Source organism: Ictalurus punctatus, chromosome 23 (assembly GCF_001660625.3).
Source record: "Ictalurus punctatus breed USDA103 chromosome 23, Coco_2.0, whole genome shotgun sequence".
NCBI lineage: Eukaryota > Metazoa > Chordata > Actinopteri > Siluriformes > Ictaluridae > Ictalurus > Ictalurus punctatus.
The window spans coordinates 17,851,540-17,995,718 of NC_030438.2; the positions used below are offsets into that span (position 1 = coordinate 17,851,540).

The window sequence follows — 144,179 nt, forward strand, 5'->3', positions numbered from 1 at the left end:
AGAAAAAATTTTAAAAGGATATTTTTAGTGTAAAACTATAGAAGCAAATTTCAGACATTTCGTAACTTTTTTTTTATTGCAACATAATTGCGTGTTTGCGCATAAGTTCATTATTGATTATAAATTAATTAATCGGTGCCTCGACGCGCTTGTCATTTCATCTGACGTGAGCACAATCGGAGATATTTAAGAAGAACACGACGCTCAGTGCTGACGTTTCTTGTGTATTTTTTATTTATTTTTTTTGTGCAATGTATGTTCTCGGTCTTAGCTGTCATCGGCACTGCTGTAGGATTATTAGAGACAGCAGATGTTTGCAGAAGTAATTAAGCATGACCGAGATCACAAACTAATCCAATGAAAATATGTTTAGAAATTTTTTCATTTTTTTCAGATAAGGACACTTGATCTATTAATTACACAAGATCATGGTGATGTCACGCCCTTTCTTTGTCTTTCTTTGTCTTGCTACGGCTCCTGCCCCATCTCCACCTTGGTCACGCTCCCTGATCCGATCTCTGTTTACACCTGTATCAAGTTTGTCTCGACAGTCTGCCGATATCGCTGTTCGTTGCGCCACTTTCGTGTGTTTTGACTGCTTTTTAAAAACCTGCTTCGGTGTTGTCCACTACTCACCGACTTTCCTTGTTATTCTACTCCAGATCGGGCTCGGTTTGGTCTCGGGTGGACAAAGCAAGTCCGCGGGTGGTGGGGGGTTAGTTTAAAACCAGTCAGCGACCGCCGAGACCTTGTTTTAAAGCACATAATCAGAATTACATCTAATCAACTTCCGCAAACAAAGGCGAAATAAAGCGCAGAGAGTGTATCTATTATTTAAGATAGCTTGAGCGAGGGAGATTATGGGGTACATAATGTTCCAGGCAATGATAAACGAAAACAAAAAGGCATATAGCAGATAATGGGTCAGAAACGCTTGTGTGCACCGTGGACTAAGGACAAAGAAGAACAATGAGCCTCATATTTCAATATCAGAAATAATAACTAAATAAGAAGTACTACATCTATTACATAACTACATCTCTAAGACCACACAAAAGAAATATATATATATATATATATATATATAGTATTCTTATTTATTCTAGCTACAAAGCTGATGTGGCTAGGACGTCATTAATATCTAAGTCAACAACAACAGCAACAACAACACGAAAAAAAATCTATAAATACACACACCATCCACTTTATTAGGAACACCTGCACACTCATGCAGTTAACTACTTAACCGGTCACGTGGCAGAAGTGCGATGCATTAAATTATACAAAGACGGGTGAAGAGCTTCAGTTTATGTTCACACCAAACATCAGATTGAAGAAAAAGTCCGATCTCTGTGACTTTAACCGTGGCGTGGTTGTTGGTGCCATATGGGCTGGTTTGAGTATTTCAGAAACTCCTTTCATAAAGACATTGGACACATCCCAAAGTCAACATTCGACTCATAGTGCCAATATGTGTTATAAGAAAGGATTTCAAATGCGCTGGTCTGTTGAACGATTCATCTTTTAACAACGCTCTATTCATTTTCGACTTTCCGAATCCTGTCTGTGTCTGTGTTAAATCGATGCATCATCTGACAAAAGCCACGGTGGCAATGTTACAGTTGATTACATGTTCCGTCACTGAGTTTTGGTGTCGAAAGAGAAATCAATTCAAGAATCAAACTCGTCACAATGCGAACAAAGAGCATTCACTTGGACGCAGATATGCTAATATTACAGACGGCAACCAATCCCGGCTTTTCTTCGATTATCATATAAACGGGCGTTCTGTCTTTTCAAGGTCGACAGTTAATCCTCACTTCAAATCCCCGGCAGAAATGACGTGTTCTTATAGAAAAAAAAAAAATCTTCATCCTTGAGCCGTACAGCGCGTACTTACAGGCCGGCAGCATGCCTTACCTCGCTTAACACTGTAAAGCTAAAAGCTTTGACTTCATGACATGATCACAATAGACTGTTTGCACAAAAACGATCAATAGATTACACACCTGATCCATATTCCTTTAAATTTAACTCCTGGATATTGAAGGATGACATGCAGTGCTTTTCCTTTTTACTGGATTTTGATTCGACAGGGCCAAGATACACATTTGTTTCACAGCCACGGCTGACTGATGGACATCACAGCTCTTTCTACTGATTCAAATCTTCAGGATGTCTAAAAAAAAAAAAAAAGTCAGGAACCATTGGAAGAATGTTGAGCAAATGTTCCGATCCGGATATCGAGTGCTGTGGATCAAGTGCTCTTGGGATTTGTACATGTAACAGTCTCATTACATAAGACACAAAAAAAAAATCCAGTAAGTGGTCCGTCTTGCCAGAGCCGTATCTCAATGCAGTTCTCGCCTGGTTTCCCACTCAAGCTACGCAGGGTTGAGCATGGCCAGTATCTGGATTGGGAGACCTCCTGGGGAAAACGAAGGTTGTTGATGGAAGTGGTATTAGTAAAGCCAGCAGAGGGCGCTCACCCTGTGGTCTGTGTGGGGCGTAACGCCCCAGTATAGTGATGGACACAGGGGCAGTGGTGGTTTGGCGGTTAAGGCTCTGGGTTACTGATCGGAAGGTCGGGGGATCAGGCCCTAGAACCGCTAAGCTGCCACTGTTGGACCCTTGAGCAAGGCCCTTAACCCTCTCTGCTCCAGGGGCACTGTATCATGGCTGCCCCTGCACTCTGACCCCAGCTTCCTAACATGCTGGGGTATGTGAAGAAAAGAATTTCGCTGTACAGTAATGTATATGTGATAAATAAAGACTCATTATACTGTAACAACAGCACCGTCTTGCGGATGAGATGTTAAACCGAGGTCCTGACTCTCTGTGGTCATTAAAAATCCCAGGACACTTATCGTAAAAGAGTAAGGGTATAACCCCGGTGTCCTGGCGAAATTCCCCCATTGGCCATTCCTTCCCTGGTCCTAAAACATGCGGTGTAGGCTGATTGGCATTTCCAAATTGTCCGTAGCGTGTGAGTGTGTGTGATTGTGCCCTGCGTTGGGTTGGCACCCCTTCCGGGGTGTCCCCCGCCATGTACCCCAAGTTCCCAGGTTCTCCTGCAACCCTGTGTAGGATAAGGTATGGAAAATGGATGGATTTCAAGAAGGCCATCGATGCATTTCTTTGCCGCTCTAGCTGACGTGAACGAATGCTTATCTTCAGTTATCATAACGAGCGTTCAACTTCTCCACTTCGGTAGGCAGAAATATCTGAGAGCATATAGCAATGATATCCAAAGGATGCGAGTTGTACAACTGAATTTTATGCGTCATCTGAGTCAAGAATGGATCCATGCCCATTTCCCTGGGATGTTTAAAATCTTTTCCCATGCTTTTGATCTACTCGCTCAGCTCTCAGCGGCCGATCTTTTATTGTTACTTTAGCCTCCTCGTTCTTTTTAAACTTTGCCTCTTTAATTAACATCGGCGCTACCCCAGTGGCTCCAGGATCTAAGCCAGGGTCATCTGAATCACCATCAGAAGATGACGAATCGCGAGACCATGTTTTTTTTATTGGTCTTTAAGGCAGTTAAGAGATGGATACATCTTCTTTGCCTTACGCAAAGGCAATGTCTGTTTTTCCAAAACCTCAATCTTGGCTTGGAGAGAGTTCATGAAGTGTTGAGACTGCTCAAGTGTTTGTTTGTTTTTTTGTGCAGAGATAGCAGAGCGTTTACGGTTAGCGCATTCCTGCACCGGCTTCATCTCATCGCTCGCACTCTTTTTCTTATCCCTCTCTTGTATTAGGAAAGCATGCCAATAACAATGCCTGACCACCTACACCTCCACTCAAGGTCTTTACTCTTGGTGCATTTATCCAAAGCAGAAAAACATTGCTCTCTACTCCACTCTGTTTGCTCTGAAATACCGAGCTCTTTACATAACTTCGCCTTTTTCTTTTCACACAACTTATCTTAACATTTGCCCTAAACTCCCTCTCAAAACTGAGATTATCAGCAAAAGGCGAGGATGACTCACAAACTGGTTAGGAAGACTCTCCAACACTCTTAGGATCCTGATTACAAACACTGCTACGTGAACAGAAGAAGACATGAGGTTCCGCACCTGTTAGCCAAGAACAGGAATACAAAGCTACAGTAGGCACTGGGACTGGACAATTAAAGACCGGACAAAAAGGACTCTGGACTTTTTCAAATCGTCAACTGTAAAAATACTCCAATCAGTTAACTGAAGCTCTTGATCGATGTCAGATTTATCCAAAATACTTTTCAGGGGGTACAGCTGGTAGCGCTGCCACTTCAAAGCTCGAGGGTCACCAGTTCAATCCTGAGCTCGGGTGGAGCTTTGCATGTTCTCCCCATGCCCGTGTGGGTTTCTTCTAGGTTCTCCTGTTTCCTTCTACCTCCCAGAAACATGTCAGAAGGTTGATTGGTGACCATAAATTGTTCCTAGGTGTGAATGTGTGCATGGTGGTGTCCCGTGCAGGGTTTTTGTTTCTTTTGGGATAAGCTCCAGATCCACTGTAAACCTGACCAGGATAAAGCGCTTACTGCAGATGTATAAATAAAAGAATGCAGCCTACTATTGAAGAAAAAAAAAAAGCAAAAGAAACATTCTTTTAGTGACATTTTCCGTGTAAAAGCTCCCGAACAAATACTCTAATGTCTCACACATGTCAGCTTGTCTTTGGAATTGGTCTTGATGTTTTATATCTATTCAAGAATTTCATCACTTTACAGCCTCGAATCACTATTATGATGGCAGAATCAGACTCCTTAAAGACCTTAAACACTGTTAAACACTAGGGGGCAGTGTGGCATCAGGCTTTCTTGCATGTACATCCTAGACTCCAGTACGTATGGGGAAAATCCCATTATTTTCATGAACCATTCCAAATCCACTCCAATTTGCAGCCGACTCCATTTGTAATTCATTTATTAAAAATGGAATCCAGTCATCTTCATTGTTCTAATCTGGAGTTCACCAATGTATTTCATCTTCTCATCCAGGGTTGGCATTTATTCATGTCACCTCATTAATCACCATGCCATACACCTCCAACCAAACCCAACCTGCAGGAATACATACTAAAGTACAGTAGTAATGCCTTAGTGCATAACTTACTGATTGAGAAATTGTAACAAAGCACTGACACTGGAGACTCCTTCCAAAAATGTTCAATAAATGTCTCCAAGCTTCGCCGGATCGATCTTAGATTAAGTGGAGCAAGTCCCTGTGAATGAGTTACTATAGATACGAACACTTGATTTGAATTTCAGCTGGAATTGAATTGAATTGAATTACTCTCAGAGCTGCTGTTATAGAAAATGTATCCACCTTCTGACCAATCAGATTCGAGAATTCAACAACGCACTGATATAAACGAGTTTTACTTGAACTGGCTCGGTTTGTTTGTTTTTTATATTCCTGTAAGTCGGCACACTCCCTTTGGTCATACATGTTCTCCCATCTCTATTAGCATTGTCTTTAGCAAAATGGCCTCACAGAGCGTTACCGCTTCCAACTCTTTTTGCCCAGATAACATGGTAACTCATGCACGCTATCATAACATGCTAGCAAGCATTTCTTAATTAGCAAAACAAGCTATGTTTTTTGCTCCTCGATGGATTGTGGAATGATTAGCTGTAATTACTCTCTTGGAGATCATCACCCTCTCGTTATCCTCAGGCTTCAGTAAAGGACGAGTGCTAGTGCCAGATAATCATCGTGGCTTTCTGTTTAATTTACTAACGGTAGCACTTCTAGGTGTTTCAATCAAATTGTTTGGCTATTAGGGACACAAATACAGTCCAGCACACTAACACCACTGTGTCGCCATTTATTCACCTCGGTCAGATATTCTGCAAATTAGGGTCGATACCGTGTCATTGATAGTTACTGTGCAACATTGGACATTGACTTGTTTTCTTTTTCAGTTTAGAATTTCTATTTGTTTTGTACTTAAACAAGTTCCTTCCACAACTCGTGTGTGGAGTTTGCATGTTCTCCCCGTGCTGCGGGGGTTCCTCCGGGTACTCCGGTTTCCTCCCCCAGTCCAAAGACATGCATGGTAGGCTGATTGGCGAGTCCAAAGTGTCCATAGTGTATGAATGGGTGAGTGTACCCTGCGATGGATTGGCACCCTGTCCAGGGTGTACCCCGCCTCGTGCCTGATTCTCCCTGGGATGGGCTCCAGGTTCCCCCGTGACCCTGAAGAAGGATAAGCGGTTTAGAAGATGGATGGAACATCCTGGGTGATCGAGGTGAGAATACACCCTGGGTTCCTTACAGTTCACCATGCACACATATTCACACACTCATACATACCTAGGAGTAATTCGAGTCACCAAACCACCGAGGTTTCTGCACCGTAGGAGGAAACTGGAGAACCCAGAGAAACCCCAGACACACAGAGAGAAAATACGAAACGCTGTACGTACGGACAGTAATTTGAGATCTGGATTGAACTGGGAACACTGGAGCCATGCCGCAATACTCCACGTGTACCAACGATGATTTAAAAAAAAAAAAAAAAAATTCTGTCTATAGACTGTATGTAGACATCCGGCATCCGTATTCCTAATGGACAAACGGACCTTTTTCAGACCTTTAATAACCCAAAAGAAGAACAATCCTTTCAGTGATCTGATTTGAGGAGAAATGGTTGAATTGGTAGGTCTTATTTCAAGCCTAAACTACCAACAGTGCAACGTCTGAGTCAAATACACCATTTAGCCATTCGTAACAACCTCCTCTCAGTGATTGATCTGAATAATAGATACAGGGGTCTCGTGTGGGGCTTATAAAAAATGCATTTTAGCAAAGAAGTGCTACTGTAAACAATCCCACGCCCACCCACCGCCATCCGAGAGCCCCGGTCATTCTGTGTCTTTGTGATGTGTGCAGACTTCTACTGGAAGACTGTGCATGCTTGCGTGTATGTCATTCACGTCGAGAACTTCCTGTAGCGTGGTGCGTGATCTCAGAACGTCGAACCTATCTACCGACGATGTTTTCTTGCCCCGGGTTTGTCTATTCCGGGTCCTCTTGTTTCAAACGATTCCCAAAATTCCTCATTAAAATCCCCACCTCTCTTCTCTCCGCTCCTCTCTCAGGCATTTCCCTCCTGTCTCCCCTCTTCTCCATCTCCTCCCTCCTTCTCTCTCTCTCTCTCGCTCTCTCACCCAGTGCCTCCTCCTCAGATGTATTCTTCAGTCAGTGGGCTGGAACTGCAGCGGCTGCTGGAGGAGGCCAGACTAAGAGAGAGAGATAGAGAGAGTGGAAAGAGAGCGGGTGGAGGGGCTGAGCAGAGCCTGGGTCAGCGTGGTCTGTCATCTTAGACAATCTAATAGCGAGCAAGCAAACGAGAGCGAGTGTGTGTATGTGTGTGCGTGCGTGCGTGCGCGCGCGTGTGTGTGTGTGTGAGAGAGAGAGAGAGCGAGCGAGAGAGAGAGAGGGAGCGCAGCACGAGCAGGAGGTAGAGATGTCAGAGGATGTGGTTTTCCTGAGCTTGCAGAACACAGCGCAGGCATAGTTTGAGCATGACCTCAACGCAGGCACGCAAAGTGAGCTCTTCGCGCTCCGCTTAGCCCTCCGCAGGACTGTAACCAGCGGGATTCGGAGAAAACAGAGCCGCACGAAAAAGTGCTCTCGGAAGAACGGATCACGGACCCGTCGCACCTCTGGAGCTCCAGGACTTCACGCAGGAATTTGGGAATTTTGTGCACACGCTAGTTCGCATCCTTCTCTTGCTTCATAACGTTTATGAACTTGGCAGAGAAGACCTTCTCTGATCATTGAGACTTCACGCACCTGTGGATGCGCAACGGCCGAGCGGGTAAGATCTCAGCCTACAGTCTATACCGGATGTTTCTCAGACTTCTCAGAGACTCGGTTAAAGTTCAGATGGTTCAGATATATATATTTTTTTCCTTCTGAAATCATTATGCCTTCTCACTGCTTAACAGTGAACGTCCTACAGATTTAATACAGCGTTGTGATTCGGTTTAAACGACTAATCCTGTGTACCAGGTCCGTGTCTAAACAATATCAACAGAAGTGGTCATTAATCTCTAAAGTTCTCCCCAGGCTTAATCCAGGTAGGTGTGTGCACACGTGCAAGTGTGTCTATAAGAGAATCAAATGGGGCGATGATTCAAAAAATGTTGTTGTTTTTTTTTAAATGATTCATTCACAAACACTTTATTACACTCAGGCGGAAATGACCCAGAGGTGCCCTTTAATATCGTTCTCAAAAATGAATATTCGATTCAATCCAACCCACACACTTCCAGTCATTTCAAGACTGCCAATCGTTTTTAATCCGGTTTAATTCAGATTGAATTAATGATCTGTTTAGGGTTGAGACGATTCAGAAGACGCTTGATAAAGTGCTCGATAAAGGCCATATCGGTGTTGATGATCAGTCATGGCAAGCCACAAGCCTCATAACTTACCACACACACACACATACAAAAACACACACACACACACACACACACACCCCTCCATAACCCTCTCACAGACCAGCGACTCAGTTCTCGGCGAGTCACATGAGCAAAGTGTGATCTGGACGGCGGCTCTGAGACTCGACTGCTCTTCTTTTAGCACTTCTGAAACAAGCCGTTCATGTCGAATCTGCCCTTGTTACTACCGAGAGAATGGAGGTCAAGGGTATTTCGGAAAAGACGAGAGGGCGAATAAGGGTAAGATGGAAACAGAGAGGGAGAGAGAGCGAGCGAGAGAGAGAGAGAGAGAATGTGGGCATGTGGAAGGAAAGAGAGGAAAGGGCAGAAGAGGGCAAACTGTCATTAATCAGTTCCAGCAGCTGCCTGTGAGGCAGGCTGTGTCCGGTCGTGCTGGGGTCTCAGGAACGCAGCACAGCCGAGCTTTTTCTCACTGTAACATCATGAGCGCCTGCTGTCAGATCTTTAAACTCTGAAATGATGATCCTTCAGGAAGCATGGTGTGTCTGAGTGTTGCTCTTCCAGACTCCATAAAGTCTTGTCACTCGTCTCCAGCTCCAATCTTCTCCATCATCCCACATAGCCGTCATTCTACCAGCGATATAAAATACAGTCGTAAACCTGAAAAAAATGCTGATCACAAGCGTTTCCTGCAACAACCCTAAGTTATGTCGATTTAGCAATACTTCCATTCACGCATTCGTCTTCATCATAACCGCTTCATCCTGATCGCCTCTGACGCAGCGACACCGTACCCGTTTGATTCGTGCTTTAAATGATACCAGAAAACGATGCTAGCGTGTCCGCGTCCGCAACCGTCTCAGGTTACTCGGAGAAGCGTTATTGAAGTTATCTGCATTCTTTAGGAGAACCGTACTACCATTCTTTTTTGCTTACGTATACATCTTTAGTACTTCTAGCATACTAGATATACTTTCCCCCTGGAAATTGTCGGCTTTTCTGACATCTTTGTACAAACTCACAAGGAAAATGAGCTTTTCCACGGTTGTACCCGTACCTAATATACAGGTTTAAATCAAGGTCAATATAATCCGTTTAAGGTCTATATTCGGGTTGCAGCCATATTCCGAATACGATGTCTATATGTGTACAGGCATTGGAATATTCCTGTATACATGGTTGTTGTAAGTATGCCCGAGTTGCCGTTCCTAAATACTTAGCCACCAGCTAAGCATGTGTTGCTACCCACAATTCCTTGCAGGCTGAGCATTCGCATATATCTCCTTTCAGTGGATTTTCTGAATAAGGTGCAATATGCAGGCATATTCCAGTTATGGGAATCAGAATATGGTCTTAATCTGAATCGGGCGATCAGACCGTGGCGTTTACATGCCTCGGTACTAATCAGAATATTGGCAGATTCGGATTGATCGGAATATCGAGGTGCATGTAAACGTAGTCGTCGTGTACTTTGTACAGTGTATTAAAAAGAGCCCAAAAGTTCTTTTCAAAAAGCAAAAATGGCCGTTCATTTAGATTCCGGCTTTAGCGCACGTACGTAGGTGATGATATAAACCCGTCAGAGCTGCTGCTTAAAGAAAATCGATTTATACATAATCTACGGCCAGGTCAGATCGGAGATTTCTCATCCGTCATCTCATCTGACGTGCTCACGACGGCAGCTCGGATTCCCTGTACTGCCTCGCGTGCGCGCTGTTTATCGATTTTCCCACAATTAACGTTCTTACAAGATCTGATCCGATGAATCAGCTCGTGTACCGGTTTGACTGTTCGCCATAATGGGCAAGACAAACTCTTCTGACAGTCCTGAAGGCAATAAAAACCCATTAGCTGTCTGTTCTGTTCTGTTCTGTCTGTCTGTCTGTCTCTAGCTAACAGCAGTGTTTGGGGTTCATACTGATGAGTCATGAGTGTGTACGTTCATTAAAAGTCTGACGAGTTTGCTCATTAAATCCAGACGTCGGTACCTACGAGCTGGCAGATGTCGCTGCTTTTGAAGGTGCGTGATTAATGGATCCCATGAACGCTTCAATATTTTGATAACCCGATAAGAACCGAGAATCCTCTTGCAACCAATTAAGTTTAATTGAGCTAATTAGGACGGCTTGGCGCATCTGAAATGCAATTACGCCATACTGTGTGGAGAAGTGACTTTGAAATGACTGACACCTTTTCCTTTTTCTTCAAGTGTATACTGTAGGGTTTTGGGTTGTGTTTTTTTTTTTTTTTCTTTCTCTTTCGCCACCCTTGTCTTGGCGAGAGCTCTCGCGGCCCATGTAATTAGGGCAGCGGTTCTCCCGCGGCGTTTCCTCCTCACCCGAGGCACGCGCTCCAGCAGAAAATGAAGTTGACTCTCTTCTTACGAGGAGGACTGCAAATCAGAATGCCTTGCAAAGAAAAAAAAAAGAAAGAAAGAAGGAAAGTCGGCTTAGCTGGGTGCTTTGACGGAAGATGAATGGCAATTTCTGCTCCTTGCCGCTACACCCTGCCACTTTGAATGGATTACGCTCTCGTAGTTCAAGCGAAGATTAGCTTCCTCTCTTTCCCGATGTTCTGACTGGGGCCCTGGGCACAAACCTTGCCACTTTGTCATGAGACAGAATATTAAAAGGCAATCTGAGCAAAAGGTGTCAGGAAGCCGTGGGCCCGCAGTCGTTTAGCAGGCCACTGACGGTTAAGCAGGAAAAAGAAAGAAGCACCTCAGATATTTCTTCAAGATGAATCGATTCGTTTTGTTAATGGGCGGTGAAGGTAATTGCGGCCGTATCGATCCGGTAATGTTCAAGAAGGAGATGTCAATATCCTGTTCGAGGGAGGAAAACGAACTTGGCCTCCACGTGCCCTAATAAAGAACCCGACTAGGAACAAATTTAGATCGTGCCATGATTATTCCACTGGAATGTTCACATGCTGCTTCGGGGGGGAAAAAAAAAAAAAAAAAAAACTCTGTGTGGTCTTCATTATTTATTGAGTTATTTACTCACTTTTATAGACTTTGTTCCATGCCCGTAACACCTGTTTCTGCCCCCAGAATATGCCGGCAAAGGCGCAAGCTGAATTAAGGAAATGATTTGTCTGGCTAAATCTAAATTAGAAAAGGAGAGAAGAGAGATAGGGAGAAGGGGGGGGGGGATAAAACAGAGACGGGGTGAGCAAGAGAGAGATATATTGTCGTCTTTTATTCTGCCTTGTATGAAATGGTTGTCAAGGGGCCGGTTCCCATGGCAATCCCATCGGCCGGGGCCGGGCTCCCAGCGTGGTCATGGCCAGGTCTGGAGACGCTGAGCAGATGGATTTTTGTCTCTTGTTCCTTTGAATGTTGGTTAAAGACATAGAAATGTCTGATTTTTTTCCCAAAGAAAATGGCGATATTGTTTCCGGGCGAAGGAGCAGCATGGAGCCCACACCGACAGAGAAAAATCTGTTTGCTTTACTCTTTATAGTATCCATACGCCAATATAGATTGAATTGAAATGCATGCAAACACAGTATGGTTAGAAAAAAATGAATGAATCAGCTGTCATGAAATGATAGTCTGCGATCTGTAAATTATTTAACAACACTGGCTTCAGGCATTTCCAAACCATATACTTACTGTAGCAGAACCAAAAACCCTGGCTTAGTGGTTAACACATTTCCCCCTTCACCTCCGCGATTTGGGGCTTGAATCCCGCCTCCGACCCTGTGAGCATGGAGTTCGCATGTTCTCCCCGTGCTTCCAGGGTTTCCTCCAGGTACTCCGGTCTCCAGGCTGACTGGCATTTCCAAATATTGTGCCTTGCGATGGGATGGCACCCCATCCGTTACTCTCTGGTCAGATTAGCAAACTATGGGCACGTTGTTTTGTCGTAGCAGAAAGTCGACGACAGAAACAGAACGTTTAAAGACCGCAGGAGAGAGACGTCTGCATGTATACGCGTTTTGCCGCGTCGGATTTCAAAACGTACATTTGTTCAGAGACCATGGTGCCAGTCAAAAAAAAAAAACAAACAAAAAAACTCATCAGTATAGATTTCTCTCATAAACATTATTCAAATGTGTACAACAATATTTGCTTATTTATAAGCGCCACAGAGCTTTCTACTCCTGAATTGGTCCAGGTTGAAATTATTTTTAGGCCAACTTGTTTTTCAATCCATTTAATTCATGCAACAGTCAAATCTCAGAACCCCCAGTCCCCTTACCCACCCACCCACCCACCCACCCACCCATCCCCCGAACCCCTCCCCTCAGGCACCTTGATAACCACTAGCCGATGATATTCCACTGCAGCTACGTCTTTCCCATTACTCTCCCACCTCCTTATCTGTTCTTTCGGCCGATTTCAGGCTCACGGATGCGACATTTGACCTCGTATTGACTTGCGAAGTGTCTCGTCGCCTAGAAAAGCTTAGCACCAAAAAGTCCTTCACTGTAGAGATCACATGCCTTTGAAATAATGCAAATAGGAACTGAGAGTTAAATACAGGCCTGCATGGGAAATATAAAAGTTTGTTTTTTTTTTCCCTGAGGGCACAGATTTTTACCGCCTAACTTTCTGTTAGAGGTTTCGAGTCCTGTTTTTCTCATCACACACACACACAATGCTCCCGCCCAGGTGAGGAGGGTCATGCAGGAAGCGCAGGAAGGAAGCAAGAAGTCCAAACAGGGCATCACAGAGAGAGGCTTCCCTACTGATCGGACAAAAATACGGGGCAGGAAGCTGCACCTTGGCGTTCTTTGTCACTTAACAAGAATAAAGGTCACTCACGCTTGTCGTTTTTTTGTTTGTTTGGTTTTTTTTTTAGAGTCTTCAGTGTGTATCATGTCTAATCACTGCTCTGTGTAATTAAACGCTGTCCTTTCCAGACACATGGAATTAGCTATTCTGCACCAGTTCGGCAAAAACAATCCGGATAGTGAGAACCGACTGACTAGGGACGTCCACGGAAGTCCAGCACCACTTCAATCGGCTTATAACTACATGTTATTGGTACACTAATTGTAACGTAGGCTCTGATCTGCTGCCTAATGATTGATACTTTTCCCATCCATATTAATCGTGATACCCAGAGCAGACATCTTGACTCGGGCACACTTCATTACACCCATATCCCAGTGAGCCGTGTCTACGTGTCCTTACACGTTCAGAAACTTAAAATCTGTACGTTTCCCTACACGTATCTCTCCACCAACCCTTTTTTTTTTTTTTTTTTTTCTTCATGCATGCTAATTCTGTTTACAGGATTGTGAGAACCCATGAGAGTGTCTTGTGGTACAATTGTAACACCTGTTAGAAACATAAAGCGCCTTGCTCTTCCGAGGCGTCTCGGACTGTTAAGAGCAGTGAAACGTGGCGCACACCAATTTCCCTGCTCGTATACGGATAAGGACGAATTGCAGTCGATGCGGAGAGCTCCTAAAGACGTTATCCTTCTATTTTTTCTTTTTCTTTTTTTTCTTTTTCAATCGTAGAATAAGTCATAGAGTGGTCGCCGTATATCATTATCATGATACCATAGTAATCGTGGATACTGCAATAAGTATAACCCGAAGAAAAAAAAATGGAATAAAAACAAAACAAAATGAGCTCTGCGTCGTCAAATCGAATTACAGAACATGCGCTAATTACCGGGATTAATACTTAATTACTTGAATATGAATTAATGACTTGTTAAGGCACGTATCGATCGGGAACCGATGAAGAGCTAACCTTAACGACGACACGACACGAGTGTTATGAATCCACGCGTGAATAACGACCACCTTAAGTACATGTTAGTACATGTTTGTTAGTCAACGTATTAATTAACATGCAGGAGTAAACCAAATCAGACGTGCTCTAGAAGAAAGAATACGGACGAAACGTGCATCGATTCAAATTGTTTAGACGACTCGCCATATGCAGCTGCGTACGCAAACACCACTGGATGATATTCGTTCTTAGAGAGGACGTCTGATTTAGTTTCCTCCTTGACTTTGTATGTTACGCGCAAAGTAGGAATCCTGTCAAATCCGACACGTGCTCCCCGAAACTCAGGTGTCACTTCAGTTCGATATTAACCCTTAATATTCCAGTCCTCATCAGATCTGTCATGATTTTCTTTCCTTTCGTCGAAAGTCTGTTAACGCCGCTGCTTAGAACGTAGCACCGGACGAACTTATCGACGGATTTCTTTCTTTTTTTGAATCTTTTCCTTTAAAAAGGGCAAAGTAGCGATGCTAGAGTACAAATGCGTTCCGGAAGATGCTTTAATTTGGAGAAGAACAACGTCAAACGCTCAGTTACATCAGAGCGAAGCAGGGTGTCGTACCGTAGACGGAAGTGGGCATACGGTAAAGTTTTGAAATCCCCAAAAGGCGTTTTCGTTCTTTCTTTCTTTCTTCTTCTTCTTCTTTTTCTCCCACTGTCAAGGGAGCGGACTGCTTACCGAGTGCACACTCTTCTGTTCCGCTGTCAGTCTCCGCCGTGCATGGGGAGTTCGACTCCGGAGGATAAAGAGCTGCTGAGAATTTCAGCGATTCGATCGTGACTCTCGGATGAAATCGTCTGAAAACATCTCCGACTCCAATCCTGAGCGATCCGAAAAATACACAGTCTTTCCCTCCCGTCACTTTCGTTCAGGTCCATCTGAATCTGAAGGTCCTCCGAGAGAGCCGTGCCGGACCGCTCTACATATCAGAACCCTGTGTTTTTACGAGGCTCCTCTTTGTTCCTCGTAATCCGTCTCTGATGCCTTGATCTGTTTTCTTTTTCAGAGGAGCTTTTGAGTGCTGCAAGTCCTCAGCGCCACTTTAAGAGATATTACTGTTGAGAGAATTTAGATTTTCATTTCCACTCTCTCTCTCTCTCTCTCTCTCTCTCTCTCTCTCTATGACTGTCTCTGCTTCTTGCTTCATGAAGAAGGAAAACTGAAATCTTGCTTGGAGGGATGTGACAGAGCAAATAGAATAATAAAAAAAACGCAGAAAGGAAGAAATTATACTTCAGGATGAAACATGGTTGATTATTCACCCGAGAGACGCGCGACTGGAAATTTCCTTAGCGTCCTACTAGTGCACATTCGCGCCTCATTTCGTTTGTTCGGGTGGCGGCCCATAGTTCAGACATGATCGCTGAACGCAAAACATCATTATCCCGACGGCTAATGAAACGCATCTATTCGTCCGCGCTTTGCCGAAAGCGTCATTTCTCACGCCGGAGCTCGTGAATGAGCCGAGATCGTCGCCGAGGCCCTAATTAAACTCAGCGCCTGGCCTCGTCTCGCGTTCCCTCGACGCCCCGAAGAACAAAGCAGCCTCCTGATTTACCGTGATTGATTCACACCTTTGCATTCGCACCGTTCACCTCGTTACGTGCCATTTTTCCTCCCTCGCCGGCCTCCCAGATTAGCCGGCCACCGTAAAAAAAACCACACGACGTAATTAGAAGCGAACATAATAAAGTGCACCTCGCATCGGTCGCTCCCCCACCGTTTAATCAGCCGTCGCGCTGCTGTCGGATCAGATTTGTGTGACGGGGTAGACGCGAAGGTCCAGCTTTCTCACCTGTTAGAGGAACCAATAGCTTATTTACTTCATTTCATTATTTATTTAACAGCCGTCAGAAGTCATTAGGTGGACTTTTACGGGATTTGTGCTATTCCTGAGCACAAATACAAAGTGTGAGAACATACCATAATAGTCTAGGATGTCAGTGAAAGTGTAAGAATATATATATATATATATATGAATGTATAATATTTTCATGACGTGGATATTTTTCTCCTCTATGGACCAGTGTGTAACTTTTTCTGAATTGACGCTCAAGGCTTAAGCTATGTTTAACCCTGTTACAGTTACCATAGCTGGCTAGCTAAACACTTTTAATAGAAGGCAAGCCGACTAGCATTGCACTAAGAGTCACTAGATACAGATTCCTAAATACATAGCTGTGTTTGAGCTGTTGGCTGGCTAGCAAACTTTTCCATAAATATAGCTAGCTATATAACTACTGTTAAACTGACATGCTGTCAGGTCAATGGAGTAACTAGACACAGATGTCTAAATACCCAGCTGTGTTTAAGCTATAAAATACTGTAAGCTAATGTTACACAGAGATATACAGTTTCAATGGATTTCTGGATCAATGGACTTCCACACTGTAAATTGGAGAGATTCCAAGGGTGGGGAATATATATATATATATATATATATATATATATATATATATATATATATATATATATATATATATATATATATATATATTTTTTCCACGTCAAGTCACGCAAATTATATCGCCTCATCTGTATACAGATGTACAATGGGGGGAAGTTTCAAGCCTCCAGGACTTAAGTACAACATCCAAGACTATATCTAGGGTTTGAATGCAGGATTAAAGTGCAAATACTATGCCAAGAGGACAATGTAAGTCAATATAAGTCAAGTACAAAGCATTGAGTTTGGGTTTGAGTTATTGTCCAGTAAAGTGTAAAAACAGATTTAGCCTTTGTTCTTGCATAATGGTAGGGGGAGTCGTTTTTGAGGTTTGTTGAGTATTTGTTGAGAAAACTGCAATAAATGAACATCTGTGAGAAGACTAAACCTGCAGAAGAATTAACGCGAGGGATGTTATCTCAACATCTGTTGGTATTTATAGATTTCTAAAGAATGGTTAGTTCAGGTTTCACTTCCTATACGAAACAGGTCTGAGAATAGAATAACAACAACAAAAAAAAAAAAAAACAACCATAAGAACGCGGTTAACACGGTTTAACTCCTGTGAACACGCTCCACAAAGCTTCACCAGCTTTTTTTTCCCTGTCTCATTTCAGGAGCAACGGGCACTCTGACAGCAGAGATGGGTTGTGGGCTGAGGAAGATCCGTCAGACAGACGACAGCAGTCCTGGGAAGATCTACTCAACCCTCAAGAGACCGCAAGTGGAGACCAAGATCGGAGTGGCCTACACTTACTGCCACGTTGACTTCCTGGTTGGAAAAGAAGGTAAGTCAGTAGATCCATCTTCTAGCATGTCAATATGGACAGATATGATCACAAGGAAAAAGCCGGTGAGCAAAGACATGTTTATGGGATGTCTACATTATATCCAGAGTGACCGTCTTTGGAAGACAGCTGTGCGGTAATATGCAAGACGTCAAAAGGGGATTTAAGACCAGAACTGAATTAAGTTGGACCAAAAGCTTTTATCCTACTGAGGCTATCTTTTTGCAAATATTATGCTGTGTTTAACAGTTTAACAGTTTAACCAACACTATTGGGGGGGGGGGGGGGGGGGACAGTCAGTCTGTCTAAAAATGCCTAAAACCGCGCTAACTAAGTGTGATTTAATAATATAGAGAATGTCACGCTTTGATCAAGTTGGAAAATGGACGTAAGTCTAATCAATTCAGTTTGTAATCAGACACCGGCTGTTAAAACGTCTGCGATGCTCCTGCCCCACACTGAACTCTTTAAATGCTTTTTTAAAAAAAAAGTCCTTTAAAAAAAGGTAGAACTTTCCTTTTGGTTGAGATACATGCAACTGTGAAATGTATTTCAGTTCCAGAAAGTCTGTAGTTTTATTTGGAAGTAGAAAAACAAAATGTCACCTTGTGAAGGGATTTCCCACGCCACCACACGATACCACATTTTTCCCCCCAGATCGTCATACCAAAACCTTGATTATAAGCTAATGTTGATATTTATAGGATAACTGAAGTGGTTCTATGATAACAGTGTGTTCCTGTAGAGTACAGGTTCCTGTAGAACCCCTTGTCCAGCAAGTGTTTTCCTTGCTCTAATGCTGCTTTCACAACAAGTGGGAACTTGAAATTTTCCAACTCGGAACCTTCTTACTTCCCACATTAGACCGCTCATGCGAACTCAACAATCTTCCGTCATTGCTCACCAAATAAAAACCTGGAATTAAAGAGGTTTTTGGTTAGCACTTCATTTTAAATTTTTTTTATTAGAGTTGATTAGAGTGAGAATTGTTGTTAATAGAAAATGAGCAGTTTGATCAAAAATCTTTGCAGAAAGTGATACCACTCGGTATTTAGCGATTCTTTTTTGTTTATTTTTCGGTTTTGCTTACTTTCCGCTAGAAGTACCGCCATGTTGAAGTAACGTCATAGAATCGCAAAACTTTACAAGTAGGAATTAGGAGCTGGAGAGCCGTTCACTTGGATCTTTCCTACTGGGACGTGGATAAACTTCCCAGTTCCCACTTGGCAATTAAGAAGAAGAAGAAATAGCCTTCATTTGTCACATATACATTACAGCACAGTGAAATAATTTTCTTCGCATACCACAGCTTGTTGGGAAGCTGGGGTCAGAGTGGAGAGTCAGCCATGATACGGCATCCCTGGAGCAGATAGGGTTAAGGGCTTTGCTCAAGGGTCCAACAGTGGGAGCTGGGTTGTGCTGAAGCTTGAACCCCCAACCTCCTGATCAGAGCCTAAACCATTGATCCACGACCGCACACAGCATATCGCACCCACTCGAACTCAAGAAAGGCTGGTAATTAGCCGATTGGTTAAATCGAGTGTGTTCAAGCAGAGAAAACATTAAAACACCAACCCTCTTTCTGGAGATCTACCTTCCTGCAGGTTTCATCTCCAAACAAAATCTAACACACCTGTTTCAGTTGATCAAGGACTTCTTAAGGCAATGATTAGATGGTCAGGTGGGCATGATTATGGTTGGAGATAAAGTCTTCAGGGAGGTAGATGTCCAGGAACAGGGTTGGTGACCAATGATGTACAGGACTCCAGGACCAGAATTTGGAACTGATAATGATAAAAGAGGGTCCTTAATTCTTCGCCACACCTACTAGTCAACCGAGTCCGAGACCAACTTGTTAAACAGGTGGTCTCACGTGTCTCCTGCTTGGTTGGAATGAAAATCCGAGGACATGCCAACTCTTGAGAGTTTCCAGTGGAAAAAAGCTCTGGTCAAAATGCCTGATCTGGTTAAACAGAACAATACAATAAAATACGAGTGAACTTAATTATAGAGCGCCCGTTTACTCTGCTTGATTAGCTCTTTCAGACTCCGTTTCCCCATAAAGGGCTGCCACTCATCAAGACAATGAAGCACATATCACTTTGAATAACTGTTAAGATTGGATTAACACTGCAGTCATGCCGTGATCTGTCACATTCCCTCCATCTCGTTATTGCACTTCACCTCCGGTGCCATTATTTACACTCCCACCTGTGTGTACACCTGCCATCAGAAGGATCCTCGAAGTGTCAAGGGTTTTTAGGGCTCCATGTTTCATAAATATTGTTCAGATGGTTGGAAATTGATAGTGAATGAGAAGAAGATGACTATTGGGCTCAGTGGGATATTCTCTGATAAGTAGAAGATAAGGTAAGGACCTAAGAAAGGTTTTTTGTATATATATATATATATATATATATATATATATATATATATATATATATATATATATATATATATATATATATATATATGCCTGGTTTCCTCTATCTCATCCATATACTGTATAGTCATCAACTCCAAAATTATTGGCACCCTTCATGGTAAAATCGGCATTCATTCATTGTAAGAAATGCTTTATCCTGGTCAGGGTCAGGGTGGCTCAAGAGACTATCCCAGGAACACACCCAAAATGACAATACCGAGCCTCTTACTGAGTTCCTTGCGGAACATTTCCAACTGTTTTATATTCTTATGCTGCATTGGACTCTGGGTCGCAAATTCTAATTCCCAACCTCCGACCAGGAAAAGCCTTGAAAAGTTGAAATCCCTACTCGACCAATTACTACATACAATTCTGCACTCGGGTCTCCTTTAGTGAACAGTGGACTAGTTCAACAAACAGACTTCATATACAAACCGTAATGAACTTTCTTTTACCTTCACACGATCCGTCGTTACCCAGACGAGGACGGGTTCCCTTCCGAGTCCGGTTCCTCTCAAGGTTTCTTCCTCATATCGTCTCAGGGAGTTTTTCCTCACCACCGTCTCCACCGGCTCGCTCGATACGAATAAATCCACACACTTAAAATCTCTATCCTGTGTTTATACGTTTCTGTAAAGCTGCTTTGAGACGACGTCCGTTGTAAAAAGCGCCACGCACATAAAATTGAATTGAATTGAATTGAACTTATTTCTTTGAATGACATGCACAACTGTAATGAATATTTTCTAAAGCTCAAGAGTCAATGACTTGAAAGCAAGCAATCAAAAATCGATCAATAAATGAAGACAACATGAAACATTCAATTAGGACAAGAGTAGTGACAGCCTATAAAAGATACTGTGTGTTTACGGTAGCCGACACGCTACAGTGGCTGAGCGACATTACTGGAAGATTTGTCTCATGGTGTTCTTTTTAAGCTCTGTGAGCTTGGCCTTTTATGGAGTTTTGTAGGTGCGGCTAAATACAAATCAGCTGTGCCATGAACGCGCTTGGTAACGTTTGACTAATCAGCATTTACACGCCTAAATATGAAGAAAATCAAAAGTAAATCTACCAAGAAATTATTGTTCGGTTCGGTTCGTTCTACGACGATATTCGCACACAACTTTACGAAAACATTGATAAACGAGGGCCGTTTTGGGGGTATTGCTGATTTTATACCATTTCTATCGATGGGTACTATTAATTCTGGAGTTGATTGTACTTTATACGAATGAGGAACAATGGGAAACTTTAAAATATATGTAGATTATCTGAACACAGTCATGCGGTCGTGCCGTTTAAGATTTCTGGTGGAACCTAAAAGTCATTTCTTCAGAATATTTCCTTATGTTATGCTAACTGGAAGAGCATAATATAAGGTCATAGTATAACATAATAAGTGAGTGAAGCGTAAAAGCGGTGGTGGATAAAATCATTTAAAAAAAAACAAACAAACCTCCGCAATCATTCAGTCTTTCATTTGCAGCACCAGATAAGGAGTTGTGTATAAAAATGCAGACATTGCCACACAAACAGGAGCAAGTACTCGGTTCGGAATGTTTTTAATAACCTTCAAACAATTGGCATGAACCAAAATTCCTGCCAGGTTTCCTTCTGTTTTTGTAGACAAAAGAGTTGAAACTTCCTTTAAAACCTGTCAGACGTTCTACGCCGATCCAAGCCGGGTGCCTGATTAGAGTTCGTTCTATATCTGGATCTTTCTCTCATAAGGTATATTTGTTACTGTTAAGTTGACGCAAGGTGCTGGAAGGGGTGTTTATGTAGGTGTGTGGAGGTTCTGTGTGAAATCCCGAACCCCGCTGAACGTGAGGAGAATGGTGACGGAAAGCTCCGGAGGCTAAATATAACCGTCAGAGTGTTATTGTTCACAAAAGCAGGGTGTGATGAAACGTCTTAGCGAGTGGTGTGAGACGGCGCGCGTGTTAACAGTTCGGCCCAGAGATCACATTAATCCTGTATAGAGCTTTCAGATGAACACTGAACTCTATCTGGGGCTTAGAGGCTCTCTCGTGATCTCTCTCTCTCTCTCTCTCTCTCTCTCTCTCTCTAAAATACAATATCCTTCTGATGGTTGTCTGGATGTTCCATTATGTGTCAGAATAGCTAATATGCAAGAGTAAAGAAAACGATTTCTTTTAGATGATGTGCAGCTCATCTTTGTGAAATGAAACAAAAAGATTATTTTAGTGCACGCCTCATTCCTGTGGACGAGGAACACTCGGGAATGTAAACCAAATCTTATAAGAGTTCTTTTTTTTTTTTTTTTAAATTGTATTAAAGAATGATACATCGTTATTTTTTTTATTTGTTTATTGTTTCTTTTTTTGTGTGTGATGTGAACTTCCACGAAGTCATGCTGTAACAGCTATAAACAGTCAACCCCTCAGCCAAAAACTTAAAGAGTAGTGAAAACACTGACACTAGACACTCCTTCCGTGTCAAATAAACTTCACCTGACAGAAAGCTTCACAATATTATGGGGTTGTTATTGTATTATTGTTGTTGTTGTTGTTGTTGTTGTTAAGGTTGTTGTTATTATTATTATTATTATTATTATTAGGGGGCCGAGCACTGAAGGTTTGTAGGCACCCTATTGTTATTCTACCTTTTTCTCCTCCTCCTCTTCTTCTTCTTCTTCTTCTTCTTCTTCTTCTTCTTCTTCTTCTTTCTTCTTCTTCTTCTTCTTCTTATTATTATTATTATTACATTTGCATTTATGGCATTTGGCAGACGCCCTTATCCAGAGCGACTTACACATATCTCATTTATACAACTGAGCATTTGAGGGTTAAGGGTTAAAATAATATAAAAGTATCAAATGTATATATAAATGTACTGCATATTAAATGAGTAAATAAGTAAATAAATAAATAAATAGCTTCCGTCGAATTTTTCACTATTTCACAGCGGTGTCGTTTCCGTTGACGCTGTGTAGCTCATTTATTTTTTCAGAGAAAGCGTTGATGCTCGATAGCTGGAAATTTTTCTTTCTAGCTATTGATGATAAACCAAACAGTCAAAGAAAACAGAAAAAGATCAGCGAGTGTATGATACCAGTATGAGGACAATAAACTCCAGTATGCGAGATTGCCTCAGCGAGTGTAATGATCCCTAATACCGCTCTGCTAGAGAGACTGCGATGCTTATTGCTTAGTCATATTAATCAAGTTTATGGTGCAGTGGTCAAATCCGTGCGTTCATCTCCCAGCAGACGCGTATGAAAGTACAGCGTGTCGTGTTTACGCCGAATATTACAATCGAGTATGATTATGAGGAGCAGGCAAATCGTTCATAGATCTCCTAGACAGTGAAGCATGCCAGATGGCATAATTATGTCGAAGTGTATCGTCAAGAGAGCAAAGTTATCAATTTAATAGGATGCTCAGACATGACACCCACTTGAACATCGGTCTAAATTAACGGCAGGAATTCCCCTCGGGGGGCGGGAAAAAAGCAGCGCTCGGCCCAAGAAACCAGACGGATCGACCGCGCATCCTGCTTATGATGTTTGTCACGTTCCTGATTTTCCACGAGGGTGATTTTTTCGACTGTTTAAAATGTCAGGTAGATAAGGGACAGAAAGAAGAAGAAGGGGAAAAAAAAAAAAAAAAAAAAAAACGCAGCGGCTCCGGGGCCGAGTCAGTACCACACACCCTCAGGTTTTGTTTACTACCGGGAGAAATCATTTTTAGTATGAGTCCACCTTCGACCTGAATGAACGAAAATAAAACTCACACACATCAGCAGGGGCAGTGAGTCAGGGATCTACAGGGAACCGAGTTTCTTCTGTGACCTTCATTTCTTAAAGTGGCTTCTTCCCACTTTTCAGCTAAAGCAGTAGGAGCCTATTATGTATGGCTCAATTTAACGGGGAAAACAAGGGGTTGCCTTCGTCTCTGCGGGGCAATTAAAGTGTTTTGGAGGACGTAAGCAAGATTCCCTCTAAAAGTACTTTCCCTAAAAAAAAAAAAATAAAAAAAAAGCTGCACTATTATTGTACTTATTTTGCTTATTAGATTGAGGACCGGGGGAACGGAGGCAATCCCATCTCTGCTCGCATGTTCTCCCCTCTCCTCTGAGGTTTCCTCCCCCAGTCCAAAGACATGCATTGTTGCCTGATTGGCGTTTCCAAATTGTTCATAGTGTGTGAACATGCTTGCAATTGTTCCCTGCAGTGTGTCGGCACCCCGTCCAGGATGTCCCCCGCCTCGTACCCTGAGTTCCCTGGGATAGACTCCAGGTTCCCCCGTGACCCCGTATGGAAAATAGATGGGTGGATGGACGGATAGAGCACTGTCTCGCATTGTGCTTGTGATATTTACTAGTGATATTGAATTCTATTCGTATTTACAATCTATACACTATTAGCCCTTTGATATATCGTCGATATCTGTTTTGTGTCATGAATTACACTCAGGACGAAGCACGTCTAGTTCGTTGTTTTTAAAAAAAAAAAAAAAAATACAATAAACACCTTTAGAAATAGTAAAGTTAGAAGAGAACAGTTGTTTTTATAGCTGGTATTAATCCATGCTTCAAGATTTTTTTTTTTTTTTTTAAACCTTTCAGATTTCCTCTTATTTCCTTAATCATTCAAGTTTATTAAAAGTGACGAAGAGCGAAAACTGCTCTGAAAAACTCTCAGTAAGCTGGAGACTGGAGACTCCTTCCACGAACGTTACACAAACACTGATATACTACGGACGTGAATATAATAAAATAGATTCTTTGCTTTATCAAAAGAGTACAAGTGCCGTTCAGATGGTTAATCATAACCACCATCTTGCTCCTGGTCATATATAAAAACCCAGCATTCGGCATTTATTTGATAGAATCCACCGCTGTTCTTACCCTCACCCTCCTGCGTAAGTCATCTTCACGTGATCGGAGAGTGTGACGGCGTATTTATATGCAAAGATGCCTAATAATGCGAGAAAGTAACACTTTGTGACTTCTGAAAATGGCAACATGACTGATGGCGCGACTAAAGCTACAGGGGAACGGTCTTATTTTGCAATGCTAACCGGGCCACTTAGGAGCTTTCATTGATTAGCATTTTTGGAAGAATGCAAATCTGAAATACTGATTAACAGATCAGTGCAGATTGGGGGATGAAAAAAAAAAAGGATGCAAGGTTGTTTTCTTATGCACTGGATTAGAGTGAACGGATGCAGGAAATCCCCCTGCGCGCTCACACTCACACACACACACACACACACACACACACACACACACACTCACACACACGCCTCCCCTTCATCATTTCACCACCCAAACTCAGATGGAAAAGGACTCGGCGAGAGAGACGCATTCAGGCGAGGATTCGACGGCCATTTGGTTCGCCGCATTGCTTTTCCCCATTTCACCCGAGCTGTGTGGATGACTGCCATTGTTCTGATGAGTCCACAGACACAGACCGCAGATCACTCCCATTCCTCTAAATAGAGGCAGCCTAGCGTTCTCTGCCCTCAGCATCTTTTTAGAAAAGATTGTCTATACATCACATTACCTGCGGTAGAGGTGTGCAGTTTGGCCTAAAGCGACAATATTGTGCCCGATTCTCTCACACTTTACTACTTACTGTATATTATCGGTGTGTAGTTTGGCCTAAAGCTACAATATATTGTCCAATTCTCTCACACTTTACCACTTACTGTATATTATCCTTCATTTTTAGACTCGTGTGACCAAAAAAAAAAGACTAAATCATGTCGACTAGATCTAAACGAATACCTGAATCCTGCAGCTGTCTGTAAAGGAATAGTCTGGTAGAACTGTGCAATTTTCCATCGATCCCAATTATAATCGATCAGCCGAGACGTGTAGGGTGTCTGATATTTCGTTTTAGTTTTGCCCTGGAGCTCCAAGGCTAACGGCGAAACTAAGATTAGACTTAGATCCTCTCTTAGCGTCATGCGGAGGAGAAAATCCATCCTGGAAGACTTACATCATCTTTATAATTCTTCAACGGCGTCCAACATTTATTTTGTAATGAATTTTTGACCTCTTTTATCAACCTACTCGTGGTATTTCGACACGGGTTAACGCTTTCCGACATCACCCACGATGCAACCCCGACGGCCTGCTTATCTTTTCCATATCTACGTCGAAAATCTAGATCGGTTTAGTCATTAGAACTGCGTCTGGTCTGACATGTGATTCGACCTCGTGACTTAAACAGCGACAATCGTTGCATTCGATCACGCTAACGACGTTGTATCACTGTACACGGCACGACACGCAATCCCTTTCCCAGAGTTCTAGCTCCGGCTTGTAAATAGATTTGTTTACTGACGTGTGCCGTGAGTTCAGGTCAGCTTGAGTGATAGCGCCACGAGACGACTGTCAGCTTCTTGAGAGGTTCGATATGAGATATGAAACTAGCGCCAGATTTCTCTTATACATGTCAGAAAAGCTGAGCGTGCGCACTATGACAGCTCCTGTCAACAGGAAACGCAGATCTGTGCAAAGTTCCTTCCTCCCACGGTGTCAAAGCTCAGCTCACTGAACTGCGCTTTAGCTCAGGAGGAAATTCTCTGCCTCCTTCCTGTGTCTGGGGTACTTTTTTTTTTTTCTTTTTTCTTTCGCGGTACCTCAGTTCGGCCCTGCGCTCGATGTGGCGCGCTTACATGTCTAAACGTTTCCCCCCCTGTTTTTTTCAGTGGGAGTTCGAATGGTTCGTCGTCTGATTAGATTTTCCTGGCAGGGACTCGATGAGTCTGGTTTGGTTCATGTCGCTGCTCAGGGGTGTTTGCCTTCAGCGCTGGCTGTCATTACCGGGCTTGTGTTTAACATCTGAGCATCTGTTCTTGTCTCTGAGAGAGAAAGAGATCCAGAAACCGCTGATCGGTGATACATCCCTGATGTCTCTCATTGTCCTTTTCCTCTTTTATCCAACGTGACGTTTTTTCGATTGTGTGGAAATGCAATCTCTCAAATCTGTGGGTGAAATTTAACAAAAGTCTTATTGTATCCCTCTCCCTCTCTCCCTCTGTGTCTCTCTCCAATTGTCCATATGAGACGTAAATGTTATTTTCACACATAAAGTGGCCTACGCGTTCTCTCCAACTGCCCGTAGGAAATAAGAAAAAAGGAAATGCTATTTGTGGTCCTAGCCTCATAGTCACTTGTATTGTGAAACTAAGCTAATCAGCATGACAGCTGCTTTTTTTTTTTCTTTCTTTCTTTCTTTTTTTTCTTTCATTCTTCCCTTCTCCATCACTTTTTCAGCTTGCGAGATTTTTAGCAAGTGAATGAATTATATCGAGGGTGGAGAAAGCATTTTTCTTGGAAAAACACTGGAAAATCCATTTTCCTTCCTGCTTATCCGACACAGGGTCACAGGAGATTCTGGAGCCTATCCCAGGGAACTTTGGGTACAAGTTGGGGGACACCCTAGATGGAGTCATATTCTGCTCGGAATTTAGCATTCTATTTAGTTAATGTTTAGTAACAAAGCAGCAACTCGGTAGTAGTTCGTCTCCTGTAGCAACTGCTACCGTTGTCTCTTGTGATGGTGGATTGTCCAGTGTTTTGTTTTGTTTGTTTCAATGAAGAACAGTAGTACCGGTCATAAAAATGTACCGCCTGCAGTCCACTATACTCATATACACAGCATCTTTGTTTAAAATGTATTGAAGTTTGTTTCAAATGTATTTAAGCTAGCTGTGCTAGCTAGCTACAATCACAAATCTGCTCAATATAGCAGCCCTAAAGAGTCATTCCTTCACCAGCCTTTCTGTCTTCTTTCTCTTGAAGTTAGTAAGACATGTTTAGACCCGTAAGCACAAAATCCCGTAACCTTACTGACACCTTCCGTAAAGGCTAAACAAAGGTATTCTTACAGAAAACGTCACGTCTAGACACTTTTACTCTTAGGTCATACGGTGCGTCCACCGTAAACGTTTCTCGTCGTTCCCGAAGAAGCGATGATATATGTGAATATTAATGCACACCGTCTGACCGGTCAGATTTCAGAGAATTCAACAGTGCCATGGTGTAACGCAAACGACTCGTCAAATTTATTATTTGTAGATTGACGAAGTGTTCTTCTGTCGTTTCCGGTCAGTTTGTGAGGCTCAGTTTCGCAGCACTGCATCACCGTCAGCTCCTTTAACAGCTTTGTATTTGGACTCAATTCTGCCTCACTTGTAAATCATTTCGGATAAAAGTGTCTGCCAAGTGAATAAATACGAATACGAATGGAAATGAGAGGCCCTGGTGTGGTTCCAGCTGGGAAGCCCATCCCACACACACACACACACACACACACACACATATATACACAAATGTACTGTACGGTACAGACTCCAATACAGTGCACCCTAGAGGCCCACTTTTACTGTTTATTTACAACTTCAACAAAAAAATCTTTTCAAAACGTGAAATGTAGGGTCTCTAATGACAAGTATCACTTACACCACCCCCATTTCGAGTCGATCATCTTCCATCTTTAAAGCCTGCCTGACAATAAAAAAGATGGGCTGCTCGCTGCGAACCCAACCCCATTTGATCAGTTATTGTGCATTCAACACTGATTTCATGTTACAACATGAAATACTGACAAATTACCCACTCGGATCGAAGCCAACTCTCTCAGTCGGGGATCCTGAAACGTGGAAATGAGAGACAGCGAAGCTGAGTGGGAAGCGAAATCCATTAAAACCTGGTTAAAATGCTATTTGTTTTTCACATGATGAATGAAAGCTGGCATTACAGCTCTAAAACAAATGCATAATGTCTCCACACCTAACTTGCTCGAGTTTCGGACTCGCAAGGGTTTCCATGGAATCCGTCTCCGCGCCGGGATCGTGGAGCTGTTTCCATGACGATCGGCCACCTGTTGTTCTGGGGCTTTCGCACGTCTGTCAGGAGACTAGTGGCGATTGGGAATCTCATGTTACATCAGTCCTTTTCTTTGTTTGATCCACGGGGACTAAGTTCTACGCGGTTACAAATTCGACGGCACGTACGGATGAGCCTTATCTGATTGTTGTGTATGTACAAGGTCATGCACTTATAGTTATATACATTAATCATACTGTACATGCGTAATTAGGCAGATCTCTGACATTTGTCAAAAAAAAAAAAAAACACTGTCAAAAAAAAAAAAAAATGCTCCTAAAGGTTAACTTTTTCGAACATCTAATCCATCATTGCACAAAATGCCATGGTGCCACTTGACCTTTTATTCACATTTGAGACAAAATTCTGAAAGACTCATCACCCCATTATACGTAGACCTTAATTTATCACGAACGCATTAACTCTATTAGCTTTTCCATCATTCATTTCCATTACATTTATTCATTTGCCAGGCAGGATTTTGGCACAAGTCTTGCTCAAGGACCATTTGGTAGGATTTAAACTCACTTTGAAATAACTTTGCAGTCCCTAGCACAGAACCATAAGGTACCTCCAGGTTAATGAGTCTTTATTGATCACATATACATATGTACAGTGAAATGATTTTCTTCACATACCCCAACATGTCAGGAGCGCAGGGTCAGCCATGACACGGCAGACAGGGTTAAGGGCCTTGCTCAAGGGCCCAACAGTGGCAGCTTGGCAGTGCTGGGGCTTCAACCCCCGACCTTCCGATCAGTAACTCAGCGCCTTAACCGCCAAGCCACCACTGCCCACTACTGGATGAAACAAGGTCTTGCACTGCCGTTGAAGCCGGCACCTTTTTTACCTGCAGGCCTAGTCCAACATGACTCATCACCCCCAGACAAAGATCTTTTGAACATGAATTGACTATTTGTGCCGTTCAGCTATTTCCGGCAAACTTCACACCATACCACTCTGCATTATGCTCCCTTCAAGCTGCTTGCAAGGTTTGATTTGACACACCAAACTTAAGACATGCATCAAGACTTTTCTCTTCCCTGCGCCAAGGTGGTGCGAACTTCCCCTGGCTGTCCAAACAGCTGAGTCACTCTTCAAAGCAAGACCATAGGGCTCTCGAGTGGCACAACAGAAAAACCTTTGCCTTATTATCGTTAGTTTGAATCCCGGTGACGCTCCAGTCTCCTGTGGCTAGGAGAACAAAATTGGCTGTCCTTGTTGGGGGGGAGAGATGGTGATCCTCTGTCAATCACTGATAGCTTATGTATTCGGAAGAGGGCAAATAGTTCTTTTCTTCCAAGTGTGCTAGTTTGAAAAGATAGTAGCCGGCTGCACGTGATTGCCCTCCACGGTTACTAGCTGTTGTATGATAGGGGAGAACTTGCTAGTAGGTAGGTAGGCATTGGCAGATGATTAAATTCTGGAGCGAAATGGATGAAAAATCCAAAGACAGAAAGCCTGAAAACTCCACATGTATTGTTTTTCTCACCGTACTAACATCTTGCACTAACTCCTCTCTAACATTCTTATACCCTGACCTATTTGTACTAGCGTGAAGAAGTTTATAACGGAGACTACAAAGCATTCCTGTAAGTCTGACTCTTTAACCGCTCGACTGTTTGGATTAGATTCTGCCTCATAAATCACTGTACATACAAACATCTTCCTAATGAGGAAATGTAACGTCAACGAATAAAGCAAAAGCCACTAAGGCATCGATGATGGGGTGACGAATTAGTAAAGAATTTTGCCTCAACTATTCGAATAAAAAGGTCAGAGAAGTCTAGCATTTGGCATTTCTTGTCAACCCGTTCTTTCGTCCACTGACTCATAGCTGATGTGTTATTAATCGATCGTCGGATTGTATTTGGATTGGTCACTTTGGATCAAAGCATCTCCTAATAAAAAAGAAGCATAAGCACAAATCCTTTCCCATGCTCTCTGGTTGTAATTACACTGACTCTGTGAACCTTTCTTGGATTGTTTAAACTACAAAGGAATGCTAGGGTTAGATGGGGGGCATGACCACAGAGAGCTTCCCTTTATTGACCGCAAATTCTTAAATAACACGGATCCTGGATTGGAAGAAAAGGAAATACCATGTCAGTTAACATGGAATGATAAATTAATTCAATGATGCAGATTGTAGTAATTGTAGAATTGGAAAGGGAAATAAATCAGGTATGCTAATATATATTGTTAAAGTAGGGAATTGGCCAAAATAAATAAATAAATAAATAAATAAATAAATAAAAACCTAGCAACTTAAACATTTCCCTTTCCCATCAATCAGCCTATAGAACTATATGGTCTCTGATGTCTGGTTCTTTTGTTTTGCGCTGAAGTGTGAGTTTCTCCTGCTGCTGAATGTCCCACGTGGATACCGTAAAGATTTCAACGTGTACCTCAAGTCTCACCTTGCTTCATTGGATAATCTCACATGACTGGGGTGGAGCTAGGGGTGGAGTTACTGAGCAAAACAAAGTGATTCCATAAGTCCATTTGTATACACACTGGCAAGTCCTTGCAACATCACTCAAGAAGTGGGTGTGTTTTCAAGCAGATTTATTTATTGACTTGTTTATTTGTTTTAAGTAGGACAGACTTATCTCTTTTACCGTTTATTATTACATCACGTTAGCTATCGCTATTATCTTCCCAGGTGACCATAAACATGGGCCGCCGGATCTTTTACTTGCCTAAGTAATGAATTTATCATTTGTCCAGCCCTGCTTCAGCTCAGTAGTCCAGAACCTGGGCGTCAGAGCTTCCAGTGCCCTCTTCGCTATAGCTCTTCATTATGTTGATGCAACAATTATGACCAGTGACAGCACATATTTTACTCTCAAGTGAAACAAATGTGCACTGTTATGAACAAGAAGAACAATTCACATGTCAAAAAGTCTGTAATCAGGACGCGTCAAAGTGACGCCTGTGAACTCCAGAGGCGTAATATAAGCTGCGCGACAAAAGCACAGCGACAGCCAGCCATTTTCATCTACAGAGGAAGAAACGATGCTGATGAACAAGGCTGCCTATTTAAACGAGCTTGTCTTTCAGGAGGCGTCTCCAAGCAACAGGGCTAAAACCCGGCGTCCGCCATATCCTGTCGAGCAAATACGCTTTTGAATTCCACAGAGTGGCTATTAATAGACTTTTTTTACCTGCAAAACAAATCACTCGTGCTGCTCTCCATTAGGCTCTGAGGCTTTCTTGTCACCAGAGGATTCGGTTCTGGGAAACACTGGCACTTTTAGGATTAACTCTCTCCGTGCAGTGCTTCACAATGAATGTTCAAACCGCAAACTTTTTTTTTTTTTTTTTTTTTTTTTAAGTTAAAGGTTTGGCTCAGTGGCCAAATAATGAACTTCTTCATCTTTAATCAAAGCATGTATTTACAGACTAGTTACAGGTTTTTATTTTCTATATTGGAAAATGATTTTATTTAAAAAATAATAATAATAATAATAATAATCCAGATTCTCCATCCATAAAACCATCCATTTTCAAGTACTGCTTATCTCACACAGGGTCACGGGGAAGCCTGGAGCCTATCCCAGGGAACTCCGGGCACAAGGCAGGGGACACCCTGGACGGGGTGCCAACCCATGCACACCCATTTTTCAGGATGATAATGCATCTTGCCACAGAGCAAAGTGTGCTAAAGCTTTTCTTCAGGAAAGGCATCTCAACTCAATGGCACGGCCAGCAAACAGTCCAGATCTCAATCCGATTTTTTTAATTTTTTTTAAATTAGTCCATGACAAGGCTCTAGTTGGAACCAGTTTGATGGAGAATATTGTTTTTTAATAGTGAAGTCCGTGCCTCAGAGAATTCAGGCCGTCATAAAAGCCCGAGGACGAGCAACAAAGTTTTTTTGTTGACGATTCCACAATTTTTTCCTCAACGTTGAGAGATTCCATAATTTTTCCTCTAATTGATCTGGGGGAAAAAAAATATACCATTAATTACAGCAATTTAATTTCATTGTTTATTTGCTACGAGGTAAAAAAAAAAAAAAAAAAGCCGGCTGAGCGTCCTCTAAGTGTGGTGATTCCATCGTTTTTAACAGTGGTTGTAAGAAAATCTATGATTACTATGTTGCTATTCTGAAATGTACTTGTACTAACCTTTCACACAGATCAGCTCGTGAGAATTCGCAGAATTTGTGAGAGTTTACAAATACCCAAGGCTCACGCTGAGACTGTTTGGAAATTTGAGAGTGGGATGCTAGCTGGTGGATCCAATAAGATCTGCAGCAGCATGAAAACGTATGCGGGAAGCGTTAAGTAAAGCCTTGACGTTCTACTAACACAGAGTCTGATTGGGTCTCCGGGGCACAGTGAATACTTCCTGCTCTATCCATCTTCATGGGAAAGTTGGTGTGTAGGCCAGAGAGGCCATAAGTGAGAGGAAAGAGGAAACTCAAACAGCAGAGAAGTGAAGGAGATCAGGGAGGTGACACACACTCGGAGAAGTAGAGGATTGTGGAGAGGTTAGTGAGGTGTGCTATAGCTGGGGGGCTTGAGCTTAAAATTTTCCCATTTTCCACCAAAGGCATGTCACACAAAGCTGGGTACGGCCCAAAAAATGGGCTTCAGAGGCTTACCGATACCACCGATTTATATTTATCGATTCAGCTGAAACTTTTTATCCAAGAAAGCTACTAATGAGATTGAATTCATGCCAGTGAAAGAGTCGTGCAGTTCACGGATAACTCCGGATGCACTGATAATACTCGATCCTAATAACGATACCAAAACGAGTAACTTACTTAGTGTAAATCAGAGGCATCACAGAACATGTTATTTAGCTATGTTTAGTGTGGTAATGAAAAGTGCACATGTTCATTCATGCACTTGGGCTACCAGAAATGCTTTCTTTATAACATTAGCAAGTTGATTGTCAGCAAAGTGCATTAGCTAGCTTTTTTTAGGAGCAGGCGTAAACGATCACGATAGCAAATGGACACCAGTATCAGTATCAATGCATCACTATTTATAATAGATTACCGTAAGTGAAAGTGGATATGAGAACAAAGATGGCTGCCGTTTTTGTTTTGTTTTTAATTGCAAATGCTTTGACATACACATTTAACATTTTCTATTTTTAAGACTACATTTGTTTGTTTGTTTGTTTGTTTTTTTTTGAGAACTATTCATTGTCTGTCAGCATTATGCAGCAGGAGAGCGATCTTGTCCTACTTGTGCCATTCTAGGTGAAAGTACATTATGCCAGATGCATTATATTCATTAGAATCCCACCTATCCCATTTTATCGAAAGGTCACTAGAAAGAAGGCTCTGAGAATGGAAAATAAAGGCGTCCTTATAAGCACCCATTAGCCATTCGCTTCGTTTGACAGCACATTTCAAAATATCCGCGACCTCGCTCAAAAGGTTTTCAAAAGGCAGATAGCAGATAAGAGGTTTTGCATTAATAAAACCGTGGCTTAACAGTGATTATTAAAATGGGCTGGCGTTGAACAGTGGTTAAGGTTTAACACTAGTTTCTGGAAGGTTGCGAGTTCAAACCCGAGGACCACGGAACCACTCTTTCTTTCCAAATCCTAAAATCCATCAAAAAACGTTCAATCTGGCAACACTGTTCCTTTGAGGGACCTCTTTAACGTTCTATGTAAAAAAAAAAAAAAAAGAAAGAAAGAAAGAAAAAACAAAAGGTTAGGTTTGGATTCCAACCAGTAGAACCACCTTTAGGAAGCTTGCCTACCTAGATAAATATTGAGGAACCGTAGCGGAACCTTACTTCCCCCATGATAGATGTAGACTGTTAAGTAATTTTTAAATTCTTCCCACTGCCTGTACTGGTTGGATATTAAATTCGACATCGCTGTCAGACCTCATCAAGAAAAAGACTGTGGAGTGTTACTTTTCTGTGACAGACGGTTAATGCGAGAAGAGAAGAAAGAAAGTGAGTGGTTGAAGAATACTATAAGCTCTGAGAAGACTCATGAAGACTCTGAGATAAAGCTCCTAATAAGAACGCTAGCCGTGGAATTAGCAGGAAGCTTTACAAGAGATCAAGAGATCAATGAGCACGCTACAAACGACAAGAAAGACGTGACACACAGTAAAAAAGATAGAGTGGTCTGTGATGCTAATTGTATGGAGCAAGATGGTGCAAATTGTTTTTGGTGCTGTTGTGCTCTCTATTCAGATTGGTCAGAAGCTGTTGAGTCATTTTCAATAACAACAGTCCTGGCAATACTGCAGCTTCAAATCACAGGTTTACGTATATTAATACAATCGTTCTAACATAGTACCGTTTCTATAGTTAAGACGTAAACAGATTTTTTTTTTTTTTAAAAAACAAGTGTTTAATTGTTAGAAGGAGTCTCCAGTGTCAGCTCTTTATATCAGCCAGACATAAAGCCGTTTCTTTAAGTTTTCCGACACAAGAAAGTCTTCAGGACGAACTGCTGCGTTATTATTTATTTATTTGTTGATTTGTTTATTCATTTTTGTCTTATCCGGTGAGGACACGACCGTTCATGGCTGCTCTAATGTACCGGGCAACTCTTTCCACGGATGTTCAACACCATTCAGTTGAACTATAAATGGATAAAAATAAAGTACAACAGCGTTGGGAAATTGCCGCCGTATAAGAGGAATAAAGCACATCTGGACATTCGGTTATTGGAAACTAATCAAATATCAGTGTGGTGACAGTAACTCTGCTTTATCATACAACCCTGTTGTTGATTATTTAGATAGAACCGTTCCGGTCATGCCCAGACTGCGGAGAGTTGACAGGAGATATATAGAATATAGATATATAGAAATATATAGATATATAGAATGCAGGTGGTAGATACCTATACAAGACCATCCTAACCTAAATTTCGAATCAAACGTCTAATGTTACACGTGAACTATAGAGATACACAGGCCGGCGACAGCTAATGTGATTAAATAAATAAATAATGTGGATAAATAAACCCAACACCCAGCTGAAGATTGTCCAGGAGAAGACGGTCCAGCATTAAACTAATCATCTTTTTCAGCTTGAACAGTATCAGCCTGATTGCAGTACTGATTACGCCATTAGTTCTGCAATGACATCTGGATCCAGCACTAATTCCCCGCAGAACTGGAACGAGTCTGATAGTGCCAATAGTGCACGCCATGCCCGGCGAATAAACACTTGACATGGTGTAATTACTCCGGAAAGTGTCATGTTTTTGTGTGTTAACTGGTGATGAGACAAAAGAGGCCCTGTTTTCTCCAATCACCAGGTGTACACACTGCCTGCGTGAGAGTGCCGGTAAAGTGGGTTGTCATTTCTTTGAATGCACCCAATCAGAAAGGAAATCATCTTTCAATGTCGGCCACGCACTTATGCAGCAGGTCGGTGGAATTGTACAATTAGAGCGAAAGGAAAAAAAAAAACGTGTCCACATAGCACTACATTTAGGACAGACTTGATCATTGAAAGCAGACACAAAGAAAAGAACGTAGACAATGTAAATAACCGTAGGACGGTTGAAAGCCAGCCGAATTGGCCAGGGAATTCATTTGTGCATCTGAATCATCTGAAAAGAGGCTTTTGGGTAGGATGGAGCGGTCCTTGTTCTAGTTGGCGTAAAGCGTTTTAATGGAATTCTTGCTGTATAAGTGGTTGTGATTAAATACATTTCTGTGTTATTTTTATTCTTCGTCCCTCTGTGCTTCCAACGTAGGGAAAAAGGGCCGAGGCTGAAATGGCCGACTTAATGAGCATAATGCATTTCAGTGAAGTGACATTCCATTAGAACGAGGACATGTTTCTCCACCCATCGCCTAAAGCTGCACTCATAAGATCATCATATCACTGAGTGCGTCAAACACCAAAGAGGACAAAAATACTCGGTTCTGACCAGAGCTTTAAAAATGGATAGGACTTATTCTGATTTACTTTATCGCCCTGTCCTGGTCATTTTAAACCCTCAAAGAGAGCAACATTTTGATTCAAAGTATAAAAACCAACCGGTGTTAGCGCATCGAACCCGGGTGTTGGACATTCTCAAAGTCGTATCAACTGACCGCAATAACCCGTATATAAAACCTGTCCTTGGCCACATTTTGAGTGTTCTTCCTGTTGGGAAACAGCGGTTAAGAATGCTAAATCAAACCTCGCACTTGCAAAATAAGATCGATGATTGTCGGAATTCACATCTTACTCGCTTACAAATTCTGTGCAAGATCGAGCCGGATACAAGGTAGTGCGGTCTCGCGTTCTGTACGCTTGGGCCTCAGCCACCACTCCAGAGGTCCTTCCTTTATTTTTCCATTCAGACTCAGCATTGGAAGAGCCAATAAATGCCATTGTGCTTGCAGCAAGACTCCCTGCGATGCAGGCTGAATTAAAGTAGGAATTACCCCTGAGCAGCTAGAAACCTGGGAGAAAATAAAGCTCCTCTGATCCCTGACCGTGGTCGGGATATAGCTCTGAAAATCAGGCACTTAGATGGACTGCTATTAGTTCTTTTGGACCAAAATCTATACACAAGGGTGAACTAAGCGCCGAAGAAACAGAGCAGAAACCTAACACAAGGCACCATGGCCCCAGCAGGCTGCTCTCACGGAGGGTTATTAGTGAGGTAATTAACGTGTGCAGCAGTGCTCCCAGGCTCATATGCCCACAATGAGCAATGACTACTAATGATAAGAACTCACTGTACACACATAGTACTACACCATTACTGTATGACTGAGGCCTATTTCACAACCAGCTCCCATATATCATATTAAATTCTGTTGTCCTCACGATCTGAGATTCATATTCAAAGTATCTTATGGGTTAAGAATTTAATCCAAGCATTTAGTTATTAAAGAAGCAGTGATGCAAATACTACAAGACTATATTTTACCGGTCAGACGTTTCCACCAACTTCTCCCCAGAGGCAGAGGCCAGAGATTTAAGAAACTTATCCCCAATCTGGCCAGAGACTTAAGCTACTGATACCCAGACTGACCAGAGTCTTGACCAACTGACCCGCAAATTGACCAGAGACTTGAGCAACTGATCTCCAAACTGACCAGCAACTTAAGCAAATGATTCCCTAATTGACCAACTGATCCATCAATTGACCAAAGTTGTCATTTTAAGATTATTATGTATTGGAGGTTTGGGGGTTTCTGCATCAGTATCAAGTGTTCTCAAAATAACTCTGTCGAATCTGGGCAATTTATCGCACCACTGCAGAACCAGTGAGAAATGAGAAGAATCTGGTCATAGAAAGCTAATCTGGTGGTGGCATCACCAGGCTCCATTCACTCACAGATCATAGTGATCATGATGGGAATATAGGCCGTAATGAATGACTTTAAGTAGCTAAGTGAAAGGGCTTACTCTGACAGCACAAACAGGAGGGATTTGAGCTCGATGCAAGCTGTTACAGGAAACCAGTGCTTCCCAAAGCAGTCCTCAGAAGCCCTGTTTTACTCTTTCCCATCTCACAACCCCTAAACCAAGCAATCAAGAAGCAAGAAGAATACCTGGTACAAGTGTCTTGGATCCTGAAAAAGAGCAAAAACATAGACCATCTGGTTTGTCCCTAAGGACTGATTTGGGAAGCGCTAGTTTAGATTGATTGAAGACCAGATGTGCCACTGGATTTTTGGTCTTATCATATTTTTATACACTGTAACATAATTCCATCGCGACTCGTTCGCCTGTGTTGAATCTGTTATCGCCAGCCGTAATCTGTTATTGCCAGCCGTAAAAATTAATCATAAAGACCATCTAGCCACATTTACCTTCCACAGGTGGCAGATACTCACTGGTAATAAAAATGGATTTATGCTATAAAAATGAATTAATAGTCTAGTTGAGAATAAACCAGTTAAGCATGTTAGCGTCTCATCTTCTTGTGTTATTCTGTCACCCCCAAACTCCCCCTTTATATCAGACTCAATCATATCGTAATTACTCATTCAAGCCATGGATGTAAGGACTCTGGGGAGTTTGGTTTGGATCAGGGTTAATAGCGTGCACACACGGATCCGACCCGAGCACACAGGCTAGCAAGAAGATGGATAGTGAAAGTCTGGCTGAAAAAAAGTGAGTGATGTTTATTTGTTAACGCAAACTTGTAAGTTAAACCCCAGAGAGGTTATGGGACTTGCAGAATGAGGAAAGCCAATATTCAGAAAATTAAAACTGAAGGGAAGAAAAAGTCCAAACTAGTTTTGTCCTTTTTGCCTCAAGCAATTTTCCCGCTCCACTTCAATGCGTAGCATGTAAAAGTAAATGAAGAAATAATTACATTTCTTATTAATAGTCTCCAGGGTATGACTAGAAACTGCCGCGGTAATTTACTTTTTTTCAGTATTGTGTCTCTGGGCAAAGGTTACACCGGTCAGCATTATTATTCCGTGGCAGGCAATTTGTAAGGTAATAAAATTTTACTAAGACCCGGTCTTAATTATTAAATCTAAGCCAAATGTTTTTTTTCTCCCCAAACAAAGTATTACGACAGGCCTGACCTTATTGGCATTTATTGACTCATCTGAAATGTCATGGAGGAGTGTGTTGACTTGCAAAACTGTCTTTATCCTGTTTGCTAATAGCCCAATTTACCCTTCCCAGTGGTGATTAGCATGATATATTTAGTTTATAAAAAAACAGACTAGAGAATGGGCCGTAGTGCTTTTGTGGGAGTTCTCACTGCGATTAAGGCTAACTAAAGCGAGTACCCCATGGCTGTTTTCCCAGTGGCATGTAATGAAAACCATTCCTTATTTATTCCTCCCAATGTGTGTGTGTGTGTGTTGGGGTGGACGAGGTGCTAGAGCAGTAACTGTAGAGCGAGTTAATATCCTCCGACTCCGGGAAGGGCAAACACAGCACACTACCTCTGGGGACTCTCGGTTTTGGCAAGCCAAAAAGTCAAATCAAATCAAACAGAGTGGAATTAATTATACTAAAGGGAGAAAGATTTTTCACTGCGTGTGTGATTGAGCCCCGTTCCTTCCATTTTTATCTCTATCTGGTGGACATCATATTTTTTCATAGAGAGCACAGAGTCGACTGAGAAATCCAGCATGATTTTGAGATCGCCAGCAATTTGCCTGAAGGGAACGCTCTCACTTCCAATTCGCTTACACAATGGAGCCTGAAAATGGACACCGAGGACTGAGATCCTGCTGGGATGAGCTCTTTTTTTTCCCCTTCCTCTTCCATTCTTTCTACCATTACACTCTTTTATATGCCTCACTTCATCCTATATTGCATGGACGATCATTGGAAGAGAGAATGGATGTGAAATTGATGTTCTAAGCAAAGGGGGCATTTCTGTGATATGATTACCTGCCATCTTGGTCTCATCACATAAAGAGCATTCAGACAAACACAATATGGGAAGGCTGGAGAAAGGATGGAAGGTTTACCCTTGACCTTATGGCCTCCATTTGGAAAGGGACGACCAGAGAACTTTTGACTTCCTATTTTTGTTGACCAGCTGGTTTGAACTTAATGGTCATTAGCCATGAAGTCTCACAGTGGCAGTCGAAGCAATTAGCGGTAATCAGCTTTTATAAATAAATAAATAAATAAATAAAAAAGGTTAGGTCCTCTGTGAGGGGCTAGGCTAACAAGATTGAAAGGCTAACAAGGTTAAAGCTTTTCTAATGATACAGAATTGAACTTGAATGGAGTAGTAGTAAAGAATTTCCATAATAATCTGCATAATAACTGTAACAAAGAAAATACGCAAGGATGCAGGGGCCAACAGTTCTAAAGAGGCGAGCAGGGATAAATCTGCCTTCTCGTTCAAAAATAATAAGACTATTATCGTTCTATTTTGGCATCACATTATTTGCTGTTAACGATCAGTTTAAAGCAGATTACTTTGGACTTTTGTAGAAGCCACAGCAACAGCATCACCAACAGTCCTAAGACTAAGCAGGAAGCAAGCCTGGGACTGATTTCTTTCTAGCCCAGACTGTAGATCACAGATCCTATCACAGACAAATCCATAACATGTCATCGCGAGCGATTGAGAAGGTACATGTGGAATTCAGTCATGGGTATAATGATGAAGAAGGAGATTTATCATTTACTCTATCATCCTTTTTTCCCAAAATGCCACTGGACGAGAAACTAAGAGTAGATATACGAAAGTACACAAAGTCCAATCAAAGTAAAGATTACACAACAAAAGACAGAGGACAGAACTGTACGCTTAGTGTTTGTTTGTTTGTTTGTTTGTTTGAACAAAATGATTCGAAATGGCAGCTTTTCTTTTGGTGTTCACAGGAAACATGGCATGAACGCTATTATTAGAGCACTATCTGAGATTTGAGATACCTAAAAAAGATTACAAACCACAGATGCATCCGCTAATCTGCCTTTATGTATGTGTGTTGATCGGACCTGACGGTATGACGCATTGCTCAAACTTTCCAGTTGACTCGTTGTCATTGGTATCCATAGAATGACACTATACAGGCAAAAGTTTGTGGACACCTAACCATGACACCCGTGTGTGCATTTTGAACATCACGTTCCAGATTCCTTCCCGCTTTACTGTTATATTTACCTCCATTCTTCTGGGAAGGCTTTCCGCTAGATTTTGGAGTGTGGCTGTGAGGATTCGTGTTCAATCACCAAAACGATCATTAGTGAGATCCGTTACCACTGATGCTGGGTGAGGAGACTCCAGTTCCCGTTCATCCCAAAGGTGTTCAGTGGGGTTGAGGTCAGGGTTCTGCGCAGGACGCTCGAGATCTTCCACTCCAGCTTAGGCAAACCGTGTCTTCACGGAGCTCGTGCTGGAACAGGTTTGGGCCTCTTAGTTTCAGTGAAGGGAAATTATAATACTAGAGCGTGCATGCTGTACAAGACATTCTATACAATTGTGTGCTTTCAACTTTGATAGAACCACATATGGCCGTGATGATCAGGTGACCACAAACGTTTGGTCGGGCTGTCTATTAGATTTTATCTCCCCATTTAATATCGGCTAACTTGTCTCTTTGTGTATCGCTCTTGGAAAAACCTCATCTCGGCCAGCTGTTTGGACTTTAAAATGCCACCGTTTTTTTGGAATGATGCCCTGAAAGCAGTCGGCTTGCCAAAGCCTTGACCCGCTGAATCTTTCATTCTTTCTGTCTCCACCTCTATCTATGTTTGTCTTTCTCATTAGCATACGCCTGTCTATGATTATGCTCTTTGACGGGCTTCGTGTACGTGTTCCTGCACAGCTGGGTGGCTCTGACACTTTCTGTCTGATGTTTTCTCATGCCTTGTCTCTTTCGCTTTAGATTGAGACGAGGCTTTGGTTAAAAAAAATAAAAAAATAAAAAAATAACAGCACAGGAGAGCGAGCAAGTCTCTCACCTCCCCACCATCCCTTTCACAATATCAGGTCAGTCTATCAAACCTACCTCATTAATGCCAGAAGAGGGTGCGTGATTGGCCTCGTCTGCCCTGCCGAGAAGCTTTCAGTGCCCCGGTTTAAAAGGCTCCCACCTCACGTCGAGCTAAACAATCATGTTTAATTGGATTTTCATCCAGACCCATTAAATCATAGGAATGGGTAGAAAGCCACCAGCATGCTTCTAATAGCTAAAACAATTGCTATATTTATGTATTTTTTTTCCTGTTGCATCGTGCATGAACAACGCAGTGCAAGCTTCACAGTACGAATAAAAATAGCTGTGTTAGACTCTCCTGAGTCTTTCTGATTACAATTTGGAGGGGGGGAAAAAAAATAAATAAATAAACAGTGTGTTACTTCATACTATTGAAGGTGCATCAATAATTCATAAATAATTCAAGAGCTACACCTACAAGTATGAGGAACGCATATATTTAGACACCGTCCTTAATTACTCAAGTGTCATTCACATAAACGAATTGGTTCTACTTAAAGGATTGCTTGAAATGACAAGGTGGAAACCTCGTGTAGTACAAACCACAGGTTTTATTGTTAGCGGTTTTTAATATGTTGTTGAGTCATAGCTTGCAGAGCAGGACCGAAGACTAAAGGCCTAATTTATCAAGCTGGATACGAATGAATTTATTTGTGAAAATCCAGTACGCCGTTTATTTATCCAAGCATCAGCGATTTTCTGACTTTAATGAGACTAAGGACAGTAAGTTGTCTCCGAACTGGAATGCAGCCAATTAACCTTCAGTGTTCATCCCTGTGTGGGTTACGCCGGCAATTCTAGCCGTCCGACCACTCCGAATAAAGTCATCTCACCTCTTTCTTGCTCTCTGTGTCCTCTGGCAGATGTGACCTCGACCCTGTGCTTGTCCTCGGTACGGGAGCTGCCATCCCAGCTACAAGATCTATACCAGCAGGGCTTTGTCCTCATAGCAGTCCATCCCTTCGTCCACCCGTGCGGCCCGGATCTCGCCAGCGTCCAGCGACAGCTTTATCGAGCGGTGCTCAGCAAAGTGCCCGAAAGGTAGGCAAACCGAACGGTAGGACTCCCCGAAAGCTACACAAGATCCGTCCGACAAACTTGTCCGACCGAGAGATATCCAGCTCTTACTTAACTTCGAAAAACAGAGCGCTTCTAACCAAACTTCTGAAAAGGTTGGCGTTCCTCACAAAATGTCATGGGTGAGTGGAAAGAAGTTGCTTCAATTTACAGTATGTGTATATGTGTGTGTGAGGGAGTGACGGTGGGAAAGCCAGGACAGAACCCAGACTGTTCTCCTAGTAGTGTCATCATAATTCTGCAACAAACCAGAAGAAAGTTATTTTAAATCTGAACACTTTCTATTAGAATTAGTGCCTCCAGTTCATTGTACATGGCAGTATCATTGATGAGTTGCGAGAAAGAGAGGGAGCGAGTGTGTGCCCGCTGAAGAGCTGGGCTCTAATCCACTGGCAAGCAGCAGTCACCACTCAAAGTCACATCCACCCCCTGCTCTCAGCTCTGCTGGCTGCAGCCTGGAGTCCCGTGTGTGTGTGTGTGTGTGGTGTGTGTGTCCAGAAGTGGAGTGTATCCAACTAGACAGGCACAGTGAAAGTCAAGTCACTGGCCAGAACTCCCACACAGCTGTCAGTAACTAAGCAAAGCCAGCATTTACACTGTGTGACTGTGTCCGTTTGTGTGTGTTTGTACGCGAGGGTATTATTATGTTTCTATTTACATCGGGTTTTTTGCTTCAGTAATGGAGCATCAGTCGCTGTCGTCTGTGCTGCGCATCCATGACCAGCTACAGAGTCAACGTACAACATCAGCTAATGTTTCCTGATCCTCGTTCCACTGCTTGCTGTAGCTATACAGTCCATTTCCATGCAGCATGCAGCATGATCATCATTAGTGCCCAGATGGTAGGCCAGCTTCATAGAGATGCCCAGAAGGCAAAAATGTTCCACAGAAGTTTCTAAAAGGCAAGCAGTACTCACAAAAAGTGCCCCGAAAGTCAAGCAGTCCCCATATAAGGTTCCAAAAGTCAAGCAGTCCTCAAAAAAGTGCCTAACAGGCAAGCAACATACACCAGCTCCTCACGAAACTACCAGAAAGGTAGATAGACTTCATAGAAATAGAAAAAAATAAAAAATAAAGGCAGAAGTCTTGGTGGTAGGGCACAAATGACAGAAGTCCTAAGCTGTAGGCTGTGTAGCCAAACCACCAAAAATAAAAAGCCTTCATTGAACTGCCCAAAGGGGAGAGAGTTAATGTTTCTACATTGTTCCTATCAATCTCAAGTCCATTTGTCATTTGTGTGTGTGAGTGTAAGAGAGAGAGAGAGAGGGAGAGAGAGAGAGAGAGCAATACATCAGGCTTCAGGAGCTCAGGAGCTTGTCTTGATCTCTGAGAATAGACAGCGATTCCCCCGAGGAGAGGTGGAGAGGCGCCTATGCCTAAGCTTCAGTCTATGTTTTACAGCTTCAATGTCTCTCTCGCTCTCTCTCTCTCGCTCTCTCTCTCTCTCTCTCGCTCTCTCTCTGTCTCTCCCATTAAAGTCTGCTTTATTGCTTTCATTGTTTTTATTTACAGTTCTGCTGAAGCAATTCTAAGGGGGTAACAGCTATAAAACACGTAAACAAAAGAATGCCAATAACACTAGTATTACTAACAAGACCACTAAATATACAATGTCGCTTACACTTGTTCACTATTATATCAACATCGGTGGCCTCTGTGCCTGGCAGTCCCAGCAAAGGAGGAGTGGCCCTGCGTGTCCCACTTAAGAAAGTAAGATTCAGAAGGACTAGAAAACGTCCAACATGAAAGTGTGGCTTCTGTGCCTGTCGGTGCTTATGAAGGAGGTGTGGCCTCTGTGCCTGGGAGTCACACTGAAGGAGATGAGGCCTTTGTGTTAGTCCTAGTGAAGGATGTGTTAGCTTGTGTACATATTGGTCAAAAGGAGTAACAGCCTCTGTATCTGTCAGATTCATTCACGCTGAAGGAGGTGTGGCCTTTATGCCTATCAGTCACACTGAAGGAGGTGTGGCCTTTATGCCTATCAGTCACACTGAAGGAGGTGTGGCCTTTATGCCTATCAGTCACACTGAAGGAGGTGTGGCCTTTATGCCTATCAGTCACACTGAAGGAGGTGTGGCTTTTATGCCTGTCAGATTCAGTTACACTGAAGGAGGTGTGGCCTTTATGCCTATCAGCCACACTGAAGGAGGTGTGGCCTTTATGCCTATCAGTCACACTGAAGGAGGTGTGGCTTTTATGCCTGTCAGATTCAGTTACACTGAAGGAGGTGTGGCCTTTGTGGCTGTCAGTCGCACTGAAGGAGGTGTGGCTTTTATGCCTGTCAGATTCAGTTACACTGAAGGAGGTGTGGCCTTTATGGCTGTCAGTCACAATGAAGTAGGTGTGGCCTTTGTGGCTGTCAGTCACAGTGATGTAGGTGTGGCCTTTGTGGCTGTCAGTCGCACTGAAGGAGGTGTGGCTTTTATGCCTGTCAGATTCAGTTACACTGAAGGAGGTGTGGCCTTTATGGCTGTCAGTCACAATAAAGTAGGTGTGGCCTTTGTGGCTGTCAGTCACAATGATGTAGGTGTGGCCTTTGTGGCTGTCAGTCGCACTGAAGGAGGTGTGGCTTTTATGCCTGTCAGATTCAGTTACACTGAAGGAGGTGTGGCCTTTATGGCTGTCAGTCACCAATGAAGTAGGTGTGGCCTTTGTGGCTGTCAGTCACAATGATGTAGGTGTGGCCTTTATGGCTGTCAGTCACAATGACGTAGGTGTGGCCTTTATGTCTGTCAGTCACAATGACGTAGGTGTGGCCTTTGTGGCTGTCAGTCACACTGACGTAGGTGTGGCCTTTGTGGCTGTCAGTCACACTGACGTAGGTGTGGCCTTTGTGGCTGTCAGTCACACTGAAGGAAGTGTGGCATTTATGCCTGTCAGTCACTGAAAAGAGGTGTGACTTTAGAACGAGCATCTTTCAGAATATTCTACATCAACTAAGGCGAGTTTATTTGTTCATTTTGGTTTGCTGTAGTATTTGGTTTGCTGTCATGGTTACAGATATAATTCACCTCTGTCTCACAACACTGCTTTACAGATACCACATTGTCCTTTATCCACCCTTTCTCATACCTAAAGCTCTAAAACATTTCTTGTCTCTCTGCTGGACCTCGGGGGCAGTTAAACTCACTAAATTCCAGAAATCCCTCTGACTTTACAGGCACAGCAGGGGTCCGAGCTGCACATTCCTCACACACGAGCATCTGACACTCAGTCCTGAGTTGACTGGGATGAATCAGGCGTGTCTACATGAAAGAATCCGTCTGATACTTTAATATATGTGATGATACTCTTCATGCTTCTATTTCCCCTGAGGGTGTATTTTTCCCTTCAGGAGGAGCAGCGTATATGCTTTATGGCTTGCACTTGTCCATCGATATTCTGGTGACCATCATGCTCATTTAACTTCCATGCAGAAGTGCACACATGTTCACACCTCTCAGGCCTTGACACCTGAAACACATTCGCTCCTTCATGCATGAAAAATGTGCAGTAGACGGGTGACAGGAGAGATGCGTTCAGAGAAAGAGGGATGGAGAGCGAGAGGCAGATGGGGAGAGAGAGGGTTTGGAGAGGTTGGAGTTTAAATGTGCATGCCTGAGTGAGAGAGAAAGAGAGAGAGAGAGAAAGAGAGAGAGAGGAGGGGAAAATGGAGAACGGGAGGGTGAAGGTTTCTCATCTTTTGATTGTTTGTGGCCAAGCTGTCCTGTTTATCGCCAACATCCGTCACCGTGGAGACAGTCATTCACATCAACAGCAGCCGTAGGGGAAAAATCTGAAGGAGAAAAAAAACACGATGAGACGTGAAACACGGCACGGCATTGCTCAAGTTCTCTAAACGACATTGAGAGATGAAGGGGCAGTACAGACAGAGAAGACAAAAGCTCCCAAAATCTTTCTATTTATACCACTGACAAAGAGAAGAGAAGCGAAGGACCAAAGAGTAAACAGGAAAAAGTGTAAGATAAGAGGAAAAGAATATGAAAATTGTATTATGAATGGTTCTCATCAATTATTAGTAAGAAAATAAGGGGGGGGGGGTGGTGAGAGAGAAGGAAATAAAAAAGAAAGTAGAGAGTGAGATAAACAAATAGAAAGAAAGAGAGGGGGGAAAGTGAAGGAGAAATGAAGTGTGCGAGATGAGAAGACCATTAGAGGTCTAATGCGACGAAAAGAAAAGAGAGTAAAGAACAGAAAAGAAAAGTAATGAAAAGAGAAGTAAAGAAGAGAAAAGATCAAATAAAAAAGAAGAGCGAGAGAGAGAAAGAGACAATAAATACGATAGAATTTTTTTTTTTAACGAGATACGAGAAGAGGAAGAAATTATAAAAAAAAAAAAAAGTAAAAAGATAAATGGTCTGCACTTATATAGCACGTTTTTAACCTTAGCGGTTCTACAAAGCACTTTACACTGTGTCTTATTCACCCATTCACACACACACACCAATGGCTGTAGAGCTCCCAAGGCACTAGCGTGCCATCGAAAGCAACTCGGGGTTCAGCGTCTTGCCCAAGGACACTTCGGCATGTGGAGTCACGTGGGCCGGGAATCGAACCGCCAACCCTACGATTAGTGCACAACCCGCTCTACCACCCGATCCACAGCCGCCCCAAGAGAATTAAGTGTAAGTGGAAAAAAGGGTGATAAAAGAAAAGAAAGTTTCAACAAGATGTGGGAAAAAAATGGACAGAAACAAGAAGTAGAAGGACAACCTGTTAGCGTGTTAGCGCTGCTAGCTGGATATGAGGCTTTTAGCATTCAGAACATGTGTGTTGCTCCAGTCCAGTTCTCCCCTGTGTGTATTAGCTTCACCGCTAAACCACTGTGCGTTACAGTTCACTCCTGCTGCCTACACACCGCAGCTCCAATCCATCAGCCCACCTGTCTCACAACCTACAGGCAGGTAAACAACATGGCCGCCTTGACCGGAACATTAATGTTTCAAATATCATAGGCTGAACATTAGTCAGGACATAATGGATTACTCAGAGAGAGCGAGAGAGTGAGAGAGAGAGAGCGAGTGAGTGGCTGGTGCCTTTTCTAATTTCAAATGTCAACCATCTGAGGTCTCCGGGTTCCTTTTTTTTTATATGCTGTTCCACTTCAGTGGGGAATGCAGGGTAATTTATTCAAGATCATTGGGAAATTGTAGTGCGCTGCGCTCTGGGAGAGGTGCGACGGGGGATCCCATTAAGGGCGATCTGCTCGCAGAATATTATTCATGGTTGGGCAAATAGGCTGTGCTACATAATTAATGCACTGATGAAAGATTGTGAAACACACATTCAGTGGATTCAAAGTGACAGTGTTGTCATGGCAATGCGGTCACACACACACACACACAGAGGGACGCACGCTCGTACACATGAACAGGATGCTGCCACAAGACCCGGAAACACCGCCTCTGGTGTCTATCTGATATCATCACTAAGAGTCCTATAGGCAAAAACACACACACACACACACACACACACACACATCCACAGGCTGACTTTTGCCAACGGTGCAATCCAGCTGTGATCACCAGTGGAAACTGAATCAAACACGAGTCAACATATGTGCTGCCTACAAACTAGCTCCCTTAAAGGCGATGATGTCCTCTAGCGGGAACAAATCATGCTTTGTAAAATTCTCCGCCTACGTCTGCACACGATTTAGGATTAAAGGTGCAGTCAGCAAATTTTCTAGCAATACTCCAAAAAGTTCCAAACAAATGCAAAAGCCCCACCCCTTTACCAAAGCCACACCTCCAATCATGCACACCCAGTGCCTGGGCTGTTGTTGTTTGTTTTGTTTTTTTTCTCTCTATCTCTTCTGTTGTTGTTTTTTCTTTTTTTCTGAAACTTTGTAGATTAATAGCCTAGATAACTGACAAGATTATCCTAATCTAATAGATACTGAGGATAGAGATTGTGTGAGACAGCATTTATCTGCTCTACCCTGTTACTCAGTCAATAAAACAGTTGCTAATGACAAGCTAGTTACTTGTTACTTACCTGAGGACATAGCGTATCTACGTCCCCAGGGTCCTATATTCCCCAGATTTATCTGGCACATAATGAACACAGGATATTATTTAATAAATCTAGGGAACATAGGAATGACCCCCAACCCTTGCTACTGGATAATAATGGTTAGCAAAAATGGTGTCTCTAGCAATGTAGCTAGGCTAAACCATAACTTGTGTGGTGTCAACATTCAACACAGCTTAACTTATGAACAGCTGATTATGTGAGAATCGTATAGCAATTCTGCGTACCATCACTTAGCATTTACCTCATCTTAGCTCACTAAATAAGGCAAAGTCATGAAGTCCACAATTGAAGAATTTCGGGGGGGCGGTCCTACTTCATGACATAAATAAAGCTGATATTAGATCCAAAGCAGCTTAAAGGGGAAGGGGAAATGATAATACAGATGAAAGCTAGTAAGTGCTGGCTAGCGCCGGGCAAATGAGTCCATCCACCATCAGATTTCATTATTAGCCATGTTCAGAAAATTAGAGGAAATAAGGGTTTCAGACACGATTTCTATGAGGCAAGATATTTGAATCTGAAAGTGTGTGTGTGTGTGTGTGTGTGTGTGTGTGTGTGGGTGTGTGTGTGTGTGAGGGAGAGATAGACACCACAGAGAATTCAACCCACCAGCATGGCTATTCCTGCTACACAGCCCAGCAGGAACCAGACTCACCTCGGGCACAGCGCTTGGCTTGATACAGCCACACACACACACACACACACACACGGACGCATACTGCAGGCACATATTTGCGCCTCCTGACGACACACAGCCATCTGCTGCCTACATACAGCTTCCCTCATGTCGCCATGTGAGTCCCTTGACACACGCTCAAACCTGCTCCTGCCTCCACACACACACACACACACACACACACACACAAACTGACACATAGGAAAAGGATGAAGTGAGGAGCTCAGAAGTGTCTCTGGTGTCAACAGTATGGAGGGTGGGTGTGAGCTCTATATGGCGTAATTGTACATTTCAGAAACACCTGAAATAAAAGTTACATAAGTTCTAAAATTACACACGCTGTTGTTTGTATGTTTGTGCGTATGTGTGTGTGTGTGTTAATGCTTGCCATGATTTATGCGCGACCCACGTCGATTCGTCATTTCCAGATGCCATGAGCTCTCGAGACTAATCCTGCATGCATTACGATTTCACCGTGAACTACATGGAATGAAGAAATACCTCCACAAGTGTTGCAATATGTTTGTTTTGGACAGGCGAAGCTTCTTTCTGCTTATTTGGAGCCGGTGCCGAGGCGAGGCTGCCTTTCCACATCTAAGGTTTTCTTTCCAGATCTAATGAGTACACAAGCAAAGATTTTGCAGTGAGAACATGAACCCAGACAGGATTCTCACGCAGCTATTCCATGTTAGCTTGAAATCAACGCACAATTGTTTCGATCGATCTTAAACCAGTAGCTCTGAAGGGAAAAATGATAGAAATGTATACAATGTTCAACAATACCTCAAACAAAAGCTTGTTTGTTCAATAACATTCACCCTGAACGTGTTGCGCTAGAGCTACGAATTTAACGAAGCCAGCAAGTCATTTCACACTACACGTTTTTTTTTTGTACTCAACTGCCAACGCAACTTTAATCTCTCTAGCCAATGAGAGTAAATCGCTGTTAAGCCCCGCCCACACGTGAGATTTGCAACGGAATGGCGAACGTAAAATTGCGGAGCCGAACGAAAACTTTTTAGTGTTGTGTTTTTGTTGTTGTTGTCGTTGTTGTTGTTGTTCTAAATTTAGCTAAGCTGTTAGTTTCATTAGCCTCATAGCTCCAGTGCAAGACTAAAGCAACACACTTTAAACAGGAAACAAGTCACGGCTGATCGACTACGTTCGAATACAAGGGTGTAAATTTCCTTTAAGGGGTGGAGCAGAATGCAAAATGTACAATATGATAAGTATAAAATGCAGTTCCCTGTCTTATATGACAAGAAATATGCGCTAATAGACAGTGAATTGTACATACGTAAAGACTTTCCTTTGGTTATTTCTTCCCCATTCTTCATGAAGACAGCTGCCCTTCAAAAAACTTTACCGCGTATCAGATATTAGGTCGTATATCTTATTATTTTCAGGCATTTTTGTATCATTAAACACGCTAAAAAAAAAACAACCCGAACGTATGTAATAAATTGTAACAGGGTGTTATTTTCTGCTTTGTAAACTCACAGTCTGTTTTCACAGACACCGCCCACTGGTCATTAATATTCATAAATCAGACCACTAATTTCATTAATATTCATTAGCTTGCTAATAGCTTTCTCAGTGAAGGGAGAAGCGCAGAGAAAGAAATTTTACCCAGAGATTATAGCGAGTTTTCCTTCTGGGGAATGAATGATGGATTTATTTGCTGCTTTGTAGCAAGAATGCTTATTTTCTCCAGACTTACTGTTCTTCCACTCATCATTTTGAGCTGAAATGTGAGCGTCGTGACAAATCGCACAGCAGAGTGCTGAATGGTATGTGGAACGTTACGATAGCATATGGTTCGGGACGTAGCCTGTGAGTGTCGGTTGTACTGCGTTTTGATTGGCCGCCGTGGCAGCGAATCGCAGCGAGTGATTCAAATGAATCACTCGATTGACTTACATGCAATTTGTGATGTTGGCAATGATTTTTGTCACAACTTTACTTAATGTAAAAAAAAAAAATCACAATGTAGGACCTTGTCACGATCTCGCCTGCAGATGGTGCTGCGGCGGCGAGCACACGCTCGTGGTTTGCGTATGAACTATGGAGACTTTGTTTACAATGGACACGTGCGTCTGTTTCTGTTCTGTCTCGTCCTTGTTTAGTCATTGGTTGTTTTTCGAGGGTGTGTATTAATTGTTACCAGCTGTCAGCGTTCAAGGTCAATTACATTTGTTATTTAAACCCCTCGTGTTGCTGCGCACTTCGCGCAGTATTAAATGTGCTAATGGGTAAAGCAGTAACGGAGTGTATAGATGTCGATATGGTTAAGTTTCCATGTCCTGTTCTCGTTTTGTGTTTGACCTTAGCTCGAGAGATAAATGTATAGACCCCATGTATGTGTTAGCTACCTAGATTCTGAGCGGTAGTGTTTCCATGTCCTGTTCTAGTTTCATGTTTCGTGCCTCGGTTCTAGTTTAATGTTTAGACCTCGTTTCTCGTTTCACGTTTAGACCTTGTTTTCCTGTTTCATGTATATTGACTTCGGTTGTGAATAAATACTCGAATCTGCACTTGCTTCCGCATCGAGTCTGTTTCGTAACAGACCTAAAATAACATTGTGTGTAATGTTATTGTCTATATATTATCATATAGCATAATCTCTAGCATCTCTATACTCTATAGCCTGTAATGTTAATGTTATAATATTTCTTATCAGCGGGCACGGTGGCTTAGTGGTTAGCACACTTGCCTCGCACCTCCAGCGTAAGGGTTTGAATCGCGCCTCTTCCCTGTGTGCACGGTGCTTCGGAGGTTTCCTCCGGGTACTCCAGTTTCCTCGCCAGTCCAAAGACATGCACCTTAGGCTGATTGGCATTTCCAGATTGTCTGTAATGTGTGTGCAGTTGAGCCCTGCGATAGGTTGGCAGCCCTTCCACGGTGTCCCCCGTCTTGTACCCTGATAGGCCCTGGATAGGCTCCAGGTTCCCCGTGACTCTGTGTAGGAAAGCGGTATGGAAAATGGATGGATGGATGGATGGATGGATGGGTTGTGATGTTACCTGACAAACCAGAACGCTCTCTGTAAAGACCTACTCACCAGAAAGCTTACTGACACTGGAGACTCCTTCCATAAATGTTAAATAAATGTCTCCTTACAGAAAGCCGCATCATATCAGTGATTACACATGTTATTTCTTTGTTAAATAACAACACAACACTGAAAAATCTGCTGATTATTAGTCAAAAATGATGTGAGTTGTTACTATAGAAACGATAACATATTAGAACGAGTGCATGACCTGTGATTTGCTTTACAGCCAGAACTGCTGCCAGATCAACAACTTCTGGCCAATCAGAAGCCAGAATTCAACTTCATTGTGCTATAACACATATGTCTCTTTCTTTCTTTCTTTCTTTCTTTCTTTCTTTCTTTCTTTCCTTCTTTCTAGTTCGGAGAAAAGTCCATCAGAGTTCGAGCCGTACCATCTGAAGCTGGAGGAGTGTTTGTCTGCTGATCATATTCCGACCCTGGAGCACATCCAAGGATATGTGAAAAAAGTAACTTCTTGTTTTTGTTTGTTTGTTTGTTTGTTTGTTTGATTGATTTTTGGCCAAACTGTACCACATATACACACACACCCACACACACATCCTGTCCTTCCGTCCGATCCATACGTGATGAGCAGGAACACAAGCTCTTCATATGAAAGATAGTAAGACGGAAATCTGAATCCACACAGGCATCATTCATCCTGTGATTGGATTGATATTAAAACGCGAGAGGGCCCGGTACGGTTCAGCGTTTCTGTGAACTTGGTTGTGAGATATGCATATCTGCGAGAGTTATTACTCCTCAAAGAACCATCACGACATCAATCTTCAATGACTGCGTCGAGAGAGAGAGAGAGAGAGAAGAAAAAAAAAAAAGGAAATGATTCCGCTGCCCTTTCTCCAACGACAAATGAATTACTACGAGAGCCGACGAGCGACAGAGCGACGGTTTCTTATCTGTGCAATTTCATTTGCCGTATTGTTGGAAATATAATGACGGACCCCGGGCGTAAACGTGCGGTAATGCATTAAACAACGCGGTTGGAAAGGGACGCGATGGTTCTGTGGGTCTTAATGTTCGACAGAATAAACTGGTGTGTGTCGGCAGAGTGACTTTGTCGCCATCAGCGCATGAGACCTCAGGCTGGGTTTTATTAAAGCAGCAGAATGGAGAATGGCGTCATTAGCATTTCTTGACAGCTAACAATTCAATTTCATTTGATGAGAAGTCGCATATTGGCTTCCAAATGCAAACTGACAAAGGCAAAGTGTGTGTGTTATGGGGCGGGGGAGGGGGGGGGGGGGTTAGTGGTTTGGGGGTGCTGGAACGCGACTGATTTCAGGACGCAGTGAGCACAGCGAGGCCTTGGACTTCAGCCATACTAATCAGGGTAGTTAATACTGAATAAGCCAATTCCAGCAAGCGAGGGTGGCCCGGTTTGTAAATAATTGCTTCGGATACAGTGTGATTGTTGGGAATAATGTGGATTATTATTCAAGCTTGACACTTTTGACAATAAAGAGAACTGAAACGATTTTTTTTTTCCAACCCTAAGACAATCGGATCTGCTTTTTTTTTCCCTTTCAGTACACATGCGAATAGTGCTGCAGTGGGATTTAGCCTTCCTTTCATCCCATCTGACTGAAAAAGTTAGTCTGTCCACTTCCCTATCTGTATAGTCTGCTCAAACTGATCAGCTTGTAAAGCTTCGACTTTCATGCCGTTAACATCGTCATCGTGGAGGTCGGTAACTAGCCGAGTCGAGTCTCTGGCAGAACAGTGCAAATGCGTCGTATTTATTCGCCATGAGGATTTATTCGACCATTTTCTTGCCTGTGATAATGAAATAGCATCTCTGAACCCCAACACTCTTTTGCATTGGGTTTTGGGTTGAATATTAATAATGTATTAATCCGTATCTGCCATGTGTGCGTGTGTGAGATCCTTTGACCTCTAATACCCTTTTTTCCCCCCTTTTTTTTTTTTTGCTACAACTTTATGTTTAGACTTTTTGATGTCCCGCTGTTTTATTCCGTGAGCGTCCTCTGAAAAAGTCAAGGGCAGGTCAAAAAAAAAAAATACAGAAAAAAAAAAAAAAACGCTTTTTGTTCCGGGTCTGAAAACGTCACGCTGTGAACATGTCTGTGAATAAAAGGAACGGTCATCGTCTACAGCATGCTGCTCTTTTGTTATTAAGTTGGCCTACTATATCATTCACTGTAACACTCATTTATGACCCAGAATTAATTCATTAATCAGCTAGTCATTAAACAATAGTTACTACTATGTAACATATGAAGCATCCATAAGAAACTGAATACAGCTACCTGATACCTGATTAGTTGCTAATGCTTTATAATGACCTCACCATTTTAATGGATGACATGGCAGTCATTTATTAATTATACAAACCTGCTTATAAACTGGTTATATACTATTGGATGAACAAAAAAATACTAACTCATATACAAAAAAAAAAAAAAAAACTGTGACGTTAAATATTACTTTTTAATCATGAACCTCAAGTTCATAAATAATTACTTATTAAGTATATAATAATGAAGTATTTACCGGTGTATGAAACCTGTTTCCAAATCCATTGTACACTTTTATTGGAGTTATTTTATTTCATAGTTTTTATCTTAACCTACAAATATGATTTTTTTTTTCTCTTTTTTCTAATTTACAATAATGAAGTCAATCTATTAAGCATTTAATTTCTTTATCTACTTCATTTTGTGCTAGGGTATACAAACTTTTGCACTCCAATTTATATCAAGTTTATAACCTTTTATTGGGTGGAAAAAAAAAAAGTTATTATTGAAAGTGTTCATAACTTTAAAAAAATCAAATAAGATGTGCGTGAAAGATGAAATGAATCTATTCCAACATTCAGTTTATGTACTAACATTTCTATAACATTTAATTATTAATAGTAATGATAAAACGGTAAGTACACGACCTGTAAAAATCCTTATTATTAACCCTGTAATAAACATCATGCAAACCAAATTCATCGAATTACAGACGTTGTTATGAGAGAAACGAGTTGTTATGACCTGATTTGCAACCAGGTCATGAGCGCGGCTAATAAATTCTCATGAAAAGGTCATATTTATCATTTTCGTGTGTCTTTAAAAATCTTACACAAATGGAACGTAGGCTGGTAATAAATAATCGTTAATAAACGATTAACACAAATATTCATGCCTTATAAACATAAGCGCCATTAAATACTCTTATTTATTTATTTATTTATTTATAGCTGAGGAGCTAATTGCTGGGTTGGAAAAATATTAACAGAGGCATCAAATGAAAAAAATATACAGTGACATCCATTGCATGACAATATGATATTATGAATATTATGAACAATACGAGAATTAAAAAAAAAAAAAAAAAGATATATTATAATTAAATCTGTAAACAACTAATAAGTAGCTTTTCTCATGATCTTAATTAATAAGTTCAAAGCATTGTCTTTGCACTCAATCTGTATTTGGAGATAATTAGCTTCATAATTAGCTCTAATGTTGTTATTATTAGCTATTATTAGTTTAATTAATGTGATAATACTTTTTTTTTTCTTCTATTGAAAGTTCTGATCTGGTAGAAAATTTATTTATAAGCTTATTGGCACTGTAATAACCAGAAATCATCTTTTATTAGGTACCAATGCTTCATTGATAGTTAACTAGTGTATTATTACGGGTAATAATTGATATATCAATAGTGTTACGTAACTTATTAACACGACAGTAGTATGCCGTGGAAGGGTGCGTTTATTGACAGTTCAGCATTCATAGCATTCATTCCAATATGTCGATTAATATAGTAATAATATATTATTAATATGGTCCCACTAATGTAATGGGTAAGCAACAAATGTTTTCTTTATCCTTTTAACAAATAAGTTGTAAAAAGCCTGTTCCTGCAGCAGTTCCTTCGTTTTTATTATGAATTATGGCATTGCTATTGTTATTGACCTGACACTGACTCAATTAGTAGAGATTTCTACGCATTACGTATAACCGTCCCTACTGCTTTCAGTCAGTTTTAATTAACTTCATTTCATTTCATTTTAATGACGACTACACTCATGTCATTTCCTGAAATCTAATTTGGAAATCGTCACTACTCTGCGGCTTTTGCTAAAGAGGTATTTAATCCATTTTACCGTGACTGCACTTGTAGCAGACTTGTAGCATGCTTATTTCCATCCGTTTTCATTTCCAGCAGATTCAGGATGCAGCCGACCAGGGCATCGTGTTTTCCGGCTTCATCCAGGAACCAGCCGGCCTCCACCCTCGGGTCACGTCACGAGGAGGCCTTGGAGAGGCGTCCCTGTCTTTACACTCCAGTCCGAGTTCTCTACGCTGCTCTGAGCTCACGGCGAGCCCGAGTCATCACGGGGAGAGCGGCACCGAGGACTGGGCTGCAGATGGAGAGACGGAAGAGCCGAGAACTTCTCGAGATACAGGTGCTGATTTTGCAACTCTCTGGAAACTCTCGTTCTCGGGGATTTTTGGAGTGCTGGATAGACGGTACAATAATCATTAGCGATTATCGTCGTTACAGGTGGAGACGCTCTCTCGGACGTGACGTCCACTGTTTCCAAATCGGAGTGTTGTGACGGAGAGCAGGACGACATACCGTCGCCCAACAACAAGGCCAAAGACAAGGAGGGGAATGAAAAACCTAGCAGACCATCTCTAGGCAAATGTGGTGAGGACATGATTTGTGAGAAGTCAGTACTCTTTTCAGCATAAGAATCTCCCAATGCCACCCCTCTTTTTAGTGTAGTGTTAAATCCTTGAACTCCTCGTGGTGAAGCATGGTGGTGGCAGCATCACTTCCAGCATTACCCCGAAGTCCCTTTTGGTTGCTTCTCTGATTAATCCCCTCTTTACCCAATCAATGACTTTCACAAGACTCTGGGCAGTGTCATGGTTGGGCCATATTCTTTCCATTTTTGAATAATGGCTTGCGCGAATACTTAAGCACGGCAATGTAGATGTGTGTCTCTCCAGTGATTACTGATCTAAACAAGAGAAAAGGGTGTAACAGGAAGTAGATCGACGTCTAAGTAGCTAAAGAAGGTTGTGTCATTTGTTTTTTTTTAAAGTTAAAGTGTAAAGTTGACTAAAGTTCAGTTTTGGGAACAACGATAGGTTTCTACCACCTAACATCAAATATTTAGATCTTTTCCCAACATTCAAACTTTCCACTCTCGCCTAAACATGCCGGGCGGATGTGCGACAGCTTTGCAGAGCTTTGCCTCGGCATTTCTGAAAAACACGCACGGGGTTTTAGATCAAGCCTCGTTTGGGCTGTTTTTGTGAAAAACCAGATGGCTTCGCTCGCTCTTGCTGTTTGTGCGAGAATCAAAAAACGTGGCGTTGTTCATGCCGTATGCCATGTAGTGTGAAACGAGGCATGCTGGGATGCCTGGTGATCGGAGCTTGTGCTCCATCTGGACAAGGAAGTGATCGAGTTGGAGGAAGAGGACGATGAGGAGGATAAAGAGGAGGAAGACAAATCCCAAGGCTACCGTCAGACCCCGGCCGCCTAATCCACTAGCTGCAGAGCCTGGAGGAAATGTGATGGCGTGCGTGTTTGGTATTTAGTCATATGTTTGCTCATGAGGTCACTAATGTGAAATGGAGGTGAAGAGAACATGAGAAACAAAGAGCAAGTCAGATAGGTTTTATCAAAAGCTCATTTGATATCCTGATATGGCGGGGGGGGAGATGCATATCCAAACATTCCCAAGGATCTAAGCCTTTGGGAGGACAGAGGTCAAGACTTTAGGGATTGTAGAAATGTGTTTCTGTGGACTGAAATAGTTCAGAGAGAAAGGATTAGGAAAGGGGTTGTTGAAATGCCAAAGAGAGTAGTGACCCAGGCATGGTCCTGAAGACATGCCGACAAACGTGATGGACCATAATCGCGTTCATGTGCTCGTTTTCTTGTTTACAGCAAAACCTTTGCACTCGACCGGCGCTGTCGTCCAAGACTGTTTAAACAGTCCCACGTTCACTTCCCCTCACCAGGTCCCTCAGGATACACGGCGTTCTCTGAATATCTTCAACGAATTCTGAGTAAAATAAGTGCGACTTGTTGGAGGAGCTCTTACATTCTCAACATGACTGTAGACTTCACGAGCCAAACTTATGATTTAGCACGATTTCATTTCATTTGGAAATAATTCGGGGGAATATGAACGGTTCAATCCTGAGCTCGGGTTACTGTCTTTATGGAATTTCACATGTTCTTCCCGTGGCCCTGTGTGTTTCCGCTGGGTTCCCTGGTTTCCGCTCACCTCACAAAAACCTACCAGTAAGTGGATCGGATATGTTCAATTGCCCCTAGGTGTGAATGAGTGTGTGAATGAACGTGTGAATGCGTGTGTCTGGTGCCCTGTGATGAACCGGTCTCCCATCCCAGGGTGTATCCCCACCTCACAGCCAGTATTTCCAGGATAGGCTCATGCTAATATTATAATAGTCTGCGTGTCAGAAAGTTATAGTTAGCTAGCAAGAAAAAAAATGCTAGAGCGGTATTTAGCTACAAAGAAGGTTTAAAGCTCCAACTGTACATTGTACAATTTAATTACTTGTCGTCTGCGTATTTAAGCTAGCAAGCAAGATAGATAGTTAGGTAGAGAGTTATCTATGGAGCAACTATGTGGGGTTCCGACATAGTTAACCAGACTGTACAAATCAGTGAGTGAATTGCTTCATGTGTTAAATGTGAACAGTCGTACGAGGTTAGACACAAAAGCAGCATTATTAGCAACGCAGGTAAAGTCACACGTAGCTTGTAGCATCCTTTGAGCTGTAAGATGAATACGAATCTGACCGATGTCGAAAGTTAATCGGAAAGTTCCAGGAGCAATTCTATGCCGTCGTTTGCGAGTGTCGTTGCGTTCGGGGTTCTGATATATGCACAGCTGGTCGTGGGATGAGGACTGTGACCGAGCTGTGAATTCTCTGACTTCCTGTCATAACGCTCATCCAGCGCTGAAGAGATGATTCATCCTTCAAACTGAATTTGACGGAGAACCACAGCGAGTAAGGCCTGATGATTTCTCTGTGTGTGTGTGTGTGTGTGTGTGTGTGTGGGTGGGAAACATCCTGTGCTCACATTTGCTTTGCACAGTCCTCAGAGAGACAGTAAATGGCTCGGACGCGGTCGCTAGCGGTCCGAGGGGCGGCCGCCAGAGCAAAAGTGCATCTCTATTTATCCTTTCGGTCAAATATCCATTAGTTCCAATATAGATCTGAAAAATGTGAGGGGGAGAGGTCGAGCGCGGCTGGATCGAAGCACACAAACAAATTCATCATACCCTATTTTAATCCATTAGATGCACTTTGTGCTTCTATATTTCAGATGTAAAAGCTAATTCAGCACACAGAGAAGGCCAAATCATATTGAGAAGAGGCAGACGGTCAGCTGGGGACTTTGTGTCCTTATTTGAGCTGTGTACCGGGTTATCTGATTTAGCTAATTGGTTACCCTGCGTTCCCTTGCTTTCTTTCTAATCTGATAAATTAACTGGCGAACTGCATCTCAAGAGCAGACCTTAGCACAGGAGGCAACTGCTGCTTAGGAGATAACTGATTAGCCACGAACTGCAGTAGATCTGGTTACTAGTTGCAGAGACATTTGTTGATGCTAACGCTAGCAAGCATCAAGCTCTTGCTCTATGTTATGGAATACACAGCTAGCTTTAATGTAGCTACAGCTAAAATACTTGAATTGAAGCGAAGCCGGGAAGCAACGACGTACTATTACGTCTGTTCGTTTAAGCATGTGTACTTTACTTCATTTACTTAACTCTTCTTTCTACCTAATTCATTTCATCACTCTCTACTCACTGCATTCCCGTTCCATCGCCAGGTGCCGAACTTTTCGGCTTGTTTAACTACCCGGGTGGGCGTCAGAAGCCGCTAAAGTACTACACAGTGAAGGTGCCTCTGCGGGTGCAGCCTGGTGATGAGGGTAGTCACGCCATCGAGGCCCAATGGCTGGACCACATGACGCAGCACTTCAACAACGGAGCCTCGCTGGTCGACGGCTACTTCAGTCTGGGCAAAGACGACGGTGAGGACGCTCGATCATTACTGCATCATAGGGAGACACGTACGCACGTATACACATGCTTACTGTACTCTATTGATCTTTTAATGGGAATGACCACACAAAGCACACTGCGCAGACGTAGAAAAGTACACGAGTAGCAAGTAGGGGTGTGAAAATACACCAGGAAGATGGTGTGTGAAAAAAAAAAATTACACAGCATTACCTTCTAAATCCAGCCTCAACTCAACGAACAAATCTTTTCATCTTCAACCTTATTTTTAAATATCTTCTCTTTTCGGGTGTTTAATTCTATTCTGACTTTGAGAGTGATTTAAAAAAAAAAAAAAAAAAAAACCCACATCCATTAATTCATCTCCTCCAGATGAATGGATCGGTGGTTTTTGAACGTTACAATTAACCAGATCGAATTAGCGAGCTCTGCTTTATTTTCCATCTAAATAATTAAGCATTTGGTTGTGGCGCCTATTGAGACTTCACACACCCGAGTGCAGGAAGTGCGTCCCCCGCGACGCCTTCTGAATAGGCAATCAGAAACGAGACTCGTTTTCACTTTAAAGAAACACCCTAGAGATTTAAGCCTCCTTAAGGTCATAGAGATGAAGAACGACTTCGTGTGGTTAGAGACGTTTGTCATCATTTGGAATATTACGAGGCTTTTTGTTGTAACAGAACGACGTTAACCACCTTCAAATTCATGTTGCCTTGGCAGAGCGGCTAATTTGGAGAGAAGAATGGGCATCATTAGCTTGACCACCAAATTAATTCACTTCCTGTTTTCACACTGGGAAAACCTTTTGCTTCTTCGCCTTAAGAGATTCATCCGGTATTCCTGAACCAAGTCTTGTTATATTTTATTATACCGCAACATTGTTGAATTCTCTATTCTGATTGGTCAGAAGGTATTTATTCATTTTCTATAACCGCAGCTCTGAGACAGATTTACAGGCCTATACTTCCATCCATCCATCCATCTTCTATACCGCTTATCCTTCCTTCAGGGTCACGGGGAAACCTGGAGCCTATCCCAGGGAGCATCGGGGACAGGGCGGGGTACACCCTGGACAGGGTGCCAATCCATCGCAGGGCACAATCACACACACACTCACACACCTATTCATACACTACGGACACTTTAGACACGCCAATCAGCCTACCGTGCATGTCTTTGGACTGGGGGAGGAAACCGGAGTACCCGGAGGAAACCCCCGCAGCACAGGGAGAACATGCAAACTCCGCACACACAGGGCCACGGTGGGAATCGAACCCCCGACCCTGTAGTACATGCTAACCACTAAGCCACCGTGCACCCACGGCCTATGATTCATGCATTTTAATATGTTATCATTTCTATAGTAACAACTTACATATGGACTTCTATGGAGGACGCCGTTTAAATAATAAACAGGTAATTGTTCATACTGTGGAGTTTTCTGTCAGGAGATGTTTCTTTTACATTTATGGAAGGAGTCTCCGGTGTCTCCGACAGTCAGAGGTAAAGCTGAAACGTTAAGTTTTCCAACACAGGAAAGCCAGGACAGAAGATAAAGATCGCTTTTGGATAAAAGTGTAAACGTAAATGGAATAAAATGTCTCCTAGCAGAAGCTGAAATGTTTGAGGTTGAAATACTTGAAGATAATCACTCTAATTGGTGATAAAGGACATGTTCGTGCCGGAGTCAAGCACAGCGGGTAAGGAAGGAGGTGTTCGAAGAGTCCTGCCGACCTGTATAACAGTGTGCTATCGCAGAGCTAGCAGAGTGTGTACTTTATTTATCAGGGTCTAATTGCAGAAGGCAAAAGCGTACGCATTATCAAACCACACGGCTCGGATCTTTGCGAAATGAGCTCATCTTTTTAATCGGCTCTGTAATTTCCTATTAAGGGAAACTCTGCCCTGAGTGCTTTGAATTATCACACACACACCTCTAAATTCCCACCCTGGAACTTCTTCAGATATGATGTGAGAATGTGACAGGAACTCAGGAACCCAGAGGATTCTGGGTAGGCACAAGCTACAGCCAATTTCGACAGAAGAAGACTAAGGAAGTATAGTATATCTCTTCTAATCTGTTTACACAGGCGGCTTTGGGATGAGTTTGGCCACGGATTAGGAACTCCTGATGGATTTCTCTGGAGCATAGTGGGTATTGTTGTTGTTGTTGTTGTTGTTGTTGTTATTGTTGGTCTGTCGGTTTGCTCTGCTGCTGAGGTTCATCCATTTCAAACTACGGGAAGCCGTATTTACTCTTCCCTTTGACAGGATATTAGATGGAGAGCTAAAATCTAATATCTATCAGTCGCTCAACAACGAAGCTGTTAGGCTTAAGCGCTGCATTTTATCACAAGGTCTAATCGATGGCATGATAAGAAAGATGTTTGTTAAACTGCTACACCCACACACTTCAAAGCAGATATGCAGCTGCGTTCATGATTTAGACCATGGTGAGGTCGGCCATTTGTTGAATCTGTCGATTCGGTGCCAGGTGAAAATTTCATCCGGCATCAGACTCATCAGGAAAGCCACGTGAACCCCTCCTGCTCCATGGTGACTCAAAAAGACAAGGACAATGTGGACTAAAAGGTTCCTTTCGTCTGTTCCTTCTAACCTCCCCTCCTCACCCTCGTCAGAAACGGATTAGTATCCGCAGCTGTGACACATTCATATGCATAACTATTCATGCCGCACCTTCTATATTCAGACGCCGAGCGAGGCGGGGGTAGTTTGCGTATGAATTTCCAATAAGGCGTTATACTGCTCTGAAAGGAATTTTTCGAAGACACCTCAGCTGACTTTCTTTTATTCGGGGGACACACAAAGGAACACGTCTGAATGAGGCTAAATTTCCTGCCAGATGAGAGGCAGACGCACAAACATGTGCACACCTACACTCACCGCAACGTCTGGTATTCAGCCCTTCAAGCGCGAGTGCGTAGTACACTCGTAATAGACATTAATCCTGCATAAAACGTGAATGCTGACCTTCTTAAAAATCTGCCCGGCAACCCAAGCTTCCTAGATGAACGTGTCATATTTAATCCTGGTGTATTACTAACGCGAGTGCTTTTTAAAATATACATGAGTCAGAGATGTTATAAGAGCATTTCCAAAAGTCATACTGAGTCCATGGCAAATCCATGCCCAATAGCTTAATCGTTTTTAAAGAACGCAAATAAGGGCTTAATTAACCTAGACCGACGACCTTAATGAACGCTTAGGTTCATTAAAATAAATAGAGCCCTAAGAGTCGGGCGAATAATACTAAATCCTATTCGGACGGGAAGTTTGAGTTACAATTCTTATCACCTGACGTCTGTGATTCCAAGTACGGATTCAGATGGGACTAACATCTCCATGTTTATTACAGAGGTTGGAGTGCCCAGATGTTTTGTACATCTGGGCATTGCAGAGGATCACGTGCTCTGGATGCGTACATTGCGTATGGTCATATGACACTGATATCACAGTGGCCAGGCTTACCAGAGTATGTGATTTGGCTCTTCTTGTTGATTATTTTATTATTTTTATTTCTTTGTTGTGTAGCGAAAACATCTGCTGGATTGCACGTAGCAAACAGAAAACATGTGTGTTAGTAAGAACTTCTACGGTAGTGCACGTCGGCCAAAACACGAAAGGAAGAGCGTTGTGAGAAAATATCGTGGTCAGTCGCAGACATTCGCATTCGGACGGGAGTAGATTTCTCCGAGGATCGACGAGTTAGCCGGAAAACAGTAGGTAATTCGCTCTGGAATTTTTCACGGAGGTTTTTTGAGAAGGGCACAGACTTAAAACTAAAATCGCAAAGTATGTCTGTGAAACACGAATTTCTCTAATGTCCCCCTGGAAAACTAGTCCCGTCCAAAACGGACTCTTGACTAGAAACCAGATAAGAAACAGTTGAATAAAGAACAAGTATAACAGGACCGGGAGCAGGACCACTTCATCCTGGTCAGAGTCCAAGCCTATCTTGGGAAACTGGGCGTGGGGCAGGAATACAGTCTGAATGGGACACTTTCACAACTACACGTGATGTAACATGTTCAGTCCACTTCCTGGCATGTTTTTGGAAGGTGTGAGGGAACCATAGAACCACACAGTCAAATGGAGAACATGTGAAGCTCAGGATCGAACCAGGGACGCTGGAGCTGTGAGGCGGCTACACGATACATCACAATGCCATCTATATGTAAATCAGCCGTATGCAGTATTTATAGAACAAGATCCATGTGCAACGATCAGGGGTTTGTGGGTAAAGGAGAACTCAAATCAGGTAGTCATGACCAATTGGCATAGCAATGGACTGGTCAAATGGACTTTTTCTCTTTCCTTGCCGGTCTCTATCAGCATCTCTTGACATGTCAAATGATAATTATGCAGATGCTCATGGTCTAGAGACTATCAAAATGGTCTTGCAAGTGGACTGTTCCAATTACAGCTGACGTACGGTGGTCGGAACGGTAGCCGCTGTTTGAAAAGGGCACTGAGATGTCTTCAGTCGAGTGAATCAAGCTTTAAATAGGTTTTTCCTCCCATTGTCCCCCCCATATCTTTCTTCCTCTATCTCTCCTGAGTCTAGCCATTTTTCCACCCCCCTACCCCGCCTTCCTGAGCTTCACTAATGAAATCTGAAGAGGTTTGGCAAGCAGACACAAACAGTATTAGAGCGAAGATGGAGGAACTGAGATGAGAAAGCAGGAGACAACACTCGACCCAAAATAACACCAGACTCTCCGGTGCATGTATATCGCCTCCTGCAGAGCTTATTAACAGTACACTCATGGTAATGTATCTCAATCAGGGCCAAGCGCAGGGACAGCAGGGGCCATCTCAGATGCCAAACTTAAATTCAAAAACGAGCCTCTTGTGGCTTCTTTATTTTATCCTGAACGTGTTCCAATAGTCGTGGTTCATATCAAGAGGGCCAGCTATTAATTAGAGCTGCCTTTCATTAGTTAAAAGCTAGTTTCACTATGGATGAACAGTTGAAATTGTACCCCGAGGTGTCTTTCTTCTCGCTGCAGATCTTTATTACCTCTCGCCTTCTTTTTTATCTCTCTTTATCCGTCCAGCACATCATTACTGTCTACTCTCTGTTTCCTGTTAGATTAAACTCCTCTGGTTTGACCCATGCTGTTAGATTCCCATCTTTAACTTCCACTTCTTTTCCCCTGCAGATCAGCTGCCTAAGGTCATCGACAGCGTGTTTATTTTCCAAGAGGGAGACTCCGTTGCAAGTACGAACTACGACGCCATCGTGGTGGAACAGTGGACCATCATTAACGTGAGTCAGCTCTTTCGGGTGTTCCATACTGCCATATACGCACAGAGGAACATGTTCAGGTAAACAAGATGTCTTTTTATGGTAGTAATTATCCAAGAGGTGACAGTAAGTTTACTCAACTGCATGGTTAACATTTCACAGAGTTGAATTCACTCCCACACTGCCCATTTGGACGTTGACCAGAAACAAATAAAAAAAAAAAGCAAAGCTGAAATACAAAAGCATGCATAATATTATTATTATATATATATATATGCAATATATATAAATATATATAAAAACAGAATGCAATGATTTGAAAATCTCATAAAGCCGTATGTTATTCACAATAGAACGTAGAGAACATATCAAATGTTTAATAGTGTGTAAATCATTGTAAAAAAAAAATAAATAAATAAATAAATAAGGTGATTTTGAATTTCATGGCCGCAGCACGTCTCAAAAAAGTTGGGACGAGGGCGACAAACGGCTGGAAAAGTAAGTGCTACTCAAAAGAAACAGCTGGAGGTTAATTGGCAACTGGTCAGTAACGTGATTGGGTATAAAAAGAGTATCTTAGAGAGGTACGAGTAAAGATGGCTTCCAGTGACCTTATCATCTTTTCTTCTGAAAGACTCTGCCTCTCTAAGATACTCTCTGTGATATGTTTTCTATGTTCTAATGTGAATCACATATGCGTTTATGAGATTTTTCAAAATCATTGCATTCTGATTTTATTTACATTTTACACAGCGTCCCAACTTTTTTGGACTTGGGGTTGTAAACAGAAGATTTGCTAAAAGGTGCTGGAAATAAATTAGGTGATTTTTGATTAAAGTGACCGTGCGGCAAGTGTGTATTCCAGTCTTGAGGCTCGGTATGAACATATTTAATACTTCAATATTTAACACTACCTACTGCACCACCAGTTCTCCAAAGGTTCTCTGGGTTCCCATTTGGAGCCATTTCTGATGAGCAAACCTTCTATCGTAGGGTTGTACATTTGGTATGCCTTTAAGGAATTTGTTCTAGTATGGGTGGAGGAATTATCTGAGGAATTTCATGTTTCTACTTATCGGTGGGTTTGCCGAGCATTTTAGTTGTACCTCATTGCTGAGTGTTTGATGAATCCCTCGCATGCACGTTTGCACATTGGAGATTAGATTGGAGTCAGTGAGTGAAAATTTCTCTTCTGGGCTCGCCCACTTGGCAAAAATATAAGAGCTGATCTCGACTCCTGACTGTAATTAGCACCTGCATTCCCTTATGAGTTATATTGTTGTGTCTGGTTTGTCACACCTGTGTCTCGGTTTATATACCTGCTTGGATGTACTGTGTCTTTGTTTGCTTTGTTTTTTTAATGTTTATACTGCTGTTGCTAGTCTTGGTCTTGGCCTTGTCTTTGTAGACAAAAACATAACCTCAGGCTATTACAAATAGGTCAGAGTCTAAGAATGGTATCAAGTTAAAACCTTGGTAGAATGGAGTAAATGCAACGATTTGGTACAGCAACAAAAGCAATACAATTCGAGGGGTTTTGGGGGTTATTTTTAGTGCTCATTTAAATGCTTTTTAAAGTGGTAGTGTATTTAGTCTTCATTCAAAGACAGCCAGGGGAAGTTCTTTCCCACCGTCTGGGTCCAGGACAGAGAAAAGACTTGATGCATGTCTTCCTTACATCTTGAGTGATGGTGCTAGAGGCTGGAACGTGAACGTGGTACAAAGCGGGGAGTTTACCTCCGCCTGACTGTTTTGACTTGGATCTGCCTATGTCAACCGTGACGTCCTGTGCCTTGCAGCGCCTTCGCTCCAAGCATGCAGATATTTTCGTTCGGAAATATGATCGGCTCGAATGTACTCGAGGGCCTAAACCGCTTCCCTTCGAAAAGAAATGAAGGATAAATAGTGAGGTGAAGGTAAATGGGATTTCTGGTCAACTCCACCTGTTTGAGTGGCATTAATGTTGCTAGGATTTGAGCCCCAGACATGTTTTGTTCACATGAGCCGTTGTGCCGGGTCTCCATCGACTCATTCCAAAGCGGTCACACTCGGATCGGCTTGTGATGCACTAATATGTGTGTGTGGGCGTGTTGTCAGAATCGTTGTGTATACTGATGCTATCACAGTAATCGAGTTTTGAGATTCTCCAGCCTCTGGCTCTCCCCGCCTTTCTTATTCACTCGATCCGTCTTGATCTTTCACACACTTCTCAACCGCTCTGCATTGTGCCGTGACCTGTGTCGCTCTCTAGCTAACGGCAGAAAAACAACACGATTGATATTACGTTGATATTTCTATCCTTCCTGATATGATTTCGCGACCAGGACCTTTGCAGGATGCCAGGATTCTCATGTTGATTGTTCCCAGATTAGCAGCATGGATCGTTCCGACGGGTAACGTGTAATGGGACGAAGGAACACACATACTGACACACTTTAAATAAGTACATTTCCTGTTTCGATGTCTTCTTTTTTTTCCATTTCAAATGTCACCCAATGCCCTTGATGAAGCAATTTTCAGTAATGAGAGAACCGCTGGAAACGCAAGAGTGTTCGGCATCGCGCGGTGTAAAAGTGAGCCATGTCGTGTACAACACAATTCAAATTGAGCGCACACTCTATTCTTGCTCCTTGAAGAAAATCAATAGGCAAGGCAACCTTGGACATATAATGCGATGAAGACCCAGTCTTATCAGTGCACGGCCAACGTTTTTCCCGTTTACAATTCCCGCAAGGACTAATCCTTGAAGATTTACTCCTTGGCAGCGTAGTTATTAGTTTGAAGCCACTGAAAAGGGAACCATCTTCATAGCATTTCATTAGACCCCAGATGTCCACTGTCTCAGAAGCAGCGTTTTTGAAAATGCACTTGGTGATTTTCAAATCTGTCTGAAGACCCAAAGTACTTTCCTTAAAAAAAAAAAAAACCAGTCGACTGAAAGTAGCGATCGTTGGTAGAGCTCTGTGCTGAAAGTGCGATGGGAATTCTTGCGTGTGTCAGCCTGACATTTTACAGCTACGGAAACTTGAAGAGGTGTTGAACGGATGGTTCTGTTTTTAGAGTGTAATTACCACTTACAGCTCCGATCCTCTTTTTGCAGATATTGCAGCGTTTATCACACAAAATGACAATATGTATGTACCCTGTATCCGGAACGTTCTACTAATAAACACAGCAGGAACAGAGCCTGGAGATATGTTTGGATAAAATGCACCGACTACTCAAAAATGCGCCGTTTGCCCGGGGCTACGTTTTGAAAATTCAATCTCTCCGAAAAAAACGGGCTGAATTCATATCTTTTCAAATGACTTGCATTTTTGTGGAGAGATCTAATGCTTGGTTAATGTTTCCTGCGGTTCTCTTGATTCTTCAGCATGACTCGCTGGGCATTCATCGTTGGTGTTTTAACGAGTCGTTTATTGCACAGATTTATGTCTGTGGGTCACTACATATGCAGTGCCTTCCACTAATATTTGCACCTTTGGTAAATATGATCAAAGAAGGCTGTGACAAATTGTCTTTATTGTTTAACCTTTATTGTTTAAGTGTAGAGGACGTGGAAGGTTGTGAGATAAAAAAACCCAGAACTGCCGGAGAGCCATTGTTATACTCTCAAAGCAAAACCGTACATAAGTTTAGCGGGTGGAGTTCAGTTCAGATAGCTGTTTCTCAGGGATTATACGGCCGATTGGGCTGAAATTTGGTGTATTGCATCTTTGTGCTCATCTGTACGTGGATTTTTGATGACGACCTGATTACTTAAAAATCAAGGCCACTATCAACCTTTCATCAGGCATTGGATAGAGTTGGCGCTGAGCTACAATCATGAATATGTTCAGCAATATCTTCATCGATGTTCTATTTATTGTTCTATGTATCTTGGCACTGTTTGAAAAGGGAAATTAATATTTTGTCAGCCAGGGAAAGCACGTGTTTTTTTTTTGTTTTGTTTTTTTAGCAGGTGATGTGATATCAGTCATATCAGAAATCAGATTAGATATACGGTTAGATTGGGCCTAATGCTGTGACATCAGGATGCCAATAAGGCTTCTCATAAAGAGTTATTAAAGGCCAGATCATAAACATAGTCCAGTATGAAGTGTCTAATTTGCACCACTTCCTACAGCATAAGCAAGAAAGTCTGAAGGTCGACGTAGGCGTCGGAGCAGTGTGATATCATAAAAGCAGAAAGATCATTAAAATGTGTCCTTTGGCAGTGCTTTCCTGCCCAACTCCTGCAGAGGTGAGAAAAACATGCAGCAGTGTTTTCAAAGGGACAATTTTCACTTGCATGAATCCATATGGATATAGCTGGACTCGAAGGATGGAAATATAACTAAATTAAGACACGAACGGGTGTAACCGGAATCAGAGGTTACTTCACCTGACAGTGTTAAACATCTTCAGTTTCGAATGAGAATATTGTAGAGTTAAACCCGAGTTAAACTGGAGAAGTCTGTATTTTCCTTCCTGATGTGGTTGTAACGAGAATCAAAAGCACCGATGTTTGTATGTACACGGTGTCCCAGTTTCCGCAGAAAAGATGTAAGTGCAGAACAAAATATTTGGACATGAAACAGAACCCAGATTCTTTTATAATAAAGATATGCTCGGTTGAGTTCAGGAAGGAAAACACGGTGTGTATATTTACTGTCTACCGTTACTTTTTGTTTTCGTTATGTGTGAATTAAAGTCCAATATGCCGACCACAAGGGGCAAATAAACTTGACCTTGGACAGCATTGATAATAATGGCGCTTCTTCTAATAGTTCGCTGAATGTGTTCAAAGTAAACGTCAAACAAACATCAAATAGATTTTTGAGGTTACGATAACAAAAAAAAAAAAAAAAAAGCAATAAATCACAGTTAATAATAAAACAAATTTGCTTACTGAAACGGCTCTACTTAGAACCCGTTCTGGTATGGAAACAGTCAGTGTGGTTCTACATAAGACATTTAAGCATTCCCCCAGAGGCACAAAAAAAAGGGGGGGGGGGGGTTAAATAAGAGCATAGATATGCAATTCTGGAAGGAAGAAGATAAAGACTCTGTAAAAGGTTACAATTATTGCATGAAAATTTATGGAGAAATGAAAAGATTAGGGATGAAGGTAAGAGAAAGGGAGTGAAGGAAGGAAGGAAGGAAGAGAGGAAGGAAGGGAGGGAGTGAAAGAAGGGAGGGAGTGAAAGAAGGGAGGGAGATTTACAGTTATAACTTTCTAAATGAGTTTTTAATTTAGAACATTACCTAAAGGGAAGTTTACTGTAAAGCAAGGAAGGAAGGAAGTGAGTAAAGGAAGGAAGAAAGGAAGGAAGGAAGTGAGTAAAGGAAGGAAGGAAGGAAGGAAGGAAGGAAGGAAGGAAGGAAGGAAGTGAGTAAAGGAAGGAAGGAATTGAGTAAAGGAAGGAAGAAAGGAAGGAAGGAAGTGAGTAAAGGAAGGAAGGAAGGAAGGAAGGAAGGAAGGAAGAGAGTAAAGGAAGGAAGGAAGTGAATAAAGGAAGGAAGAAAGGAAGGAAGGAAGTGAGTAAAGGAAGGAAGGAAGGAAGGAAGGAAGGAAGGAAGGAAGGAAGGAAGGAAGAGAGTAAAGGAAGGAAGGAAGTGAGTAAAGGAAGGAAATAAGGAAGGAAGGAAGTGAGTAAAGGAAGGAAATAAGGAAGGAAGGAAGTGAGTAAAGGAAGGAAGGAAGGAAGAGAGTAAAGGAAGTAAGGAAGGAAGAAAGGAAGGAAGGAAGTGAGTAAAGGAAGGAAGAAAGGAAGGAAGGGAGTGAGTAAAGGAAGGAAGGAAGGAAGGAAGGAAGTGAGTAAAGGAAGGAAGGAAGTGAGTAAAGGAAGGAAGGAAGTGAGTAAAGGAAGGAAGGAAGGAAGGAAGGAAGTGAGTAAAGGAAGGAAGGAAGTGAGTAAAGGAAGGAAGAAAGGAAGGAAGGAAGTGAGTAAAGGAAGGAAGGAAGGAAGGAAGGGGGAGAGTAAAGGAAGGAAGAGAGTAAAGGAAGGAAGGAAGGAAGAGAGTAAAGGAAGTAAGGAAGGAAGAAAGGAAGGAAGGAAGTGAGTAAAGGAAGGAAGAAAGGAAGGAAGGAAGAGAGTAAAAGAAGGAAGGAAGGAAGAGAGTAAAAGAAGGAAGGAAGGAAGGGAGGAAAGGTTCTTTGAATTATTTACTAAAATCTTCTGTTGAAGGCTTTTCCTCAGGATCTTTAAGCATTCCCCCACACAGATCAAGGAAAGAAGGAATGAGGAAGGAAGAAAGTAAAGCAGGCAAGGAAGGAAGGAAGGATGGAAAGGAGAAGGAGGTAAGGGAAGTGAGTAATGGAAGGAAAGGAAGACAGAAGGAAGGAGTTGAGGAAGCAACAGATTGAAGGAAGGAATTAAGGAGAAAGGGTGTAAAGGAAGGGAGTGAGTGATGATGTGAAAGAAGGGATGGAAGGAAGGAAGGAAGGAAAGAGGACAGGAAGGAAAGGTTCACTGAATGATTTACTTTATGAACTTTCTAAATGAGTTCTACTCAGAACATTTCCTAATGGGAAGTCTTCTGTTCTAGGGTTTTTACATAGAACCTTTAAACACTTCTAGATGTAATGTTTATATTCTTCTGGGATGCTTTGTATGCTAACTGAGAAAGTATCATGCACAAAATACATTACAGTTCTGAAGGCACACGTATTAAATATCGTGCTCATGTTGTTTTGGAAAATGAAATATGTGCCGTTTTAGATATGAGACCTCAAAAGACCCAGAATATTAAATGTTGTTTGGGTTTGGCTTCAGTCTGCCATGGTTAGAGAGTAAGATACTGCTGAGTCAACAGAAATCATTTCTTTCTTTCTTTCTTTCTTTCTTTTTTTTTTTAAGGTTTCTGCTTATGTGTGCCGATGTGTAACCCAAAACGCACCACCAGGCCCAATTCCAACACAAACACATCCTCACCTTATCTCCCGTCCCTCCAGGAGCCGCTGCTGCTGCTCAGGCCAATGTAAATAAACACACCCGCGTTTAAGCTTGTGAAGTCTGCCTCAGCGTTTTCACACACCGTCCAATACAGCGATACACTCCTGTCTGGGCAAAAGGGTAAATCTACTGATGTAACTGTGGCTCCCTAAAGAGTGGCCCCATTTGATCAGTTATGAAAAACTCATGAATCATTGTTTCATCCTACACGAAATATAACCTAAAACTTTACGCTCTTATTGTAGGAACAATAAAACATTCCACTGAGTGGAGTGTAATAACTGAGCGAATAGGCAGCATATGCACTCGTTCTATAGTGACAGCTTAGACAGGGAATTGAGCGGTGGACGTAATATTTGATACGGTGAAAGGAGAAGTTTATTTAAGGAGTCTCCAGTGTTAACACATGGAGGTGAAGCTGTAACTTTAGCTCTGTGTGTGTGTGTGTCTACGTGCGAACGAATGCCGGATTGACACGCGACATGGTTTCCTTTGAGGACAGCTGCAGTTAAACCACAGTGACTTGTTGACTTGTCTGTTATCAAGACGAGTGCAGCAGCGAGCTCACTAAAACCACAGACTTTCACAAAAACAACCCTTATTCGGTGAATCCTGAGACACGAAATTTATTTTAAAACTTACATCTAATATTTCCTCTCTAATTAGCATTAACTTTAACATCTGTCCTTATAAACCCGGAGGATAATCAATCCTTTTATTTCAGGCTTATTTGGAATTCAAAGTCTTTTATAATAAACTTCAGAGGAGCTTAAAACCCAGATAGTTTTATTTAAAATCATTAATCATAGACCAGGATTGAGGTGAATTTCATTACCATCACAAATGCTTTTAATTATCTGGATTTTGCAATTTATTCCTATGAAATATGACCGCCTGAAATGGAAATGGATTATCCATGGAGAAGTAATCAAGTGTGTGTGTGTGTGTGTGTGTGTGTGTGTGTGTGTGTGTGTGTGTGTGTGTGTGTTCTGTGAAATGAGCACATATTGTAAGAATCCTTACTACACTGTTCAATCTACGACACATATACACATACACACACACAAAAACACTTCATATATACATACATATACATACATATATACACACTTATATATGTGTATATGTGTATGTGTATATATATATATATATATATATATATATATATATATATATATATATATATATATATATATCATATTATATTATATGTACATATATATGTATTGATAATTACAAAAAAGGTCCATGCCTAAGCAAATTGGCAATTAATTTTATTAAATATTCTAGTAATTCTTGCACCACTGCTGTACTGTTAAAAGGTGATGTTGTAATTAAAATACTATAACACCCTTAAAGCCACCATACTGGGTTTTATGTTTGTCCTTCCACACATTTTTATTACTTGCACTGCTCAGTTCTTTAACTTTTTTAACGTTTCTTTCCTCCGTTGAGCACCGGGCAAGTCAAATTCTTGGTAAGTAATATCTTCCTTGGACAGTGCGGATTCGGTGGCTGTTTCTTTATACCAGGAATGCAAAGACCGGACTTGTGTTCTTGGGGAGAAAAATGTTTCTGGCCGAGTTTCCTAATTAGAACAAACTCACAAGGACGCAAGAGCAGAGAAACTCCTGTAAGAGTTTGAGATGTGTCCCTTAGTGCTAGGAGCTTGCTACTTCGACAGTCTGAACACATGATGATGCTAACTTAGCTAGCTATATAAGATCAAAAGCTAATAAACTGAAAAGGAACAGGTTGCCTTGTGTGTGTGTGTGTGGGGGGGGGGGGGGGGGTTCAGTTTGTTAACAACAGAGGAATCATTGGTGTTGTTTTACTTTTCTCAATAATTGTGACCTAATTATTTCTGTATGGGAAGCAAACTTTTGCATTCTGGATTCTGTTTGACTCTGAATCGGAATCTGATTCTGAGCCTGGCTCTGAGCCTGATCCTAAGCCGGACTCTAGTACTTATTCTGAGTCACATGTTTGAACTGGACTCCAAATCGGATTCTGATTTTGATTCTTAGATTGATTCTGCCTCTAACTGCAATTCTGATTCACAGTCCGAATCTAATTTCGACTTGATTCCAATTCGAATTCTGATTTTTAAATCTGACCCTGATTATGACCATTATTCCATTGCTTTGATTTCCATTCTGACTCCAATTCTGACTTTCTCCGATTCTGAATCTTTTACTCTTATTCCAAGTCTGACTCTGATTCCGACTATTATTCTGATTTCTGACTATTGTGTTTATTCTGATTACTACTCTGACTTTGATACTGATTCTGAATCTTACTCTGATTCTGATTATTAGTCTGACTGTGACTTTGATACTGAAGACGAACCTGACTCTGATTTTTCTGTATTTGACCCTCAATCTGACTCTGATTTGGATTCTGACTCCAGCTTTGATCCCCATCCAGACTGTAAGTCTGTTCGTTGTAAGTCCGACGCTGACTCTGAGCCTGAATTTGACTCTCAGTCTGACTCGGAATCATACAATTGATTCCGACTCTGATTCGGTGTCTCTCTTCACTTCCGATTTTGATTCTGACTCTAGCTGATTTAGTTCAGACTCAAACCGGTTTCTGAATTCTGACTCGGACTCTATTTTGTACAGGGGGTCCAGGTGAAGACGGACTACATCCCTTTGCTGCAGTCTCTGGCTTCATTCGGATGGAGGCTCACCTGTGTGTTGCCCACACCCATCGTCAAGACCAACAGGTAGCTCTCTTTTCAAACACACCTTTTAGTCTGTTTTCCAGAAAACAACATACACATCCTTTACAAACCCTCCAAAAATTTTCCCAGAAAAAAAAAAATGCATGACTTGCAATCCTCACACATTACACTGGAAATGAATTCTCAGTTCCAGAGGCAGGAAATGAAATAGTCCGATAAAATGAGGCTCCGTGTGAATTGAAAAAAACTATAATTTTCAACAGCACATTCTGCCAGAGTGTGTTTTTGTCTTCTTTGTAGCCTGACAATAGTTATTCCATTGTATAGTATAATACTGTTCTCTCTCTCTCTCTCTCTCTCTCTCTCTCTCTCTCTCTCTCTCTCTCTCTCTCTGTGTGTGTGTGTGTGTGTGAGTTTAAAAAGCAAAAGTTCAAATTCCACCGCTGCACTTAAAAAAAAAACGAATATACCCAGTGCAGAAAACAGTGTAATTCTTATATAATACGATAATGTGAGCATCGTGCCCTCTCCCTGTCACTCTCCTTTCCAGAGCGTCTCGCTGACATTTCCACCAGCAAATCTGAAAAACAATTTACAAAATCTCTCGTCGTGGCTTAAAAGAAAGACCATAGTGAGGTTGGATCGATTAGTAACTCATCTGCCTCGCTTTAAAGAAAGGTCACAGACTGTTTGCTTCAAACGTAGACGCTCTGCCACGACAGAGCGACGCTGAACGTCTCGTTGAATATCTGAAGGGTTTCCATTATCCCGATCGTTGAAATGTCTATTAAGAAGTTGACGTCGCTCGTGTCTTAAGTTCTTGTTTACAAATTTGAAGGCTGCTTATAAGATCAAATCAAGGCATTAATATGCTATAGGGAAAAACGACAATCCATTGCTGTCAACCCCCTAAATTAGAAGCCACATAATTAGTTCAATGGAGTCAACTGGTGTGCAATTAAAGTGTCATGTGACATCAATATACATGCACTTGCGATTGTACTTAACATACTTAAACAAAGAGCGTCATGAAGACCAGCGAGCTATCAAAACCATTCATTCATTATTTAAAAATAGAAAGAACATGGCACGACCACGACTCTGTCTAGACGAGCCCGTCCATCAACCGTCCAAGAGCGGATTAGCCAGAGACGCAAGGCTAATTCTAAACAAGACGCTACCACCACCATGCTTCACTCTAGAACTGGTGTTCTCAGGCTGGTGAGCAGGGATGGGTTCCGTTTTTTTTTTTTTTTTTTTTTTTGCTTTTCCAGGGCAATTTTCATACAAATATCACCCTTACAAATCGAGAATAAAGTTGTACGCATAGGAAAAATAATTGAGTTGTAAATTGTCTATATTTAACGTTGGTTGTTTCTTGGTTGTTTTTTTTAATTTCTATTTCAGTTGTTTGGTACGGATTGATTTCTACGGTTTGTACAGGACTGCCACATGTCTCCTCCTTAACGCCGGGTTTTCCTCAGTAATTAATATATTAAGCAAGAAACCCATGTTTTATATCCGTCATACTGTATCGATTCTGCAAAGCTCTTTATTATCACCCTCTCCTAAAACACCTCAGTCGTTCTTACGTCACATCCGAAACATTGCTAATTAGCGCCGTACCGGAAATATACAAATATCTTTTTTTTTTTTTTTTAATGATATAAATGTTTAAATAAACGTCTCATTTTTTCCTCAAGGTCACGAAGAGGTTCTAAGCTCGTGCAGTCGATAAGACACGTAACACGTCGACGTCCGTGATATGAGAATTGCCCAGAAATACCGTTTTCTCAGGTTTTTACCTGGCGTGTTTCATTTTAAAAATGTAGTCTGCTATGTTTGCATTACTGATGTAGATATTTCCGACTAGCTTTTCAATATATAGTGTCAGAGCCATATATTGTACGAGTCAAACTGCTGAAGCCCTTCAGATGAAGTTCAAGATTAAACCATAAGTCATGTTGTTTTGACACGTCGACAGATCTGGAGCTGCAGGGTGATGGACGATTTGCCGCAGTGGCGTCTCTTCCTGCCGAACAGCTCAAGAGAGCTAGTGTGGAGCTCAGGCCTAGTTAATAGACTTAATTGGGGATTTATATACAATATTGTGTGTTACACATTGGGGGGCACATTTAAGGCTTCATATCGTTCATGTAAGGGCGTGTGAATGAGAATCAGAATACTATTTTGAGTGTCGTAAATGTCTTCTCGTTTCCTGTTGGAAGAACCCGCCTGTCTCCCCAAGGGCTGTTCCAATAGTTTATCAGCTCAAGACAAGTTTATGACTTACGTCCTTGGAGCGACGAGGGGTCAAGACAACCTTAGAAGTGACCTTAGAAGGAACTGTTGTTTTATTTTTATTTTTTTTAAAATGCCCTTGTTAAAGCACCAACAAAATGTTACCAGGCATAACTTACAAGCTAATTACCATGCTGCCTGGTTAGCAAGCTAATGTGTCGCTGTACATACTTAAAAGGGCGGAAAACTGTACAAATAACCAAGGAAAGTGCTTTGACTACATCGTGCGTGCTGCCAAGGTGAAGTGTCCTTCAGTAGGAAAGCGATGTAGGTGATGACACTTCAGAGTAAAGAGGGAAGTTGACATGGGTCCGTTAAGAACCACAGTGGAACCACTGTTTGACACGGATCCCAGATTTTCCAACAGTTGTGTCAAGATAGAGTTCTCTCCAGTGCGATCTAAACTCGAATGAACGCTCTATGAGTACATTTGACAGCTGTGAAATTTAGGGCTCTGTTTTTGCCAAGTGCTTGTGCGGTGCTAAATTTAAGAGTCATCGTATTCAGTTGATTTTTATTTATTTTTTATTTTTTCATTCTCATTTTGAATGAACGGTGAACATATTGTAAATGTTAACGTCACTCCCAGGATTCACAGACCCTCCGAATTCAGGACAGTACGTAGCGACTCTTTTAGCATGTGTTTGACGCAATGGATTGTCAGTGGTGCAAATTGATGATCAGTGTAACCGTCCTTGGAAGCTTCTGGGTGTATGCGTGCACTGCACGATCCTCCATCTGTCATAAAGCCACCCGTGTTCAACTGATCCCGGAGCACTCAACCCACCCCACCCGCCACCCCCATCATCCAACCTCTGTCAAGCTTTCCTACCATTCCACTGTCTCATCTGATTAATTATGGGCCTATTTTAAACCTTACCATACGCCACGACACAACACCGGCCAATATGGCTAATTAATCAAAGCTGTCCTAGATTCATGAGATGTTTCATGCTTTGTAGTTGCATACTCTATAATGCTTGTTTACTAATTAGGGAAGTTTAATTGTCTGCTTTGACTCATCGTAAGATTTTAATGCCTTAGCGTTGTTCTGTCGTCAGTCCACGTTTCTAAATAATAAAGAACTCATTGTTATGCCTTGGGTCAAAGATTGTACACATCAGTTCATTATATTCAAAACTGCTCTAGAGGAATTTTAATTAGGTGCTTAATAAGTGTGTAATGATGAGGTGTGTGGAGGAGGTGTGGCCTATGTGCCTGGAAGGCTGAGTAAAGGAGGTGTGGCCTATATGCATGTAAAAGGAGTAAAACAGGTGTGCCTCTGGTATGTTAACAAATGAGGCACGGTCTCTCTCTGCATATCAAACGAGGCACCCTTGGTGCCTGTCAGTCTGAAAAAAGGAGGTGTGGCCTCTGTCAATCTCAGTGAAGGTGTGGCCTCTGCATCTCAAAGAGGGAGGTACGGTTTATGTGGCTGTCAGTGTCTGCATTGGAGACATGCTCTAGAGCAATGTAGGCATAGGCTAGAATGAAGGGGGTGTGGCTTAGAGTATATGAGGTGTGGCCTAGAGTGAATGAGGTGTGGCCTGGTGTAAAGGGGGTGTGGCTTAGATTGAATGAGGTGTAGTCTAGAATAAAGGAGGTGTGGCCTACAGTGAATGAGGCGAGGCTTGAGTGAATGAGTTGTAGTCTAGAATGAAGGGGGTGTGGCCTCAAATGAATGAGGTGTAGTCTAGAATGAAGGAGGTGTGGCTTATAGTGAATGAGGTAAAGTCTAGAATGAAGAAGGCATGGCTTAGTAAGGATGCATAGCATAGTGTGAAGGAGGTGTGGCCTAGAGTGAAAGCCGTGTGGCCTGGAGTGATGGAAACATTGCCCCTTATCAAGAAGAAATGGAGTAGAGTATTTTTTACAATGCATTAAATATTAAATTATATTATCGTATTGTATCAAATCGAAACGTCTCTAAATCATATGATATTAAGTCTGCTGCTTTAAATGTGTCTTTCATATGTAACCCAGTGATAATGTATAGTATCATCTCGTGAAGAGAGATGCATAGCCCATCTCTTTCATTTTGGCGTCTGTATGAATTATGAGTTTGCAGCATGGACAGAAAGGATGAAGTCGTTTACATTTTAATAGGGTGAGCCCTTTCTTACCCAGAGTCCTATTTTCCCTCTTTGATTTCGAAGCAGGAAGATTAAACATCAGGCATGAAGGAAAAAGGAAACGCGACGGAACGGGTGTGGGGGCGGGGTCGTTGGGTAACGGGGGGTAAACGAGGCATTCGGTGTTGATTGCCAGCTCGTGCCACAGATCTGAGGCCTATTTGATGTCAGCAAAATCTCACCGGCCGAGTCGCACCGTGGGGTGTGCATGCCGCTGTGCGAAGGTGAGGTGGAGGGTTTTTTTTTTTTTGTTCAAGGCTTGACCACATTAGGGACCCTCTAAGTGCTTTACTGCACAGGGTTCGAGCAAGGAGGCAGGGGGTGAATGAGAGGAGGTTCAAATGAAGGGAGAGAGAGTGTGGGAGTGTGTGTTGGGAGGGAATGAAGGAGAAAGGGGGGAAATGGGGGAGGGAGAGGTGGGAACGAGGGAGTATGAGGGAGATGAAGAATGTTTAGAAAAACAAGTCGGCCTCCTCGGAGGATTCCAAACCTTATTTGAAGTGTGTGTGTAGATACACACAGATCGAATGTGTGTGTGTGTGTGTGTGTGTGTGTGTGTGTGTGTGTGTGTGTGTGTACTCTTGGACTGTACTTCTCTTGAGGATTTATATGAGTTTATATGACTTTTATATGAGTTGAGAAACTCGGAGCACCCCGCTGCTCAGGGCTCAAACTTAGCTCATCTTTACTTCTTTTTCCCCCCACAAATATCCCATAATGACGGAAAGAGAGAAAAGGGAATCTTGCTCACAGGGAAAGAGTGTGTCTTTTCCTTGTGCATGTCTACCAGCTTGTTTTCTTTCGCATTAGGCTCATAAGGAAAATCCACATGCTTCTACTGTTGTATTCTGGCTTGTTTTGCAACACTGAAAATCTGAACATATGGCAAGCTGTTGAGCGTTTAATAATAATACTGAAAATATGTCACGGTAAAAAAAATGTCAAAAAAAATCAAATCAACTGAGCTGTAGTGTGTGCGCTACAAGAATTTCTTAAGGCAATGATTAGATGGTCAGATGGGCACCATTAGGGTTGGAGCTAAAATCTTCAGGAAGGTAGATCTCCAGGAACAGGGTTGGTGACCACTGGTATATAGTGTATACGTATGTATATATACATTATACGTATAACATACTGTATATACAAGTTGTAGCATTGGTGTGTTGTTGTTGTTATTTTGCCAATCAGCAAACAGACAGGATGATAACAAGGAAATTGTTATCCCATTTGAACCCATTTTACACATAAGACAGTTGATCATATTGAATTCTTACTGCAATACTGAATAACAAAACAGCCACTAACCTATAATATAGCATACACACTACCTATTGGCGTGGAGTGCTACTGATTTTATAACACCGCATATCATCCAGATGAGCAAAACTGGTCGAAACTCGTCCGAACCCTTGTCTCGGAATATTAAACCTTTAAACGTCTTCGCTTATTGAAGGTGTAGCAGACGAAAACGGATCGGAATGGCGTAGAGACTTCTGAAAGAGAACGCCGTTATATGTAAATATTCCTAACGAGCGTTCAGCCTAGAAGCGTGTCAATCACAGAACCTCGGCTAATGTCTTTTTCTTTGTTCATTTTCCTCTCTTTCTTTCTTTTGTGTGTGTGTGTGTGTGTGTGTTTTTTTTTTATTTTCTTTTATTTTCTCAAGTGACGGAAGTGTGTCCACCAAGCAAATTGTGTTCTTCCAGAGACCAACACTGCCACTCAAGAGGAGACACTCCAAGGTGCCAAACTTCTTGGTTCATGTCGTTTTGCACACACACAGTTTTTACTCAGCTCCAATAACTTTCCTCTACAGAATAATCCGAATGCTGCCCAAACATTCGGAGCGCTGGCTAACGTACACCAGGGTGCAAAAGTAATTAATTAATGGCATTTGTTTCAGTGTTAATTAGTTCTGGTTGAGTACATACAATATTATTATAACCCTATTGGCAGTGGACTTGTGTCCATGTGAATGTACAACAGCACCAGGGGTAAATCCTGTGCCACTAGATAGCGATCCGAGTTGAATAGATTTAACCCTGATAAATTTCCACCACTCACCCCAGAACCTATGACCGTGCCTATAGACTGCTCACATCTCTATATGTAAGGAATAAAACACTTCAGGATGTTATTATTGAGTTAACAGCATGTCATGAAGTGTTACAGTGGCTTTTATAGAACGGCATGTCATACTTTTTATCCATTCGTGGTGACATTTAATGCTGTAGAACGTCTGAAACAAGTTAGCTCCTGTCATCACTTAATCAACACCTTAGTCGAGAGCTTCTCACCACCTCTTCTGATTGAACGTTAAATGTATTTGACTTAACTGCGACATGTCACCTTCCAGAAAATCATCTTCAGAGCCCGAAAGAACTCCAGCAAGAACTCGGTGAAAGACACGCTGAAAAACAAGAAGAAGAAGAACGCAACGGAGAAGGAGCTGGACAATCAGAAGATCCAGGATGGAGTGGGGAAGGAGGGCAAAGAGAACACGGAGACGGCAAATGAGAATAACGGCGAAAACGAAGGAGGAGACGACGACGGGACGGACGGAGAGGCGACGCCGAAAGAGCGAGCCGACCTGGAGGAAAGGGATGAGAATGCCGAGCAGGTGGAGGCGGAAGTGAGGGGAGAGATGGATGGAAAGAAATCGACGAACGGGAAGCGAGACGAGGGAGACGATGAGATAGAGACACTTTCTGATGTGAAAAATGGAGAGATGGAAGGTGAAGAGGTGAAGAAAAGCGGAGAGGAAACCTACCATCTGCATAATGGCTTCGACGAGCAAGAGACATCGACCAATGAGGCGCAAGAAGAAAACAGCATCCCTGTGGTGGACATCGATTCAGCCAATCAGGAGTAAGGATTTTGTTAATCCCACCTCTGCAGCTGTGAATGTCACATAAAAACCTCGTCTGTTCTCATTAATCTGCGCTGAACGCTTTTAAACCGGGGTGAAAATAAACGTTCATCGCTGCATCTGAGGTTGTTTTTTTTTTTGTTTTTTTTATCAGTATAAGCACTGGATTTTAAGACCACATGAGGATATGTATGATGTATATAAGGAGCTCCAGACCGGACACTTTTTTCTTCACCTTGCTCTCAACTTGTTCAAAATCGACTAAGCTCCAGATGCATCCAGTGGATTTAAATAACACGAGGAATGGCCGAGACCATTTTTGCGAAAGGCAATCTGTTCTGAAGAAGACATCGTCACCTCCTTTTGTTTACATGTCTGAATATGAACGCTGAGTTGACAGTTTACAAAGTTCGGCAACTTTCTAGCCACAACCAGTGACCAGTTTATCAGGTCTTTACCTTATAGGACACTTTGTATGTATGTACACGGGAATACACCCTGTATGGGACACCAATCGAGAACCAAATATTACCGACATCCATTAAATCACCAGTAAACCATATTCTATTGCACCGTCAGAAACCATTAGACTTTGTAGGACATCCATTAGAGAACTATAAACCCATCGAATGCACCTAGGACCAGTCAGTGTCCCCAAGGACTGTTTATATTGTGATATCTGGTATGATGAACCATTAAAAACCATTATGTCCCATTACAACCCATGAGGAACCAACCGAATCTTGACCAGCCACACTCTACCCTGTTTATCAATGGATCAACAAAAGTTCCAGATGCAGTATTACTGAGGTGGTCTTTTGGTGATCCCACTGAATTGATAAACCGGCTAGAGAAATCCATTAGGAAACCATAAAACAATCAAATGCACACAGATCCAGTCACTGCCCCTCCGACTCAATACTAGAACCATTTACGTTGTGATATTTAGTATTTTGTGGTATTATGAACCATTACGGTGCACCAGAAACCAGCAGAAACCTGACCACTCCCAGTCTACCCTGTTGGTGGTTTGTGGTATTACAAACCATTGCAAAGCATTACAAATCACCAGAAACTTACAGCAACCCAGCCAGCCTCACTCCACCCCATTAATCAACGAAAAAGAGATCACCAAAAGACCATCTCTGACCAGATATTACTTAGGTTCCCCTCTTTGGTGATCCCACTGAATTGATAAACGGGGTAGGAAACCAATGCATTAGAAAACCATAAAACCATCAAATGCACCTACTACCAGTTACTGGTCCCTTGGTTCAAAACTAGGACCATTTACATTGTGAAAATTTAGTATTTTGTGGTATTACAAACCACCAGAGACCAACAGAATTTAGCCAGTCCTACTCTCCTCCATTTTTCAATGGAAAGACATCACCACAGGACCACCTCTGACCAGATATTACTTAAAAATAGTCATATTTTTCATATGTAAATGAGCTGCCATGAGTGTATTAGGCACGTCTGTGGTAGCTGTACCTGATCAAATGGATGTTCGTTGTAGCTAAACTGCAGATGTACCTGATAAACTGGCACCTCAGTATATACGGTTACACTCCCACAATGCACAGTGAGCAGAACAATGTTTTGAGCTGTCAGCATTAGAGGAACATTTTGATGCCAGCCGAAAGAAGTGTTTCATATTTAGAGACAATCTGCGCTGACTCTGCAACAGAGGGGCTTTTTTTTTTTCTTTTTCGTTTGGTGTATTTCTGGCTCACCAAGGTAATGAATGTCAAAATCCCCCGAAGTCTGCACAATCTCCAGAAACCAAAACGAACAGCTCTCAAGAGCATGACAGACAAATGAGGTCCTAAGCCTCTCTACCACAAAGCAACTGTTACCACGCGAGCAGCGAAACATCCATTTCCAGGCACCGAATCTACACTGTCTGTGACCTTTGGAGCATCACAGGATAAGGACGCACCTATTAGCTGAATGTCATGACCGCTCATTTATTTGTAACGAGCGACGGGAGTTTCGTCCAACTCTCGGTCCATAATTCATTTTAACGCTCCGACAGCAGATGTACGCTGTCATACGACTCGCCGCGTGAATTTCTGTCCGTGTTTTAAAGATGTTACGATTTCAAAAGAAGAGCTCTCGTCAAGGGCGTTTGAAGCCGACGCGGCGCTCCTGCCAGTCGCGGCTGAGGGGATTATGATGAAAAACGACAGGGAGAAATATTTGAGTGATCACATGATGCTGACTGTAACTTCCCGGACAAAGATTAAGCTCGGGAGTCGAAACGATTTTCCACGGAGAATCACCAGTGACGCTACCGATTAGCACAAGACTTAATCTGTGCTCGGGAAACTGGCCAAGCGAGTGTTTTTAATGCCAGTAATTCGGTGTGGTGAGGGGAACCGAATAACAGATAAATGCGTGTGGATTGTGGGCTGGTGCTGTTTACCCGCAGTAATTTATCCTGGCTCCTTGTGTCCTGCGGTTCAGCGTTCCTTTCCACGTTTGCTTCGTTTCTCTTGAGATGTGATGCGTTTCATTTTTATACTTTCCAGACTGACTTTTCGAATAAGCTGAGGAGCGATATGAGGTATAGCGTATACACAAGGGTTAAAGACGAAAAGGAATTGCGCTGTCATATAGTATCATATCAGTGTTCAATACTGAAGATAAACAATATACTTTAATCGGAGGAAAAGATTTAAAAAATAAATAAATAAATAAATAAAATAAAATAAAAAAAACATGCTTACAAGAATTTTTAGAGAAAAAAAAAATTGAATTATACCAGCAGTGATCATGCTTTTCTGGTTGTTTATAACTCTTACATCAGTTCCATACATCATCGACGTATTAAAGTATAGCTAAGAATGTGCCTTATACAGTACAGAGATGGACAAATTGCTAGCCCAGGTTTTGTTATTTTGTATCCATCCTGCCCCCGTGGGCAAGTACGTCGAAAAGAAAACAAATCCTATTTCTTATTGCCTTTCTTAAAACAAACGTCTTCATTTGCTATCTAGCTAAGTTGAAATATAATCACTATAGCTGCTGTAAGTATAGTCCGCACTACTCCTTCCGAATCCCACCACCTGCTGCGCTACACACTTCATCCGAGGCACGATCTGGTCATGTTAACCCTTTACTGCCGTACGGCAACAATTCATTTATGTACAATTTTTTTGACAGGCAACAATACAAAACTACTGTTTTTCTTATGTAGCTGGAAATCGTGGGCTTAAACTTTGACATCACAACAAAATAATAAGTCACCATCCATCCACGTACATTTTACACCTGTAATTCCTTTCTAGAAGATATCACTTTTACATATTTATTAGTGGGCGAAACAAACTCCGCCACTCATTTTGACTAGATGATCCTTTCCACCATTACACAGTGCTGCCATACGGCAACAATTTACCAACTACAAACGGCAACATTTTTTATTTTATTTTTTTTTAATTAAAACATAGTTTTATTCCTTGAGCTAATTCAAGTAATACAAATCCACAAAAAAAAAAAAAAAGTATATTTTTTCCGTAATTTGTAATAATTCATTCACTAGAGGGTTAAACATACTGAGAGAAAGTAAAGACGCTAGAAAACGCGAATAAGATCTTCCCAAGATCTTTAAACCACTAATGACTTGCTGACATTTTGTCGAGTGAGCAAACACAACGTGCGACATTAGAAAATTTGTTAGAAGAGGGTGATAATCATGTGCATTTAACCTTTTCATTAAAATACACTAAACTCAGCTAAGTCTTACAAAAATAATGTCGTTATATTATGCTAGCTGCCTCTATTTATTCGAGTCAATTTGGTTTCTGGGCAACGACAACATTGGAGTTTATCTTATGGGTTTATGGGATTTCTCCATCTCTGCTTATGATTTTTTTTTTTTTGCGTTTCAAAAAGAATACATTTGTAGAAGAAGTATCCCAATGTCTAATATAAAGCGATTTTTTTTTTTTTTACAGTTTTGAAAACCCTATTTCGTCTTTGACCCATAAATAAATATAAAGTTTGATACATTCCGTATCAACGTAAATAAAGCAAAGACACGCGTTTCGTTTAAACGATGCTAAGTGACCTTTTTTCTTGTGTCTTGTGATGGAGCAGCGTAGCTCTGTGGGCTACGTTTTCTCATCGTTACGTGATGCCGTTATTGTCTCTCACGATGTTTATTATTCCCGAACAGAAAAGAAAAACATTCTGTAGTCATCTTAGTCGTTTTATCTGCTCATCCTCAGCTTTTTTTTTTTTAATACTGAAGTGATAATTGTTACGCTCTTCTGACAGGTGGTTAATTGTTCTCTGTGTTCCGCTGCTGTCTCGTCTGCCGCGTGTGTAATTCAGGTTGTCTGTCATACACTTTGTCTGTAGTGCTGAGATAAGATTCGTTAATGTCGATTAGCAGTCAGGTTTAGAGCGCTCTGTGAATCGTGACTACCTGAAAGGGCCTTAACCAAAATCCGCCGTTGCTTCGTAGATGCTGGACGTCAAACGGGACGAACGTGTTTAGACGATAAATGGTTTGTGTCTGCTCTGTGTTTAACATACATACCGCCTCCAGTGTTTTGTCATTTGTTATGCGTACACGAATACAGCCGTGACGCCGCCGGCTGCTTTCCGTAAAGGCGCATTACCGTCTCGGTCGATTCGTCCGCCTGCATGAAGACAGAAAGAATGAAAAAAACAAGCGTAGGAGACGAAGCATAGTGACATTTACCCCCGCTGCAGCTAATGGACTACTCGACCCCCGTCTGGAATGTTCTTGCCCCTCGTGGACAGAGCTAATATGCACTTTGCTCGTTTTTACACAACCTTTTCATGTGTCAAAAACTGCAGCGGTGCAGAGAGAGGTCATTACGCATAATAACCCATGGTTCCTTCAGTCCATTTCCTGTTTGCTTTGTTTCCTGGTGTTAAAAGGGGACCAAGGCAGAAAGGTCATGGGTGGTTTTGTCTGCTTCTTCTGGCCTCTTTATGGGGAGGAAAAAAAAAAAAAAAAAAAAAAAAGACATGAGTCTTTAAAAAAAATAAAAATAAATAAATAGATAGATAAATAAAAGTTGCATTTTGGAGGTTGTTTGCTTTTTTAAAAATATATATATATAATTAATATTATTGTTGTCCGATAATTGTTGTCCAGCCATTTGTATAGCATTATCTCCATAAGAGCAGCCTGTAAATAATTGGACATGATGACGTTGTTGTTGTTGTTTTTTTTTGTTTGTTTCTGACACTGGATTTGTAAAATTATAACGACTATGAGATTAAAGTGTAGACTGTCGGCTTTAATTAAAATAATGGAATTTTATCTACATTAGGTGTGAGATCGGTAATTAGTCAGCTTCTTTTTGCATCCGCTGTGGACCTAAATAACAAAAACAGCGTCAGCGTCCAAGTATTTACAGTCTGCGTCGTGTGTTAATGTCCTCTGTACAATTTGTATAATATAAATATGATTTATTTTGGTTTGTGTTTGAGTAATTCTGACATAAATATTCTAAATATGCTTATTGTACCCGGTTGTTGTGTCCTCATTTATGATTAAAATTGGCCTTCTGTAAGTAAAATGTGCTTGCTAGCTAGGTAAGTAAAAGTAATATTTAGTTCAGGAGTGATTCATCTTTTTATACGAGTCGCTAAGGTGAGTGAATCAGTTTCGTTCACTGAATCATTCCGTTCTTTGAGTTGCGACTGAACTATGATAAACTAAAGCACTGCATTTCCAAACAACTTCCATTATCAAACAATGCTGTTAAGTATCCTACGTTTCTGTTATATCTATATCTATTGTTTTACACATCTAGGCATTGCTTAAGTTGTATTATGACCTCTCTGATTCAGCGAATCGATTTTTGAGTCAGTAATGACCAACAATTGGTCCTGTATTGTGCAGTGAATCGGTGTTGAGTCAGCGAATCCTTTCGGTCATAGCCGAGATTTGCTCCGATCATATTCCGCTAATCAGTGAATCTTCTTTCTCATGACTGAGATTCTTTCATATCGCATTCAACGAATCAGTGTTTGAGTTAGTGATTCATTTTGATCATGACCGTGATTCACTTAACTGATTCAGTGAATCAGTGTTCAGTCAGTGATTCTTTTTGGTCACTAAAGAGACTCGCTCCTACTGCATTCAACAAATCAGTGTTTGATTCGGTGAATCTTCACAGTCATGACCAAGATTCAGTTGTCCCTCATTCAGTATTTGAATAGGTGTTTGAGACAGTGAATCCTTTCTGTCGTCACTGAGTTTTGCTTCTGTCTCTTTCAGAGAATCAGTGTTTGAGTTACTGAATCTTCTCCGTCATGACCGCAATTTGCTTTCATTGAGTTCAACAACTCACTGGTGGAGTCAGTGAATCAAGGGTATAACCATGGTATGGACATTGGGGGGGGGGGTCCAACGAACTCGGCAGGAGGATATGCAAGTGAATATAATGTTAATGGTCAAAAACTGGAGCTGACGTTAGCCTAGCCTACTTCGTGGGTGTGCAGATATCAAAAGTTAATTGATGTTCTTAAGAACAAACCAAGCCATGGTATGATGCCTTCTATACTAAGCATACTAACCATGACAGGGGAAAAGGTGTCAGAAAAGGTGCATTCAAAAGAAATCTGTCTAAAAGGACATGTCTTAAAGAAATTTTAAGGCTAGGTTTTGTCCTAATCTCCTCACGTAGCACTCTCCACCTGCACACGTCAAGTTCATCGACGGTTTTTTAAGCCTTGAAGTACTCTTCAGAGCTCAGCGAGCTTTAACCACGAGCACTTTGTAAAGACTCCGCAGCCGAGTGAAACGTTCCAGCAGATGTGGGAATCTCAGAGGGACACGAGTCTATAACCTCAACGCCACCGGCACTAACCACAACCACAACATCCAATCAATGCTGCATCCATTACCGGATGACACTAATGACTCTTCAGTTACCTAGGATCTCTAAATAATGTATACAACACGGTCAGTTCATCACCGACAAGCTGAGAAACATGACAGCGTTCCTGGATGTGTGGAACCTTCAGGCATCATTAGTTTGTCAGAGATTTGTTTAGCCGCAGTCCTGCGACGTTTACATACAAATCTGATCCGTTTTCAGTAGTAAAGAGCTTTAAAGACGCTCAAGACGTCAGCCATTTTAGGAAATGGTACAAATAGCAAAAAATCTTAATGCTACCCATGCTGTTTTTAAAAAAAAAAAAAAAAAAAATGACAAATGAAATGACCATCCCCTACAAAAGTATTGGAACGACAAGGCCCATTTTCTTTTGTTGTTGTTATGCACTGAAGCCATTTGGGTTTGAGACCAAAAGACGAATATGAGACGATTTCAGCTTTCATTTCCTCATATTTACATCTAGATGTCTTAAACTTAGAACATGGCACCTTTTGTTTGAACCCACCATTGTTTCAACCGATTAAAAATGATAGAAACACGTGACTGACAGGTGTTTCTTGCTCGAGTGTGTCCTGTTAAATTGACTGTTTAAAGAATTAATATCTCTGAATGTCTACTCTTGGTTTGAGCCTTAAGTTTCACCTGTGAAGACCGCATTTGTTGTTAAAAAGGATAAACCAACATGAAGACCAGAGAGCTGTCTATGGGAGAAAAGCAAGCCATTATGAAGCTGAGAAAAGAGGGAAATCAATCAGTTAACCAATCAAAGAAAGTCCAGAATTAGTAAAATTGTAAGCTATATTGTTACCTTTAATGGTAACATGTTGGGTTTATTTTGTTTACAATTTGACTTCTGCGTATTATCCATAATGCACTGTAAGCACGGCAGCATTAATTGCTCTTAATAGCATCTAGAAATGTAACTTTCAAATAACTGCGTTATGAACTACGTAAACTGTAACATTTGCTACATTATCTGTAACATCGCTAGCATTCATAAAACATGTGCGCTATGAGGTTTAGTTGAGAGCAGTGATTAATCAGTCCCTCCCGGGTTTTGCGATCACAGAAATTAACGCAAAGTCAAGCAAATTCCACACTAATGAGAAGACCTAGCAATTTTTCAAAAACACCACAGATTTTACGCAGTTCTGTGTTAAGACGCGTCACGTGACGTCATCACAACACGCGTTCACGCTGCTCTTCGATTAGCGCACGCCGACCACGAGTACAGCTAAAAGATCTCATTAACCAACAAACATCTGCGTGCAAAACAATTTCACACAGTTGCGCCAATTCAAGTAGTTTTCCACAAAAAAAAAAAAAAAAAAAAACACAAAAACATCTGCAAGTCACAGCACTTTTTTTTTTTAAAAAGCCACAGAAAAATCTAGCCTTTTTGGCCGGAATATTCACAAAAAAAAACTCCACGAAATCCCGTACGGACTGGTTAATGGAAAGCACTGATTCATGCTACACATTTTAGCCGCTAATTAGCATTAGCTACGAGATACTACCGCTTTGTTGAGTGTGAAGCTATTACTTTTTTTCTAGAGACTATTTTTTTTGTCCAGCAGCTTTCTAAATGAGCATGACTTAAATGAATAAACAATCCTGAATTACCTAAATACTGGGTATATCCTAAATGCTAGCTTTTGAAGCCAGTAACTAGCAAATTTAATACGTTTAGGATGGAAACAAACTGTTCTAAGAGTGATCACTGCTTTAGCTCTTGTAGCTGAGACACTATTTGCTCAGCAAACATGTTAAGATTCCCTCCTATTCCTAGATTTATCAACTGTTGTATTAATAATGCAAACGTCTCTACACTCAGGTCAGATAAGAATCAAAATGGTAAAAGTGTGTTTGATTCCTCCATCTCTAGAAGGTCACAGTGCCCTCTAGTGGTCAGTTACCCTCACTGCACTACACAGCAGTGTGTAAAATGTTTTTTTGTTTTTGTTTTTCGTGGGGTTTTTTTGTTGTTGTTTTTTTTATACCACTTTTAAATAGAAGCTTACAGGAACAGGTTTGGCTTGGATGTCTCTTCTCTACTGCATTTTATAAATAATTGAATTGGGTAATTCGTTTAGAACAAAGCCCATTTCGAAGATGAATGCTGGTTTATTTTTAGACATCCTTCAGGCCGGTGTATCATATAATTTTATTACGTTGTACTTCAATACCTTGAGTATTTGCAAATGCAGTTTCCTACCTGTTATAAAACTGTGGTACATTTATAAACAGGTCTTATTAGAGGATATTCGGTATTTATCTCGACTCAGGTTTTTAACAGTTGATAAGAATTAGCGTCAGTCTTTTAGCCGTGACCGAAAAAGGGTCACCGCTAAAAGGATGTGGGGCGAAATGTCCAGGGTGTGAATTACAAGCAGGTTTTAGTGGGTTTGACTGCCCTAAAAACAACAATAACTCTTTAGGGTTTCTGAAAAATCACTCTTTTAAGAGAGAGAGAGAGAAAAAAAAAAACATGTTTGAAAACATCAAACATCCCTGCTATGTATTGATTCTGAGGAGAAAATCATTAGTATGTGGGTATATTTTAGCGACGTAGCTAACAAGCTAAGCCTTGTAATTTATACTGTATAACTGTTCTAACTGCCATAAGAATTTTTTTATTTTACTTATATAGTTTAGTTTACAGTGTTGCTTTAATATAGCTAAGTTAATCTGGTTAACTAATCTTGCTATTAGCTGGCCACTGAGTTTCTATCTAACTACCTGTACCGAGTTCAATTTCTCTCTAATCTGTAGCTAAGCTACTTTTCTTTCCATTTTTTCTTACCGGTATCAAATAAATAAATAAATAAATAAATTCCAAAGACATAGCTACTTAAATGCCATTTTAGCTATTCCTTATGATTACACTAGCTAGCTAATTTAGCTAACTGGTCCTGCTGCTAATTGAATATATAAGTAATGAAATTTTTTTTTTTTTTAAAAAAACAGGGCATGCTGTTATATGAAAATAATCAACGCTTGGGGCGATGTGACGAAGCAGAATAACCGTTCACACCTGGAAGCTGATTATTTTCCAATAACAACATGTCCCGAAGTGTTTTATTCCTTATAGACCTCAGCAATATGCCAACTATTACACTTTTTTTAGTCATTAAAGAATGACACTTCAAACTTTTCAACCTTTTATAGTTACATTTAATGCCATGTAACATCCATGAAGCTAGAAACTTCCTGTTATATCTTATGCTATAGCAGCTATAAACATCACAGTCGTTCCATCACCAGACTCTTTTTTTTTCTTTCTTTCTTTCTTTCTTTAGCACTTTAAATTAATTAATAAGACAAAACTTACCGAGAAACCCGTGAAGTATAAACTCCCCGTTCCTGAAGACGTTCTCGAGTCGGAAAAGCAAAAGTTGCAAAAGCAAACGCACCGACGCCGGAGACTCCTTCCAAAAATGACACGACAATTCTCTGTTTGCAAAACATTTATTTTTTCATTGGTAGAAATTTTGATTTGAATTACAGCAGGAACCGCTGTTAGAGCTACTGGGGATTAATCAACACCTTATTACACCAGCTGTTCATGGAAGTCTCCGATTACTCATAACCGATTACTCATTTGATAGTTTAAAAAAGAAAAAAAAATTCCCTGTGTTGTGTAAGTAATAAACGCGCTTTATGCCCGTAAGTGGTCTGTTATTATTCTATTCTTCAGAAACCGGTCATTACTTTCTCATTACTTTTCATAATTACAATCTGAATTACAATCCGAATTACAATCCGAAGCACTATTCTCAGGTTTCCGCTCATATACTAACAAAGTCGCCATCTTTCAATGGAGGTACAGTTGCGCGTTAATGTGTTTGATGAGAGTTAATTGATTAGTGTTAATGCACACCTTAACAATCTGTGGCACCAGGAAGATGAAGGTGATATTGTTCACATTTGTTTTTGCTCTCGTCATGTTATTTTTGCCATCGTTTGTGCGTGGTGTTTTGGGCCTGTTGACTGCCTGATCCATAAATCAACAGAAGCAGTGTGTAAGATAAGGACAACAATATTGAAGTGCGTTTGCAATCACGACAACAAACAGCACGTTTTTATCTCAGCTCGATCTCTTTGTATTATCTCTCAAGGGCCAGAATGTGAATGTGAATACTGATTAAACCTCTTTGAATCTTTTTTTTTTTTTTTTTTTAATTAAAATTTGCATATATTTAATTTAGGAATGTGTACAAATGCTCTTGTTCTGTTTAGTACTTAACAAAAGATGTGTTTTATTTTATAGCAATACAACTATAAAGGTGAATTATATATATATATTTGCTCTTTAATACCGAGTATTGGAGATTTCGGATTGTTGTAGATGTATCCGTGGCAACTCTTAGAAAAGCGTATCCTGACCTTTATCCGAACAATGATGCCATCATATATCATTCCATCACCCTTCGGTACTCTGAGATTGAATTGACCTGCATGTGTAATTTTTAAAAATGAAAAAATGACATTTTCCTCAATAGAAATCGGATTAAGGCTTGTTCTGATCTCACTGCTGGCTCTTGGTGCAGCAGTGGAAGCGCACGTCGTTGAGAGACGAGTCGTCTAGAATGCCCTGGTACAGCTCCATCTTGGTCTGGATGCCACAGATGCCCCCATTGTGACAGTTATTACTCCATTCTCCGTACTCTCCCCAGGCCATGCCCTGGCCCTCCATCGTCGGGTTGCTGCTGCAGCGGAAGCGGATGTTGTTGGCGGTCGTGTCGTCGCCGAAGATGCCCCGGTGAGGCTCCACACGCAGCTGGAACGAGCTCAATGTACCAGAAGGGCACCACCGAGGTTCCGTCCACTCACCAAAACTGAGCAGGAAGAAGAGGTTAAACTCAGCAGATAAAAAATCCGAATGTAGTCGATTTGGCGTTTGCTAGAATCACCGACTTGTATCAAACGACATACAGATTTCATGCTAGTGAGATGTCTGTGAATGAGTCGGTTCTTTGCGCATTGAGCGTGAAGAGCTGGCTTTATTTTGTACATGTAGCCAGTAGAGTTACTCTTACAGTGCAATCGAATCAAAATGCTAGTCATTTAACGTAGACTCTAGAGATGTGTCATTCGTAAACGAGTCGACTCTTTGAGCCGACTCTCTTAGGTGAACGTGGAAAGCTAACTCACATACAGGTATATAAGTTTTTTTGTTGTTGTTTTTTTTTTTTTTAAGATGTTGTAAATATTGTAGCATAATTTAATCAAAATGCTTCTTTTCAACATCCGTTTAACTGCTAGTTGGAGATTTGTACACTGTATTAAGTGTTTCGAGTGTATTAAGGATGATGAACTATCAGGATCGAGGCAAATGAATCTTCTTAATGAATCACAGACACAGCAGGGACAGTTCGATTAATTCTGGGATGTTTACTGTATTTGTCAAAGCTCCTTGAAATATTGGAAGCTCCACCCGTTTAAAATAAAAATGGAAACGAGCCGAACGAGTCGGTTCTTACTAGTGAATTAGAATGAAACGTGCTCACTGAAAAGAGCCAGAGTTCCCATCACTGCTCTATATGCCTATGGTGAAGCCTGCATCTTAAGTTTAGTTCATGTTTTATAGATGACTGTAAGTCACACTGTGTACTAAGGACTGGATGTGGTTCGACGTGGATGTTTATGAAAAATATTTCAGGCGATTTTCCAAGAGAAGTCCAAGACACAAACATCAGACACTTGGCTACTACAAATACGTTCAAGTTTAAAATGGTGTGGATTTATTTCCTTTAAGTTGTCGTTAAGAAATCTGAAAGTATTTCATATTTGCCAGCTAAAACTAGGATATACTGCACTTTCCCGCTCTGATATCAGAGTGCTCGAGGGTTGAATCGACATCATGAACACGCCAAAGCCTCATGGACTTCGCTTTCAGCGCCTACAAATAACAAAACAAAAAAAATTTGCATTCCGTCTTCTTTTGCAGAAGGAATGCTGAACCAGTTTCGTGACATGTTTATATGAAACCCAGATCTAGTTTTGTGATAAGATTTACATGAAAGGCTTCATCCAGATTAGCAGTCATAATCCTCGTTAACCCTGGTCTTAACCCATACAGCATAGAGGGCAAAAAGTCAACATTACTTTCAGTCCACAAGAGTTCAGGAGAGTTCACTCGTACGCATTGTTCATGCCTAGTTACCGCTGTTGTGACAGAAGAACTAGTCTCCATTCTGTTTTACAGGACGCCCAGAGAGACACCAGGCTATAATCCCAACACCAGTGGCACTTTAATCACGCAGACTACATCTAATCAATCCCGTGTCCATTACTGGACATCTCTAATGATCCTTCAATTACCCAGAGAGACCGAGCCTTAACCCCTTCAAACATCATGAACACAGTTTATGGCCATGTCTGTAATTATTGCACTGGGTTGAGCGGGGCATTATAGCACGGTATTAGACATTATACCAAAAGCGCTGTTGAAATCTTGATTCTGATTGGTCAGATGGTGTAGATTCATTTCCTATAACAGCAGCTCTGACAGTCCTTCCAGATGCAGATCACAGGGTTATAATTAATGCACTCGTTCTAATACGTTTCTATAGCAACGACATAGGACGTACTGTCGACGCGCGGCGTAATCGCCGATACGGCGAACGTTTCCGTGAGGAGATGTTTATTCAGCATATATGAAAGGAATCTCCAGCGCTTTGAAAGCATCCGATGTAAATTCCGACATCTCTCTAAGATAGCACGCTGTGTTTGTTTGTTTGTTTATATTATTGACTTCAAGTGAGTGAGGGAAAAAAAAAAAAATAGCACCTGGAAAGGAAACAAGAGTTTATAACTGCTATAATGGTATAAATGATTAAAAAATAAACGAATAAATAAATAATTTTTAAAAAATAGGAATTTGTTTCGTGGACGTTCGACAACGTTAAACGTACAGTAACGATAAACGGATAAAAGTCACGCTGTTCTTTAAGAAATGTAAAAAAATGACAATCGTCGCCAAATTGCTGTGGGATCTTTTCTTTAAACGCACGTCTTGCCATATTTGATATTTTATTCCTCGCTAGAAGAATAACGAAGACCGTGTTAGCCTTTCCCCCGTCACAGGATGGTATCAGGTGGGAATTGGCAAACATTGCGAGACCAAAAATAGTAACTACTTAAGCTTGCCAATCATGAAAAACACCCTGTCTACACCCTATACACTGTAGAACTAGGACAGCTTCTGCGACTGTTTTGTCACTGTCGTGTGAAAACCTCACTAAATCATTCTCCATTCAGCTTCATTTCATTTAAAAACAACACATTCTACATACATATATAAATATTATATATATATATTTGGCTTGTTGGCTGTTTAAAAGCTCCCGGTAGCATTTATAGATCGAATTATGATTGTATAATTTATGACTTATGATTAGCCTAGAAAAAAGAAAAAAAAAAAGAAAAAAAAAAACAATATACAGCACATATACAGTGTATGGCTGCTTTTCATAATTATGATGTGAGAAGTCGGAATAATAAAGGAAGTGAGAAAGCTCAAAAGTAGGCCAGGATCCTGAGGGTTCAATAATTTATAGAAAAAGTCACTTTATCATGAAAGAGCTGGGAATATGACAGCACTTCTGGATATGTGGAGCACCATTATACGGCATCATTAGTTCGGCTCCTGAAATCACCTGGAACTTGCCTCGAAGACCATCATTTTTTTTTTTTTTTTTTTTTTTTTAAAGTAAATAATAACCCTGTGAAGTCTCGGGTTATAATTCAGTTATTAATCTTAAAGCCAATTATTCAGTAACTGCACTGAAAGTAATGGGAAAGGTGCGTGAGAATGGAAGTCTGGACTCGGGTTTCGGCTCCTGGGAGTTTAACGGGTTAAATAATAAATAGTGTGTCGGTTTGGTTCGACACAAAGAAAAAAAAAAAAAAAAAAAAAAGGATTAGACAATAAGAAAAAAAATAATACAGGTGCAATTTGGAAACTAACCCCAGCCGACACTGACTCTCTCTGGTGATGTATGGCCTGAATTTACATACTGGATGATGGCCATTGCTTCGTATACAGTATTTAAGGAATAATTCTGCATTCAAGTAAAGCCTGTAGCTCAGAACTTCCAAATTCTGACAAGGAAAAACCAACGAAAACAACGGAATTCCTACTTAGAATATCTGGAAGGTCTCCTCAACCCCAAGTTCAACACGTCGTCAAATCAACAAGGTGAACAATAAATAAAATATCACTTCCCTACTTTAAACATAGTAGTATTTACTTTCTGACAATCACCAATGTACACTGAGGTTATGGAGGAACTCACTGTCCGGTATGGGACTCCACACTGTAGAGGAAGCGACGGTCTTCATTTTGGACGCAGAAGAGACGGATTCCGTTCAGAGCCGTGTCATCGCTCGCGTACTGGTTAGGCTCGACCTGTAGAGAAGATCCTATTAGCATACACAGATGCGCACTACAGATGATAACAGTGATGAGGTCGATGAAATCGTTACCCTCAGGCTGAATCCCACAGCGTAGAAGTTGTCAGGACACAGCTCTGACCACATCCAGATCCCGAATTTCTCTCCATTGGGCACGGTAAGGATCGAGGTGTAATTTCGCAACGCGAAAGTCGTCCCGGCGCGGATGGCGTGAGGCTGATCCTCAACAGCAACGTCTCCAGATGACACCAGAGTCAGCAAGCAGAAAATGGAAATGGAAACGAGAGCCATGGTCGTCGTTTCGAGAACACGTCCCGTCTCAGGAAACGACGGGTCTTTATTAGTGACGCTCACGTCACGACGTCGGCTTATCGCGGGTTAATCATTTATTTCACACGCGCTTGGGAAGACACAGCTGCCACAGGACAGTATTCGAGTTGTACGAAGTAAATTACAGGTGCTTTGTGTTTTTGCCGCTTTATTCTTTTCTTCCATACGGTAAAAGAAAATATGACACAACGTCATAAAGTATCTTTGCATTTTTGGTTCAACTTCAAGAAATGACGATTAAATGATGTTTGTGACTTTATTTTATTTTTTTATCTGCTGGATTCACTGGGCTGCCCTTCCAATGCACTTTAAATTACGCATAATTTAGAGCCCTGTTAGAGTCTGAGAGATCGGACTTAAATACAAACATATGCCTTTTAACGGGATTTTTTTTTCCCTTCTTATTTCACTATTTTTTTTTAATCTGCAAGAATAATAGTGATTAGACTAAAACCTAAAAAAAAACAGCAGGTGTTCAAACACTTTTCCCTGGCAGCGTACACATCTGAGCATAGCACATAGCCTTATTATCTCGGTCAAGGGAAGAAAAAAAAGAAAGAAAAAAAAAAGAAAGAAGAAAGAATGTACACTGGCAGTGAAGTTTTTGAACACGCTATATTTTAGTATTTATATTTAAATGACCTCATCCACCAAGGAATAGTTATGAAGTAAATTGAGGAATGTTCATTATTATTATTATTATTATTATTATTATCATCATCCATCCATCTTCTATACCGCTTTATCCTTTTCAGGGTCACGGGGAACCTGGAGCCTATCCCAGGGAGCAACCGATCCGCCCCACCTTAAGACCAGTGAGTGCTGGAGGTCAAATTAAACGCTCGAAGAAAAAAAAACAAAGCTTCCACGCCTACTGTAGTTCGAGTTACTATAAATAACCCAAAAAGATTTGCATTGCGTCTTTGAAAGACGTCCGTGGGAATAAATGTCGATCTAGAACCGGGACAAGATTCAAACGACAAGCTTAATGGAGTTTAGCAGGCATAATCCTAGATGCTTAACATCTAAACCCTGATCTTCACCGATCAGTCATATAGTGTAGAGAACAAAAAACCAAACTTTACTTTCAGTCCAATAGAGTTGAACAGAGTTCACTTATACAGACTGTTCATGGTTAGTTACTGCCGTTGTGTCTGAGGAAGAAGAAGTAGTCTCCCGTTCAAAGTGGATTTTATTGGAAGCCCAGAGCTACACAAGCCTATAATCCCAACACCAGTCTCACTTTAATCATGTAGACTACATCTAATCAATTCTGCATCCATTACTGAACATCTCCAATGATCCTTCAGTTATCCAGAGAGACCGGGCCTGGTAATCATGGGGGGTGAGGCGTGGACGGGGCATGGATTGGTGTAGCCTCCTCTGAGATTATTAAGATTACACTGGACACTAGTCTACATTAGGTCTAGACTGCTTCACTGATATACATGTGACACAAGACTTGGTGAAAATGACCTCCTATAGCACTCGAGTCTTCCTGTTTTCAGAACTGCAGAAATTTAATAGGACTTCTAAGTGGTGCAACTTCTTTCCAGGTGAGAACGACGGTCCCATATCGATGACCAATCAGAAGGACGCGACAGCTCGTGTACATAGAATACAGAAGCATGTTTCGGATAAGTAAGTAAGTTTTAGCCTTCTCCAATTCAATTCGATTTTTATTCGTAGAGCGCTTTTAACAACGGACGTCGTGTCAAAGCATCTTCACAGAAACATATAAACACAGGATACGGATTTGAAGTGTGTGAATTTATCCCCGTTGAGCGGGCCGGTGGTGACGGTGGCGAGGGAAAACTCCCGAAGATGATATGAGGAAGAAACCTTGAGAGGAACCGGACTCAGAAGGGAACCCGTCGTCATCTGGTGAAAGTAAAATAAATTCCACAGACCCTCTCGAACAGAGCCCAACTCTTCAAATATGAGCCTCATAATTGACATAAATTGAGATTATTTATAGGATACTTGTTTATGAATCCGTCACCGAACACTGCTGCACCGAAAACCAGCAGTGAGATCGGATCAGGCGCTGATCAGATTTCTGTCGACGGAAATCGAGTCTGGCGCCCCCTTCAGGTCGATGAAACAACGTCGAACGCTTTCTACGAAGCCCATATTCATAAATCAGCATGGATGCTGTTAATGATTCCTTGTAATCATGTTTACACACCAAAACGTCGCCTCGTAAACCTTTAGTATTGTACTATTAATAAATCCTCGATGACTAATCACTGTGTCGTAGTGCGACGCAATGCCGAGTACCGTACTGTAATATTTATGAGCGGTTATAGCTGTTAACAGCCAAGTGACTGATGGTGTCCTGTATGTTAAATTAATCCTCATTTCAGGTAAGTTATCGTAACACTTAATTCCAGATCGACTGCGAAAACAGATACTTTATACTGCAGCGTGAAAACCTTAAGCGTAAAATAATAAAGGCACACTCTAGAAATTTGTGTGTGTGTGTGTGTGTGTTTTTTTTTTTGTTCTAAAACATCCCAAAATGACAAGGACATACATACACACACCCGCGAGACATCTACTCAAACTTAAACGTAACTTTGATCCCAAATCTCGTAGGGACAGGAAGCGATCTCAGGAAGTTATCAAGAAGTTATCGGGAACATGTCTATGATTGAAAGCGCTATACGGATAGGAGGAAATAACTGTAGAGCACGTAATGGCGTGTAAATTTATGTGGGTGTGAAAATCTCGAACAGGATGATCAGTGTAAATGATTATTTTGTCAGCTGGAAAGCATATAAACACGTTGTGTTGCTTCTGACGGGCGGTACTGAATGAAAAGGGTCGAATGCTAATGTAGACTGAATGCTAATGTAGCATGTTGCCTTCTCGAGCATCGGTGAGCGTGTGCACCTTTTGTAACGGTCGTGTACGAGTCGGTCAGTCGTCCTCGCTGTGAAAAGACGGATCGACATCGTATTGCCGCTGTCGGAAAGGAGTCAAATATGCAGAAGACGCTGGAAAAGTGAAGAATGTGTAGGATCTGGAGGATTTTTCTGAAGGACAGTGAGCGGTTTAACTGTTCGGGACAAACAAGGGACTCATGAAAGACGCTCACAAAACATAAACACGGTCGCTGATCGTCCAGGTAACGACATGCGGTGTTAATCGGGGCAGTGGTGGTTTAGCAGTTAAGGCTCTGGGTTACTGATCAGAAGGTCGGGGGTTCAAACCCCAGCACTGCCAAGCTGCCACTGTTGGGCCCTTGAGCAAGGCCCTTAACCCTCTCTGCTCCAGGGGGCGCCGTATCACGGCTGACCCTGCGCTCTGACCCCAACTTCCTGCCAGGCAGGGCGGGTATGCGAAGAAAACAATCTCACTCTGCTCTACTGTATATGTGAGCGATAAAGACGCATTAACCATGGAGCGTGTGTAAACTTTTTGGACCGGTTCAGTTGTGTACATTCAGTAATCATTGTCTCATGTGGACTATATGTAAACATCTGTTATGTGAAATAGCTGGTATGGAGGTTGTTTGGGGCTCATGCACAAAGAGTAAGCCAGTTAAACTCAAGCTAATGCATTTTAATATGGTACACATGCATAATAAGTGTTATCTCCTAATATATACTGATTAATATTCCACTGCGACACACTCGTATCAGGAAGGGTGTTTTTAAATAGCGAGCAAGATGTGGTTTTCCCACGTTACCGTGGCCACAAGTGACCTATTCGGCACAGAATTGAAAAAATAGAAGAAGAGGAGAAAAAAAAAAAAAAAGAGGCAGCACATATTGCTCAGACGGCTGGTCATGCTCTAGCTCAGCATTTCCTAATCATGGCTGTATCCTTGACGAGCGACGGTCCGGTGAAGTCTAGTGATAGCGATGAACCCCTGTGAATTTGGGTCGTTTCTGTCTAATACAACACACTCGAGCATCTCCGACAGTCGTGTAGCTGTTCTCGCGTTAATACCGTATGATGTATATGCTAGCTGTTTCTATAGTAACGGCTTACACGGGGGACTTGTACGGTGGACGCTCTAATTAAAAAAAAAAAAAAAAAAAAAGATAGGAAACGTGTGTAATTGTTGATATGGTGACGTTTTCTAAAACGTTTATTTAACGTTTACGGAAGGAGTCTCCAGTGTGAACACTTAAAAAAATTAATTAATTAATTAATTAATTAATTAATTAAGACACGGAATTGTCTTAGCGCTTTCTTGATAACATAAGCTGTTTTTTTTTTTGTTGGTCTTATTAACTTCAAAGAGGAAACGTAGGTTATACGTATAGCTGCTGTAACGTAAGCGATGACGAACTTACGTGTTCCCACATCATCACAGCACACGCGCCAGTGTGTTTTATTCCTTACCTGAGGAGCGTGAGCACTGGGAATTATTAATACGTGTCGGCTTTTCATAAAAAAAAAAAATTTCCCCCCCGTTTTAAGTGTTCGTCTTGGACAACTTGATCTTTTGAGAGATATAAAAGGAGATCACAGCACTGTGATCCATGCGCCACGTTCCTACATTCCAGTGTGCCAAATTAGACGCCGCTAAACCACGGCAGTAACCGGACGTGCATAGATTAAAGTAGACAGAAAGACAGAAAAGGGCTTAGTGCACAATCGCGCTCTATACACTCGGCCGCCGCAAACGTGGTTATCCGGTACACAACTGCCGATACGGATGACTGGAAAAAATAATTGTGTTTTACTGTGAAAAATGTCGCTAATTAACATAAGTGGCATCGTGATCACTCTTGCTGTAGGCTCCGCTGCTTACGGCGGAACAGTAATGAGAGCAGTGTATTTAATAAATCACGGATAAAGGCGACGGAAAGCCGTAATAGTCTACTTTAAAAGGAAAGGCTGTTTGTTTTTTTTTCCTCTCCGAAAAATAAAAGTAACTTTTGCTGCATGAAATGAGGATGTTACAATGACAGTGTCTCGAATGAATGATGGAGGCCTACTACATCATGATTATACACTATTTATACCACGGCGCTGTTGAATTCTCTCACGCTTCTATGTACAACCTACACAGGGATGCACCATATAAACAGAGGTGCGTAAACGTCGACACGGTGTCGTTTTCTTAGCACAGTTGGAAGGAGTCTCCAGTGTCGGAGAAGACGGTAAGAGTCAGGAAGTTTTCCGCGACTGGAAAGTCTTCAGGAGAGAGGACTTTATCGTTGTACCGTTGCTTAACATCAGTGATAACAGGAACTCGCTCGTTATGTGGACGTTCCATACCCATTAAATGTAACAATAAATGGATAAAGAGTACAATGTGTTATGTATCGCTGCAGAATGAGAGAAATACAACTTCAGGACATGACATCACATCACACGTCTTGACCCAAACGCGTGGAAAACCCGCGGTAATCCTGAAAAATCCGAATATCGCAGAGTTTGCTGGATTTCGCCGTCATTTCTCGTTAATCTTCACGCAACGCGAGTAGTTTGTGTCGTTTCCGTGTACTTACCAGATGGAAGCGTGATGGACTAATGGTGCATCCTGAATGGAAATGAACGTAGATTACGAAACTGTATGATCTATATAATTCATTTTATTACGAATTTTTGAATCGGCGTCTGCTGCGAGATAGAGCACGTATTTTTAACGCGTGTCCGTGTGCCTTATTTACATGGAACGAATATACTTACATTTACAGCACAAGGTGAAATGAACCCCAAGGCTAGGCTACACTAAATTGTGCTTTAGTTATACATGTTAATCACATCTAGACTGGCAGCTTTTTTGTTTGTTTGTTCACTTTTTTTTTTTTTTATGTAAAGGCTTGTTAACATTGAGTATTTTCTTCATGCGCCTTGATCACCACAAACTCCCCCATTTGCTACCAAAAAAGTCCCCCATAAAAAACATTACGCTTAATGATCCTAGAACTAATTATTCGAAATACTGTTAAGTGTACACAAATGGAGGGGTTTTGTTTAAAGAACGGCACTGACGTATCACCAGACTACACTATACATGTAAATCTGCCTCAGCCTAAAGGTTTCACCTTTGAAAGACAGTAAAATGTACGTGGTCTATTAACATGCATCTGTGGTCAAACTGCGCCACACTGTGTCCATACAAGCACATTACACTCTGAGTATGAACGTGTTTAACACTCATCGTCCTCTAATCTCAGGCTTTTTTTATTCAAACAGCAGTGAAATCCAATCTAATCCTATCTGGGGGTTATTTTAAATCCCTGACTGCATACATTTTAGCGTAAAGATAAAGACTGTCTATATTTGGGGTAAGAGGGAAATTGTGCAAATGTAAGTTTTGGCAGAACTTAACACCTAGCAGTCGGTGTTTGGAGTAGCGCTGGTACTTACCTACCTGATCCAATCAGTGTTACTGCCAAAACACCTCTGCTATATTGTAGTTATACTAAAAATAAATATGTTTGATTTTTTTTCCCCCATATCTCATGATACATACCTTATATTGTAGAAACACACCACAATATCTGATCACAATATTTGTGTGTCGTCTGTGATCGGCGCAGGATCAGACCATATCAGACTAAAGAAAGACAACGCGCGTCACACCCCGAAACTTGTTTTAAAAAAGATAAAATAATAATAATAAAAAAAGACAATATTTCTGAAGTCAGTTCGCATACATGTATTCACACCCAAATAAAACCAAACTAAATATACAGTTCAAATACCTTTTTTTTTGTTTGTTTTTTTTGTTTGTTTTTTTAAATATAAATATCGCAGGAACGGAATGTTGCGTCTGTGCAGCTACGTGGTTCACAACAATCGGGTGGTATTCCGTACATTCAAAAAAAAAAGAAAAAAAAAAAAACCTGGTTAAAACGATGAAATCTGATACAAAAAAAAAAAACAACAAAAAAAAACAAACAAAGAAGAAAGCGTAGAATAACGATCCGAGGTTATATACAATATTCGCTCCATTGTTTTCATGCACCTGCTTTTTTTCCCCCCCTCTTCTTTCCTGACACCCCCCCCTTACAAAATCACCATTTCAAATCTGACAAATGAAAGAAAGCTCAAACTTCAGACGTCACGTTTTCAAAACTGGATTTGGGTTTTGAATCAGTGACTTAAAGCAGCACAATAAATGCTAGCGATGACTGAACGCTAGAAGGAAAACAGTTAGCGCTGTAAAACCGAGGTCAGGCTAACCTGGGATGATGATTCTTCTTCTTATTATTATTATTAGCGTGCACTCGGTATCGTCCTCGCTACACGAGTCCGGGTAAGACAGCGGGACAAATATAACAAACTTCAGCTTGAGACGTTCTAAACCTGTATTTGATGATGTAAAAACATTAAAATGAACAAAACAGAAGGGAAATATATATATATATATATATATATATATATATATATATATATATATGGAAATTAAAAGGTGCGGTGAGCGATTCAAGTCCAAAACACTTTCTCATCACTTTGTCTTTGAAAACGTGAGAAAGATGCGAGGAGCGAGATTTTTGCGCTAGGAATACGAAGCAAGCTCTCGAAACGCAAACTAACAAAGCCTCCGACGTTCCCTCCGAAGCCACGGCTAAACTCGGGAGTTTTAAGACCTCAAACGTCGACCTAAAAATCACCGACTACACCTTTAACTAGTTCTTTTTTTTTTTTTTTGAAAAGACATTACTGCTCACTCGAATAATCGCACTGAGTAAAAGGAGTACTAGTTATACAAGTTCACGATGGATATTCCTCCCTTTGGCTAATCATTACACGCAAAACAAACAAACAAAAAAAAAAACGAACTCGAGCAGCACGCTCAACACGGATCGTCTTTCGTCCGCAGGCGTTTTGTCGGAATCTCGCTTCCTGTTTGAGTTGTCAAGCACGGAGGAACGTCCGCTCTAATATTCTATATGGAACGTGGAGTTCGACTGCTTTGCTTGCTTCAAATTAAGGAAGATGTAAGATTTAAGCTGAAGGTAGGCGTCAAATTGGAAACCGAGCTCTAAACGAATGAAAGAAACACGTGTATGACCCCCGACTCGACTCGACTCGCCTCGACTCCAGCGCAGTTTTCTATGTCCGCATGACCTCCCACTATGGGCACGTTTATAAAAGTCTTCTTTATGAAAGAAAAATTAATCCAACACAGTCTGTACATCGTTAACAAACACGTCTCGAAACACGCTTTTGGGAATCTGTCGTTGCACATGAAAGTGTGTCCTAGGGATGATACAGTTTGAATCTTTTTTTTTTCCTCTTTCTTTTTTAATTATATAATTTTTTTTTTCCTTTCTTCTTCCTCCCCCCTCCCTCCTTCTGTCTTTCCATCTATGGATTTCTGGATCACCCCCACACAGGAACCAGTCCTCCCAGAATTCATCCTGCGGGGATTTCAGGACCCGCCGCTGTGGTGTCGCGGTGCGCTCGTGACCCGCGCGATCACCTGGAGTCAGAGTCACTGGTGTCTGAGGAAGAGGAGTCGGATGAGGACGAAGACGAGTCGGAGCTGGAGCTGCTGGCGCTGAGGCGAGCGGGCATGGAGTGTGGCTCTGCGCTCACGCTGGCCTTCTCCGCTGTGGAGGACAAACACAGTCGGTTTACTGATCACCTTTTCGCTATATATGCTCACTACATAGTCACGGTGGTGCACGAACGACAAAGATTTCCATCGTTACTAAAAGACGACCGCACTTCCTGTCACAAGCTGCCCACCAGCCAGCCGACAGTCTGCCGAATGTCACCTCCTAGCTACTTCTCAGCTAACTAACTAGATTACAGATTCATCGGTTTAACAGGTGACGAGGAGGTCGTTCGCTCCGAGCTGCTTTGTAAGACATAAAAAGACCGTTTGAGCTTCGTCCATCAATCTGGACACGAACAAGTGTATTCGTAAAAAGTTCGTATTTTTAAAGCAGATGTGCTTTATCCAGGCCGACTCTAAAGAGACTCTAAAGCACTTCTATATCAAAAGCACGTTCGCATGCTAGGTCACTAGGGACTAAGAGGACCGGCGAGAATATTTTTGGGGAAACCAGTCGGTTTGTTTTATTGCCGTTAATTAATATGACGAAACATCATTCTTTTTCTTAAAAAGCGAGCCAGGAGAAACGCATAAAATTAAGACAAGTTAAACAAAATCGTTCAATTACGAACAAAGAAAGGGTCTGTCCGCGCAGAGCCGTAAAACCGGCGACAAGCTCCTCGGCTGACGGAAGATTTAGCTCTCAGTTATTACCACCGTCATCGTTAATATTATACAGTTTTAAAATAGTTTTATTGGTATGGAAGCGAGTCAAAATTTCCAGCCTGGAGTGGTCATTTCGTGCTAGCGGACGTCTGTTCACTCGACCTTTCGGGAAGTTTCGCGAGTATGAAGAAGGAAGAAAGCGGGGGGACGGGGACTTTATTTATTTAAAATACACACACACACACACACACACACACACACACACACACACACACACACACACACACACCACTCCTCATATTACTAAATATTACATTCTCTTTAATGTTCGATTTTCCCTCCTCCTACTTGTGATGTGATAAACCATCTTGTGAGGCAAATCTTACATCGCTTTCATCGGAGAGAGAGAAAAGAAAGAAAAAAAACCACGAGCATATGCTCATACCACAGAACTTTAATTACTATAATCAGATTTGTGCCCAGTGGAAAACAAACACACTTCGTTCAAACCAAAGAATGAAAAGATTCTTACCTTTGGGTTTCTGGGGCTTTTTGACAGAGTTGAGTTGGCCACTAACATCCTGCAGCCTTCTCTCCAGCTCCCTTCTCTTCTCCAAAGCCAGTTCCTCACGAGACTTCCCACCGGCCGGCTTCATCACTACACACACACACACACACACACACACACACACATATATATATATATATATAGTGTCAAAGTATTTTAGATCCTAACTCACACTTACAATCACAGCTCATGTCTCACAGTAAAACCTCCATTTGGTCACGTTTGCAACTTCACACATAAGCGTTCTCTTAGAACAGCTCTGCTCTCTGGGGGCGGAGTCAGCTCTAAAAGCACAGAGGGTTTTACCACGATTCGATTACTCTTATTAGAATGTGAACGTAGGTACAATTTCATTCGTTTCGCGGTGTAGATACGGGCACGGAGAACGCGGGGTTGCATTTAAAACCTCACCGTAAGGTTTCCGTGGCTTTTTGCGCAGGCAGCTGGTGACGTAGCTCTCGAGCTCGCGCAGCGTAGACGGTTTGAGCGTCTCGAAGTCGATCTCGATCTCCTCGGGGTTGGTGTCGCGCAGCGAGGGCTCGCGGGACTGGATGATGTGCACGACGCGGCCCAGCTTGTCTCCCGGCAGCTTGTTGATGTCGAGGCTGAGCTGGCGCTTGGCGTCGTAGCTCATAGGCAGACCGTCCTCTTCCTCCTCAGAGTCGTACTGCGGTATCGGCGGGGGAGGAGCCGTGAAGCGCGCCGCGGCCGCCAAAGACGTCTTCTTGGTCGTCCTGATAAGAGTTCGGAGTTACAAAAAGACACGTACGTATGCATATACTATATATAATGCAGCAATATTACATAAAGTCATGTGAAGCTCAGTTATTAAAAGAATGAAAATGTTAGAAAATAATATATATGTACCTCGCAGCATTTAAATGGAATGCTAATACTGCAGTCTGGTTAGCGTTAGACATGATTCGGTTTAGCAAAGCGCGACCAGAAGAACAGGAGCTGTCTTACTTGTTGCTCTTGCTGTTCTTCTTGGCAGGAGCTTTCTTGTTCTGAGTGGACATGGACGCCATTTTGCTGGATTTGCTCTTGGTCACTTTGGTGACTTTCTCCCTCTCCCTCTCGTTGCTCCGGCCGCCTTTGCGCTTCTCCGGCTTCTTCTTCTTCTTCTTGTCCTTCTTCTTCTCGCGCTTCTTCTTGGGTTTGATGATGGGGCCGGACGAGAGCGCGGCTAACTGCTCGTGCACCGCCCGCAGCTACAAAACGGACAGACGGCATGGGGTTTGTGTGATACGGGCAATTTGTCATTTATAATAGAGTGGAGAAACGTATGCGTGTGTGTGTGTGAGAGAGAGAGTGAGAGAGAGAGAGAGAGCGTTCATACCTGAGTGCACACTTGGTCCTGTAGCTGGGCCAGGCGCTGTGCTCTCTCCTCCTCGCTGTCCGAGCTTGGGCTGCTCTCGCTGCTCGGCTCGCTGTCGCTGCTCGGCTCGCTTTCGGACGAAGACGACGGAGACGACGAGGATGACGAAGATGAAGAGGATGACGAGGACGAGGAGGAGTGCTGCAATCCCATAATGCCCACGTTACGACCCAGAGAGGTCGGCGTCAAGCCTTCTTCCTCCTCCTCTTCCTCCAGGACCTCATCAGGCATCTTCGCGAAACGGAACTCGAACACGTCCTGAAAGAATAGAAGTTGGAACGCATTTATCTTTAATGAAAAGAACTGGCATAAATGTGTAAATAATTACTGTAGTGGTCGAGTAATCTGTTACTGACCAATCAGAGATGTGTAATAACCGTGTTCTAACCACTGGCGTAACAGTTTACAGCAAAACAAGGAAACGTATTTAGCAGGGAATAAATAATAAAGGGGAAAAATTTATTATTACGGTCAAGACTTGGAGTGGCATGTTAACAGTGCGTGTGTGTGTGTGTGTACCTGCAGTCTGCGTGCCATGGCTACCACGTCGTGCTCAGGTGGATTGTACTTATAGCAGTTGGAGAACATGAGCCTCACATCAGCACTAAACTCCTGAGCGTCCCTGTACTCCCGCTCGTCCATTTTCCTCTGTGATTAGAGAGATGAAGAGATCACACTGTCATGAAAACTCTCATTTTTAAAATATTTGTTAGATAAACAGATAACCGATTGCTGCAACTATCCGTTATCCACACCGATAGTTTTTTCCCGGTTCGGCTGAGAAGGGTCCGCCGTACCGCTTATACGGTACGAGAGCAGCCTCTAGAGGTGAAATAAAAACTAACAGACAAATTGTGTTGTGTTATTTGAAGTGTTTTTCGATTCATTTTGGATGTCTTGATTTGTGTGTTATTTGTAGTGTTACTTTTTGGCTCAGTTTGGATGTACATCTTTAATTTACTTGAATATTTATTAATAGTTCATATATTTTAATATTTATTTCATTAAAAAAAAAAAAAAAAAACAGCACATTTTCATGGTACAGTCAGTACTGTTTATTTTTATAATATAATATAAGTTCAGCGATATTTTTCTTTGAGTGTTTATGTTTTAAGAACAGTTGTAAGAACTATCGGTTATTGAACCCATTGCAGCTGTATTTTCATAACTTATATTTCCTTCATATTTTGAGTTTTGTACAGCACTTTGAGCAACCACATGTATGAAAAGTGAAACTTTTGGTTATTATTATATCCACTCTTCGGGTGTAGGGAACTGACCTTGATGGTGCTGAGGTCCATGGGGTGTTTGATGATGAGGTGGTAGTCGTGCAGGCCGAGCAGCGACGCGTCGACGGGTTTGTAGAAGGGCCAGGCGTAGGCCGCGTGCTTCTTACTCAGCAGCTCTTTCAGGATGGAGCTGCAGTAGCGCAGCTGGCCGCTCAGCTTGGTGCGGTGCCGCGGTGCGCTTTTCGGCCTCGCCAGCTCGGGCAGGTCTTTGCGCGGGGGTTTGATGGGACGCCGTGGCACGGATCGGCCCATGACGGGCTGCAGGTGCACGGGCTCGCTCACGCCCATGCCACACGTCAGGCTGGGTACGGGCGAGAGCGAGAGCGCGCCACGACCCTTACCCATACCTATAGCACGGCCTGCAGGGGGCACGGGGAAACCCGTGGTGCTCGGGGTGGTGGTGTCCGCTTTACGCTTCACGCCTTTCTTCTGCAAGCGAAGAAAAGACATTAAGTCTCAGAACAAGGACGCTCTTTCTTACTAAAATAAGAGTCGAGAAGGGTTTCCTGTTAAATAAATGAAACATCCTCATAAATAAAGTCTTTTTGACCCATTTTGGACGTGTGTCTATTTCACTTCCATTTTTCCTTCAATCCAAGCCAATCGCTTGTGAACTAAAACCCGGGTAGGAACTAAAACTTGAGGCGTGGGACGACTCTTATCGTATCACGGGTTAAAAAAAAAAAACAAGAATTCGTTTAAGCACGAGTTAATTTTCCAATTGAAATGCGAAACGCACATTAGGATTAATAGAATTCCTCTGCCGATTCGATCTGCGAGTGGTACGCAGGACCAGCGATCGGGATCTGGCTAATAAATAACATGAACTGAAAATAAAAGAAGTGCACCACATCCACTTCCCTACTGAAAATATCAAGCCTGGTTTTTCTCAAAACATTTTACCTATCAGGGTGGGAACATAATGCAACTCTTTATAGACAATAGAAAAGGGTTCGTTTCTATTTATGAATAACTAGATGGCTGATGATAAATTATTTGTGTGTGTATTTTATATCGTAGCATGCGTGTGTATGTCCGTACCTTAGCGGTGGGCTGTGTTGGGGGCAGAGTCATGAGGGGAGGGGGAGGAGGAGGAAGAGGAAGAGGAGAAGGAGGAGGGCCGGGTTTACTGAGCATCATGTGAGGAGAGCCGGAAAACATGGAGTCCGGGGTGTCGGGAGAAGAGGGCGAGTAGGCGGATTGGGACACAGCCGGGACCTGCTGAGCTGCACCCAGACCACCTCCTGTGTGTGAAAGAGACAGAGGAGAGATTATGTTCATAACTACCTAAGTAACACACTAATTTATGGGTGCAAGACGTGTAAAAGCTCCCCGTTGGCATAAACATGCCCCCCCCCCACCACAACCAGTGTAAAAGACACAAACAGCAGAAACACAAAAGTGTGATAGACAGTCAATATAACACCCTGATAAACACACTAATAATACACTGATGATGCCGTAATAACAGATCCGTCATCACCGCTGAGGTTCAAACAAAGGACGTCACATCATTCAGTGCTCAATCTCGTTCGTTCTTTTATGTATTCTGAAATGAACGACCGTCGTTGGCTGTAACGTTTTCATTTTTAACGAACGCGGCACCTTCAGTTCAGCACCTAACAGCGGCACTCGGGCCCCGCCCACACACAGCCGTGATAAACGGAGTCATGGGACGCTTATTAAAATAAATCTGAATTTTATTTGCAACAAGCTGTGTTAAAAAGGCGTTTTCTTTGGCTATTTTTCCCCACCAAAAACAAACATAAAATACAGCCTCTTAAGATTTTTATACCTCGAAATATTCATTTTCAGCGATGCGCAAAGAAGAAAAACCTTTCCGGAATATCCGTTCTCACGCCGACGGTCAGGTCACTCCTACGAGTCAACAGTAACCTCTGAACAAAAGTTTGTCACGTTTCCTTCACGGACGTGTCACACAGATCCTGAGAAACACGCACGCGCTCATGCCCTCACCTCTTCCCCGCCGGGATTTGGCGGTCTTGATCGCTCGGCCCCTGGGTGCAGGAGGGGGCAACTCGATCTCCTCCTGGGGCATCTGAGCCACCTTCTGCAGAAAGACCTTCTCCAGAGACTGGGCCATCAGCACGATGTCATCAGTGGGCTATGTCACAAAGCACACTTTATTACTTCCTCTTACACTTAAAAAAAAATACATAAATAAAAAACTATTCTGTTCGGCTCGGGTCATGCTTGGAGAGAATGAACATGCATGGAAACACACAAGTCTGTGCAATTAACCTGTTCTGCCCTCAATGAGTAACCACCAAAGACCGGTCCCATGGAGGGTTTCTCATTTGTTTGTGTTTGTTTGTGTGTGCTCTCACCTTGTTGTAGATGTAGCAGTTAGTAAACATGGTGTTGAAGTCCTGGATGCACTCGCTGGCGCTGCGGTAGTAGTTGTTCTCCAGCCGTTTCTTGATGGTGCCCATGTCCATGGGCTGCTTGATGATCTTGTGGTAGTCCTAGGACAGAGGATATTTACATTTTTTTTAGTGTTGTTTTCATTCGATATCGGTTTTAAATTGATCGGTTGATTAATCGGTTATCAGGTACCGCCCGACTTAGTTATCGGTAAGATCCACTATCTGGCCGACATGATAAGCACTGTAGCCGGAGCGTCGCTGAAGGCGAATTTTTCACCAGCACTTATGTCTTCCGTGTTTGTTTTTCTTTATTTGTTCTCCAACTTGCGACGTGATTGGTCGGGAGGTTTAAAAAAATTTTTTAATTAATTAATTTTTTAAAAATAAAATAAAAAGCCTGACGTTACTCAGCGCTTTGGTACGCACGAACGAGCCAGCCCCACTCTCAAAATGAATCGCGTGCATCGTTTATCGTACCGAATGCGTCTTTGACGTAGCACGTCCTTTCCCCTTCTGTGAATCGTACCGCCGTAGCAAGGGGTCAAAATCACAACCGTTACGACTAAACCATCAGTTTTGGCACCTCCGCTTCCTGGTTTATTTCAAGTCTTGGTTAATGATGCAGTATTTCTTATTTCACTTACATTTCTTAAGCGAGCCCTTTTCTTGCGAGTTGTTTTTCCATCCAGAATTTTTTTTTTTGCCTGCCATTTAAGGTTAATGACCGTAAAAAGCAGACACTCACGGGGAGGTTGAGGCGGACGGCATCCACAGGCTCATGAAAAGGCCAGGCGAAGTGGTGACGCCACAGCGCCTTCGCCATCACCTTCTGGAGGTACTGCAGCTGGTTGGTAACGCGGCCCTGGCGGCTTGGGTCCTTCACCGGGAGGTGCTGCGAGGGCAGAGAGCCCGCTACAGGTGTGGGTGCGAGCGGCAAGCCGGGGCCCTCGAAGCCCTCGTACAGTAGAGAGGGTTTGCGGATGCGTTTGCCCGGATTGGCCGCGCTCGACTCCATGGCGCCCGTCATGACAGACCTGCTGCAGAGAGAGACGATATGTTTCTGGTGCACGGGCCAAAGTATTCAAGGCCTGGAGTGTGAGCAGTGCCACCACCTCATACAGTACATCAAGTGAAAAAAGAAAGAGCGCAAAGAAGCAGTTAAACGTCTTAACATGAGCGGTAAAGTTTGCGGGCAGATAACAGCAAATGAAAGTCGAGATGGAAAATGTCTTAAAGCACGATGTTCTGGTCACAGAGGATTGAGCTGGATCTAAAACACGTCGTCTTGCGTTTAAAAGCAGAAAACAAAACACCAAAAAAAAAAATATCATGATAATGACAGATGGATTCCTCAGATTTCAAACAATTTCGAGTATCCACGACTTCTCTTTTAGTAATCTAGAAGTACAACCCTGATTCCAAAAAAGATGGGACGCTGTGTGAAACGTAAATAGAAACAGAAAGCAATGATCTGCATCATCATGTTACTAACCTGTTGCCAATTAACCTAATTAGTTCCACCAGCTGTTTCTTTTTAGCAACACTTACTTTTCCAGCCTGTCCTTGCCCCCGTCCCAGCTTTTTCAAGACGTGTTGTGGCCATCGAATTCAAAATGACTTTGTTTTTATTATATATACACGACTTCTTTGTGTGAATGATATATTACAGACAGAGACGTGATGAGAGGAGGGCGGACAGAGGAGATCTTCCTGTCATTATTCGTGTATTTTACACCGCAATGCATTAACGCTTGTTTGCACGTACTTATTCGTGTTATGGATAGCTGCATACGTTCGTTTTAAATGCTCCTCGCGTGAAATTTCTTTTTACTGTTTTGACGTCTCTCTTGTACGCCGTCGGAGCCAACCGCATCGCCCGAATTGAACTTTACACTTCCTTAGCCAATGAAATTCCGTCTCCTGGTTCAGACCAGCGTGTAGTTTCTCGCCATCGGCGAGTTCTAGGACAGGAAAAGACCGTCTGTCGTGACGCTAGAGGAAACGAGCTTTCCGTTGATACCGGGTACTCGTTGTTTGCGCGGAGACATATCTGACTGAAAAACGCTAACTCACGTGTGGCAAAGTTGGGGTGAAACGGACAGACGCAAGAACGCCAAATGCCTAAAAAGAAAACATTTTAATATGGACTCGTCATTTTTACGGTATCAGTATTGACTGATTAAACCAAATAATACCACAATCAGAAAATGAACCAGTATGCGCATTACAATAACATGAATAAATGAATAAACCGAAGGCAGTACAGCACACGCTTCAGCGTAGTTTCCAGCTAATTATACTGAAAGGCAGCGCAAACAACTGCGTTCTTCTTTATTACATCTGGCACATGAATGATTGAACACTTTCTTTTTTTTTCCTCCGGAGAAATCCACAGCCACAGAAGAGTAAAAGCATAAAATCAGACTTAGCGCGTCGTCTGTAACACCGGACCCGTGTCCGATTTCGTTTCGAAATCTGTCCAATCTAGTTTACATTCATACAGCCGTACACTGAATCGGTACCCAGATCGGATTTTACCCCCCCCCCCCACCCGCCCAAGTGCATGGATGTAAGAAACAGTTTGAAGAAGTGAAGTTGACCAACACCACAGAAATTTGCATGGGAACACAGGACACAAATCCTGTGTAGACTTTGTGACATCTACGTTTTGCATAACTTGGCAACAAAATCATCAAGAAGAAGAAAAAAAATCCAAAAGAGTCAGCTGTGAGAATTAGATTAGAAAGTTGTCGCTCTAAACATATGCAAGTAAACATTAGGGAAAAAAAGAGCATTCTCCAAGACTCTGTGCTATCTATTAATATAGTAGTAGTATTAGAGAGATAGAGAGCACAAGAATTTGTGAATGTTAGTAGTGAAGAGAGCTGGGGGGGGGGGGTTTCCTCCAGATGTGGTCCGAGAAAGAGTCAAAAACAGCGACGCGATGTAAAATTTCATCACGGGCGCTGTGCTATAACTAGCCAAAGAGACAACAGTTCCCGCCCACTTGTTTCCTATTGGCTCACAAGACTAAAATCCGTCAAACTCCGCCGGAAATGTGTCTTTCACGTGCAACGCCCTTTCCCCTTCGGTGAGCGGGAATGAATTTTATTTGCACTTGGTTAAAACTACATTCGACATCACCATCGAAAGAAGTCAAAAAACAAATAAATAAATCATAAACGGCATGGCTGGTGCGTAAGTTTTGGCACCTTCGATTTAAGATATAAACGTTATTCGTGCTTTGTGGGATGCCATGGTTAATTGTGGTGCGTTTTTATTTCAGAAACGAGTTGTTCAGCAAATCAGACCGAATCTTGTGAACACACGGGTCAAAGTTCAACCAGCTAAAGATCCCGCTCGTTCTTTCTCCTTCTGTGAATTTGCTTCTCAGTTGTGGAAATTGTGTTTGCGTTTTGGTCCGACTGCTGATTTATCCAAGAAAATTACATACACACACATACACACACACACGCACGCACAGCATATAGTGTTCAGGTTTCTCCCATATCGTCACAGAAAGATGTCACATCATCATAAATGCCAAAGCTAAACTGGAAATATTGGCACCTCTGATTTAGGATACATCCTTAGTTAAGACTTTAAAAAATAAATAAATAAATAAAATAAAAAGGATGTTTATCTTTATCCTTATCTTTCACTAAAATAGAAAATAAATCCACTTCCTTCGATGGCCACGCCTACCACTTATATGTAAACATGCCAGACATTTGTAAACATGTATGTAAACAAATCAAACCAGTACGTCACGTGACACCATCTTACCAGTTAGACCCTTAGAACATTAGCTTTCCATTGGCCTACAATATATTCAACTCACATTAACATAACAAAAAAAATAACCAGCTAGTCAGCATCTTAACTTATCAAACTATTCACAGATTAATACGAGGTCCGCGGAGATATTTATGTAACCAGCTAACTTAGTCATAACAGCTGGGTCAGTACTGCATGTTCAGATCGAGGCCGCATCCCAAAGCTCTCCCTCCTTTGTGAAGCGCACTACGAATGCAAATGCGATCATTCCGCACCCTTTGTAGGGCACGTACCAAGGGAGTACGCGGTCGATTGGGATTGGACCAATAACGCGGCTAAAAGCAAACAACATGCAGAAAACGACTTAAAACCGACGTGGCTAAAATTTAAACTTGTTCATAAATATACTAAATTTAATTATTAACCCTCGATGTGGTTTTACAAGAAGCTAAAAAAAAACAAAATTTGTTTACACACGATTCAGACGAATTAAACCGATTTAATCACCATAGTTACGTCGAAGGAAAAAAAGGAAGAAAAAAAACCCACCCGCCCTAACGTTAATATTAAACTGCTCCATACTGTTTCCTAAAGACTTCATAAGGTGTTATTTCACAGCCCTATGTAGTGCACTACGATCACATGGAGCCATTTGAGACTCAGCCACTAAACAACCCCGAGCCGCTTCGTCCTTTTGTGCTCGGAAAAAATATATATATTACTACAGCTAAGTGTTCGATTAAAAACAGGAAATATTTACCTGTCAATAGACGGGTTGACCGCCGCGTCCATGAAGATGAACCGGTTTTATTTTTATTTTGTTTTTATTTGAGAGCTTTCGGGTTTTTTTTTTTTGTGCGCGAGCTCAGTTTTATTGTCATTCACCGCTAGAGTCCAAGAAGCAAATGGCGCCTTTCGGTTTCCGCCCTCGGAGGTTTTAAATAGCAACCGCATTTGGGCCTATCACTTCACAGTCCCGCCCACCAGCTTCACATCCCATTGGCTGACATGAGTGCCAATCAAACAATGATCACGCCTGCTTACACAATGGCGGAAGTTCGTCAGTAGTCGTCACTCAACTCAGGGTTGCCACCTAGAGATTACACAGCAAACACAGAATGCTTCGCTAACGTTTGCACTCGGTTCCCGTTTCGTTACTTTTGTAAAACAATTCAAACACAACGTTCTCGTGGGAAATTTAGAACAACATTCTCTTATGTTTATCTGACTGACTAGGAACATTTGCCAAAATGGTTGCTTTTAGGCACTGTTAATTGTTTTGTAACTACAAGCTAACGTTCTGGAAACGTCCCCGTAACGTTCTTTCATGGTCTCATACCGGATATTCGCCAAATAGTTTTTTTTAAGTAAAAAATAACGTTCCAGAAATATTCCTATAACATTATTTCATGGTCTAATGGCAGCAAGCTCACCAAAAATATATATTTTGTAACTACAAACTAACGTGCCGCAAACGTTCCTGTAACGTTCGTTCTTGTTCTCATGACAGGAAGTTCGCCCGATAGGTATTTTTGTAACTGCAAACTAATTAACGTTCCGTAAATGTTCCTGTAATGTTCTTTTATGGTCTATTGACAGGAAGTTCACAAATAAATATTTGTTTTTCGCCAAATAAGTAATATTTCGTAAACCTACCCATAACGTTCTGTCGTGATTGCACAACAGGAAGTGATCCAAATAGGTGTATTTGTAAGTACAAACATTTATATAATGTTCTGTTACTGAACATCCTTATCCTGTTTTATTAGATACAAATGTAACAGGAACCTTATGACACACAACCAGGCTTGTAGGAAAATATTAACAGGTTTGTACAGGAATGGTTCAAAGATTGTTCCCTCTAACGTTAGTGGAACATTCTCTAAACCATCCCGGGGTAATCCAAGGTTCCCATGAGGTTCAAATGATTTAAAGTTATCAGAACATTAAAGAAATGTCCTCTGAACTGTTATGTGAAAATTCTAGTTTTGTGAAGAAAACCTTCCTGGAAAATCCAAACAAGAACTACTCAGGTCTCTTTTCAGAACATATCAGGAACTAAAAACAAACAAAATGTTCTGGGAGCCAATAATTAATTGGGTATGTGCGTTTTTGCCATGCAGTTCCCATATGTTAATAATTAAACCTTTTAAAAATGGCCAAACTACTTTACAGTTGTTTCATGGACATAAAAGATGCGTAATCAAACAAAGATCAGGTTTTTAACAAAAGATTCAGGGCAGGTTCAACTAAAAAAAAAAACAACAACAAAAAACATACCTCTCTAGTATGTTTAGTACCTTTGCAGCTACTCTATTATGTCTATTGTATGCACTGTGTTTAGTGACACCATGACAGCTGGGCAAAAATATACACAGGAAAGAGCAAAAGAAACTGAAATTCACGCCACAGTCAGTATTGGTCTTCATATTTTTCTGTGATATTTTAATTGCTAGAGACTACAAAGCACAAAAAAACATACAGTGATATTTCAATGGCTTAAAAATGAAGAAAAGTTGTAAGCGGAAACTTTGTTTTGTTGTTGTTGTTGATAATTTACAAGCAAAATAAGGAGCATTTTTACAGTCTCACTGGCTTAATTTTTATTTTCATTCATTTATGTGCTGGACTCGTGAGGAAAAACGATTTTTTGTACTATTTTCTTAATGGTTGTGATATTTACACCTAATTTAAAAAATCCTAGCATTTACATAGTACAAACACATAAAAACACAGGGGGGGTTAAATCAGACGGAGAGAAAATATCAGGACACGACGACGACAAGGAGCGGGTTCTGTACATTATAAATTATACGTTATCTGAAGTACAATTAACTTTAATAGTCACTTGAGTCATTTCCCTGCACTAGAAAACCCCCAAAGGAAGCACAAAGTATTTATATTGTTGTTGGAGAAAAGAGACGTAATAACAGATTCATAAGCAAAGTATAACATGCTCATAATGCACTGATTGACCTGTTTATGAGCATCTTATGCCAGTATTCCCAAGATTACCAGAAAGAAATGAGTCTTTCTAACATTCCAAGGAAAATGCTGGTATTCCCAGCTGGTTTTGTTCCGTTTCCGATGTCGCTGTGCCTTTACGCTGTATAAATGACTTAACGGTTACGTGGAAGTTTGAGTAGTGGTCGCCGCTAAGTGTTATAACAGTGTTATTTCAGTTGTACGAAGCATTTTCCTAATTTCCCAGCTCATTTCGTCACCATGTCTTCACACTGTCAACGCATATATGAAAGACTTAACAGCTACTGTACGTACCAGATAGCTAAATCCTAAGCCTCCGTTCATTTTATTCCGTCATGTCCGATAAGACAGCCCTGCCCGCTGTTATGTATCTAACACGTACACATAACGACACGTAAACGTATTAAAAACATTTTAATATGGTGCCGTTTATTTATTTAACATTTGTGGAAGGAGTGTCGGAACAAGTTTCGTGGTCGTTCCTCTATGATAAATGTAAATATAAACGGATCAAAAGTACGATGTACAACGTCATCGTTAGCACGTTGCTGCGGTATGAGAGGAATAAAACACTTCAGGATGTGCTGTTATAGGAAAATACAACTTCTTTGCGTCAGGTCGTATCCCACCACCCTGTCGCTGATTATTTTCCCTATAGCAGAACGCTCCGGAGTCTTTTATTCCTTATATATTTGATGTATTTTTACACCACGTTCATAAACCCTAAAAAGCTATTGGCTCAGTGTGGTTACCTGCATCTCCTTTACCTTTATTCTAAAGCGACGGGCGTTTCTAACACTGTTATAACGTTTAATTTCCGGTGGAACTCGAATGAATCCTCAATATAAGGCGATTCGCTCTATAACCGCTCACAGAAACACTTCACAAGGTATACACAACTGTTTAGATCAACATTCATAATGTATCGATTTTTTTGAATTTGGTTTAATAACATAATCATGTGCATACTAATTTGTTTTGTAAATGTCGATCTAAACGTCACGAATACCCTAATGAGATGTTATGAAGGTGCTAGAGTATGTAGACACCTTTCATAAACAATCTGATGTCATCTTGCGAATACTGGCATGTTTATTCTATAGTTCTTTCCCTACAGGCTTGCAACGAATTGTGCATTCTGAGGTGTAGGTGGATTATACAGCGTGTTAAATGCACATCATTGCTTTGTCGAGTCGGAGGTTTCGCCGTCTTCATGAGCGTTACGATGGAATCCGGTGTTCTGCAGCCGTACAAACTCGGCGTACGGGCCGTTCTTCTTCTGCAGATCGTCGTGGCTGCCCTGCTCCAGCACCTCTCCCTTCTGCAGGAACACCACGTTGTTGGCCGTCTCCACGCCGCTCATCTTGTTGGTAATGAGCAGCACGGAGCGACCGTTCAAGTTCTTCAGCAGCGCCTGGTGCACCTGCAGGTTCAAACGGTTCACTTTACTATTTTTTAGTCAGATGGATAAAAGGATGAAAGATTGCGGAAGGTTTGTGGTTCGTTATTACTATCCGTTATTATACGGATCTCTCTATCGTTAGTTTGCTTAATAATAACGTTTAGGAAGAAATATCAATTTGTAGTTTAAATTCCTTTGAATATATTTATATTTGATTTCATTTCCAAGATATTATAAGCCTGGAAACGACTTTTTCATACTTTTCCAGACTTTCCAAACTTGTGCAAGAACCTCTGCAGCCTCAATTCTTTTAAGTTTTGTCTGTTTCATTTTTATTATCACTATTTACTTTAATTTATTTATGATTAGATAAAAAAAAATCACCACCCTGCATTATGTCAAGTGTTAATTCTTTTTATAAACATGCCATTTTAATCTAATATATATATATATATATATATATATATATATATATATAGAGAGAGAGAGAGAGAGAGAGAGAGTTAATAAATTAATTTTATTTGTTATTTTGGTTAACTTTTTATTTTATGGTGTTGTTTTGTGTTTTAACCCTATGTAATATAAAGTTAAAGTCCAGAAATGTTGATATAATATAATATAATATAATATAATATAATATAATATAATATAATAAGCTATTAATACTATCATTAAAATGAATATTAAATTAATATTATTATTATTATTATTATTATTATTAGTCTGCAATCGTCCATGTTAAGTCATGGTGTCTAGACTTATTTATTTATTTATTTATTTTAAATAATTGTTCGTATTATTTTGAAGACATTTTGACACTTATCGCTGTAGTTTCGGCGGCCGACACCTTGATTTACCACTTCGAGACATCTGGGGCATTGTATTAAAGTCTCTCTGAGTTCAACCGAGTACAAAAAAACAGCAATGAACCCACAGCATGCTTAAGTAGAATATAGAACATATCTATGTTACCACATGCTCGCTCTCAGCATCCAGGTCACTCGTGGAATCATCTAGAACGAGTATCTGCGGCTTCCGGATCAGGGCTCTCGCTATGGCGATTCTCTGCTTCTGACCTCCGGACACTTTGCCTCCCTTTTCTCCGGCATCTAGCGAATACAGAGCCAAGACACTGAGAACCAATAGCGATGTATATAATCGAATAAAATCGAGAAAAAAAAAAGAATATCGATCCATCGACTCCATCAAAATACAATTAAGGGCTGAAATTTCTCATCAGTGGAGAGGAAACAGGAAGCAGATTGAACCGATAAGCATCTCGTCCTCTTCCACTCACCGGTGTCGTATCCGTTTGGAAAGTCGCTGGTGATGAATCGGTGAGCGTTGGCCAGTTTAGCAGCGTCGTACATGTCTTCATCGGTGGCGTCTGCTGTCCCGTATTTGATGTTCTCTCTGATGGAGCGGCCAAACAGTACGGGCTCCTGAGCGACCACGCTGATCTGAAGAGCAGGGGACAAAACAACTAGAGTAAGAAGAGAGGCTGGAAAACGAAGAACAGTTACGTTACACATCCGAAATCGTCTCAAATGACTGGAACATCGGGCTCCGGTGCTCAAATCACATTGTTACTGAATTTCATGTCCTTTCGATAAGGAGGTATTTCATGTAAGAAGATCTACTAGTGAGACAAGAGAAACTCAGCTGAATGTCAAGATACATCATAGTCTGGCTTTATGCGTACGATCGTGTGCCACCAAAAAAAACAAACACGAGTGCTATTACCTTGTCGTGCAGATATTGATCCTTGTAGTTCTTCAGCGGCTGCTCGTCCAGTAAGATCTCTCCGTCCTGAGGCTGGTAAAACCTCTCGAGAAGCCTGACTATGGTGCTTTTTCCGCCATCTGCTGGACCTACCAGAGCGGTGATCTCTCCCGGCTTCAGCTCCAGAGAAACGCCCTAGACGGGTTGAAAAAAACACTAGTCCGATACAAGGCCACGGCTCGGCTTGGTTGTACATCAGACGCAGAGTCCGTTTTTTCAAACGGATTCTCGATTTTGATTGGTCAGAAGGTGTTTATTTATTCATTTTCTATAGTCTTTCCACTGTGTGAAAATGTATTTAAAGTCTTTAAAGTGTATTTAAAGACTCCTTCCAAAAAAAAATGCACAGAAAACATCACCATATCAACGATTATGCGTTTTTAAATCTCTATATATTTGAAACGTAGCATAACATATTAGCACGAGTGCATTAATATAAACCTGTGGTCTGCAATTGCACTACTGTCAGAGCTTATAGAAAATGAATCGACACCAATCTGACCAATCAGAATCGAGAATTGTACTGAGGAATAAAGGAGGCGGTATGCGAAGCAGGAGCAACTGAAACTGAACAGCGAGGAACTAATATATCCCTTATCACCTTTCACATTCAGCACAGTCTAGCACCTGCCTGTTTCACACCCCTTCACCTCCACGACGTCATGAGACGTTTAAACGCAGACGAAGGCCCTCAGAAAGCCGGTTTTCAGTACTCACTTTCAGAACGTTCTCGGCCGGCCTCGTCGGATACGCGAAAGTGACGTTGTCGAAACGCACGTGACCCCTGAGTGTCTTGGGAGCTAAGGAACCTTCAGGAGGAACATCGGGCTTCCGGTCCACGTACTCGAAGATCTTCTCTGAGGCGCCGACGGCTTTCTTCACTCGAGGGTAATAGGACATCAGAGCCTGTGAAAACGGTTAGAGGGTGATATAACGAGCTGAAAGCGCAATCTGACTAAAGTGAAATCAGAAAACGCTCCCGAAATGTAACGGGACACCGGCTTTACCTCGACAGCCTGACTGAACTGAAGCTCGTACAGCACGAAAGACACCAGGTCGCCACTGCTGACATCATTTCCTGCCACCAGCTGGCCTCCATAGTACAGGATGCTCACTTTCAAGGCCAGACTGGACATCTGAGCGATAAGACGTTATAAACATTATGTGTATTACTCAACAGTTTTATACAGTGTATAACGGAAGAAACGAATACGTCGGGACGATTATATTTTCGATCAAAAGGTTTTTAAGATCACGAGAAACGTTTCAGTCAAAGGTAAACTTTAAAACATTCATAATTAACCGTGTAGATTTGTCTACAAGTCTTACGCTGTTGGTCCAGGTTGATGCCGCATAACCGGCCGCTTCCACTTTGTTGAGCGAGTAGGTGTGCTCCAAGCACTTCTTGTATCTCTCCGACTCTCCGTCCTCGTTGGCGAAGCTTTTCACCGTCTTGATGGAGGAGAACGTCTCGGTGGCAACGCTGTTCGACTTGGCGAGAGACTCCTGCACTTTGACTGCGTGAGTCTGAGAGAAAACCATCAACAGCGATGAATGAAGTGACTCATAAAGTCACTGTGACGGGTGCTACTGTAGTTTGCATCATCAGAGCTACCATCCGAGGGATGAGGAATAAAGTTGTTGTTAGACGCACGCATTTACAATCATGAACTAAAACCAGTGCATCGTTTGAAATTCTTGCAGACGTGATCTTCATTTTCTCACGAAGCCCGACTTTGACCGGAGTACGTATTTAAAGCAGTACTTCTACTTAAGAGAAGAATTTGAATATTTGTAATACCTCTGCTGAACTAGTTTTGTTTTGCAAAACAGAGATTATCTCAAGAAAAAACACACAATCTTTACTCTCTACATTGTTTGCTAATCAAAAACAAATCACGTCAGTCAGGTAGTGCAGTTTTTTCAGACCGACCTGGTAGAACTTTCCGGAGAACTCCGGGACGATCAAAATGACAGGAAGGCCGAGGATGGTGAAGATGGACAGGCGCACGGAGAGGAGCAGCATGGAGCCGTAGAGGAAGACTAAACGCATGGTGTACCACATGAGCAGGCTGAGCTCTTCGCTCAGGGACTCGCTCATGTCGTTGGTGTCTTTGGTGATTCGGGACACGAGTTCACCTGAGGAGCAACGCAAAAACACCTGTATCACACCTGACGTGAGCATCTGAAATATCTGAAATAGTTATACTGTTCACATTATAGTGTGTGGATAGGGCTGGGTGATATGACGATAAAACATCGATATTGTGATAAATTATGTCACGATATGCTTTTCTGAGACATCGCGGATATTCTGATATCTTTTTATTCCATTTTTAAAAAATGTTATTTCAATAATTACAAACTGTCTCGATGCAGTTGGTGTGATGTTAAAATTTTGTACTTGTAAAAAAATTGTAATTTTTTTAAATTTTTACATATACAGTATAATTTTTAAATAAAATGCTCTATTTATATTAAAAATGATATATTAAAATGAATAATTAATACATGAAAATCATAAACATGCCTTTACTAATCGTGATGTGATATTTTTGTCATATCACCTACCCCTACGGTTGTAAGCAAAAGTTTAGGCACCCCTCACCAAATGACACATTTTATTGATATCTGAACTGAAAAGAAGTAAAACACAGCCTCACGTCCTAATGACGATTCTTGACCTGAGTAACGAGTCCTAACGAGTCACTTAATAGCTACCAAATTCATTAAGTTCTGAGATTTACCCTTAATTAGCTTAACTTAGATTCAACTGGAACGGTGTCCAAACTTTCGCATGTGCCATGATTATAATTTTTTTTAAATTTTTTTTTTTATCACACGTCATTTTTTTAAAATAGCTTGTTGCAGAGGTTGTGTTCACTTCAAAAATCAACAAAATATGTGATTCGGCCAGGGGTGCCCAGATTTTGCATACAGCACTATGCGTGAAATACAATGATGCGAATTATTATTATTTTCTTTTGCTAAACTATTCTTTTCGTAGTTACCTGAGGAAGCTTTATCGAAGAAGGCGATTTCCTGTTTCAGCACACACTCGAACACCTGACTCTGGATGGCGGTGTGTACGAGGCTCATGGTGATGTTGTAGATGAGATCGCACACAAACTCAAACACGGCGCTGTGAGGGGGGGGGCAACGAGTAATGAGTCAGTGTGTAATAACAAATCGCACACGTTATAAATGAAAGAGATAGCTAGATGAGGCAAAAATGTGAGACTTTAGCTTTTTAATCTCTTGAAAAACTGTCCTCTGAAATGATTAAAAAATAACATCAAAGGTAGTAAAAAAACTGGTAACATTGGGCTAAACTAGTCTTTGTTAATACAAACACAGTATTACCTCATGATGGTCAGGATCGACATGATTTTGATGGCGTTAGCAAAAGCGTCCGGTTCGTCCTCCTTCATGATCCAGTCAGTGATTTTACCCGTGTAATGCGGAATAGCCATCTCACCTGAGAATCGTAGAAATGACCTGATCTTTAGTTAGCATATTACAGGTAAATTATCCAATTATCAATTCTTAGATGTATGTGTGAGTAATTCTTAGATTTTTTTTAAACGTGTTTTTTTTTTTTTTTTTTTTTTACAACCCCAATTCCAAAAATGTTGGGACACTGAGTAAAACGTGAACAAAAACAGAATGCGATGACTTGCAAATCTCATAAACCCGTATGTTATTCACGATAGAACGTAGAAAACATTTCAAATGTTTAAACTGAGTAAATGTAGCGTGTTAAGAAAAAAAATAAGGCCATTTTGAATCTGATGGCCGCGACACGTCTCAAAAGAGTTGGGATGGGGGGGGGGGGGGGGGGGGGGGGAGTACGTGTTAGTAACAAGAAACAGCTGGAGGTTAATTGGAAATAGGTCAGTAACATAACTGTGTATAAAAAGAGTATCTTAGAGAGACAGAGTCTTTCAGAAGTATAGATGGGCAGAGGTTCACCGAGCTAAAGAATTTCAGAATAATGTTCCTCAAGGTGTTAAAAAAACTCAAGGTGTGCTGAAAGAAACAAAAAGTGAAAGAATAAAAAACAAAACCACAAAGAGCTAATAAAATCCCAGGGAATTCCCAACGCTCATTCAACACCACACCACCACACCACCACCCCCACCGCCACCGCTGTGAATAACTGAAACCGAAAGCTACAGCAGTTACAATCTGCCTCGTTTTGCGTTTCATTACAGACCAAAGTTTGTAACTCAATAACGCAGAGCAACATAAAACACAAGGTTGCGGTTTATTACCGAGTGACGAAGCGATCACGAACAGAAAGACCGCTGTGAACCGGTGCCGGTACGGCTTCACGTATCCCAGCAGCCTCTGCAGGGAGGCCTGGCCTTTCTCCTTGGGTTTTACCTTCGTCTTTGTAAGGACGGAGGGCACGTAGCGTTCCCACAGCAGCAGCGAGAGAGCCGAAACGGCATAGCAATGAAACATCTGAAAAGGAAATAGAAACAGTTTGGTATCTGTATCATGTGATGCATATCAGTATTTATACTTATATATGCATTAAATATTACAATACGTCACAATATTGTCACCCTATTTACATTTGCAAACTGGTCAATCACAAATACACTTCTTACTTCATGTAGAAAGTGCACTTACATCAAGAAAATGCACTAACCACTAAGAACGTTAGTTTAGAAAAGGTGAATTGTGAATTAATCTGTCACAGTATTAAAATTATACCATGTTATACCACAGCGCTGTTGAATTCTCCATTCTGATTGGTCAGAAGGTGTTGATAGGTTTTTATTAATGCACTCTTTATAATATGTTATTGTTTCTATGGTAACAAGTTACACAATGACTCGTATGGCAGACACGCCATACAAAATTTCTTTTTTTTTTTTTTAAGTCTTAGCTGTCTATGAGATGTTCATTTAGCATTTATGGAAGGAGTCTCCAATGTCAGTGTTTTGAACATTATTAGCCCTCACTCACTGCTTGCCAGGTGTGCCAGCCCCAGGTGAGCTCCATCGTCGACCAACCGCATGCCCACAGCAGTGAGACATACACCGGATAGACCAAACTGTGCACAGCTAAGGTCTGGACTCCATTAGCGCTCCTCATCCATGCCGGGCTCAATGGGTAGAGACAGGTGATGAGGAGAAGGACGGTGAACCTCAGCAGTCCTCCGACCCAGAGAGAGGTAAAAGAATGAGGAATGAGTAGAGGCGAGAGCCGGGTCACCCCAAACGTCTTCACCACACACACGTCCACGCACAGAAGCAGGAACAAGAACAGATACACTGCCATCTTTTCCTTCATTCCCAAACACGCTGCAGAAATGAAAGGGGAATTGATAAGAACAGGTCGCTAATAAAAAAGAAATAAACATATAGGATGTAAGTATGTTTGGGTAAGTAAGCTCAACACACACATATGAAACATATTTATCTCAACATACTTACTAACATAGTTACCTAAATATACTTATGTACTAACATATTTACCTCAAAATGCTTACTAAAATAGTTACCTAAATATACTTATGTACTAACATATTTTCCTCAAAATGCTAACTAAAATAGTTACCTAAATATACTTACATACTAACATAATTACCTCAACACACTTACATACGAACATATTTACCTCAACATACATACTTACATAGTTAGCTCAACATACTTACATACTAACATAATTACCTCAACATACTTTCTAACATATTTACCTCAAAATGCTTTCTAAAATCATTACCTAAATATACTTATGTACTAACAGTTACCTCAACATACTACCATGTTTACCTCAACATCCGTATATACTAACATAGTTACCTCAACATACTTTCTAACATATTTACCTCAAAATGCTTACTAAAATAGTTACCTCAACATATTTACTAACATAGTTACCTCAACATACTTACATACTAACATATTTACCTCAACATACATACTAACATATTTACCTCAACATACTTACATGCTAACATATTTACCTCAACATACTTTCTAACATATTTACCTCAAAATGCTTACTAAAATAGTTACCTAAATATACTTACACACTAACATATTTACCTCAACATACTTTCTAACATATTTACCTCAAAATGCTTACTAAAATAGTTACCTAAATATACTTACATACTAACATAGTTACCTCAACATATTTACTAACATGTTTACCTCAACATACTTACATACTAACATGTTTACCTCAATATACTTACACACTAACATATTTACCTCAACATACTTTCTAACATATTTACCTCAAAATGCTTACTAAAATAGTTACCTAAATATACTTACATACTAACATAGTTACCTCAACATATTTACTAACATGTTTACCTCAACATACTTACATACTAACATGTTTACCTCAACATACTTACATACTAACATAGTTACCTCAACATACTTTCTAACATATTTACCTCAAAATGCTTTCTAAAATAGTTACCTAAATATACTTATGTACTAACTTAGTTACCTCAACATACTTACATACTAACATATTTACGTCAAAATACTTAGAAACATACTTACGTCAACAAACGCAAGTAAATAGGTATATAAATATGCCAGTATATTGAGATGAGTATGTTATCATTTTGCATGATGTTAACTGGTCCCCATAAGGTATTATTATTTATAAGCACCAGTGTGTATAAACTAAAACCTGGACCCCAGGCATCTCTTCTCTAATCAAATACCTCTGAAGTAAGCTGAATGATTTTTTATATCTGGATACAACAACGTACCTGTATATTTTTTGTAAATTGTTTATTGTTATATAATTAATGCATAAATTACTACGCACAGGTGCTTTCACTTTCGCTGGTTATGCACTTATTATTGTATACCACACTTCTAACACTACCTGTAGGAAATATATATGCCTGTAATCCGCCTTTAAACTTTCCTTTATAATCTAACTGACCTTTTTTTTTTTTTTAAAGTTGTACTTAAAGTAAGAATAAAGTTTCAATCATACTTACATTGTGTGACGCGTTACACGGCGTTAATAATGGCTAACAATCCCCCTGCTTAACTTCTTGTACTGCCTTCGACCGCCAAGAATAAAAAAAAATAACCAAATAAATAATACAAATAAAGAGATAAAATAGTTTTAGAAGCGATGAGTGAGTGCAGAAAGATAAAGGAGTCTCATCTACACACACACACCAAACAACAACTGAACAACAACCGAAAAGCTGTTAAAGATCGAGCCGTATCCTAAATGGCCACCTGCTTCCTAGATAACGTCACTTCATTCTGATAGAAAATAAAGGACTCTGCGCTCGCGCTAGTGCACTACATATTCTGTAGAAGAGCCATTCGGGACCGAGCCTTAACCAACCTTGTAGGTGAAACCGAAAGTAAGCCGGAATGGGGAAAACCCACAGTCCATAAAACGTCTCCGAACATTAAAAATACACGAAACAAGACTTACGTGAAGATTACATGTTCCAAAATGGTCGTCCACTAAGCAAAAAAGCATTTAAAAGCGACTCTGAAATGGACTGTAACGTTGTAAAATGTTCCCCACAAGAAATGCATCAAATCCTCGACCAATCAGAGAAGGCCCAGGAAAGAAATGGCGCCCTCTCGTGTTCCGCACGTGGTTGCCAGTTTGGGCGCGTTTCCAAAATTGGATTGTTTTTTTTTTTTTAAATTGAGAGGCTTCAAAAAAATATGATGTCATTTCTAGTAAGGGAACATAGTGAGCATCGATGTTCCCTGGTTTTTGCGGTGCATTGTGGGAGTTTTTAGGTTGCAGTTCACTGGAAGGATTTTGTGCACAGGACAGACCTTAAAATGGCCGACTCCCTGATCAGAGCCCTGACCACTGAACAAGGGAGCTGATTGAGAAGCATGCATAGTTCACACAGAGTCCTGAACTCAACCCCACTGAACACCTCTGGGATGAACTGGAACTGGAGCCTGACCTCACTAATGCTCCTGTGGCTGAATGATCACATATTCCCACAGACACACTCCAAAATCGAGTGGAGGTTATTGTAACAGCAAAGGACCAAATCTTGAATGTGATGTTCAAAAAGCATATGGGTGTGATGGTCAGGTGTCCACAAACTTTTGACCTATAGTGTAGCCTAATGCCGCTAACATTAGCACAGAATTGTAAAGCTCATATCCTTTTTATGCAATGCAGAATGATTGGATAACTGCATAAAAGAGAAGAGCAGGCGTACAGGTGTTCCTATTAAAGTGGGCAGTGAGTGTGTGTAATGCTTGCTAAAGGTGTTTTATCCAGAAGTATAGTGAAAATCAGTTTTAAATGAGAAAACTGTGCAGTAGTAACAAATTTTACACAAAAACAAATCTATGTAATCTTTAGAAATCTATATAATGTAAACTGCACAAAAGGATTTACATTTTTATATAGCACTTTTTTATGTGTATATAAAAGCAAGGAAACATATTTTGTTCTGCAGTCTTTTGTCCATTTTAAGGCTGAGAAATGTTGGCCGATTTGTATATGGACGTGGTTTGGTCTGGATGTGTGGATAACACACTTTTTTTTTTTTTTAGACTTTCTGAAATACAACACTTTTATACTAAGTCAGATTCCACACATTCAGGTTTGAGACCTAGCCACAATACACACATATACACTCACACTCCTATTCTTTTCCACACAGTGGCAGGAAGTAGTCCGGATATCCGCAGAAAAAGAATGAGAGAGAAAATCAAGGAGGCGTAGACATAACCGTTCACACGGCTTGGGGTATTTTTGCATCGGGTTTTGCAAGAGGGACGACCCGAGGATTCAAAAAGATACACAGACTTGTCACTGGAGGGAAAGGTCTGCACGGAGAGAGGGATTGCTTGTGATTGGCATTTCAGTGAGCCTGTGTGTGTAAAATAGTGAGAAAGAAAAAGGAGAAGAGCAATTCGAGACTGAACATTTACTATGGTCCTGGTGGAGGGTCTGATCTTCATGTTATGGCCCCTCAGCAGTTTATGTCAGGGTGAGTACAGATCAACTTGAAGAACAGGTGGATGGACAGATGTATGTATGTATGGATGGATGGATGGATGGACGGATGAGTGGATGTATGTATGTATGGATGGATGGATGGATGGATGGATGGACGGATGGGTGGATGTATGTATGTATGGATGGATGGACAGGTGGGTGGATGGATGGGTGGATGTATGTATGGATGGATGGATGGATGGATGGATAGACAGATGGGTGGATGTATGTATGTTTATGGATGGATGGATGGATGGATGGATGGATGGACGGATGGGTGGATGTATGTATGTATGGATGGATGGATGGGTGGACGGATAGGTGGATGTATGTATGTATGGATGTATGTATGTATGGATGGACATATGTATGTGTTTATGGATGGATGGATGGACGGACGGGTGGCTGTATGTATGTGTTTATGGATGGATGGATGGACGGACGGGTGGCTGTATGTATGTGTTTATATATGGATGGATGGATGGATGGATTTATGTATGAATGTATGTATGTATGTATGGATGGATGGATGGATGGACGGACTTGTGGATGTATGTATGTGTTTATGGATGGATGGATGGACGGACGGGTGGATGTATGTATGTGTTTATGGATGGATGGATGGATGGAAGAACAAATGAATAGAAGTGATACATATAGATGGATAAATAGACAGATGATTATGATGGATGAATGGATGAATGAATAAATATATGTATGCATGTATAGATGGATGGCTGGATGGATGGATGGAAGAACAAATGAATAGAAGTGATACAGATAGATGGATAAATATACAGATGAATATGATGGATGAATGAACAAGTATACGTATGGATGGATTAATGGATGGATGGTCAAAATAGGGACGGCTGAATAAACAAGTGGAAAGATGGATAAACGAGACAGATGGATATATGAATGGATGAACAGAAGAATGGGACAAAGTGCAGATGCATGGATGACATATATGTACAGTATATAGCAGTTAAATGGACAGAAGTAGAGGACTATGTAATGGACTGATGCATGAACAGACAGATGGATGAATGTATAGATCCTTCTATGGATGGATGGATGTGTGATAAAGGTACAGAAGAATAGGATGGATGAATGACAAGATGGATGATAGATAGAGGACACATGAATAGAAAGAAGGATGAATCAACAGATACATGGATGGATGGACAGGTTAAATGAGCGGATGAATGTACTCATGAATAGATAGATGCAAGAAATGAACAAGGAAGGGATAGATGAAATGATGGCTTGATCGATGGATGGATAGATGATGCGGTGGCCTTTATCAGCTCTGAATTCTACTCTTTAATTATTCGCAACCAAGCTAAGGTTTGTCCAAGATGCTCACTATACATTTTCAGTTTGAAAAAAAGTAAACGCGCCCTATACCCTGACAAATAGTCTGTATTCTTAAATATGACCATTTGTTTATGTATTTATTTGATTTGAAGTTACGTCTTTAATTGAATGGTTTTGAATAATTAGTTTTTTTTATTTATTTATTTGTTATTTACAGTGGAACAGTCCTGTTTTTTCGTTAGTTGTGATGTGTAAGACTTGTGCCTTCATTGTCCTCCCCAACTGTTAGCCTATTGTTCCTCTCCATCACATTCATCAATCGCCACCATGTTGCATTTCAACCCTGACCCACTCCTACTCCACTCCATTTCCTCTTGCTGTACGCCTCTTTCCTGTTTGTGTCAGAGCCCGAGTTTCCTGTTTCCCCTCCGCCTAGGGCCTTTGTGGAGTTTGACCCTCTTTTTGGGCTGCCGAAAATCCAGCTGTTAATAATACAGTACATCGCACAATACTCAGCATTTAGTGCACCACCCTTTTCATTTTTACTTTGACATTTAATAATAATGTTATAGAATTTATTATATTATTATAATAATCTGAGCATAGGACACAAACGTCCTTCACCAGATGTGCAAATTACTTCGAATGCTTCTGATAGATTAACCCCAGCATCCTATGGGTTAGCAGTTCTAGTAAACACTACTATTTCTACTAAGTAGTAGTCATAGCAGCATGATCGTTAGTAATAATTATAGTAATATTAGCTACAGGTGTAGCAGGCATAGTAGCTAGTAGTTAGTAGTATTAGTTGTAGTAGTGTCAGGAGTAGTAGCTACAGTAGTATTCGCTGTTGTAATAGCAGGTGTACCAGTAGATAAAGTAGACGTATTAGGATAGTAATTAATATTAATAGTACTAGTCACCACAGTAGCAGTGGTAGTACGACCAGTAGGAGTAGTAGTAGTATAGTAATGTTAGCTGTGGTAGGATCAGGAGTATTAGTTATCGTAGTAGTAGCTGTAGCAGGAGCAGTGATTATAGTGTTAGTATTAGATGTAGTAGTAGCAGAAGTAGCTATAAGTAAAATAGTAGCAGAGTAGTACTATTAATAGTACTAATAACCACAATATCAGTAGTAGTAGTAGTAATAGTATGAGCAGTAGTTGCAGAGTAGTAATTATAGTAATATTAGCAGTATTAGTAGCAGGAGCAGTAGTTATGGTAATGTTAACTGTAGTCGTAGGTGTAGTAATCAGGAGTGTTCATTGGTAAAGTATATATATTTTGGTTGGTTGATTTCCTTTGGGTTTGCTCTCTTGAAAGCATCACCAGGTGATCCATGGAGCAGCTGTCCAGCAGATAAGATATGCAAAGTCAAGTTTGCGAATGGCGCGTGTGATATGGAATGCTCTGGGTCGCAGTGCCTGAAAGACGGCTTCGACTGCCTTAAGCCCAAAGAATCCTGCAAGTAATAATCTGATTGTGTCTATACGTCAAAAATATTCTTACTGGTGTACTAGATCCAAAAGTCTGGATCCAAGACCAAGAGCTGTTATTTCATCTGTTAAAGGTTTGGCCTAAGTGGTTAGCACGTTCGCCTCACGCCTCCAGGGTCGGGGGTTCGATTCCCACCGTGGCCCTGTGTGTGCGGAGTTTGCATGTTCTTCCCGTGCTGCGGGGGTTTCCTCCGGGTACTCCGGTTTCCTCCCCCGGTTCGAAGACATGCACGGTAGGCTGATTGGCATGTCCAAAGTGTCCGTAGTGTATGAATGGGTGTGTGAATGTGTATGTGATTGTGCCCTGCGATGGATTGGCACCCTGTCCAGGGTGTACCCCGCCTCGTGCCCGATGCTCCCTGGGATAGGCTCCAGGTTTCCCTGTGACCCTGAAAAGGATTAAGCGGTATAGAAGATGGATGGATGAATGGATGGATGGGTTTGGCCTAAGGAGAGATACTGTAAGTCTGGACGGACCTTCTCAGCTTGTTGCCACCAGGAGAAGTGTAGGGCAAATAAACAAATGAATAAAAGAACAAATCAGCCAAAAATGAAATTGCATAGAATTAAAAAAAGAAAAAGGTCTTGGATGTGGACTTTTGAACTCGATCGCACACATACAAAGGATTAGCGAAACTTCAATTTGTGATGTGTCTTTTCTTACAGTTCCGGCTACATTCTGTACTGCCGTGACCACTTCGACAACACACACTGTGAGAAGGGTTGCAACACTGCCCCCTGTGGGTGGGATGGTTCAGACTGTATAAAAACCTATAAAAACCAGCATCCCAATTGGGCCAAAGGAGTGCTGATTCTGCATACGGCAATTCCTTTCCAGAAAGTGCCATTGCAGAACAGTTCGTTACTTTGGGCTCTCAGCATCCTGCTGCAAACCAGCGTCAAACTGAGAGGGGTGGTGCCACTCCAGCCCAGTGCTGATTTCTTCGCTATGGATGCACAGCAGCTGATAGATCTGCACCAGCAAGCGCCTAATTACAAAAGCAACAGGTAACACCATGATTGTCTTGCATTTGATGTTATGAGTGTAGATCTATGGGTAGATAGTGGTAGCTCTGTAGTTAAGATATGATGATAGTGTTTGTTGAAATCCCTCAACTGTCAGATTTTTCAGATTTATTTTTAGGTTCTTGGGCCCCCAACTGTTCTAGAGCCTTGACCTCTCACCCTTGTAATATGGATTAAACAAAAAAAAATAGCTTGGTCCATTAATTCTGGTAATGGTGTCTCAATAATTCAGCAAAACATTCAGTTTCCTTATATCAAATATAGTAGATCAGCAAAGACAGCAAAATGTGGTGTTGACATACCTAAATCCAATCCAATCTGAGCATTTATGATTTATGCTTCCATTTCAAGCGGGCTTTGGAACGAAGGCTCTTGGTTAAGGTCCAAACAGTAACTCTCTGAATGTCCTGAACCTTAATTGCTAAGCTACTATTTGCTAACATAATCAAGACATCAAAAGGAATACTATCAATTCAGTGTAACATATTAACATGGGCATTAACAAGTGAATGATAAAGTAATTCAGTCAATTGGTAACTTCAATCCATTTTTCCATCCTGCTTTAATACAGGTCTTTATTGTTCCTACAAGTGGATAACAGGCCATGCTCCCAGCTACCATTCTCTTGTTTTCCCTATGCATCGGAGGCAGCAGATTTCCTGAACGCCATGCTGGAGTTGAACCTTGCCCCAGCCCACATCAAACCCGAGATCCAAGTACTCATCGGCATCCGGGGCATCAATAAGGAAATCACAGTAAGAGAAACTCCCATCAAGGAGCCTGATGGTATGTTCGACCATACGAGATAATTAATGCTCTCGCTTTCCTTTTTCACTGTTATATATTACAACACAGCCACATAAGACTGTTATAAATGGTGTGAATACATCAGGGCCATCATAGCCATTCCTTCTTTCTTTCTGTCTCTTCCATGCTTAATAATACAGGTTCTCCTGCATGGCTGTGGCCCGTGGTTGGCATTGCAGTGGGCATTGGGGTGGCACTGGCCGTAGTGGCGATGGCAGTGCTGGTATGGTTCTGGAGAAGACGACAGAGGAGAGAACAAAGAGACCATCACAGACGAGTGCATCACAGATCTATTGCAACTGACAGCAATGGTGAGAGTAAAGACTGGACACAGTGCTCCACTGAGCAGAACAAAAGGAATGGAAGGATAGCAAGGGAGAAGGACAGAAATGGCTTGAAGAAGAAGAAGCAGAAAGGGAAGGACCTGAGAAAGAAGCGCAGGGAACCACTCGGAGAGGATGCCATTCGGATAAGGTGAGGCTACTTTGTACCTTTATCAGTGTTTTTGACTGGTACGGTATGCAAACTACTTTCTTGGGCCCTTTGCTTGTCCTGATATATAAACAAAAATTGTGAAAATGCAGCGTAGAGCTTGTACTAAAGGTCATGAGAACATCTCCTTGTGTACCGAAGACAAAAATAGCCTCTCCACCATCCTTCCTGTTCCCATCCTTACACACTGCTATTTACTCTGCTTATCTGTAACTATAATATATTTAGCCAACAAAACCCCCTTTGATCTATCAGTCAAGCTGTGTGAGGAAACTATGCTAATGTCTTCTGGACACATTATGACTGCAGGCCTCTTAAGAAGTCCTTGGACATTGGCAGTGACACGGACGTGACCCAGAGCTCCATGGAGGACATCAGCAAGACAATCTGTGACCACAGATCTCCAGATCAGAAACATTTCAACATCAATCACAAGCATGTGCCCATAAGTAAGATGGATACCTTGAGATTGTTTCTCATTTAGGTCCAGCTTTCCTTGTGATAACATTCTTCCTTTGATAATTTGCTATAATTATCAGGTCCACCAAGGAGGTGGGACAGGAACTCCATTCCTACACAGCAGAGGACACCAAGCAATGTGAGTGCTCATCGTGCGAACAGAAAAGGAAAAGCTTACTGAGAAGTAGATGGATTTAAATGGGCAATAGATGTGTAAGTGGGAGCAAGAACGACGCATACAATTGTTTCTGGAAACATCTCTCCTTTGTACATAAGCAAACCACACCTAATTGAGCATTAAAGATTGGGAATAGTTGGCATAGTGAAATGCTCCAAGCATTTCATTGTGTTTGTTGAACTGATGAGGCTTTACAAGAATTGACTTATGGCCATTAACCTTTATGTGAAATAAAATGTACCTGGAGCGTTATAATACTAAGGACTGTCCGTGGGTTTTTTGTTACCTTCACGTAATTGTCAAGGACCCTCATTAATACACAATTAGACCTTAAAGACAACTGCTTTGCAGGTACCTTGCAGGAATATTTACATTGAACCTTGTACTCTGTAAAATACATCATTTCTGACAGGGCATCCCAGCCAAATGATGAACCAAGCTATTAGAACGTGTATGACATGGGATTTACATGACATACTGATCAGAATATTTACAAGGACTTGTTTAATTCTACCATTCCGTTCATAATGCATTAATAATGGAGGTTTGACCTCAGCAGGAAGTAATCAGTACCCCATAGCTGATCTTATCATTTTGCTGTTTTTCACCACAGTCAGCCCCAGTGCAGTGGTGTGGACCTGACGGTTCTGTGGTTCTGATCCGTGCTGTGAGGAGTGGCCTCGATCGGGTGGTGTTGGAGCTGCTCAGAGCTGGGGTGCCTGTCAACAACACCGACCACACCGGTAATCATCACTCTCCTTTTTAACTCAGGTTCTGTCAAGTGGAGGTACAGGAGGATCAGTCGTGGCCTTTAAAGTCGTATCAAGTTCTGTTTCTTATCTACTGTATCTAGCTCTTTATGCGAACTCTCAGTGGCATAGTATATTTTTTTGTTTATTTCCTTAAACGCTACATGGCCAAATGTATGTGGGCATCTGACGATCACAATCAGATGTGTTTGTTGAACATTAATATGGAGCTGGTCCACCCTTTGCTGTTATAACAGCCTCCACTCATCTTTCGACTAGATTTTGGAAAGTGGCTTGGGGGATAAATGCCCATTCAGCCACAAGAGCATTAGGTAAGAGTAAGGTTGAGCACTGATGTTGGATGAGTAGGACCGGGGTGCAGTTGGTGTTCCAATTGATGCCAAAGGTATTCAGTGAGGTTGACGCGAGGACTCTGTGCAGGCAACTCGAGTTCTTCCACACCAACATTGGCAAACCATGTCTTTACAGAACTCAGTTTGTGCACAGGTGTATTGTCATGCTGAAACAGCTTTGGACCTCTTAGTTCAAGGGCAATCAACAATGCTACAGCATACAAAGACATTCTAGACCAGGGGTGGGCAATCTTATCCGGAAAGGGCTGGTGTGGGTGCAGGTTTTCATTCCAACCAAGCAGGAGGCACACCTGATTCCACCTGTCTAATCAGTTGATCTTGGCTTTCAGTAGATTCAGGTGTGGCTTCTGCTTGGTTGGAATGAAAACCTGCACCCACACCGGACCTTTCCAGATAAGATTGCCAACCCTTGTTCTAAACGATTGCGTGTTTCCAACTTTGTGGCAACAGTTTGTGGAAGAACCACATATGGGTGTGATGGACAGGTCTGCACATACTTTTGACCATATAGTGTTTTTGGCTTTTAAAGCACCAGTCACAAGACCCTAATTTGCTATTGTGTATGGGACCATTTCTGAAGGAATTCTGACCAACCCTACAGAGAGCTTTACCAGTATAAAGGATTTACCATAGATAGTTGAACGAATGTGGTAAATATGGCAAGTTCAATACATTCTCCTGTCAATTTCTTTGTCCCGTGATCTTCATGCCTGACCGCCCAATCCCACCTGCATGAGAGCAAAACTCTTTTGTTGGGTCCTGTGGGATTCTACTTCTGAAGAAAGTATAGTCCATATCACTAGCTAGGCCTTAAGAATGGTAATAACAGCTATGACACTTGGACACATTGTAGGAGGGCTTTTTAATGATTATACATAAACTGTCTGGATAGTTGGAGTGATTCTTGACTGGAGTTTTAAAGGTCTACACAGAAGTGGCTTGATGGGTAGATGGGGAGTAACATGCATTTCTCTGCTCTCCCCATTTCCTCCTCCTCTTCCTCTGTCCTTTCCTGCTGCATCGCCCTTCGTAATCCTTCACGGGCTGTCAGAACCCCTAATTCCTGCCGATGATTCTGAACAAAGTTAACGTGCTGTGGCGTATTTAGAGCAGATACTTGTATAATCGCTTTCATTGCTCTGCTTTGTCTCACTGAATGCCTTTCGCGAGCTGTTTTTGTCTTTGATCAACCAGTACCATTCACAGCTGCTCTATGGCCTCCTTAGTTTGAGCACTTTTCCTTCTTAAATCCCTAATACTACTGCACGCTTCTGCTTATTTGTGTATGATGGAGCCTCTTCTTTCCTATATTTCCTTCCTCTCTAAATCCACTCTCTCTGCCAGGGAGATCCGCCCTGCACTGGGCATGCTCAGTAAACCACCTCTCATTAGCTCGGACGCTGATACGTTACGGCGCTGCTGTGGACATGCAGGACCACAAGGTAAAGTAACCTTTGTTTCCCCCCAGTACTATTAAATATACTTCAAGGCAGCTTTGGTTGCAGTTGAAATCCTCGAAGTCCTTCCATTTCCAGGGCGAGACAGCTCTGTTTCTCTCGGCGCTCCATGGCTGCTACGATACTGCTAGGTTCCTCGTCCTAAACGGTGCCAATCAGGAGCTGATGGACTGCAGGGGGCGTCGGCCAATAGATGTGGCCCAGGAAGGATTCCATCATGAGATCCTCGAGCTTCTACTGGCCCACCGAGTCCACCAGAGCCCGTTTCCTGTGGCCCCAGCTACCGAGGTGCTGTGGGATGACCGTACTTACCTGTATTCCCCATGGGTGGCATCACCTCCATGTCTGCCAGGAAGGAGTGCTTCCTTTTCTGGAGTTGTAGGACCCAGGGAGATGTCTTCACCCCAGTCCAGGTAAAGTCTACTTGCTCACTTACAATGAACGGAAATGTACTTTATGGTCTTACTCGCTTTGCAGTGGGGATTCCACCCACCTCATGTGATAATAAGTCTCTTGGACATTTGGACTTGCACGAACGGCAAGTCCAAATGGGGCAACTGTCTAAGGTTTCACCCCATCATCAGGAGATCATGAGTTTGCATTCTGATGATCCCACAGCTATCTGTCCTCTACAGCACTGTCCTCCAAGTGTGTGATCTATAAAGTGAAAGGATGCCTTAGCTGGCTTTACATGTCTTGAAGGAAGCACGTTAGCATTCATCCTCCAGGATTGGTAGCTGTTATGGGATGGACCTATATGAAGGAGTGCAAATTGGCACATAACTAAATTTGAAAAATTGGACAAAAATAATTAAGAAAAGGTGGTGCGTATTATTCCTTTAATTATAACCGAGCATGTACTCAGCCGTAAACCCAGATGTCTCTAGGATACCGATATACTCTATATCACTGTTTTGTCTTCTCCACAGTGACTGGCAATTTGTGGCACCTCAAAACTGGCGGCCAATGACAAACCAATCCGCGACGGCGCTAGTCAGCCCCAGGGTCCTCAGCCGCCCATCGCGTCCAATCAGCACGCTTCAGGAAGTGACCTCAGAAGCCGAGGAAGAAGAAAGAGAAGCAGCACAGCATGTCCCCAGAGCGACGACACCCCACTTCCTGTGTCCTCTGCCAGCACCCCGGCAGCGCTCATTCTCCTGCACACAGCCCGCTCTGCAGCGCCGCCTCAGTGCCAACCAACCAGAACCGGTCGTCAGCATCCAACAAGAGAGACTAGCTAATGAGCAAGTAGAAATAGTGGTCGTGCCCCACCCTAAGACAAGCTCCAGCCAATCAGAGAGCAGAAGTGCAGGGACGGTGTGTAATACAGACTCTGAGAGAGAGAGGAAGAAGATCTGCAACGCAAGAAGTCAAAGTGAGGCGGTCGATACCGAGCCCACGTCAGTACAGACTGTTATGTGACCGCGATGGATTTTCATAAAGCTCTGTATTGTAAGAAGTTCCAAAAGTCTAATTCCACTACCATGCACTTGGTTTTCCCCGAAAACTAATACCAAATGCTTATGATAAAAATACATTACATGCAATGGAGAAACCATTTATTTTCAGCAGTCTGTCAAACCCATGTATTCAACTAAATAAAAATAAATCTAGATATGTTGTTTAGTTTTTTCCTTTTGTAAAGTTTTATACTCATACTGCCTTCTGTTTTACCGTCTAGGGTTCTCCAGGTATTTAAATATCAAGTAATTAATATTAGAAATTAGTATTACGCAATACCAGGCAGATACGTACCAATCTATTAAGCTATAGCAAGTTTAATTGGAGATATTTGTGTATAAAAAAAAATCGCGAATTTAACCTGTTGCATTTTAAAATTAAGAACGATTTAGATAACGTAACAGCACTTTCCATAGTTTTATTAAAATTACGTTTAGATCCAAAGACGCCTTATGCTTACTCTTGAGTTATTGATAATGCATTCATGAAATGAACCACTTCCTAAAGGTGTACCTGATAACTGGTGACAGAAGTTGATAATGATGTTGATCGTCCTGATGTCATAAAACAGGATTAATAAAACGGCTTTCGGTGTGAGCTCTATTACTTTCATTATGTGCAAGGAATAATGCAATATTTAACAAACTGCATTAGGTTTTCATAACTAATGGATTAAAAGAAACTTGTGGTAGTGGACTCAGGCTTTTGTGGCCAGCTGTGTATATTATGATATAAAAAAAACAACAAGCCAAATATATATATATTTTTTTACCCTGTATGAAATCTCAAATTTGTAAAATAAACTGGACAATTTGTTCAACCGTCTAAAAAAAAAAAAAATTCTCGTCTCATGACCTGAACCGAAGTTGATTAGATGATAAAACAATCTACAGAACCTTGATCATTTATCGTGAAATGACGGAAGTTCATTACCTTTTCAGTCCTAAATAAATGTGCTTATTTGATCTGACAGGGACTTGTTTGAAGTTTCTTAAGCAACATGACAGTTTTGCTGCAGTTGGTCAGCGAATCTAAAATATACTGGACAATACGTATCATGATATCACAGAAACCTATTCAAGAAGCTTGATAATACTTTTGTCAAATCCATCCAAGCTTGACTCCCCCCACCCCCAGTCAAATTATCAAAGTGGTATAGGACACTAAACGCGTCTGGGGTACGAGGGGAGATTTGTACGAGTCTTGGCAGCTTTCCGGTGAATCCACAGTGAAACGAGAGGCTGTGTGGCGGTGTGGCTGAATGTGTACACAAACAGTCTTTATTGTAAAAGAGGTAGAGAATACAGGTGTTTCACTGTACAGAGAAAGACAGCACTGTTGATATACGCATTCACACCGTAAATAAAGACGCCAAACGCACCCCATTCAGAAGACAGTAAAAAAGAGAAAACACACACACACACACACACACACACACACAAAATAACAACAGAAGACAAAACGATCTTTGGATTATTCTCTATTGCCCCTTTCAGCCATGCCAATTCATGTTCAGTTCTCTATCTGAGCTTCAAAAGAAACAATATAGGGTTAGAATAGCAGTGATAACAGTAACAATAGCACTATAGTTATAAACAAAAGCAGACTTAATGCAGCTTACAATGCAGCTTCCCTTCCTTCTTCAGAACCTAAATATTGCAATAACGTGTAGTGGAAGTAGTGATGGAAAATTATTTTATATATATATATATATATATATAAATATATATATATATATATATATATATATATATATATATATATATAAAATAAAAACCATAAAATAAAAACAAACGGCCGAGTACATGAGCCTAAATAAAAGCCATTTCCTCCATCTCTCTTGTGCACACGCTTTCCAGATACT

At 41.5% G+C, this 144,179-nt stretch overlaps 6 protein-coding genes across 19 annotated transcripts in view; 2 read left to right on the plus strand and 4 right to left on the minus strand.

Moving 5' to 3' along the window:
• The first annotated feature begins 6,878 nt into the window (after nucleotides 1-6,878).
• LOC108256588 (raftlin) lies at nucleotides 6,879-88,666 on the plus strand. Of its 2 annotated transcripts, none has more exons than XM_017453624.3 (11): nucleotides 6,879-7,812; nucleotides 17,218-17,388; nucleotides 42,923-43,100; nucleotides 53,262-53,370; nucleotides 57,104-57,344; nucleotides 57,443-57,589; nucleotides 60,767-60,970; nucleotides 66,143-66,249; nucleotides 75,791-75,894; nucleotides 81,952-82,027; nucleotides 82,642-88,666. In XM_017453624.3, exons 1-11 carry the CDS (start codon nucleotides 7,794-7,796, stop codon nucleotides 83,155-83,157), a joined length of 1,872 nt encoding a protein of 623 aa, XP_017309113.1. In that variant the 5' UTR covers nucleotides 6,879-7,793; the 3' UTR covers nucleotides 83,158-88,666. The 2 variants fall into 2 exon arrangements, with proteins under 2 accessions (XP_017309113.1, XP_017309112.1); XM_017453623.3 differs by having other exon boundaries at nucleotides 6,883-7,812; nucleotides 57,101-57,344.
• A 5,654-nt stretch (nucleotides 88,667-94,320) lies between these two features.
• On the minus strand, nucleotides 94,321-98,780 carry LOC108256085 (vitelline membrane outer layer protein 1 homolog). The gene is made up of 3 exons (XM_017452623.3): nucleotides 98,535-98,780; nucleotides 98,345-98,457; nucleotides 94,321-94,882 (listed from the first exon to the last, which is right to left on the minus strand). The coding sequence occupies exons 1-3, from the start codon at nucleotides 98,751-98,753 to the stop codon at nucleotides 94,573-94,575; spliced, it is 642 nt and encodes a 213-aa protein (XP_017308112.1). The 5' UTR covers nucleotides 98,754-98,780; the 3' UTR covers nucleotides 94,321-94,572.
• A 6,625-nt stretch (nucleotides 98,781-105,405) lies between these two features.
• On the minus strand, nucleotides 105,406-118,251 carry brd2b (bromodomain containing 2b). 4 transcript variants are annotated; one of them, XM_017453079.3, is made up of 12 exons: nucleotides 118,094-118,251; nucleotides 114,302-114,593; nucleotides 113,518-113,655; nucleotides 113,147-113,294; nucleotides 112,211-112,413; nucleotides 111,161-111,598; nucleotides 110,400-110,528; nucleotides 109,842-110,138; nucleotides 109,469-109,713; nucleotides 108,914-109,236; nucleotides 108,467-108,592; nucleotides 105,406-107,320 (listed from the first exon to the last, which is right to left on the minus strand). In XM_017453079.3, exons 1-12 carry the CDS (start codon nucleotides 118,123-118,125, stop codon nucleotides 107,187-107,189), a joined length of 2,505 nt encoding a protein of 834 aa, XP_017308568.1. In that variant the 5' UTR covers nucleotides 118,126-118,251; the 3' UTR covers nucleotides 105,406-107,186. The 4 variants fall into 4 exon arrangements, with proteins under 4 accessions (XP_017308568.1, XP_017308569.1, XP_017308571.1 ...); XM_017453080.3 differs by having other exon boundaries at nucleotides 114,302-114,590; nucleotides 118,094-118,247; XM_017453082.3 differs by lacking the exon at nucleotides 114,302-114,593 and having other exon boundaries at nucleotides 118,094-118,243.
• A 1,494-nt stretch (nucleotides 118,252-119,745) lies between these two features.
• Nucleotides 119,746-131,087, minus strand: tap1 (transporter 1, ATP-binding cassette, sub-family B (MDR/TAP)). Of its 3 annotated transcripts, XM_053674771.1 has the most exons (14): nucleotides 130,949-131,087; nucleotides 130,494-130,559; nucleotides 128,480-128,817; nucleotides 127,777-127,969; nucleotides 126,866-126,980; nucleotides 126,514-126,644; nucleotides 125,436-125,641; nucleotides 124,832-125,029; nucleotides 124,510-124,638; nucleotides 124,220-124,408; nucleotides 123,464-123,637; nucleotides 123,018-123,180; nucleotides 122,693-122,829; nucleotides 119,746-121,741 (listed from the first exon to the last, which is right to left on the minus strand). In XM_053674771.1, exons 3-14 carry the CDS (start codon nucleotides 128,804-128,806, stop codon nucleotides 121,496-121,498), a joined length of 2,208 nt encoding a protein of 735 aa, XP_053530746.1. In that variant the 5' UTR covers nucleotides 128,807-128,817; nucleotides 130,494-130,559; nucleotides 130,949-131,087; the 3' UTR covers nucleotides 119,746-121,495. The 3 variants fall into 3 exon arrangements, with proteins under 3 accessions (XP_053530746.1, XP_017308574.1, XP_047006166.1); XM_017453085.3 differs by lacking the exon at nucleotides 130,494-130,559; XM_047150210.2 differs by lacking the exon at nucleotides 130,949-131,087 and having other exon boundaries at nucleotides 130,494-130,730.
• Nucleotides 131,088-132,210: 1,123 nt separating this feature from the next.
• notchl (notch receptor, like) lies at nucleotides 132,211-142,469 on the plus strand. Of its 4 annotated transcripts, none has more exons than XM_053674772.1 (11): nucleotides 132,213-132,488; nucleotides 135,140-135,284; nucleotides 135,979-136,320; nucleotides 136,910-137,124; nucleotides 137,286-137,619; nucleotides 137,947-138,086; nucleotides 138,177-138,235; nucleotides 138,888-139,017; nucleotides 140,742-140,839; nucleotides 140,918-141,267; nucleotides 141,784-142,469. In XM_053674772.1, exons 1-11 carry the CDS (start codon nucleotides 132,431-132,433, stop codon nucleotides 142,274-142,276), a joined length of 2,364 nt encoding a protein of 787 aa, XP_053530747.1. In that variant the 5' UTR covers nucleotides 132,213-132,430; the 3' UTR covers nucleotides 142,277-142,469. The 4 variants fall into 4 exon arrangements, with proteins under 4 accessions (XP_053530749.1, XP_053530747.1, XP_017308575.1 ...); XM_017453086.3 differs by having other exon boundaries at nucleotides 132,216-132,488; nucleotides 140,933-141,267; XM_053674774.1 differs by lacking the exon at nucleotides 135,140-135,284 and having other exon boundaries at nucleotides 132,211-132,488.
• A 1,092-nt stretch (nucleotides 142,470-143,561) lies between these two features.
• pbx2 (pre-B-cell leukemia homeobox 2) overlaps nucleotides 143,562-144,179 on the minus strand; it is a 10,261-nt gene continuing 9,643 nt past the window's right edge. For all 5 annotated transcript variants that reach the window (XM_017453089.3, XM_017453090.3, XM_017453088.3 and 2 more), the window contains one exon: nucleotides 143,562-144,179. This exon is cut by the window's right edge and continues 205 nt beyond it. The gene's annotated coding sequence lies outside the window, so the exon portion shown is untranslated.

What these genes read in the sequence shown, in the direction of transcription:
- brd2b (XM_017453079.3), bottom strand. Translation starts at nt 118,125, where the DNA reads ATGGACGCGGCGGTCAACCCGTCTATTGACAG. An exon ending in CAAATCCCGGCGGGGAAGAG is followed by an intron (nt 112,414 to 113,146) that starts GTGAGGGCATGA and finishes TTTCACACACAG; the next exon opens with GAGGTGGTCTGGGTGCAGCT. An exon ending in CAACACAGCCCACCGCTAAG is followed by an intron (nt 111,599 to 112,210) that starts GTACGGACATAC and finishes CTTCGCTTGCAG; the next exon opens with AAGAAAGGCGTGAAGCGTAA.
- LOC108256588 (XM_017453623.3), top strand. An exon ending in CTCAGCAAAGTGCCCGAAAG is followed by an intron (nt 43,101 to 53,261) that starts GTAGGCAAACCG and finishes CCTTCTTTCTAG; the next exon opens with TTCGGAGAAAAGTCCATCAG. An exon ending in CCCATCGTCAAGACCAACAG is followed by an intron (nt 75,895 to 81,951) that starts GTAGCTCTCTTT and finishes TATTTTCTCAAG; the next exon opens with TGACGGAAGTGTGTCCACCA.
- notchl (XM_053674772.1), top strand. Translation starts at nt 132,431, where the DNA reads ATGGTCCTGGTGGAGGGTCTGATCTTCATGTTATGGCCCCTCAGCAGT. An exon ending in CCTCAGCAGTTTATGTCAGG is followed by an intron (nt 132,489 to 135,139) that starts GTGAGTACAGAT and finishes CTCTCTTGAAAG; the next exon opens with CATCACCAGGTGATCCATGG. An exon ending in TGGACATGCAGGACCACAAG is followed by an intron (nt 140,840 to 140,917) that starts GTAAAGTAACCT and finishes AAATCCTCGAAG; the next exon opens with TCCTTCCATTTCCAGGGCGA.
- LOC108256085 (XM_017452623.3), bottom strand. Translation starts at nt 98,753, where the DNA reads ATGGCTCTCGTTTCCATTTCCATTTTCTGCTTGCTGACTCTGGTGTCA. An exon ending in CTGTGGGATTCAGCCTGAGG is followed by an intron (nt 98,458 to 98,534) that starts GTAACGATTTCA and finishes TCTTCTCTACAG; the next exon opens with GTCGAGCCTAACCAGTACGC. An exon ending in GTGGAGTCCCATACCGGACA is followed by an intron (nt 94,883 to 98,344) that starts GTGAGTTCCTCC and finishes CTTCCTGCTCAG; the next exon opens with TTTTGGTGAGTGGACGGAAC.
- tap1 (XM_017453085.3), bottom strand. Translation starts at nt 128,806, where the DNA reads ATGAAGGAAAAGATGGCAGTGTATCTGTTCTTGTTCCTGCTTCTGTGC. An exon ending in AGTTCAGTCAGGCTGTCGAG is followed by an intron (nt 124,409 to 124,509) that starts GTAAAGCCGGTG and finishes CCGTTTTCACAG; the next exon opens with GCTCTGATGTCCTATTACCC. An exon ending in CGGCCGAGAACGTTCTGAAA is followed by an intron (nt 123,638 to 124,219) that starts GTGAGTACTGAA and finishes CAACCCGTCTAG; the next exon opens with GGCGTTTCTCTGGAGCTGAA.